This window comes from Pseudophryne corroboree, chromosome 8 (assembly GCF_028390025.1).
Source record: "Pseudophryne corroboree isolate aPseCor3 chromosome 8, aPseCor3.hap2, whole genome shotgun sequence".
NCBI lineage: Eukaryota > Metazoa > Chordata > Amphibia > Anura > Myobatrachidae > Pseudophryne > Pseudophryne corroboree.
In genome coordinates this window covers 340310007-340454185 of record NC_086451.1, presented here as the reverse complement: position 1 = coordinate 340454185, position 144179 = coordinate 340310007, and the positions used below count along the sequence as shown (strand labels likewise).

At 45.6% G+C, this 144179-nt stretch overlaps 1 protein-coding gene across 1 annotated transcript; it reads left to right on the top strand.

Moving 5' to 3' along the window:
* The first annotated feature begins 75964 nt into the window (after positions 1-75964).
* LOC134949078 (pinopsin-like) lies at positions 75965-122547 on the top strand. Its single transcript, XM_063937435.1, has 4 exons — positions 75965-76492; positions 93122-93450; positions 113954-114187; positions 122048-122547. The coding sequence occupies exons 1-4, from the start codon at positions 76141-76143 to the stop codon at positions 122258-122260; spliced, it is 1128 nt and encodes a 375-aa protein (XP_063793505.1). The 5' UTR covers positions 75965-76140; the 3' UTR covers positions 122261-122547.
* Positions 122548-144179: the final 21632 nt, after the last annotated feature.

Below are 144179 nucleotides of genomic sequence, written 5' to 3'. Positions count from 1 at the left end.
TGTGAATTTTTTCCCATACTGCCTCCTTGTCGGAGGGAGACCTTGGTAAAGCAGACTTCAGGAGCCTGCGAAGGGGAAACGTCTCGACATTCCAATCTGTACCCCTGGGATACTACTTGTAGGATCCAGGGGTCCTGTACGGTCTCAGCGCCATGCTGAGAACTTGTCAGAAGCGGTGGAACGCTTCTGTTCCTGGGAATGGGCTGCCTGCTGCAGTCTTCTTCCCTTTCCTCTATCCCTGGGCAGATATGATCTTATAGGGACGAAAGGACTGAGGCTGAAAAGACGGTGTCTTTTTCTGCAGAGATGTGACTTAGGGTAAAAACGGTGGATTTTCCAGCAGTTGCCGTGGCCACCAGGTCCGATGGACCGACCCCAAATAACTCCTCTTCCTTTATACGGCAATACACCTTTGTGCCGTTTGGAATCTGCATCACCTGACCACTGTCGTGTCCATAAACATCTTCTGGCAGTTATGGACATCGCATTTACTCTTGATGCCAGAGTGCAAATATCCCTCTGTGCATCTCGCATATATAGAAATGCATCCTTTAAATGCTCTATAGTCAATAAAATACTGTCCCTGTCAAGGGTATCAATATTTTTAGTCAGGGAATCCGACCAAGCCACCCCAGCTCTGCACATCCAGGCTGAGGCGATCGCTGGTCGCAGTATAACACCAGTATGTGTGTATATACTTTTTATGATATTTTCCAGCCTCCTGTCAGCTGGTCCTTGAGGACGGCCCAATCTATAGACGGTACCGCCACTTGTTTTGATAAGCGTGTGAGCGCCTTATCCACCCTAAGGGGTGTTTCCCAACGCGCCCTAACTTCTGGCGGGAAAGGGTATACCGCCCATAATTTTCTATCGGGGGGAACCCACGCATCATCACACACTTTATTTAATTTATCTGATTCAGGAAAAACTATGGTAGTTTTTTCACATCCCACATAATACCCTCTTTTGTGGTACCTGTAGTATCAGAAATATGTAACACCTCCTTCATTGCCTTTAACGTGTGGCCCTAATAAGGAATACGTTTGTTTATTCACCGTCGACACTGGATTCAGTGTCCCTGTCTGTGTCTGTGTCGACCGACTAAAGTAAACGGGCGTTTTAAAACCCCTGACGGTGTTTTTGAGACGTCTGGACCGGTACTAATTGTTTGTCGGCCGTCTCATGTCGTCAACCGACCTTGCAGCGTGTTGACATTATCACGTAATTCCCTAAATAAGCCATCCATTCCGGTGTCGACTCCCTAGAGAGTGACATCACCATTACAGGCAATTGCTCCGCCTCCTCACCAACATCGTCCTCCTACATGTCGACACACACGTACCGACACACAGCACACACACAGGGAATGCTCTGATAGAGGACAGGACCCACTAGCCCTTTGGAGAGACAGAGGGAGAGTTTGCCAGCACACACCAAAAACGCTATAATTATATAGGGACAACCTTATATAAGTGTTTTCCCTTATAGCATCTTTTTTATATATTTCTAACGCCAAATTAGTGCCCCCCCTCTCTGTTTTAACCCTGTTTCTGTAGTGCAGTGCAGGGGAGAGCCTGGGAGCCTTCCCTCCAGCCTTTCTGTGAGGGAAAATGGCGCTGTGTGCTGAGGAGATAGGCCCCGCCCCTTTTTCGGCGGCCTCGTCTCCCGCTCTTAACGGATTCTGGCAGGGGTTAAATATCTCCATATAGCCTCCGGAGGCTATATGTGAGGTATTTTTAGCCAAAATAGGTTTTCATTTGCCTCCCAGGGCGCCCCCCTCCCAGCGCCCTGCACCCTCAGTGACTGCCGTGTGAAGTGTGCTGAGAGGAAAATGGCGCACAGCTGCAGTGCTGTGCGCTACCTTTAGAAGACTGAGGAGTCTTCTGCCGCCGATTCTGGACCTCTTCTTATTTCAGCATCTGCAAGGGGGCCGGCGGCAAGGCTCCGGTGACCATCCAGGCTGTACCTGTGATCGTCCCTCTGGAGCTGATGTCCAGTAGCCAAGAAGCCAATCCATCCTGCACGCAGGTGAGTTCACTTCTTCTCCCCTAAGTCCCTCGTTGCAGTGATCCTGTTGCCAGCAGGACTCACTGTAAAATAAATAACCTAAGCTAAACTTTTCTAAGCAGCTCTTTAGGAGAGCCACCTAGATTGCACCCTTCTCGGCCGGGCACAAAAATCTAACTGGCTTGGAGGAGGGTCATAGGGGGAGGAGCCAGTGCACACCACCTGATCGGAAAGCTTTACTTTTGTGCCCTGTCTCCTGCGGAGCCGCTATTCCCCATGGTCCTTTCAGGAACCCCAGCATCCACTAGGACGATAGAGAAATATATATATATAGATGCTGTATATCTGTATTTGGCAGGCTATAATGATGCTGCACTATATACACCAGTACTGGCATGTGTAAGCTTACCAGACCCCGCACAGCCCCAGTCAGTATGGGGGTAGAGGACAACAGTAGCCACCAGCAGCTGGCCAGAGGGTCTGTGCATGGCCTCTGGAGGGTTTTGTGGGAGGGACGAGCACAGGACCCCAGCCCTCTGCCGGTGCACAGTATATATAAAGCAACTGAACAGGTTATCTGCCTCCTCCTCACCTGCATCATCTGCAGCCCTAACACCAACCCTTCCTCCTCCCGGTCACCGCACTGCTCACCCCATACAGGGTCTCACCCCTTTCTATTGGACTGATTCACCTTCTCCCCCCACCGGTAAGGGACACACGTGTCCCCACTGCCTCCGCTCTGAGCACTGCGTGTGGTGGTTCCTGCATCTATTTCCTTTTTACTGCTGCTACTTGCTGCCGAGTCCCGGGATGGCAAATAACATGGCATTGCAGCATAGTATAAGGAGGAAGGGGTGCAGAGTATGCGGTATATGGCAGGAGCAGTACATGGAGGAGGGGGGTGCCCTGTATATAGGGGGCACTATATGGAGGGGTATGGGGGTGCAGTGTGTATATAGGGGCAGTATATGGTAGAGGTGCCGACTACACAAATATAATTTTTTTTGTCTTTGTTGTAACAGCCTATGCAATTCTTCCAGAGTTTCCTGTTACAGTGATAGTCAGAAATGAAGAAAATGTAGATTACGTATGTGAATATATATGTGATCTTGTGTATTCACATATAATAATCTATCAGTTTTGTGATATATTTGGGTGCAGGGGCGGAAGTCCCGGAGGCAACGGAGTCAGTTGCCGCCGGGCTCCAGCCTTGAAGGGGGCACTTGGCTCCTTCATTGTCCCCTCGTCCATGTAGTGCAGGAAAGGCACCCGCTGATACGGAAGGCATTTCCGTCGGAGTGCCGCAATACCTGCAGTCAGACTCCGCATCAGTCTAAATTACAGTGCTGCCGAGTGAAGAGCTGAGCATCATCAACGCGGCACTCCTCACCAGTGACCTGGACACAGTGCTCTGGGGGTCGCAGTCGTCATGTAACATCCGACTGCGACCCCCAGAGCACTGTGTCCAGGTCACCGGTGAGGAGTGCCGCGTTGATGATGCTCAGCTCTTCACTCGGCAGCTCCTCTAACAGGAAGCACCCGTCAGGCTTTCAGCACATTGAGTGGTTGGATGTGCTGAGGAGACGGGAGAAAATAAAAGTGTTCGGCCGTGCGCGGCTGTCAGTCTGTGTGTGGACGGGAGCCGGGAGTGGTGAGAGCAGCAGCTGCATCACAAAGGTCTGGTGGCACACAATAACTCTTTAGTAATTGCAAGCCCTGTGGTGAGGTGTGTGTGAGTTGAGCGGGTGTCTATATGCTGTGGAGGGGGTAAGGGAGGCGGGTGTCTGTATGTGCTGCAGGGGTGAGGGGAGTGGATGTCTATGTGCTGGGGGGGGGGGGGGGGGGGGTGTCTGTATGTGCTGCAGGGGTGAGGTGGGTGGCTGTCTATGTGCTGTGGGGGGGGGGAGCAGGTGTCTGTATGTGCTGCAGGGGTGAGGGGAGTGGATGTCTATGTGCTGTGGGGGGGGGGGGTGTCTGTATGTGCTGCAGGGGTGAGGTGGGTGGCTGTCTATGTGCTGTGGGGGGGGGGCAGGTGTCTGTATGTGCTGCAGGGGTGAGGTGAGTGGGTGTCTATGTGCTATGGGGGGGGGGTCAGGTGTCTGTATGTGCAGCAGGGGTGAGGTGAGTGGGTGTCTATGTGCTGTGGGGGGGGGCAGGTGTCTGTATGTGCAGCAGGGGTGAGCTGAGTGGGTGTCTATGTGCTGTGGGGGGGGGCAGGTGTCTGTATGTGCAGCAGGGGTGAGGTGAGTGGGTGTCTATGTGCTGTGGGGGGGCAGGTGTCTGTATGTGCAGCAGGGGTGAGCTGAGTGGGTGTCTATGTGCTGTGGGGGGGCAGGTATCTGTATGTGCAGCAGGGGTGAGGTGGGTGGGTGTCTATGTGCTGGGTGGTGAGGTGAGCGGATGACTATGTGTTGGGGGGGATGTGAGCAGGTGTCTGTATGTACTGTGTGGGGGAGGTGAGCGAGTGTCTATGTGCTCTGTGGGGGAGGTGAGCGAGTGTCTATGTGCTGGGGGGGACAGGTGTCTGTATGTGCTGCAGGGGTGAGGTGAGTGGGTGTCTATGTGCTGTGGGGGGGGGGGGGCAGGTGTCTGTATGTGCAGCAGGGGTGAGGTGAGTGGGTGTCTATGTGCTGGGGGGGGCAGGTGTCTGTATGTGCAGCAGGGGTGAGCTGAGTGGGTGTCTATGTGCTGTAGGGGGGGCAGGTGTCTGTATGTGCAGCAGGGGTGAGGTGGGTGGATGTCTATGTGCTGTGGGGGGGGGGCAGGTGTCTGTATGTGCAGCAGGGGTGAGGTGGGTGGGTGTCTATGTGCTGGGTGGTGAGGTGAGCGGGTGACTATGTGCTGGGGGGGAAGGGAGGCAGGTGTCTATATGCTGTGGGGGGGATGTGAGCAGGTGTCTGCATGTACTGTGTGGGGGAGGTGAGCGAGTGTCTATGTGCTCTGTGGGGGAGGTGAGCGAGTGTCTATGTGCTGTGGGGGGGGGGGATAGGTGTCTGTATGTGCTGCAGGGGTGAGGTGAGTGGGTGTCTATGTGCTGGGTGGTGAGGTGAGCGGGTAACTATGTGCTTGAGGGGGAAGGGGGGCAGGTGTCTATATGCTGTGGGGGGATGTGAGCAGGTGTCTGTATGTACTGTGTGGGGGAGGTGAGCGAGTGTCTATGTGCTGTGGGGGGGGGACAGGTGTCTGTATGTGCTGCAGGGGTGAGGTGAGTGGGTGTCTATGTGCTGGGGGGGGGGGCAGGTGTCTGAATGTGCAGCAGGGGTGAGGTGGGTGGGTGTCTATGTGCTGGGTGGTGAGGTGAGCGGGTAACTATGTGCTTGAGGGGGAAGGGGGACAGGTGTCTATATGCTGTGGGGGGATGTGAGCAGGTGTCTGTATGTACTGTGGGGGAGGGGAGCGGGTGTCTATGTGCTGTGGGGGGATGTGAGCAGGGGTCTGTATGTACTGTGGGGGAGGGGAGCGGGTGTCTATGTGCTGTGGGGGGATGTGAGCAGGTGACTGTATGTGTTGGGGAGGGGAGCGGGTGTCTATGTGCTGTGTGGGGGAGGGGAGCGGGTGTCTATGTGCTCTGTGGGGGAGGTGAGCGAGTGTCTATGTGCTCTGTGGGGGAGGTGAGCGAGTGTCTATGTGCTGTGTGGGGGATGTGAGCGAGTGTCTATGTGCTGTGTGGGGGAGGTGAGCAAGTGTCTATGTGCTGTGGGGTAGAAGGTGAGCGGGTGTCTGTATGTGCTGCTGGGGGAGGTAGGGTGAGCAGGTGACTGTGTGTGCTACGTGGGGGAGTGGAGCGGGTGACTGTATGTGCTGCTGGGGGGATGAGCGGGTGACTGTGTATGTGCTGCAGGAGGGGAGGTGAGCACCGGTGACTGTATGTGCTGAAGGGGGTGAGTACCGGTGACTATGTGCTGAGGGGGTTGAGCACCGGTGACTGTATGTGCTGCAGGGTGCGGTGAGCGGATGATGGTATATGACCGATAGGACCCAGAAAAAGACAGGTAAAACCCCAATTTTTAAAAGTTACCCACTTTTTGGGGGGCTCAGCGTGATCACTGTTACTGTGTGGCTTAATTTGTAAGTGACACTACTGTGACATTACAGAATAAGGGGCACTACTATGTGACAGGATGTGAATAAGGGGCACTACCGTGTTGCGTAATGTGAATAAGTTGTATTATAGTGCAGTGTAATGAAAATAAGGTTACGCTACTGTGTGGCGTACTTTGAATTGGGGGTACTGTTATGTGGACACACCCATTCACAGTGAGACCACACCTTTTATTGGTGCTGTCCCTATTTAGCATGTGGTGAGTGAAAGGGGGGTACCAACATCTATCTTGCCTCCGGGCAACTGGGAGGAAGTTACGCCACTGTTTGGGTGACAATATGTTTGATACTGTTGTAGTCATTAGGTCTCATATACAATTATTACTGTAGGTGTAATGTGATGGTATGGGTTGGGTAGAATATCCTGGCGAACGGAATGCCGGTGCTCAGAATACCGATGCCGGCATCCCGATGATGAAGATCTCGATAGGGGTTAGTTATGTATTGTAACTCATCCCCCTAACCCCCTAACCCTTTGTGACCGCAGCCTAACCCTAACCTCTCGCATGAGGGCCTAACCCTAACCGCCCCGGTAAGTGTCTAAACCTAATCCTCCACACCCCGCTGTCTAAACCTAACCCTCCCACCTTAGTGCCTAAACCTAACTCTCCCACCCCTCCAGTAGTGCCTACCCCCTCCCTATCTACAGCCTAACACTAACCTCCCTACCCCCGCAGCCTAAACCTACCCCCACCCCCATATGTCTGGTAAAGTCCCCCCTCCATGAAGCCTAATCTTAATGTCCATGTATACATACCATCTGTATCCCGGCTGTCGAGATTCTGGTGTCGGGATACTGAGATTTTCTGTATTCCAGTGTCTGTGTTCTGGTGGGTGTTGGGTTTCCGGTGCCGGTGTCTCAGCTGCCAGGATACCGACAGCCGGGATATTGAATGTATCCTGATGGTATATCAGTGTGAGTAGGGTAGGTGTGATGTGAGGGTATTCCAGTGTGAGAACGGTAGGTGTGAGGGTATACCAGTGTGAGAAGGGTAGGTCTAATGTGAGGTTATACCAGTGTGAGTAGAGTAGGCATATGTGAGGGTATACCAGTGTGAGTAGGGTAGGTGTGATGTGAGGCTATACCAGTGTGAGTAGGGTAGGTGTGATGTGAGGGTATACCAGTGTGAGCAGGGTAGGAGTTATGTGAATGTACACCAGTGTGAGCAGGCTAGGAGTTATGGGAGGGTATACCAGTGTGAGCAGGGTAGGTGTTATGTGAGGGCATACCAGTGTGGGTAGGGTAGGTGTTATGTGAGGGTATACCAGTGTGAGTAGGGTAGGTGTTATGTGAGGGTATACCAGTGTGAGCAGGGTGGGTGTTATGGCAGGGTATACCAGTGTGAGCAGGATAGGTGTTATGTGAGAGTATACTAATGTGAGCAGGGTAGGTGTTATGCGAGGGTATACTAATGTGAGCAAGGTAGATGTTATGCGAGGGTATACAGGTGTGAATAGGATAGGGAGAGGGTGTATGAGTGTGAGTAGAATATGAGGTAGTAGAGTAGATGTGAAAATTTACCAGTGTGAGTGATACATGTGGGAGTAAGAAAGATGCAAGAATGTACCAGTGGAAGTATTACAGGTAGAAGCAGAACACATGTGAGGGTTTACCAGTGTAAGTAGTATAGGTGGGAGTAGGGTAGGTATGTGGGTGTACCAATGAGAGTGGTATAGGTGAAAGAAGATAATTATGAGGGTGTATCAGCGTGAGCAGCATAGGAGGTGGCAGAGTAGGTGTGACTTTGTATCAGTGTCAGTGGCATATGAGGGAGCAGAGTAGGTGAGAGTGTGTATTAGTGTGAATAGTATACTGTAGGTAAAAGTAGAGTTGTTGTGAGTGTGTATCATTGTGAGTGGTATAGGTGGGAGAAGGTAGGTGAGGGTCTATCAGTGTGAGTTGCATATGAGGGAACAGGGTAGGTGTGAGGGTGTACCAGTGTACCACTGTGAGTAGTATATATGGGAGTAGGGTTGTTGTGAGTTTGTATCAGTGATATAGGAAAAAGTAGGCTAAGCTGTAATAAAGAAGTGGTTTAAGACAGCATTTAAAAATGTGAAGGCTGGTAGAAAGTGCTATCAGGTGTGGTAGGAAATACTGTATTGGTTATTGAAATTCCATGGATAAACATGTACTGTAGTAATGACAGCATACAGTGACTGTTTCTACAGTTGGATGTAAAGTGTAGTGTCCCATTTTAAAACAAAATTTACATTTTTGCCCATATAATAAAAAATTACATATTGCTGTCATAATGAATAAGACAAAAGGTATTTTTGGTAAAAATAATAAAAATTGTCCTTACACTATGGGGTGTGGATCATTGGGTCGACCTGAAATACTGCAGGTTGTCAGTATCTAGGTTGCCCCCAAAAGGTCGACATGTACAAGGTCAACATGGGAAAAATGGTCGACATGTTTAAAGGGTTGACGCAGAAAAGGTCGACACAGGAAAAGGTCAACATGAGTTTTTATGGTTTTTTGGTGTTGTTTACTCTGTAAAATGACCAGAGTCCCCTTGCAAGGTGCCTCGCTCTGCTACCGCAAAGCTCAACAAGCCTAAGCCCTGGTGGAGGGCCAGCAGTCCAAGCCTTGGTGGAGAGGCCAGTGGTCTTAGCCCTGGTGGAGAGGCCAGTAGCCCTACCCCTGGCGGAGAGGCAAGTATCCTCCTTATCCCTAGCAGAGAGGCCAGCAGTCCAAGCCCTGGCAGAGAGGTGAGCGGCCTTAGCACTGGTGGAGAGGCCAGCAGCCCCATCACTGTTGGAGAGGACAGTGCCCACGGCAATGGTAGAAATATAAGTGCCTCCAGTCTTGGTGGAGAAACTAGCACTCCCAGTATTGACAGAAAGACCAGCACCAGGACTGCCACTATTAAGGGAGTGACCAGCATCCACAGTCTTGGCAGAGAGAGACCAGCACCAGGACTGCCACTATCAGGGGAGAGACCAGCATCCGCAGTCTTGACAGAAAGACCAGCACCCGGATTGCCACATCCACAGTCTTGGCGGAGAGACCAGCACCAGGACTGCCACCATCAGGGAAGATAACCGCATCCTCAGTCTTGGTGGAGAGACCAGCACCAATAATGTCATCATCAAGGGAGAAACCAGCACCCCAAGCACATGTGAATAAAATAGGACCCCCAGCATCAAGATAGAGGCAATCACTTCCATTGATGGTTGAGAATCTAGCACCACCAGAAGTAAGATTACAGTGGATGCTTTAGATGGGTCACATATTAGGGAAAGAAAATGAGTAAGCAGAATGGGAGATGTAGGTAGAACTGAGGGATAGTAAGGTAAATAAAAAGTGAATAAGGCTGATAATGTCCTCTGCTCATAATACTATTATTTTCCCCCCACGATTGATGCATCATCATAGTTGTGTGGTGGCACTTTTCTCGTTCGTTGCCATGCAGCCCTTACTTTGGGTTTTGATTGCAGGTGCTGTTAAAACTAGGGAATAACTGTGATGTAGAAAAGCAATGAGGATGATCCATGATGACCTAAATACTAGTCTAGTTCAATCCAAGCTCCCTGGAGTAGAAACCAGCCTCCAAGCCCTGGCAGAGTGGCCAGCGGCCCTAGCCCTGGCAGACAGGCCAGTGGCCCTAGCCCTGGTGGAGAGGCCAGCGGCCTTAGCTCTGGTGGAGAGGACAGTAGCCTTAGCCCTGGCGGAGAGGTCAGCAGCTTTAGCCATGGTGGAATGGCCAGGGACCTCAGCATCTTAAGCCCTGGCAGAAAGGCCAGCAGTCCATGCCCTGGCGGAGAGGCCAGCAGCACTAGCCCTGGCGACAAGGCCAGCGGCCCAAGAACTGGCAGAGAGACCAGTGGCCCAAGCCCTAGCGGAGAGGACAGTGGCCCAAGCCTTGGCAGAGAGGCCAGGGAGGCATCTGATTGGCTCCAAATTTATTCTGCTGCAGGACAACGTCCCCAAACATACAGCCAATGTCATTACGAACCATCTTCAGAAGAACAAGGAGTCCTGATAGTGATAACATGTCCCCCACAGAGGCCTGATCTCAACATAGAGTCTGTCCGCGATTACATGACGAGACAGAAGGACTTGAGCAAGCCTACATCCACAGAAGATCTGTGGTTAGCTCTCCAAGATGTTTGGAACAACCTACCTGCCGAGTTCCTTCAAAAATTGTGTGCAAGTGTACACAGAAGAATTGATGATGTTTTAAAGGCAAAGGGCAGTCACACCAAATATTGATTTGATTTAGATTTCTATTCTGTTCATTCATTTTCCATTTTGCTAATTGATTAAAATAAACTATTAACACTTCTATTTTTAAAAGCATTCTTACTTTACACAGTTGTGTATATAGATTACTAAACCATAATACTTTGCTGTACTTGGCTTGTTATGGTCTCTCCAGCTGTGATGGCGCTACAAGTTTCAACACATCCAGCTGACAAGATGTGCTAAGACTTGTAGTCCCTCTACATCTGGACAGGCACAGTCAGCAATTGAATTAACCTTTAGAGTCCCTAGACTGCTTATCTCTACTTGCACAGCTCAAGGACCATAGTACCATGTCTCAAACTGCATAGGACCAATCTGTCAGTGTGACGGTGACCTGCCTGAATTACCAACACTACAGCCTACTCTCTCTCTGCCACAATCGCCTTTCACATGGTGGAGGGCCAATTGGTGGTACTACACACAGACCGTGCGGTGCGAGCTGTTGGGAAGGTAGGGGAGAGTGGAGGAGGAAAGGCACCTTTTCTTCCTAAATCCCATTCACTGATCTGAATGATCTGCTCTGGCGGTACTGTGTGTGATCCATGGATGGTGAGGGTGATCATCGCGCACAGACCAGGGTGGTCCTGTCACTGTTTATTGGGGACCACATCTTGTTGGACAACGTCAGCCACTCTTGTGCCTGCAGGAGGAATCCGGAGAAGGTCCTAAGTCCATATGGTGAATATTACAAGGAGTCATATATGCAATGCAATTTTAACCCAGGATACCTGTTTAAAGTTCTTTTAAATCACTATACATTAATTAAAATAATATTTTATACTTACCGTCTAGCAATATCTATTAATTCATTTTTTAATATAATAGCGCTGGTTGTTTTCCTTATTAATTATCACGTACCAAGTATACATATAGGGGCTTCACAACCCCCTATTTTTCCATCTGCTTCAGACAGCGCACACACATATTTTTTCCATTTGTACTTAGTATTTATTGTTGTTGTTGTGTGGTGCGGCAGTCATGAGTTGTTTTACTAATATTCATGATCGTAATAATAGGAGGCAATGCTATGTTTCACATTGGATAGAACCGACCATTGATTGCTCTGTATCAGACAAAACGGAAATGTTTAGAGACTTCTATAAACTAGAAGACCTATTAAAGGCAGAATCCAGACATTGGCTGGACAGTATAACTCTTCAACAATACATTGATAAGAATATGGTCCCTAGAGGACTAAGGTTATTTAAACCATCTATATTTAAAGATGAGATAGAATTTAAAAAAGAGTGGGAACAACTGCTAGACACTTGCTCAATGGAAAAAAGAGTTTTCTCCACAAATGGAGAAAAATATATAGAGGCGCTGATATAAAAATATTATGAATAAATATACAATATGGCAATATATTCAATTTTTGATTTTAGATTTATTTAAACAATAAAAAATGATTATTTGTATTAATACCGGCCGGTAAATATATTCAAAGATATTCCATTATTTATACAATCCTGAGAATAATCAATTTAAAAACAGATCAATTACTGTATCTAAAAATCTAAAGCAAAACTGTAATACAGAATGTCCTTTAGAATACAAACGTATCTAGATGTTGAAGATTTATTATACTAGTGCGTGTGCCCGATTTTGTAAACGTAATCACTCTTCCCGTCCACTGGTAGCAGTTCCTTTTTATGTGGACATATCAGGAAATCAGGTGAGTATATTTAGTTACAACTGCTTTATAGCCAGAATATATATTGGCTTATCCCGTGAAATTCACTGTGTGAAAGTTTCTTGTTCACTGTGGCATAGAGGGAGCAAAGTTGTATTTATCCTTAGTAATGAAGTTATTTACTTGATGGTAAAGGAGCTTATTGGGAATGATTCCATAGAGACGAGGTATACAGTATAGTGCTCACCTCGTTACCTTATGTTGGACTATGCACCGCTCCCGGACTCAGCTGTCGGCGCCGCTTCAGGCGCTCGTTTCTCCTGCAGCCGTCTCGTGGTGTGCTTCCTCTATATTGTCAAGCTCCACACTGCACATAAAGCTGTTCCTCGTGCAGCTCGTTCCCGGACTACGCTGCCGGCGCTGCCTCAAGCGCTCGTCTCTCCTGCAGCCGTCTGGTAGCTGTTCCCTCTGTGATATAGTGTCGGGCTCTACAACGCACATGAGCCGCACAGCAGATACTGTTCCCAGTGCCGCTCTCTCCTCAGATGACGGTTTATTTTCAGGACGTATAAACCATATTCATCTGGTCATATGATGAAATAGATGGATATGCCGGCTTGTGGTAAAAGATAAAGGGTTTACGCGTTTCTCTGCCTTTAGATCCGCTCGGCAGCTTCCTCATGTTCTGAGGAAGCTGCCGAGCGGATCTAAAGGCAGAGAAACGCGTAAACCCTTTATCTTTTACCACAAGCTGGCATATCCATCTATTTCATCATATGACCAGATGAATATGGTTTATACGTCCTGAAAATAAACCGTCATCTGAGGAGAGAGCGGCACTGGGAACAGTATCTGCTGTGCGGCTCATGTGCGTTGTAGAGCCCGACACTATCTTACAGAGGGAACAGCTACCAGACGGCTGCAGGAGAGACGAGCGCTTGAGGCAGCGTAGTCCGGGAACGAGCTGCACGAGGAACAGCTTTATGTGCAGTGTGGAGCTTGACAATATAGAGGAAGCACACCACGAGACGGCTGCAGGAGAAACGAGCGCCTGAAGCGGCGCCGACAGCTGAGTCCGGGAGCGGTGCATAGTCCAACATAAGGTAACGAGGTGAGCACTATACTGTATACCTCGTCTCTATGGAATCATTCCCAATAAGCTCCTTTACCATCAAGTAAATAACTTCATTCCTAAGGATAAATACAACTTTGCTCCCTCTATGCCACAGTGAACAAGAAACTTTCACACAGTGAATTTCACGGGATAAGCCAATATATATTCTGGCTATAAAGCAGTTGTAACTAAATATACTCACCTGATTTCCTGATATGTCCACATAAAAAGGAACTGCTACCAGTGGACGGGAAGAGTGATTACGTTTACAAAATCGGGCACACGCACTAGTATAATAAATCTTCAACATCTAGATACGTTTGTATTCTAAAGGACATTCTGTATTACAGTTTTGCTTTAGATTTTTAGATACAGTAATTGATCTGTTTTTAAATTGATTATTCTCAGGATTGTATAAATAATGGAATATCTTTGAATATATTTACCGGCCGGTATTAATACAAATAATAATTTTTTATTGTTTAAATAAATCTAAAATCAAAAATTGAATATATTGCCATATTGTATATTTATTCATAATATTTTTATATCAGCGCCTCTATATATTTTTCTCCATTTGTGGAGAAAACTCTTTTTTCGTTTTTGCTATACTGTGGGAGGAGCATACCCACTCTAGAGGCTGCAGATATTTTAATATTATCAGCTGGCGCTGGGTGTTTCTCTTTAACGTACTTGCTCAATGGCACTGATGAAGTTATTAGTCAGATACAGAGCAACAAAGGTTACGGAAATTGAAAGAGAAATTGATGTTTTAAAGAAAAACCTAGATAAATACAAATCCGAGGAAGGTTTCTTAGAAAAAGACAGGATAATTAACGATAGAGTAATTAGGTATAAAAAAGAATTATTGACAATGAAACAGAAGAAATTTAAAAGGTACTTGAATGATTACAATGACAATAAGGTTAGATCATACAGACAGAAAGAGTCACAGAATACACAATACAGAGGTAAAAGAGAAAATAAGGGTGCCCCCAATGAGGAGGTCAAATACAGCCATAATACTTATCTTAGGTCTGGTCATTCACAAAGAGATTTCTCTCATAAAAATAAATACACCCACTTGGCAGATAATATGGAGGATGAAAACAATCCATCCAACATTCCAGAAGGATCAAGAACAACCCTGGTAGATAGGCGCTATAGACCCAGAGAAAACTCTAGAAGTTATGAAACGAGAGATTTCCAACATAATCAAAGGGGGGATTTTTTGTTAGGGGCACGCCACAAGTCCAGAAATTGGGATTCAGTACCGACACATGCCCCCCGAGACACCCCAAAGAGACAAAGGGAATCAAGTCTCGAGGTAGAGGAGGAGGTAAACACAATAAAGAAAAATCACAGACACATGTAACAGAACAACAAAAAAACAGTAGACAATGTGTATTTAATATATCGGATAAAACTCTGGATAAATCACAAACGTCTTTATTATCAAAAGGTTTAAAGTTCTCCCCCACCAGTGAACCAAACATTTTTGAATTATATGTGGATCTGAATAGATTCATACGCTCACTTTGCCGCAAAAGGTACAGTACTTTGCTAAGAAAAATTTACAACAGCATAAGAATGATTCCATTCCCATAATTTTAGATACCACTGACACCATCATGTTGTCTACTTTGGAAGAACTTTGGGAGGAAAATAATATCATAAAAATTTAAAAATTCTATGATCTAAACAGGGAACACACCAACCTTAGGAGAAAATCTGAGTTTTTCCAATTTCTGAAAAAAGCAGTAGTATTGAATCCTTTTACAAAATCACCCTAGAGGATTTTAAACATCTATGTTTACAACAACAAAATACAACTAACTATAACTCAAATTTAACTAGATCAAAGAAAATAGCTTTGAAAAGATTAATGAATGATAAAACTCATTGGTTATCAATGAGGCAGACAAAGGTGGCGATGTGGTTGTAATGAACCGTAATTATTACATCGATTAAACATATAGGCAATTGAGGGATTTACAGTGTTTTAGATCAAGATCCCACCAAAACCTACCAAACAGAACTCAAAAACCTCCTTGATACTGCTTTGGCAGTGGGGGTCATATCCAGGGAAGAATACTGCTTCCTTTATTCTCAACATCCCATCACGCCCATTTTTTATTTTCTCCCAAAAATACACAAATCACTCACTTCACCTCCGGGCTGTCCCATCATTTCTGGGATAACTTCTCTTACCTCTAATCTATCTCACTACATTGATTATTTTTTACAAACACGGGTTACCACCCTGAGGTCATACATAAAAGACACCACTCATTTTTTAAATCAAATACAACAAGTCACATGGAAGAACAGTTTTGCCTTTCTCACATTGGATGTTAATGCACTATATATTCATGTACCACATTCTACAGGATGTGATGTAATTTCCAGATGATTACTCATGGACGATGACCTCAGGATGGAACATCAGAATTTTATTTTACAGTCTATTAATTTTATTCTATCTCACAACGATTTTCTTTTTCTGGTCACATATTACTTACAGGTTATGGGAACGGCCATGGGGACCATGTACGCCCCCAGCTATGCCAACCTATACATGGGTGAACTAGAACAGACTCATGTGTGGGGAGGGGGCTGAGAGGTGAACCTGGTCTTCTATGGCCGTTATATAGATGATCTATTTATTATTTGGGATGGGGATCTTTCTTCTGACACCTCTTTTGTCACCTCTCTTAATTCCAACACATATAATTTATCATTCACCTTAACATACAATAGAAGACGTGTTGATTTCCTGGATGTGACCCTTGAAGCTTATCATGATAACATCATTTAGTCTAATTTTAACAAGTCTGTTAATACAAATTCATACTTACACTATAAAAGTGCTCATCATATAGCTTGGAAACGTAACATTCACAAAGGACAATTCATGAGACTAAAATGCAATTGCAGTACCCAAGATACATTCTGCATTCAAGCATTAGAATTGATGAATTCATTTATAGAAAGAGGTTATCCAGACAAACTCCTCATGCAAGCTTATGACGAAGTGTATAACATGAATAGACAGAATTTACTTATGAAGGATTTCACTCAAATTCCAGGTAAACTTAAGGATACTGAACAAGATCTAGCTTTTATATGCAAATACAATAGAAGCGCAAATTAAATTAGAAAAATTGTTTGTAGGAACTATAGAATCTTGAGACACGACAATATATTGGGAGATATAATACCCAATAAACCACGTATCATCTATAGAAAAAACAAATCCCTCAAGAATATCTTAGCACCCAGTCATCTCAATAATATACAGAATAGAGAAACAACAAAAACAGACAGTTGCTCATGGTAGCCACAAAGACCAAATGGTTTCCATAAATGTGGCAAAGATGCACCATGTGTTCATATATGCAGAAAAAAACAATATCAGTTAATATACCATGTACAAGAGAAATCTATCAAATCAAATCATTTATAAATTGTGACTCCAAATATGTCATTTATCTATTAACATGTGGATGCGGGCTACATTATATTGGTAGAACAACAAGACATCTACACATTAGATTTATGGAACACAGAAGAAATATAATCAAGAAAAGTACTTTACACAGTATACCCAGACATTACAACACAAAACATAACAGCGATCCATCGAGTCTCCGAATTGTAGGTCTAGAAACCATTTCATATACTGCTAGAGGGGGTGATAGATACAACAAACTATGTGAAAGAGAAGTTTTTTGGATGTTGAAATCTAACTCCCTGGGGTAAATTTACTAAGATGGGAGTTCTATTTAAGATGGGATGTTGCCCATAGCAACCAATCAGATTCTACTTCTCATTTATCTAGCACCTTCTAGAAGATAATACCTGGAATCTGATTGGTTGCTATGGGCAACATCCCATCTTAAATAGAACTGCCATCTTAGTAAATTTACCCCCCTATATCCAGATGGTCTCAATGAAACCATCGAGCTCAACTCTGTACTGTGATTGATATCAAACTGTCCTGACATTAATAGTACTGTATGTGAAATTTCATATATTTTAGACAAAAGAAACAGCATGAGAAATATCCCTGCATGATTGTTGAGAGACACTGTATATATTAAACATGTATTTCATATATTTTTTTCTTTTATTAATAATATCAATATCATCTTTATTATTAATATTTGTTTTTGTAATTCATTTGTATAGATATAATTTATAGTATTACTCCTCCTGATATATATAAAGTTTATTGACAGAGGAATACCCTCTATTATTGATTACTTAATTTATGTCTATGTTATTGTTGCCAGTTTTGTCCACTGAGTGTTGGTTGCCGTGGTGACGTGATGCCTGGGCCGCTGCACTTCCGGGTTGCGTACTGTGACGCAATATCACCCGGGAGCCGTCGGATTGGGGCGCACGTCCCCTAGGCGGCCGTCACGCAGGGACTCAGTGGCTGCTATTTCTGTTAATCATTGTGGGGATGTGGCGGCGGGTGATGTGGGCCTCTGGACTCATGGGCTCTATTATGAGTGGTGTCCGGAGCACGCGTCTCCCGACGTCCATGTTTCCATAGCAACAGACCCATCAACCAATCATATTGCGGCACAAAAACATGTGCAGCGATATTATGTATTTATATTTATAACATTCACTTATTTATACCAAGAAGAAATATATATATTTCTCTATCGTCCTAGTGGATGCTGGGGTTCCTGAAAGGACCATGGGGAATAGCGGCTCCGCAGGAGACAGGGCACAAAAAGTAAAGCTTTTCCGATCAGGTGGTGTGCACTGGCTCCTCCCCCTATGACCCTCCTCCAGACTCCAGTTAGATTTTTGTGCCCGGCCGAGAAGGGTGCAATCTAGGTGGCTCTCCTAAAGAGCTGCTTAGAGAAAGTTTAGCTAGGTTTTTTATGTTACAGTGATTCCTGCTGGCAACAGGATCACTGCAGCGAGGGACTGAGGGGAGAAGGAGTCAACTCACCTGCGTGCAGGATGGATTGGCTTCTTGGCTACTGGACATCAAGCTCCAGAGGGACGATCACAGGTACAGCCTGGATGGTCACCGGAGCCGCGCCGCCGGCCCCCTTGCAGATGCTGAAGACAGAAGAGGTCCAGAATCGGCGGCTGAAGACTCCTGCAGTCTTCTAAAGGTAGCGCACAGCACTGCAGCTGTGCGCCATTTTCCTCTCAGCACACTTCACACGGCAGTCACTGAGGGTGCAGGGCGCTGGGAGGGGGGCGCCCTGGGAGGCAAAATGAGTACCTATAAAGGCTAAAAATACCTCACATATAGCCCTAGAGGCTATATGGAGATATTTAACCCCTGCCTGATTTCTCAAAATAGCGGGAGACGAGCCCGCCGGAAAAGGGGCGGGGCCTATCTCCTCAGCACACGGCGCCATTTCCTCTCACAGCTCCGCTGGTCAGGACGGCTCCCAGGTCTCTCCCCTGCACTGCACTACAGAAACAGGGTAAAACAGAGAGGGGGGGCAAATTTATGGCGATATTTTTATATAACAAAGCAGCTATAGGGGAGCACTTATTATAAGGCTATCCCTGATATATATATAGCGCTTTTGGTGTGTGCTGGCAAACTCTCCCTCTGTCTCCCCAAAGGGCTAGTGGGTCCTGTCTTCATTAGGAGCATTCCCTGTGTGTCTGCTGTGTGTCGGTACGTGTGTGTCGACATGTATGAGGACGATATTGGTGTGGAGGCGGAGCAATTGCCAAAATGGGGATGTCACCTCCTAGGGGGTCGACACCAGAATGGATGCCTTTATTTATGGAACTACGGGATAGTGTCAACACGCTAAAGCAGTCGTTTGACGACATGAGACGGCCGGACAATCAATTAGTGCCTGTCCAGGCGACTCAAACACCGTCAGGGGCTGTGAAACGCCCTTTGCCTCAGTCGGTCGACACAGACCCAGACACAGGCGATGACTCCAGTGGTGACGGTGACGAATCAACCGTATTTTCCAGTAGGGCCACACGTTATATGATTTTGGCAATGAAGGAGGCGTTACATTTAGCTGATACTACAGGTACCACTAAACAGGGTATTATGTGGGGTATGAAAAAACTACCTATAGTTTTTCCTGAATCAGAAGAACTAAATGACGTGTGTAATGAAGCGTGGGTTGCCCCTGATAAAAAGCTGATAATTTCAAAGAAATTATTGGCATTATACCCTTTCCCGCCAGAGGTTAGGGAGCGCTGGGAAACACCTCCTAGGGTGGACAAGGCGCTAACACGCTTATCTAAACAAGTGGCGTTACCCTCTCCTGAGACGGCCGCACTTAAAGATCCATCAGATAGGAGGATGGAAAATATCCAAAAAAGTATATACACACATGCAGGTGTTATACTACGACCAGCTGTAGCAACTGCCTGGATGGGCAGTGCGGGGGTAGTTTGGTCAGAATCCCTGATTGAAAATATTGATACCCTGGACAGGGACAATATTCTACTGTCGTTAGAACAAATAAAGGATGCATTTCTTTATATGCGTGATGCACAGAGGGATATATGCACACTGGCATCACGGGTAAGTGCTATGTCCATTTCGGCCAGAAGAGCTTTATGGACGCGACAGTGGACAGGCGATGCGGATTCAAAACGGCATATGGAAGTTTTGCCGTATAAGGGGGAGGAGTTATTTGGAGTCGGTCTATCAGATTTGGTGGCCACGGCTACAGCCGGGAAATCCACCTTTCTACCTCAAGTCACTCCCCAACAGAAAAAGGCACCGACTTTTCAACCGCAGCCCTTTCGTTCCTTTAAAAATAAGAGAGCAAAGGGCTATTCATATTTGCCACGAGGCAAAGGTCGAGGGAAGAGACAGCAACACGCAGCTCCTTCCCAGGATCAGAAGCCCTCCCCGGCTTCTACAAAAGCCTCAGCATGACGCTGGGGCTTCTCAAGCGGACTCGGGGACGGTGGGCGGTCGTCTCAAAAATTACAGCGCGCAGTGGGCTCACTCGCAAGTAGATCCCTGGATCCTGCAGATAATATCTCAGGGATACAGGTTGGAATTAGAGACAGATCCGCCTCGCCGTTTCCTGAGGTCTGCTTTACCAACGTCCCCCTCCGAAAGGGAGACGGTGTTGGAAGCCATTCACAAGCTGTACTCTCAGCAGGTGATAGTCAAGGTACCTCTTCTGCAACAAGGGAAGGGGTATTATTCCACTCTTTTTGTGGTACCGAAGCCGGATGGCTCGGTAAGGCCTATTCTAAATCTGAAGTCCTTGAACCTGTACATAAAGAAGTTCAAGTTCAAAATGGAGTCACTCAGAGCAGTGATAGCGAACCTGGAAGAGGGGAACTTTATGGTATCCTTGGACATCAAGGATGCGTATCTCCACGTTCCAATTTACCCCTCACACCAGGGGTACCTCAGGTTCGTTGTACAAAACTGTCACTATCAGTTTCAGACGCTGCCGTTCGGATTGTCCACGGCACCTCGGATCTTTACAAAGGTAATGGCCGAGATGATGATTCTTCTTCGAAGAAAAGGCGTATTAATTATCCCATACTTGGACGATCTCCTAATAAGGGCGAGGTCCAGAGAACAGCTAGAGATGGGATTAGCACTGTCTCAAGAAGTGCTAAAACAGCACGGGTGGATTCTGAATATTCCAAAATCCCAGTTAATGCCGACAACTCGTCTGCTGTTCCTAGGGATGATTCTGGACACGGTTCAGAAAAAGGTTTTTCTCCCGGAGGAAAAAGCCAAGGAGTTATCCGAGCTTGTCAGGAACCTCCTAAAACCAGGAAAGGTGTCTGTACATCAATGCACAAGAGTCCTGGGAAAAATGGTGGCTTCTTACGAAGCGATTCCATTCGGCAGATTCCACGCAAGAATTTTCCAAAGGGATCTGTTGGACAAATGGTCAGGGTCGCATCTTCAGATGCACCTACGGATAACCCTGTCTCCAAGGACAAGGGTGTCTCTTCTGTGGTGGTTGCAGAGTGCTCATCTATTGGAGGGCCGCAGATTCGGCATACAGGATTGGATCCTGGTGACCACGGACGCCAGCCTGAGAGGCTGGGGAGCAGTCACACAAGGAAGAAACTTCCAGGGAGTATGGACGAGCCTGGAAACGTCTCTTCACATAAACATTCTGGAACTAAGAGCAATATACAATGCTCTAAACCAGGCAGAACCTCTGCTTCAGGGAAAACCGGTATTGATCCAGTCGGACAACATCACGGCAGTCGCCCATGTGAACAGACAGGGCGGCACAAGAAGCAGGAGGGCAATGGCAGAAGCTGCAAGGATTCTTCGCTGGGCAGAGAATCATGTGATAGCACTGTCAGCAGTGTTCATCCCGGGAGTGGACAACTGGGAAGCAGACTTCCTCAGCAGACACGATCTTCACCCGGGAGAGTGGGGACTTCATCCAGAAGTCTTCCACATGCTGGTAACCCGTTGGGAAAGACCAATGGTGGACATGATGGCGTCTCGCCTCAACAAAAAACTGGACAGGTATTGCGCCAGGTCAAGAGATCCGCAGGCAATAGCTGTGGACGCGCTGGTAACGCCTTGGGTGTACCAGTCGGTGTATGTGTTTCCTCCTCTGCCTCTCATACCAAAAGTATTGAGAATTATACGGCAAAGAGGCGTAAGAACGATACTAGTGGTTCCGGATTGGCCAAGGAGGACTTGGTACCCGGAACTTCAAGAGATGATCACGGAAGATCCGTGGCCTCTACCTCTAAGGAGGGACTTGCTTCAGCAGGGTCCCTGTCTGTTTCAAGACTTACCGCGGCTGCGTTTGACGGCATGGCGGTTGAACGCCGGATCCTAAAGGAAAGAGGCATGCCGGAAGAAGTCATTCCTACTTTGATTAAAGCAAGGAAGGAAGTAACCGTGCAACATTATCACCGAATTTGGCGAAAATATGTTGCGTGGTGCGAAGATCGGAGTGCTCCGACGGAGGAATTTCAACTGGGTCGATTCCTACATTTCCTGCAATCAGGATTGTCAATGGGTCTCAAATTGGGATCTATTAAGGTTCAAATTTCGGCCCTGTCGATTTTCTTTCAAAAAGAATTGGCTTCAGTCCCTGAAGTCCAGACCTTTGTTAAGGGAGTGCTGCATATACAGCCTCCTGTGGTGCCTCCAGTGGCACCGTGGGATCTAAATGTGGTTTTGGACTTCCTAAAATCTCATTGGTTTGAACCACTAAAAAAGGTGGATTTGAAATATCTCACATGGAAAGTGACCATGCTTCTAGCCCTGGCTTCTGCCAGGAGAGTGTCAGAATTGGCAGCTTTATCTTACAAAAGCCCATATCTGATTTTCCATTCGGACAGGGCAGAACTGCGAACTCGTCCGCATTTTCTCCCTAAGGTGGTGTCAGCATTTCATCTGAACCAGCCTATTGTAGTGCCTGCGGCTACAAGTGACTTGGAGGACTCCAAGTTACTGGACGTTGTCAGAGCATTAAAAATATATATTGCAAGGACAGCTGGAGTCAGAAAATCTGACTCGTTGTTTATATTGTATGCACCCAACAAGATGGGTGCTCCTGCGTCTAAGCAGACGATTGCTCGTTGGATCTGTAGCACAATCCAACTTGCACATTCTGTGGCAGGCTTGCCACAGCCTAAATCTGTAAAGGCCCACTCCACAAGGAAGGTGGGCTCATCTTGGGCGGCTGCCCGAGGGGTCTCGGCATTACAACTTTGCCGAGCAGCTACGTGGTCAGGGGAGAACACGTTTGTAAAATTTTACAAATTTGATACTCTGGCTAAGGAGGACCTGGAGTTCTCTCATTCGGTGCTGCAGAGTCATCCGCACTCTCCCGCCCGTTTGGGAGCTTTGGTATAATCCCCATGGTCCTTTCAGGAACCCCAGCATCCACTAGGACGATAGAGAAAATAAGATTTTACTTACCGATAAATCTATTTCTCGGAGTCCGTAGTGGATGCTGGGCGCCCATCCCAAGTGCGGATTATCTGCATAAGTTGTACATAGTTATTGTTAACTAATTCGGGTTATTGTTAAAGGAAGCCATCTTTCAGAGGCTCCGCTGTTATCATACTGTTAACTGGGTTTAGATCACAAGTTGTACGGTGTGATTGGTGTGGCTGGTATGAGTCTTACCCGGGATTCAAAATCCTCCCTTATTGTGTACGCTCGTCCGGGCACAGTACCTAACTGGAGTCTGGAGGAGGGTCATAGGGGGAGGAGCCAGTGCACACCACCTGATCGGAAAAGCTTTACTTTTTGTGCCCTGTCTCCTGCGGAGCCGCTATTCCCCATGGTCCTTTCAGGAACCCCAGCATCCACTACGGACTCCGAGAAATAGATTTATCGGTAAGTAAAATCTTATTATTTATCTTTCTTTTACACTATATTCTTAATAAAATCTAGCAACATTGAATGCTATTGAATGTATGAAATTTGACTATATATGCCCTCCCGGGGTCCGATCACGTGACTAAAAACAACCAATTAGAGCCCTTTATTCTATGGATTCTGTTGGTTTAGCCAGATCACGTGACCAAACAGATAGAAAAATACTAATGATTATTACTATGTTAAATACACACAAATCTCTGTTTTTTTAGCAAAGTTGATTTATTTTAGGACATAATAATTGTTGAATAAACATAGCATTGCCTCCATAGTATATTTTTATGATTTTGCTGGACGGTTGTTTAATTTTATTGTACAAGCACACAGGTGCACACATTTACATCATTACCTAACTAATATTTAAAGCAGGTCATTGAACAATACACTCATATGCTCCTGAGGAAGCTGGGGTACAACAACCCAGGGAAACATGTTGAGCTTTAAAGACATTTTCATTCATCGCGGACTCTTCAGCATCACCTGAGGGACACTTAACGGACATTTTACATCCTCCAGCAGAAAGCTCCTAAAATCTTTGCACAGTTTGAAGACACCCCTAGGGCATTTCCATCTTGGAATACAGTTGCATGCTCATTTATTGGGGACCACATCTTGTTGGACAACCTCAGCCACTCTTGTGCCTGCAGGAGGAATCCAGAGAAGGTCCTAAGTCCATATGGTGAATATTACAAGGAGTCAAATATGCAATGCAATTTTAACCCATGATACCTGTTTAAAGTTCTTTTAAATCACTATACATTAATTAAAATAATATTTTATTATTACCGTCTAGCAATATCTATTATTTCATTTTTTTAATATAATAGCGCTGGTTATTTTCTTTATTAATGGTCCTGTCACTGTGCACAGGGGCAGACCCCCTTCTCTATCGGGACCCGGCTGTCATCCCTGATGGTGGTCCTGAGTATGCTATACCATCTAGGTAAAACTGAGAATCTAAATTCAGCTTGAACTACAGTATGTCAAATCCTACATTTAATCCTGACTTGCCTTAGGGGAGCTCGAGCACTGAGATTTAACATCTTATTGTCTTTTATTTTTAGAGAAGGCCTCCTAACTAAAACAATTTTTAGAAAGTTAAAACATACCATTGAAAGGTGAAAACATTTAAACAGTTCATTAAAAATGTTGAAAAGCATTAAAGAAAAAATCTTAAAACAGTCTCCAAACTTGAAGAAATTTGAAGCAGACTAGGGGCCAGATGTACTAAGCCTTGAAAAGTGATAAAGTGGAGAGTGATAAACTACCAACCAACCAGCTCCTGTCATTTTTTAAACATGGCCTGTGCCATGGCAGTTAGGAGATGATTGGCTGGTACTTTATCACTCTCCAATGTATCACTTTTTAAGGCTTAGTACATCTCGACCCTAGTAGGAAAGATTCAAATATTCCATGCATACCATATTTTGAAAGTCCCAGCTCGGGAGAGGAGGCAGGTGCTTGGCAAGTGGGAAGAGCTCCGCCCCCCATGATGTAGGAGTATACCAGAACTTGAAGTATGAAATATCTACTGTTTATATTAATTCTATAACGTTTTTTTACTGTGAGACCTATTTTGAGAGAACATATAAATATGGTTGAGTTATCAAAATAAAGGTCTTACCATGTAGATGTGCCAGTTGGGAAGAGACAAATGTGATTGGGGCATTGCAAAGTACCAAAGTTCTCATGTAAAGTCTATGGCAGAAGCGTGCGTGAACAATTTGCTCTACCACTAGATCCACAATATCAACTTTATTTGTTTACCTTGCGTAGGGGATCATTGCCCTTATCTACGTAAGGTGCTCAGTTCAGTATCAGTCTTGTTGTGCGCATGGTGTTCTATGATCAGTAAATAAATACTTTATTTCATACTTACCCTCAACAGAATGTCTCCCCCACACCAACCCTCCCCTTCCTCCCTCAAAAAACAACGTAAGAGCCTTACTGGAAGGTGTGAGCGATCAATGGATTGCACCTATATGCCTCACACAAGAGAATGAATAGCATACGATACCATTGATTATGACGGGTTTCCACTAGTTGTAAAATAAAAGATTATCAGATCTACAATCAAGCTGTAATTAGACCTCTCACGGCTGATTTAAAATTAGAGCTAAATAATATTGGAATTATCTCTCTCTCTCTCTCTCTCTCTCTCTCTCTCTCTCTCTCTCTCTCTCTCTCTCTCTCTCTCTCTCTCTCTCTCTCTCTCTCTCTCTCTCTCTCCTCCCAACTTTCGGCCACACTTTCCCACAGTCCTGGGATCTTATGTAATATGGAAAGTATTGCACAGCTGATACTATGGAGCGAGGTGTCTCCAAAGCATGTGGCATAAAAATAGGAATCAGTCTTGTAAAAAAACTCCCACCAGCCTCATGGTCAGGCTAGCTAGAGGTCATGGCTGCCGCCACGCTGGTATACATCCAATGTTGGGGGTATGCAATAATGCGCATCTCAGTGCTGCAGTGTGAATAAATGCTACCAAGAGCTACATGCTATTCTAATGCACATTATTGTGTAGGACAGAGGAGGGCAATTATACGAGCTGGGGGGGCATTTAACAACTTTTAGTAAACAGTCAAGGGCTGCACATACAATATTTAGCATTTACAATACCTATCCATAAAAATATAATTGTATTTAAGAACTCTTGTTTATTTTCCACACAAATTGACAACACTGCTGCATTAGCATAAAGTAAAATGTATTCGATTTTAGATGATATTGGATTATAGATAAAATACAAAATCATAAATTCATTTTTCAGTTACTATAATAACACAAGGTATTATAGAGGTAATTCCCTCATTTGCTATACAGGAACAAGACATGTTATATCACATCTTCTTTATTTATATAGCACATTTCATACATAAATCAGCAGCTCAACGTACTTTACAACAAAAAACAATACCAACAATCATAATACTTATTATAAAAATAAAATGAATTCAGCAAACAGTAATCATGGAAAAGCAAAAGAAAAAAGGTTATAAGCCTATTTGCTATTGTAGACCACTTGCCACCCCCCCATCCAACCCTCCCAAACCCCATCCACCACCATCGCCCACCACCGCCTTTATGGGGAAAAAAGAAGGCTGCATTTTTCATCACAGAAAATCCTATGCCTACAGTCAGGGACATAACTACTGTAGGTGTGTGGAGGGGACACAGCACGTAGCGCTGCAGGCTAGGGGGCACTGTTGGCAGTGCTTGTCAATTATCTGTTTCAATTACTTTCACTTGCAGCTTCCCCCCTCTTTAAAGCCCACATCTCCTGACCGCCCCTGTCTCCTATCCTGACCCCTTCTGTCGCTAATACCTGTACAACATTCAAGAACTCAACTTGAGATTTCTTTGGTATTTAGTCACACTGTCCTTTATTACATTTCAAGATGCTGTCATACCCGGGATTCGGACCCATTGCCTGTGGCATTGCAGTCAGACCATCTATTCATTGAGCTATCTGCACTTGCATAGAAAGGTACTGTAGATAAGTCTAAGCTAGAGAATTCTAACTATTTGAAGTATACCTTTACTTTGTGAAAAAATGATCAGCATTGCAGCTGAGCAGATCTATGTAGTGTGTGGCTGGAAGGGATTGGATGTGTGGATGCACACTACATAGATCAGCTCAATTGCAATGCTGATTAAGTACCAGTAGCTTCATATAGTGGTCATAGGTTTCATGCAGGATCAAATAGCTTAATGAGTAGGGTGTTTGATAAGAATTCAACAGGTTACAGGTTTGACTCCTGGATATGGCAGTACAGTATATTGAAATGTGCTATTTAATCAAGGGTTCTGTAACTGAATAACAACGAGCTCTCAAGTTAAGTGCATGTGTCCAAATTCATTTTCTTGAAGTAGTCTATAAGTGTGTATATATTATTCACACATATATATATATATATATATATATATATATATATATATATATATATATAAGTGATGTGCACCGGACATTTTTCAGGTTTTGTGTTTTGTTTTTGGATTCGGTTCCACGGCCGTGTTTTGGATTCGGACGCGTTTTGGCAAAACCTCCCTGAAATTTTTTTTGTTGGACTCGGGTGTTTTTTTACAAAACCCCCCCCCCCCCCCCCTCAAAAACAGCTTAAATCATAGAATTTGGGGGTCGTTTTGATCCCATAGTGTTATTAACCTCAATAACCATAATTTCCACTCATTTCCAGTCTATTCTGAACACCTCACACCTCACAATATTATTTTTAGTCCTAAAATTTGCACCAAGGTTGCTGGATGGCTAAGCTAAGCGACACAAGTGGCCGACACAAACACCTGGCCCATCTAGGAGTGGCACTGCAGTGTCAGACAGGATGGCACTTCAAAAAATAGTCCCCAAACAGCACATGATGCAAAGAAAAAAGAGAGGTGCACCAAGGTCGCTGGATGGCTAAGCTAAGCGACCCAAGTGGCCGACACAAACACCTGGCGCATCTAGGAGTGGCACTGCAATGTCAGATACGATGGCACTTCAAAAAATAGTCCCCAAACAGCACATGATGCAAAGAAAAAAAAAAGGTGCACCAAGGTCGCTGGATGGCTAAGCTAAGTGACCCAAGTGGCCGACACAAACATCTGGCCCATCTAGGAGTGGCACTGCAGTGTCAGACAGGATGGCACTTCAAAAAATAGTCCCCAAACAGCACATGATGCAAAGAAAAAAAGAGGTGCACCAAGGTCGCTGGATGGCTAAGCTAAGCGACCCAAGTGGCCGATACAAACACCTGGCCCATCTAGGAGTGGCACTGCAGTGTCAGACAGGATGGCAGATTTAAAAATAGTCCCCAAACAGCACATGATGCAAAGAAAAATGAAAAAAAAAAAAAAAGAGGTGCAAGATGGAATTGTCCTTGGGCCCTCCCACCCACCCTTATTTTGTATAAACAGGACATGCACACTTTAACAAACCCATCATTTCAGCGACAGGGTGTGCCACACGACTGTGACTGAAATGACTGGTTGGTTTGGGCCCCCACCAAAAAAGAAGCAATCAATCTCTCCTTGCACAAACTGGCTCTAAAGAGGCAAGATGTCCACCTCCTCCTCATCCTCACACCTTTCACTGTGTACATCCCCCTCCTCACAGATTATTAATTTGTCCCCACTGGAATCCACCATCTCAGGTCCCTGTGTACTTTCTGGAGGCAATTGCTGGTGAATGTCTCCACGGAGGAATTGATTATAATTCATTTTGATGAATATCATCTTCTCCACATTTTCTGGAAGTAACCTCGTACGCCGATTGCTGACAAGGTGAGCGGCTGCACTAAACACTCTTTCGGATTATACACTAGAGGGAGGGCAACTTAGGCCGAATAAAGCCAGTTTGTGCAAGGGCCTCTAAATTGCCTCTTTTTCCTGCCAGTATACGTACGGACTGTCTGACGTGCCTACTTGGATGCGGTCACTCATATAATCCTCCACCATTCTTTCAATGGTAAGAGAATCATATGCAGTGACAGTAGACGACATGTCAGTAATCGTTGGCAGGTCCTTCAGTCCGGACCAGATGTCAGCACTCGCTCCAGACTGCCCTGCATCACCGCCAGCGGGTGGGCTCGGAATTCTTAGCCTTTTCCTCGCACCCCCAGTTGTGGGAGAATGTGAAGGAGGAGATGTTGACGGGTCACGTTCCGCTTGACTTGACAATTTTCTCACCAGCAGGTCTTTGAACCTCTGCAGACTTGTGTCTGCCGGAAAGAGAGATACAACGTAGGTTTTAAATCTAGGATCGAGCACGGTGGCCAAAATGTAGTGCTCTGATTTCAACAGATTGACCACCCGTGAATCCTGGTTAAGCAAATTAAGGGCTCCATCCACAAGTCCCACATGCCTAGCGGAGTCGCTCTGTTTTAGCTCCTCCTTCAATGTCTCCAGCTTCTTCTGCAAAAGCCTGATGAGGGGAATGACCTGACTCAGGCTGGCAGTGTCTGTACTGACTTCACGTGTGGCAAGTTCAAAGGGTTGCAGAACCTTGCACAACGTTGAAATCATTCTCCACTGCGCTTGAGTCAGGTGCATTCTAGAGATGAGCGCCTGAAATTTTTCGGGTTTTGGTTTTGGGTTCGGTTCCGCGGCCGTGTTTTGGGTTCGACCGCGTTTTGGCAAAACCTCACCGAATTTTTTTTGTCGGATTCGGGTGTGTTTTGGATTCGGGTGTTTTTTTAAAAAAACACTAAAAAACAGCTTAAATCATAGAATTTGGGGGTCATTTTGATCCCATATTATTATTAACCTCAAAAACCATAATTTCCACTCATTTTCAGTCTATTCTGAATACCTCACACCTCACAATATTATTTTTAGTCCTAAAATTTGCACCAAGGTCGCTGGATGACTAAGCTAAGCGACACTAGTGGCCGACACAAACACCTGGCCCATCTAGGAGTGGCACTGCAGTGTCACGCAGGATGTCCCTTCCAAAAAACCCTCCCCAATCAGCACATGACGCAAAGAAAAAAAGAGGCGCAATGAGGTAGCTGACTGTGTGAGTAAGATAAGCGACCCTAGTGGCCGACACAAACACCGGGCCCATTTAGGAGTGGCACTGCAGTGTCACGCAGGATGTCCCTTCCAAAAAACCCTCCCCAATCAGCACATGACGCAAAGAAAAAAAGAGGCGCAATGAGGTAGCTGACTGTGTGAGTAAGATAAGCGACCCTAGTGGCCGACACAAACACCGGGCCCATTTAGGAGTGGCACTGCAGTGTCACGCAGGATGTCCCTTCCAAAAAACCCTCCCCAATCAGCACATGACGCAAAGAAAAAAAGAGGCGCAATGAGGTAGCTGACTGTGTGAGTAAGATAAGCGACCCTAGTGGCCGACACAAACACCGGGCCCATCTAGGAGTGGCACTGCAGTGTCACGCAGGATGTCCCTTCCAAAAAACCCTCCCCAATCAGCACATGACGCAAAGAAAAAAAGAGGCGCAATGAGGTAGCTGACTGTGTGAGTAAGATAAGCGACCCTAGTGGCCGACACAAACACCGGGCCCATTTAGGAGTGGCACTGCAGTGTCACGCAGGATGTCCCTTCCAAAAAACCCTCCCCAATCAGCACATGACGCAAAGAAAAAAAGAGGCGCAATGAGGTAGCTGACTGTGTGAGTAAGATTAGCGACCCTAGTGGCCGACACAAACACCGGGCCCATTTAGGAGTGGCACTGCAGTGTCACGCAGGATGTCCCTTCCAAAAAACCCTCCCCAATCAGCACATGACGCAAAGAAAAAAAGAGGCGCAATGAGGTAGCTGACTGTGTGAGTAAGATTAGCGACCCTAGTGGCCGACACAAACACCGGGCCCATTTAGGAGTGGCACTGCAGTGTCACGCAGGATGTCCCTTCCAAAAAACCCTCCCCAATCAGCACATGACGCAAAGAAAAAAAGAGGCGCAATGAGGTAGCTGACTGTGTGAGTAAGATAAGCGACCCTAGTGGCCGACACAAACACCGGGCCCATTTAGGAGTGGCACTGCAGTGTCACGCAGGATGTCCCTTCCAAAAAACCCTCCCCAATCAGCACATGACGCAAAGAAAAAAAGAGGCGCAATGAGGTAGCTGACTGTGTGAGTAAGATTAGCGACCCTAGTGGCCGACACAAACACCGGGCCCATTTAGGAGTGGCACTGCAGTGTCACGCAGGATGTCCCTTCCAAAAAACCCTCCCCAATCAGCACATGACGCAAAGAAAAAAAGAGGCGCAATGAGGTAGCTGACTGTGTGAGTAAGATTAGCGACCCTAGTGGCCGACACAAACACCGGGCCCATTTAGGAGTGGCACTGCAGTGTCACGCAGGATGTCCCTTCCAAAAAACCCTCCCCAATCAGCACATGACGCAAAGAAAAAAAGAGTCGCAATGAGGTAGCTGACTGTGTGAGTAAGATTAGCGACCCTAGTGGCCGACACAAACACCGGGCCCATTTAGGAGTGGCACTGCAGTGTCACGCAGGATATCCCTTCCAAAAAACCCTCCCCAATCAGCACATGACGCAAAGAAAAAAAGAGGCGCAATGAGGTAGCTGACTGTGTGAGTAAGATTAGCGACCCTAGTGGCCGACACAAACACCGGGCCCATTTAGGAGTGGCACTGCAGTGTCACGCAGGATGTCCCTTCCAAAAAACCCTCCCCAATCAGCACATGACGCAAAGAAAAAAAGAGGCGCAATGAGGTAGCTGACTGTGTGAGTAAGATAAGCGACCCTAGTGGCCGACACAAACACCGGGCCCATTTAGGAGTGGCACTGCAGTGTCACGCAGGATGTCCCTTCCAAAAAACCCTCCCCAATCAGCACATGACGCAAAGAAAAAAAGAGGCGCAATGAGGTAGCTGACTGTGTGAGTAAGATTAGCGACCCTAGTGGCCGACACAAACACCGGGCCCATTTAGGAGTGGCACTGCAGTGTCACGCAGGATGTCCCTTCCAAAAAACCCTCCCCAATCAGCACATGACGCAAAGAAAAAAAGAGGCGCAATGAGGTAGCTGACTGTGTGAGTAAGATTAGCGACCCTAGTGGCCGACACAAACACCGGGCCCATTTAGGAGTGGCACTGCAGTGTCACGCAGGATGTCCCTTCCAAAAAACCCTCCCCAATCAGCACATGACGCAAAGAAAAAAAGAGGCGCAATGAGGTAGCTGACTGTGTGAGTAAGATTAGCGACCCTAGTGGCCGACACAAACACCGGGCCCATTTAGGAGTGGCACTGCAGTGTCACGCAGGATGTCCCTTCCAAAAAACCCTCCCCAATCAGCACATGACGCAAAGAAAAAAAGAGGCGCAATGAGGTAGCTGACTGTGTGAGTAAGATTAGCGACCCTAGTGGCCGACACAAACACCGGGCCCATTTAGGAGTGGCACTGCAGTGTCACGCAGGATGTCCCTTCCAAAAAACCCTCCCCAATCAGCACATGACGCAAAGAAAAAAAGAGGCGCAATGAGGTAGCTGACTGTGTGAGTAAGATTAGCGACCCTAGTGGCCGACACAAACACCGGGCCCATTTAGGAGTGGCACTGCAGTGTCACGCAGGATGTCCCTTCCAAAAAACCCTCCCCAATCAGCACATGACGCAAAGAAAAAAAGAGGCGCAATGAGGTAGCTGACTGTGTGAGTAAGATTAGCGACCCTAGTGGCCGACACAAACACCGGGCCCATTTAGGAGTGGCACTGCAGTGTCACGCAGGATGTCCCTTCCAAAAAACCCTCCCCAAACAGCACATGACGCAAAGAAAAATAAAAGAAAAAAGAGGTGCAAGATGGAATTGTCCTTGGGCCCTCCCACCCACCCTTATGTTGTATAAACAAAACAGGACATGCACACTTTAACCAACCCATCATTTCAGTGACAGGGTCTGCCACACGACTGTGACTGATATGACGGGTTGGTTTGGACCCCCCCCAAAAAAGAAGCAATTAATCTCTCCTTGCACAAACTGGCTCTACAGAGGCAAGATGTCCACCTCATCATCACCCTCCGATATATCACCGTGTACATCCCCCTCCTCACAGATTATCAATTCGTCCCCACTGGAATCCACCATCTCAGCTCCCTGTGTACTTTGTGGAGGCAATTGCTGCTGGTCAATGTCTCCGCGGAGGAATTGATTATAATTCATTTTAATGAACATCATCTTCTCCACATTTTCTGGATGTAACCTCGTACGCCGATTGCTGACAAGGTGAGCGGCGGCACTAAACACTCTTTCGGAGTACACACTTGTGGGAGGGCAACTTAGGTAGAATAAAGCCAGTTTGTGCAATGGCCTCCAAATTGCCTCTTTTTCCTGCCAGTATAAGTATGGACTGTGTGACGTGCCTACTTGGATGCGGTCACTCATATAATCCTCCACCATTCTTTCAATGGTGAGAGAATCATATGCAGTGACAGTAGACGACATGTCCGTAATCGTTGTCAGGTCCTTCAGTCCGGACCAGATGTCAGCATCAGCAGTCGCTCCAGACTGCCCTGCATCACCGCCAGCGGGTGGGCTCGGAATTCTGAGCCTTTTCCTCGCACCCCCAGTTGCGGGAGAATGTGAAGGAGGAGATGTTGACAGGTCGCGTTCCGCTTGACTTGACAATTTTCTCACCAGCAGGTCTTTCAACCCCAGCAGACTTGTGTCTGCCGGAAAGAGAGATCCAAGGTAGGCTTTAAATCTAGGATCGAGCACGGTGGCCAAAATGTAGTGCTCTGATTTCAACAGATTGACCACCCGTGAATCCTTGTTAAGCGAATTAAGGGCTCCATCCACAAGTCCCACATGCCTAGCGGAATCGCTCCGTGTTAGCTCCTCCTTCAATGTCTCCAGCTTCTTCTGCAAAAGCCTGATGAGGGGAATGACCTGACTCAGGCTGGCAGTGTCTGAACTGACTTCACGTGTGGCAAGTTCAAAGGGCATCAGAACCTTGCACAACGTTGAAATCATTCTCCACTGCGCTTGAGACAGGTGCATTCCACCTCCTATATCGTGCTCAATTGTATAGGCTTGAATGGCCTTTTGCTGCTCCTCCAATCTCTGAAGCATATAGAGGGTTGAATTCCACCTCGTTACCACTTCTTGCTTCAGATGATGGCAGGGCAGGTTCAGTAGTTTTTGGTGGTGCTCCAGTCTTCTGTACGTGGTGCCTGTACGCCGAAAGTGTCCCGCAATTTTTCTGGCCACCGACAGCATCTCTTGCACGCCCCTGTCGTTTTTTAAATAATTCTGCACCACCAAATTCAAGGTATGTGCAAAACATGGGACGTGCTGGAATTTGCCCATATTTAATGCACACACAATATTGCTGGCGTTGTCCGATGCCACAAATCCACAGGAGAGTCCAATTGGGGTAAGCCATTCCGCGATGATCTTCCTCAGTTGCCGTAAGAGGTTTTCAGCTGTGTGCGTATTCTGGAAACCGGTGATACAAAGCGTAGCCTGCCTAGGAAAGAGTTGGCGTTTGCGAGATGCTGCTACTGGTGCCGCCGCTGCTGTTCTTGCGGCGGGAGTCCATACATCTACCCAGTGGGCTGTCACAGTCATATAGTCCTGACCCTGCCCTGCTCCACTTGTCCACATGTCCGTGGTTAAGTGGACATTGGGTACAACTGCATTTTTTAGGACACTGGTGAGTCTTTTTCTGAGGTCCGTGTACATTCTCGGTATCGCCTGCCTAGAGAAGTGGAACCTAGATGGTATTTGGTAACGGGGGCACACTGCCTCAATAAATTGTCTAGTTCCCTGTGAACTAACGGCGGATACCGGACGCACGTCTAACACCAACATAGTTGTCAAGGCCTCAGTTATCCGCTTTGCAGCAGGATGACTGCTGTGATATTTCATCTTCCTCGCAAAGGACTGTTGAACAGTCAATTGCTTACTGGAAGTAGTACAAGTGGGCTTACGACTTCCCCTCTGGGATGACCATCGACTCCCAGCAGCAACAACAGCAGCGCCAGCAGCAGTAGGCGTTACACGCAAGGATGCATCGGAGGAATCCCAGGCAGGAGAGGACTCGTCAGAATTGCCAGTGACATTGCCTGCAGGACTATTGGCATTCCTGGGGAAGGAGGAAATTGACACTGAGGGAGTTGGTGGGGTGGTTTGCGTGAGCTTGGTTACAAGAGGAAGGGATTTACTGGTCAGTGGACTGCTTCCGCTGTCACCCAAAGTTTTTGAACTTGTCACTGACTTATTATGAATGCGCTGCAGGTGACGTATAAGGGAGGATGTTCCGAGGTGGTTAACGTCCTTACCCCTACTTATTACAGCTTGACAAAGGGAACACACGGCTTGACACCTGCTGTCCGCATTTCTGTTTGAAATAGTTCCACACCGAAGAGCTGATTTTTTTGGTATTTTCACCAGGCATGTCAACGGCCATATTCCTCCCACGAACAACAGGTGTCTCCCCGGGTGCCTGACTTAAACAAACCACCTCACCATCAGAATCCTCCTGGTCAATTTCCTCCCCAGCGCCAGCAACACCCATATCCTCCTCATCCTGGTGTACTTCAACACTGACATCTTCAATCTGACTATCGGGAACTGGACTGCGGGTGCTCCTTCCAGCACTTGCAGGGGACGTGCAAATGGTGGAAGGCGCATGCTCTTCACGTCCAGTGTTGGGAAGGTCAGGCATCGCAACCGACACAATTGGACTCTCCTTGTGGATTTGGGATTTCGAAGAACACACAGTTCTTTGCGGTGCTACTGCTTTTTCCAGCTTGAGTCTTTTCATTTTTCTAGCGAGAGGCTGAGTGCCTCCATCCTCATGTGAAGCTGAACCACTAGCCATGAACATAGGCCAGGGCCTCAGCCGTTCCTTGCCACTCCGTGTGGTAAATGGCATATTGGCAAGTTTACGCTTCTCCTCCGACAATTTTATTTTAGGTTTTGGAGTCCTTTTTTTACTGATATTTGGTGTTTTGGATTTGACATGCTCTGTACTATGACATTGGGCATCGGCCTTGGCAGACGACGTTGCTGGCATTTCATCGTCTCGGCCATGACTAGTGGCAGCAGCTTCAGCACGAGGTGGAAGTGGATCTTGATCTTTCCCTAATTTTGGAACCTCAACATTTTTGTTCTCCATATTTTAATAGGCACAACTAAAAGGCACCTCAGGTAAACAATGGAGATGGATGGATACTAGTATACAATTATGGACGGACTGCCGAGTGCCGACACAGAGGTAGCTACAGCCGTGAACTACCGTACTGTGTCTGCTGCTAATATAGACTGGTTGATAAAGAGATGTCGTAGTATGTATGTATGTATGAAGAAGAAAGAAAAAAAAAACCACGGGTAGGTGGTATACAATTATGGACGGACTGCCGAGTGCCGACACAGAGGTAGCCACAGCCGTGAACTACCGTACTGTACTGTGTCTGCTGCTAATATAGACTGGTTGATAAAGAGATGTAGTAGTATGTATGTATGAAGAAGAAAGAAAAAAAAACCACGGGTAGGTGGTATACAATTATGGACGGACTGCCGAGTGCCGACACAGAGGTAGCCACAGCCGTGAACTACCGTACTGTACTGTGTCTGCTGCTAATATAGACTGGTTGATAAAGAGATGTAGTAGTATGTATGTATAAAGAAGAAAGAAAGAAAAACCACGGTTAGGTGGTATACAATTATGGACGGACTGCCGAGTGCCGACACAGAGGTAGCCACAGCCGTGAACTACCGTACTGTACTGTGTCTGCTGCTAATATAGACTGGTTGATAAAGAGATGTCGTAGTATGTATGTATGAAGAAGAAAGAAAAAAAAACCACGGTTAGGTGGTATACAATTATGGACGGACTGCCGAGTGCCGACACAGAGGTAGCCACAGCCGTGAACTACCGTACTGTACTGTGTCTGCTGCTAATATAGACTGGTTGATAAAGAGATGTCGTAGTATGTATGTATAAAGAAGAAAGAAAAAAAAACCACGGTTAGGTGGTATACAATTATGGACGGACTGCCGAGTGCCGACACAGAGGTAGCCACAGCCGTGAACTACCGTACTGTACTGTGTCTGCTGCTAATATAGACTGGTTGATAAAGAGATGTAGTAGTATGTATGTATAAAGAAGAAAGAAAGAAAAACCACGGTTAGGTGGTATACAATTATGGACGGACTGCCGAGTGCCGACACAGAGGTAGCCACAGCCGTGAACTACCGTACTGTACTGTGTCTGCTGCTAATATAGACTGGTTGATAAAGAGATGTCGTAGTATGTATGTATGAAGAAGAAAGAAAAAAAAACCACGGTTAGGTGGTATACAATTATGGACGGACTGCCGAGTGCCGACACAGAGGTAGCCACAGCCGTGAACTACCGTACTGTACTGTGTCTGCTGCTAATATAGACTGGTTGATAAAGAGATGTCGTAGTATGTATGTATAAAGAAGAAAGAAAAAAAAACCACGGTTAGGTGGTATACAATTATGGACGGACTGCCGAGTGCCGACACAGAGGTAGCCACAGCCGTGAACTACCGTACTGTACTGTGTCTGCTGCTAATATAGACTGGTTGATAAAGAGATGTCGTAGTATGTATGTATAAAGAAGAAAGAAAAAAAAACCACGGTTAGGTGGTATACAATTATGGACGGACTGCCGAGTGCCGACACAGAGGTAGCCACAGCCGTGAACTACCGTACTGTACTGTGTCTGCTGCTAATATAGACTGGTTGATAAAGAGATGTAGTAGTATGTATGTATAAAGAAGAAAGAAAAAAAAACCACGGGTAGGTGGTATACAATTATGGATGGACTGCCGAGTGCCGACACAGAGGTAGCTACAGCCGTGAACTACAGTACTGTGTCTGCTGCGACTGGATGATAAATAATGATATAAAAAATATATATATATCACTACTGCAGCCGGACAGGTATATATATTATATAATGACGGACCTGCTGGACACTGTCTGTCAGCAGAATGAGTTTTTTATAGAATAAAAAAAAAAACACCACACAAGTGAAGTCACACGACGAGTGTTTAACTTTTTCAGGCAATCACAATATAGTATACTACTAACTATACTGGTGGTCAGTGTGGTCAGGTCACTGGTCAGTCACACTGGCAGTGGCACTCCTGCAGCAAAAGTGTGCACTGTTTAATTTTAATATAATATGTACTCCTGGCTCCTGCTATAACCTATAACTGGCACTGCAGTGCTCCCCAGTCTCCCCCACAATTATAAGCTGTGTGAGCTGAGCACAGTCAGATATATAATATATACATAGATGATGCAGCACACTGGGCTGAGCAGTGCACACAGATATGGTATGTGACTGTCTTGTACTCCTGGCTCCTGCTATAACCTATAACTGGCACTGCAGTGCTCCCCAGTCTCCCCCACAATTATAAGCTGTGTGAGCTGAGCACAGTCAGATATATAATATATACATAGATGATGCAGGCATGCAGCACACTGGGCTGAGCAGTGCACACAGATATGGTATGTGACTGAGTCACTGTGTGTACCGTTTTTTTCAGGCAGAGAACGGATATATTAAATAAAACAACTGCACTGCTGGTGGTCACTGTGGTCAGTCACTAAACTCTGCACTCTCTTCTACAGTATCAGCCTCAGGTCAATCTCTCTCTCTCTCTCTCTCCTAATCTAAATGGAGAGGACGCCAGCCACGTCCTCTCCCTATCAATCTCAATGCACGTGTGAAAATGGCGGCGACGCGCGGCTCCTTATATAGAATCCGAGTCTCGCGAGAATCCGACAGCGTCATGATGACGTTCGGGCGCGCTCGGGTTAACCGAGCAAGGCGGGAAGATCCGAGTCGCTCGGACCCGTGAAAAAAAACATGAAGTTCGTGCGGGTTCGGATTCAGAGAAACCGAACCCGCTCATCTCTAGTGCATTCCCCCTCCTTTGCCTATATCGTAGGTAGCTGTATAGGCTTGAATGGCCTTTTGCTGCTCCTCCATCCCCTGAAACATATAGAGGGTTGAATTCCACCTCGTTACCACCTCTTGCTTCAGATGATGGCAGGGCAGGTTCAGAAGTGTTTGCTGGTGCTCCAGTCTTCGGCACGCGGTGGCTGAATGCCGAAAGTGGCCGCAATTCTTCGGGCTACCGACAGCATCTCTTGCACGCCCCTGTCATTTTTTAAATAATTCTGCACCAACAAATTCAATGTATGTGCAAAACATGGGACGTGTTGGAATTTGCCCAGATGTAATGCACGCACAATATTGGTGGCATTGTCCGATGTCACAAATCCCCAGGAGAGTCCAATTGGGGTAAGCCATTCTGCGATGATGTTCCTCAGTTTCCGTAAGAGGTTGTCAGCTGTGTGCCTCTTATGGAAAGCGGTGATACAAAGCGTAGCCTGCCTAGGAACGAGTTGGTGTATGCGAGATGCTGCTACTGGTGCCGCCGCTGCTGTTCTTGCTGCGGGAGGCAATACATCTACCCAGTGGGCTGTCACAGTCATATAGTCCTGAGTCTGCCCTGCTCCACTTGTCCACATGTCCGTGGTTAAGTGGACATTGGGTACAACTGCATTTTTTAGGACACTGGTGACTCTTTTTCTGACGTCTATGTACATTCTCGGTATCGCCTGCCTAGAGAAATGGAACCTAGATGGTATTTGGTACCGGGGACACAGTACCTCAAGCAATTCTCTAGTTCCCTGTGAATTAACGGTGGATACCGGAAACACGTTTAACACTACCCAGGCTGCCAAGGCCTGAGTTATCCGCTTTGCAGCAGGATGACTGCTGTGATATTTCATCTTCCTCGCAAAGGACTGTTGGACAGTCAATTGCTTACTGGAAGTAGTACAAGTGGTCTTCTGACTTCCCCTCTGGGATGACGATCGACTCCCAGCTGCAACAACAGCAGCACCAGCAGTAGTAGGCGTTACACTCAAGGATGCATCGGAGGAATCCCAGGCAGGAGAGGACTCGTCAGACTTGACAGTGACATGGCCTACAGGACTATTGGCTTTCCTGTCTAAGGAGGAAATTGACACTGAGGGAGTTGGTGGTGTGGTTTGCAGGAGCTTGGTTACAAGAGGAAGGGATTTAGTTGTCAGTGGACTGCTTCCACTGTCACCCAAAGTTTTTGAACTTGTCACTGACTTCTGATGAATGCGCTCCAGGTGACGTATAAGGGAGGATGTTCCTAGGTGGTTAACGTCCTTACCCCTACTTATTACAGCTTGACAAAGGCAACACACGGCTTGACAAATGTTGTCCGCATTTCTGTTAAAATAATTCCACACCGACGAGGTGTTTTTTTTTTTGTAATTTGACCAGGCATGTCAATGGCCATATTCGTCCCACGGACAACAGGTGTCTCCCCGGGTGCCTGACTTAAACAAACCACCTCACAATCAGAATCCTCCTTGTCAATTGCCTCCTCAGCGGTAGCAACACCCATATCCTCATCCTGGTGTACTTCAACAGTGACATCTTCAATTTGACTATCAGGAACTGGACTGCAGGTGCTCCTTCCAGCACTTGCAGGGGGCGTGCAAATGGTGGAAGGCGCCACCTCTTCCTGTCCAGTGTTGGGAAGGTCAGGCATCGCAACCGACACAATTGGACTCTTCTTGGGGATTTGTGATTTAGAAGAACGCACAGGTCTTTGCTGTGCTTTTGCCAGCTTAAGTCTTTTCATTTTTCTAGTGGGAGAATGAGTGCTTCCATCCTCATGTGAAGCTGACCCACTAGTCATGAGGAACATAGGCCAGGGCCTCAGCCGTTCCTTGCCACTCCGTGTCGTAAATGGCATATTGGCAAGTTTACGATTCTCCTCAGACGCTTTTAATTTAGATTTTTGGGTCATTTTACTGAATTTTTGTTTTTTGGACTTTACATGCTCTCTACTATGACATTGGGCATCGGCCTTGGCAGACGACGTTGATGGCATTTCAACGTCTCGGCCATGACTAGTGGCAGCAGCTTCAGCACGAGGTGGAAGTGGATCTTGATCTTTCCCTATTTTACCCTCCACATTTTTGTTCTCCATTTTTTAATATGTGGAATTATATGCCAGTAATATATCAATAGCAATGGCCTACTGTACTGGTGGCCAGCAAAATTCTGCACTGTCCTCCTACTATATATACTGCGCACAACAACTAAAATGCACCACAGGTATGGATGGATAGTATACTTAATGACGACACAGAGGTAGGTAGAGCAGTGGCCTACTGTAGCGTACTGCTATATATTATATACTGGTGGTCAGCAAAATTATGCACTGTCCTCCTACTATATATACTGTGCACAACAACTAAAATGCACCACAGGTATGGATGGATAGTATACTTGACGACACAGAGGTAGGTAGAGCAGTGGCCTACTGTACCGTACTGCTATATATTATATACTGGTGGTCAGCAAAATTATGCACTGTCCTCCTACTATATATACTGCGCACAACAACTAAAATGCACCACAGGTATGGATGGATAGTATACTTGACGACACAGAGGTAGGTAGAGCAGTGGCCTACTGTACCGTACTGCTATATATTATATACTGGTGGTCAGCAAAATTATGCACTGTCCTCCTACTATATATACTGCGCACAACAACTAAAATGCACCACAGGTATGGATGGATAGTATACTTGACGACACAGAGGTAGGTAGAGCAGTGGCCTACTGTACCATACTGCTATATATTATATACTGGTGGTCAGCAAAATTATGCACTGTCCTCCTACTATATATACTGCGCACAACAACTAAAAGGCACCACAGGTATGGATGGATAGTATACTTGACGACACAGAGGTAGGTAGAGCAGTGGCCTACTGTACCGTACTGCTATATATTATATACTGGTGGTCAGCAAAATTATGCACTGTCCTCCTACTATATATACTGCGCACAACAACTAAAATGCACCACAGGTATGGATGAATAGTATACTTGACGACACAGAGGTAGGCAGATCAGTGGACTACTGTACCATACTGCTATATATTATATACTGGTGGTCAGCAAAATTATGCACTGTCCTCCTACTATATATACTGCGCACAACAACTAAAATGCACCACAGGTTTGGATGGATAGTATACTTGACGACACAGAGGTAGGTAGAGCAGTGGACTACTGTACCGTACTGATATAATACTGGTGGTCACTGGTCAGCAAAATTCTGCACTGTCCTCCTACTATATACTACAATGCAGCACAGATATGGAGCGTTTTTCAGGCAGAGAACGTATAATACTGGTGGTCACTGGTCAGCAAAACTCTGCACTGTCCTCCTACTATATAATACTGGTGGTCCCCAGTCCCCACAATAAAGCACACTGAGCACAGATATTTGCAGCACACTGAGCACAGATATGGAGCGTTTTTCAGGCAGAGAACGTAGATATTTTCAGCACACTGAGCACAGATATTTGCAAGCAAACGGAGCACAGGTATTTGCAGTACACTGAGCACAGATATTTGCAGCACACTGAACACAACTGAGAGAATGCTGCACACGTCCTCTCCCTATCATCTCCAATGCACGAGTGAAAATGGCGGCGACGCGCGGCTCCTTATATAGAATACGAATCTCGCGAGAATCCGACAGCGGGATGATGACGTTCGGGCGCGCTCAGGTTAACCGAGCAAGGCGGGAGGATCCGAGTCTGCCTCGGAACTGTGTAAAATGGGTGAAGTTCGGGGGGGTTCGGATTTCAAGGAACCGAACCCGCTCATCACTAATATATATATATATATATATATATATATATATATTATATATGCGAAAGACCTCACTCACTCACTGACTGACTGATTGACTGACTTATCACTAATTCTCTTACTTCCTGATATGTTAGGAAGCTGAAATTTAACACAGGTATTCTTCACGTGGTAATTAGGGAAATTACATTATTTGAATATTAAGAAACCTTCCCTAGGGGGATTAAAAAGGGGTTGACTTAATGACATCATTAACGATGCATGGCTTGCGTATAGAATTTCATAAACTACAAAAGTGGTCCTGTTACTTTTTACCGTATCTCTGTCACTGACTGACTGACTGACTCATCTCTAATTCTCTCACTTCCCAAAATGATAGGAAGCTGAAATTTAATATAGGTATTCTTCAGGTGGGAAATAGGAAAACAACGTAAATAGAATTTTAATAAACCTCTCCTAAGGGGATGAACAGGGGATTGACATAATGACATTATTACCAATGCGTGGCTTGTGTTATGTGAACAATAACACCCAAACGGACAGTCGGAACAAAATTTGGATTGCACCTCCAGGGTGTAGAATTGAATAAACTACACAAATGGTCCTGTCACTTTTTACCGTATCCCTCACTGACTGACTGACTGACTGACTGACTGACTGACTCATTACGAATTCTCTTACTTCTTGCTATGTTAGGAAGCTGAAATTTAACATAGCCATACATCAGGTGGGAAATAGGAAAACGATGTAATTAAAATTTTAATAAACCTCCCCTAAGGGGATGAACTGGGGGTTACATAATGACGTCATTACCAATGCGTGGCTTACGTTATGTGAACGATAACGCCCAAATGGACAGTTGGAACAAAATTTGGATTGCACCTCCAGGGTGTAGAATTGAATAAACAATTGGTCCTGTCACTTTTTACCGTATCCCTCACTGACTGACTGACTCATTACTAATTCTCTTACTTCTTGCTATGTTAGGAAGCTGAAATTTAACATAGCCATACATCAGGTGGGAAATAGGAAAACGATGTAATTAAAATTTTAATAAACCTCCCCTAAGGGGATGAACTGGGGGTTACATAATGACGTCATTACCAATGCGTGGCTTACGTTATGTGAACGATAACGCCCAAATGGACAGTTGGAACAAAATTTGGATTGCACCTACGGTGGGTAGAATTTAATAAACTACAAAAATCGTCCTGTCACTTTTTACCGTATCTGCTACAGGTGCTCCTCGGGTAACGCCAAGAACCATGGATTAATATTTATTTATATTAAGATGTCTCAAATTTACATCTCTACAGATTTTCCAAATTTTTAATACTATGTATATTTCTCTAACGTCCTAAGTGGATGCTGGGGACTCCGTCAGGACCATGGGGTTTAGCGGCTCCGCAGGAGACAGGGCACAATAATAAAAGCTTTAGGATCAGGTGGTGTGCACTGGCTCCTCCCCCTATGACCCTCCTCCAAGCCTCAGTTAGATTTTTGTGCCCGGCCGAGAAGGGTACAATCTAGGTGGCTCTCCTGAGCTGCTTAGAATAAAAGTTTAAGTTAGGTTTTTTATTTTCAGTGAGTCCTGCTGGCAACAGGCTCACTGCTACGAGGGACTTAGGGGAGAGAAGTAAACTCACCTGCGTGCAGGATGGATTTGCTTCTTAGGCTACTGGACACCATTAGCTCCAGAGGGAGTCGGAACACAGGTCTCACCCTGGGGTTCGTCCCGGAGCCGTGCCGCCGACCCCCCTTGCAGATGCCGAAGTTGAAGAGGTCCAGAGGTCCAGAAACAGGCGGCAGAAGACTTTCAGTCTTCATAAGGTAGCGCACAGCACTGCAGCTGTGCGCCATTGTTGTCAGCACACTTCATACCAGCGGTCACTGAGGGTGCAGGGCGCTGGGGGGGGCGCCCTGGGCAGCAATGTATTATACCTTTTTTATGGCTAAAATACATCACATATAGCCCTTGAGGCTATATGGATGTATTTAACCCCTGCCAGATCTCACAAACTCCGGGAGAAGAGCCCGCCGTTTTAGGGGGCGGGGCCTATTCTCCTCAGCACACGGCGCCATTTTCCTGCTCAGCTCTGCTGTGAGGAAGGCTCCCAGGCTCTCCCCTGCACTGCACTACAGAAACAGGGTTAAAACAGAGAGGGGGGGCACTTATTTGGCGATATGATTACATATGTGAAAATGCTATAAGGGAAAACACTTGTATAAGGGGTTGTCCCTGTATAATTATAGCGTTTTTGGTGTGTGCTGGCAAACTCTCCCTCTGTCTCCCCAAAGGGCTAGTGGGGTCCTGTCCTCTATCAGAGCATTCCCTGTGTGTGTGCTGTGTGTCGGTACGTGTGTGTCGACATGTAGGAGGACGATGTTGGTGAGGAGGCGGAGCAAATTGCCTGTATTGGTGATGTCACTCTCTAGGGAGTCGACACCGGAATGGATGGCTTATTTAGGAATTACGTGATAATGTCAACACGATGCAAGGTCGGTTGACGACATGAGACGGCCGGCAAACAAATTAGTACCTGTCCAGGCGTCTCAGACACCGTCAGGGGCTTGTAAAAACGCCCATTTACCTCAGTTGGTCGACACAGACACGGACACTGACTTCAGTGTCGACGGTGAAGAAACAAACGTATTTTCCTTTAGGGCCACACGTTACATGTTAAGGGCAATGAAGGAGGTGTTACATATTTCTGATACTACAAGTACCACAAATAAGGGTATTATGTAGGGTGGGAATAATCTACTTGTAGTTTTTCCTGAATCAGATAAATTAAAGTGTGTGATGATACGTGGGTTTCCTCCGATAGAAAATTATTGGAGGTATACCCTTTCCCGCCAGAAGTGAGGGCGAGTTGGGAAACACACCTTAGGGTGGATAAGGCGCTCACACGCTTATAAAAACAAGTGGCGTTACCGTCTCCAGATACGGCCGCCCTCAAAGAGCCAGCTGATAGGAAGCTGAAAAATATCCTAAAAAGTATATACACACATACTGGTGTTATACTACGACCAGCAATCGCCTCAGCCTGGATGTGCAGCGCTGGGGGGGCTTGGTCGGATTTCCTGACTGAAAATATTGATACCCTTGACAGGAACAATATTTTATTGACTATAGAGCATTTTAAGGATGCATTTCTATATATGCGAGATGCGCAGAGGGATATTTGCATTCTGGCATCAAGAGTAGATGTGATGTCCATATCTGCCAGACGATGTTTATAGACACGACAGTGGTCAGGTGATGCAGATTCCAGACGGCACATGGAAGTATTGCCGTATAAAGGGGCGGTCCATCGGACCTGGTGGCCATGGCAACAGCTGGAAAATCCACTTTTGTTACCCCAAGTCACATCTCAGCAGAAAAGGACACAGTCTTTTCAGTCTCAGTCCTTTCGTACCCATAAAGGCAGGCGGGCAAAAGGCCAGTCATATCTGCCCAGGGTTAGAGGAAAGGGAAGAAGACTGCAGCAGGCAGCCCATTCCCAGGAACAGAAGTCCTCCACAGCTTCTGCCAAGTCCGCAGCATGACGCTGGGGCCATACAAGCGGACTCAGGTGCGGTGGGGGGTCATCTCAAGAGTTTCAGCACGCAGTGGGCTCACTCGCAAGTGGACTCCTGGATCCTACACGTAGTATCCCAGGTGTACATTGGAAATTCGAGACGTCTTCCCCTCACAAGTTCCTGAAGTCTGCTTTACCAACGTCTCCCTCCGACAGGGAGGCAGTATTGGGAAAAAAAAAAATTCACAGGCTGTATTCCCAGCAGGTGATAATCAAAGTACCCCTCCTACAACAAGGGAAGGGGTATTATTCCACACTATATTGTGGTACTGAAGCCAAACGGCTCGGTGAGATCTAAAAGATTTGAACAATTACATACAAGGGTTCAAATCAAGATGGAGTCACTCAGAGCAGTGATAGCGAACCAGGACGATATGGTGTCACTGGATATCAGGGATGCTTACCTACATGTCCAAATTTTGCCCTTCTCACCAAGGGTATCTCAGGTTCGTGGTACAGAACTGTCACTATCAGTTCAGACGCTGCCGTTTGGATTGTCCACGGCACCCCGGGTCTTTACCATGGTAATGGCCGAAATGATGATTCTTCCTAAAAGAAATATGGACGCTTTCCTGATAAGGGCAAGGTCCAGAGAACAGTTGGCGGTCGGAGTAGCACTATCTCAAGTAGTTCTACGACAGCACGAGTGGATTCTAAATATTCCAAAATCGCAGCTTTTTCCGACGACACGTCTAATGTTCCTAGGAATGATTCTGGACACAGTCCAGAAAAGGATGTTTTCTCCCGGAGAAGAAGGCCAGGGAGTTATCCGAGCTAGTCAGGAACCTCCTAAAACCAGGAAAAGTATCAGTGCATCATTGCACAAGGGTCCTGTGAAAAATGGTGGTTTCTTACAAAGCGATCCCATTCGGTAGATTTCACGCAAGAACCTTTCAGTGGAATCTGCTGGGAAAATGGTCCAGATCGCATCTTCAGATGCATCAGCGGATAACCCTGTCTCCAAGGACAAGGGTGTTTTCTTCTGCGGTGGCTGCAGAGTGCTCATCTATGAAAGGGCAGCAGATTCGACATTCAGGACTGGGTCCTGGTGACCACGGATGCCAGCCTGAGTGGCTGGGGAGCAGTCACACAAGGAAAAAATTTCCAGGGAGTGTGATCAAGTCTGGAGACTTCTCTCCACATAAATATACTGGAGCTAAGGGCAATTTACAAGGCTCTAAGCTTAGCAAGACCTCTGCTTCAAGGTCAGCCGGTATTGATCCAGTGGGACAACATCACGGCAGTCGCCCACGTAAACAGACAGGGCGGCACATGAAGCAGGAGGGAAATGGCAGAAACTGCAAGGATTCTTCGCTGGGCGAAAAATCATGTGATAACATTAACAGTGTTAATTCCGGGAGTGGAAAACTGGGAAGCAGACTTCCTCAGCAGGCATAACCTCCACCCGGGAGAGTGGGGACTTCAGCGGGAAGTCTTCCACATGATTGTAAACCGTTGGGAAAAACCAAAGGTGGACATGATGGCGTCCCGCCTGAACAAAAAACTAGACAAATATTGCGCCAGGTCAAGGGACCCTCAGGCAATAGCGGTGGACGCTCTGGTAACACTGTGGGTGTACCAGTCAGGGTATGTGTTCCCTCCTATGCATCTCATACCAAAAGTACTGAGAATCATAAGAAGGAGATGAGTAAGAACGATACTCGTGGTTCCGGATGGGTCAAGAAGGACTTGGTACCCGGAACTTCAAGAGATGCTCACGGAAGAACCGTGGCCTCTACCTTTAAGAAAGGACCTGCTCCAGCAGGGGCCTTGTCTGTTCCAAGACTTACCGCGGCTGCGTTTGACGGCATGGCAGTTGAACGCCGGATCCTGAAAGGGCATTCCAGATGAAGTCATCCCTACCCTGGTCGAAGCCAGGAAGGATGTAACCGCAAAACATTTTCACCGCATTTGGCGAAAATATGTTGCGTGGTGTGAGGCCAAGAAGGTCCCTACAGAGGAATTCCAACTGGGTCGTTTCCTACATTTCCTGAAAACAGGACTGTCTATGGGCCTAAAATTAGGGTCCATTAAGGTTCAAATTTCGACCCTGTCGAATTTCTTCCAGAAAGAACTGGCTTCAGTGCCTGAAGTTCAGACGTTTGTAAAAGGGGTACTGCATATACAGCCTCCTTTTGTGCCCCCAGTGGCACCTTGGGATCTCAATGTTGTTTTGAGTTTCCTAAAGTCACATTGGTTTGATCCACTCACCACTGTGGAATTAAAATATTTCACATGGAAGGTGAAGATTCTATTAGCCCTGGCTTCAGCCAGGCGTGTGTCAGAATGGGCGGCTTTATCATATAAAAGCCCTTAATTAATTTTCATTCTGACAGGGCAGAATTGAGGACTCGTCCTCAATTTCTCCTTAAGGTGTTTTCTGTTTTTCACATGAACCAACCTATTGTGGTACCTGCGGCTACTAGGGACTTGGAGGACTCCAAGTTACTTGACGTTGTCAGGGCCCTGAAAATATATGTTTCCAGGACGACTGGAGTCAGAAAATCTGACTCGCTGTTTAGCCTGTATGCACCCAACAAGATGGGTGTTCCTGCTTCTAAGCAGACGATTGCTCGCTGGATTTGTAGTACAATTCAGCTTGCACATTCTGTGGCAGGCTTGCCACAGCCAAAATCAGTAAAAGCCCATTCCACAAGGAAGTGGGCTCATCTTGGGCGGCTGCCCGAGGGGTCTCGGCTTTACAACTTTGCCGAGCTGCTACTTGGTCAGGGGCACACCCTGACTGAGGAGGACCTGGAGTTCTCTCATTCGGTGCTGCAGAGTCATCCGCACTCTCCCGCCCGTTTGGGAGCTTTGGTATAATCCCCATGGTCCTGACGGAGTCCCCAGCATCCACTTAGGACGTTAGAGAAAATAAGAATTTACTTACCGATAATTCTATTTCTCGTAGTCCGTAGTGGATGCTGGGCGCCCATCCCAAGTGCGGATTGTCTGCAATACTTGTACATAGTTATTGTTACAAAAATCGGGTTATTCTTGTTGTGAGCCATCTTTTCAGAAGCTCCTTCGTTGTTATCATACTGTTAACTGGGTTCAGATCACAGGTTGTACGGTGTGATTGGTGTGGCTGGTATGAGTCTTACCCGGGATTCAATATCCTTCCTTATTATGTACGCTCGTCCGGGCACAGTATCCTAACTGAGGCTTGGAGGAGGGTCATAGGGGGAGGAGCCAGTGCACACCACCTGATCCTAAAGCTTTTATTATTGTGCCGTCTCCTGCGGAGCCGCTAAACCCCATGGTCCTGACGGAGTCCCCAGCATCCACTACGGACTACGAGAAATAGAATTATCGGTAAGTAAATTCTTATTTTACAACCGTGAAAATCAGAAACTCCCGTGCGAAGAACAGGTAGAACAGCTTGTCTGTAATATGCTGCTGCTGCTCCTCTGTATCAGGTGTGGGGATACCGGGTGTGGTATGTTAGGTAGATTAGACTTAGGTCGACAGTGTCTAGGTCGACCAACTATTGGTCGACAGTAAGTAGGTCGACATGGTTTCTAGGTCGACAGGGACTCTAGGTCGGCATGTACTAGGTCGACATGAGAAAAGATCGGCATGAGTTTTTTAAACTTCTTTTGGTGTCATTTTCTCCGTACAGTGACCTGGAACCCCTATTAGTGCACTGTGTCCCCTCGTGCTTCGGGCAAGGTTACCGTTCCCAATTGTAGTCCATGTGGATCATAAAGTATGAAAAAGTTAAAAAAAATGAAAAAAAGTGAAAAACTCATTTCGACCTTTTGTCATGTCGACCTAGAAACCATGTCGACTTACTTACTGTCGACCAATAGTGGTCGACCTAGGCAGTGTTGACCTACTTGCTGTCGCCCTGTAACATTTATGGAGTATCAGCACTCTGGGTCTATTTACTAAGCCTTCGAGAAAGATAAAGTGGCTGGAGAATAAAGGGCCTAATTCAGATCTGATCGCTCGCTAGCAGTTTTTTGCAGCGCTGCGATCAGATAGTCGCCGCCTACAGGGGAGTGTATTTTAGCTGTGCAAGTGTGCAAACGCATGTGCAGCCGAGCAGTACAACATCTTTTGCAGTTTCTGAGAAGCCCAGGACTTACTCAGCCACTGCGATCACTTCAGCCTGTCCGACGCGGAAGTGACGTCAGACACCCGCCCTGCAAACGCTTGGACACGCCTGCATTTTTCCAACCACTCCCAGAAAGCTGTCAGATGACACCCACAAACGCCTTCTTTCTGTCAGTCTCCTTGCAATCGGCTGTTCGAATGGATTATTCAAAATGCAGAGGATTCCAGCCAGACAATCTATGATATGTGAGCTGTTCTTAATTGAATGTATGCTCATTTTTTATTGTTTATTATATATTATATATATTGTGATTGTACTTCCCTTTTTTACATTTGTATGCAGAAACTGCTGTTACATTGAGGAATGGAGAATGGAGGGGAGCTGCCTAATGGATTATTCTACCAACATGCATATTGGATTAACTCTGCACATGGTAATAGAGGATTTCTGTATATGGGGGTCATTCCGAGTTGATCGCTAGATAAAAATGTTTGCAGCGCAGCGATTAAGTGAAAAAGCGGCACTTCTGCGCATGCGTATGTGGTGCAATGCGCACACGCAACGTACTTTCACAACAGCCGATGTAGTTTTACACAAGATCTAGCTAGGCTTTTCATTCGCAATGTCCGCCGCAGAGTGATTGACATGAAGTGGGCATTTCTGGGTGTAAACTGACCGTTTTCAAGGAGTGTTCGGAAAAACGCAGGCGTGCCAGGAAAAATGCAGGCGTGGCTGGGAGAACGCAGGGTGTGTTTGTGACGTCAAATCCGGAACTGAATGGTCTGAAGTGATCGCAAGCGCTGACTAAGTCTGGAACTACTCTGAAACTGCACAATTTTTTTTTTGTAGCCGTTCTGCGATGCATTCGTTCGTACTTCTGCTAAGCTAAAATACACTCCCAGTGGGCGGCTTAGCATTTGCACGGCTGCTAAAAACTGCTAGTGAGCGAACAACTCGGAATGACCTCCTATATATTTAATAGATATACCACTCTTGGCAGAGCCAGCCCTAACCAATATGATGCCCTAGGCAAGATTTTGGCTGGTGTCCCTAGCACCACCGCTAGTTTCGCCGCTGACCCTGCACCCCTTTCCCAGCCCCATCACCCCTCACCCATCACCGCTCATCACAGTCCTTATTTTGGTGTTCCTACTGCCTATATTTTAAATAGGAACAGTATGCACATTCGGCACACAGCCCAAAAAGGGGTGTGTTTGCTGGCAAGGGGCATGGCCACACAGCAGTACCCCCAATTCAAATTACACCACACAGTAGTGCAACTTTATTCATAGTGCAGAAATGCCCCTAACACACATAACACACATTATTAATGTCCTTATAAACATAATGCGCCTTTTACATTATGCAAACCTTTATTAATGCCCTTATACACATATTGTCCCTTACACATATGCCGCACATTATTAATGCCCTTATACACATAATGACACACATAGTGCCTCTTACACATATTCCGAACACTATTGCGCAACGAACCTACCCACACAGCACTCACATGGCCGCTAACACTGTGGCTTCTGCTTGGATACAGATGTGTCCTCATACATCTTGCCTTAATGCGCCATGCAGCAGGAGATGCCTGGCATGAGTCACCTGGCAGCTCTGCTAATGTCAGACGCCTGTTTTTTTTATGAAAATGCATCTTATATGCATTGCTATGTGGCTAGGATGCACGAGCAGCTTCTGCTGATTAAAATGATATGCAGCATGCCTATATACTCTGTGCTACTGTGGCTGTATCTGCATACGAAATGCTAAACACAGAATATAGGCATGCCACATATAATTTTAATCAGCAGAAGCTGCTGGTGCCCCTAGACATATCAAATGCCCTAGGCATTTGCCTAGTTTGCCTATCCCTAGAGCCGACTCTGACTCTTGGGTGTACGGTCATGCTCTGACATACGCATGAGGCCTTTAACTACCGAAGGCAGGCGTATAACAGAGCGCAACCACACATCCAATAGTGGTATATCTATGTTATAAAATGGCCCATGTTATGGGTCAATATGCTAAAACAGATACAGAAAAGGAGGAAAAAATAGTTCAGAACAGGCTGTTTCATTTGAATTATTTTTAATGAATAAACATTTAAATGGACAACAGTGTGAGTGTGTAAAATAGTGAGGCAGTGATGTGCTGCTGTCACCAAGGCATTGATAAGCTGCATTTCTGTGAGTAGTATCTCTGTAAATGATGGTATTATTTACAAGTTGAAAGTTGGAAGTAGTTCAGGTGTATGGTTATGCTGTAGCAGTGCGGTCATTGGGAAATAACGCTCGGTCATGTGGTCTAGTGTGTCCAATCACATTAAGAGGGAATTTTGTCACTAAAACACACAATTTTAGATAGATAGATAGATAGATAGATAGATTCTATATAATGTTATAATGTTGGCAGCTGTCACGACAGAAGCTACAGAGATAACCAAAGGAGGAGTAGGGATGGCAGCAGCAATGACAGTTGAACTCAACTGGGTCCAGCAGCAGAACTGAGAGGATTTTGGTAGATGCCCCAAATCACCCTGTTCTTGGTGTAATGACTCCTCAGCACTAACATGTCATTTCCCACATGTATCACTGTGTAATATCAGTGGGAAGATGCTGCTGATGTGAAGCACGACCATCACCAACTGCCATCACCAACTGCCGCCCGCATGCCACATTTGAATTCTCCATGGTATAAATCCCCAGTGCACAGCAATATCACTGGCATTTCTGCAGTTGAAGCTGCTGCTGACGCATGTGAAAGAGCCTCCTAAGAGAGATCACGTTTGCTCACTAGAATTTGCTGCCAGCGATTCACCAGTGACCGGATCTCAGTGCACAATCACATCTGTGTTTTTTCTGTCCCTTTTTTGATACATTTGTGTAGGTACTGTCACCAGCTACAATGAGCCAAAGGGAGTTAGCCCAGTTGCTTGGAAATGGAGGAACAAACCATAACGGGTGGTCTTCAGTATGCCGGCGGTCGGGCTCCCGGCGACCAGCATACCGGCGCCGGGAGCCCGACAGCCGGCATACCAACACTTATTCTCCCTCGTGGGGGTCCACGACCCCCCTGGAGGGAGAATAAAATAGTGTGGCGCGCGTAGCGAGCCCGCAAGGGGCTCATTTGCGCTCGCCACACTGTCGGTAGGCCGGCCTCCCGGCGCCGGTATGCTGGTCGCCGGGAGGCCGGCCGCCGGCAGATCGTAGTGAACCCACCATAACACCAGTGAGACATGGCTAAGGTCAGGACGCTGCATACCATCTAATGAAAGACAATCATCAGGTAGAGGATGGAGAAGGACCATCATCTGGAAGAGAAAGAGCTGGCCCATCATCAGGAAGAACTGCACCATCATCGGGAAGAGTTAGAGCTGGACCATCAGAAATAGGAAGAGCTGGACCATCATTGGGAAGAGGAAGAAATTAGCCAAGTGCCAGTGAAAATCGGGCAGCTTAACTGAGGACAGAACTCCTGAGGCTGAAGAACATCCTGAGGCCCATTCTGCCCTGTATTCCCACCTACAGCAGACGCACTATTGCAGAAGGAGAGGACGTACAGTACTGTACCATCTGCATTTCTGACATTGAAGTTGGAATGGAAATGTCTGTATCATCCCGACACTATACCTTCCATGTCCCTTGCCTGGCACAATGGCTACAGATGAACAGCGTTTGTCCTGTGTGCCGCACAATGTGCTACGACCTGGAGATTTTGTCACACCTTATCTGAAGGACACCAAACATACCAATTTTAAAATCGGAAGTCCAAAGCAGTGAGTAAAGATCAATAATAATTTTAAACCAGTGATCCTGTTCTGGGCCTTCCACTGGATGGATTTGGATGAAAACTTTGACCACTTGCCTGTCATGGCTGCATGAGATATGACTACACCAGGCTGGGCTTTCCTTGACATGGTCGTATCTTTTGTGACCTGTCACAGTGGCACACTCAGGGGAGGTTCTGAGTACCCAGACCCCCCCCCCCCCCCCCCCCGACAGATGAGGAGTGGGAGCACTGTTTTATTAAACCCCATTTCTTGCTGCAAAATGCTGTGATTTGCGAGTTACATGGGAGGGGGCGGAGCTAATATAAAACGATTGCATTCAAATCATGTTTTGACTCCATCCCCGTTTGCCACGAGGGGTGGGGCATAATGATGGTGCCTATCTACAACATGGTTGCAGCTGCAAGCCAGGTAAGAGTGAGTGAAAAAGTAAATGTGTGTGTGTGTATATATGGAAACACGTGTGTGTAATCATGTATGCAGGCATGGCCAACCCGTGGCTCTCCAGCTGTTGGAAAACTATACATCCCAGCATGCCCTGCCACAGTTTAAGCATTCCATAACAGCAAAGCTGTGGCAAAGCATGCTGGGATTTGTAGTTTCACAACAGAGAGCCACAGGTTCACCAGTCCTGATGTATGTGTGACTTATATATAAGTGTGTTGTTGTTGTTTTTTTAAAGAAAATTGTATTGGACATACTTTTAAATGTTCTTAACTTAATTCAATTCTAAAAAAAAAAAAACAAAGACAATTTCTGAGCAGTTTTTGGAAAAAAATATTACTCGGCTAAGTGGTTACTGAACTGTAATAACTGACAGAAATGGAGGAGGGAAGACACAAAATACTTTGTACCCAAAAGCCTTGGAATAGTAACATTGATAACAGAAGGAAAACCCATCTCACAATGTAATATGATTATGAAACTGAACAGAAATGAAAACTGGGGATTGGGGCTACTGGCGATACCCCAAAAACAAAAACGACACCAGACAGCCACCTCATGGGTGTGTTGGAAGAGCTGCTGAGCTGCTAATTATTTTTAATATGTTGATAACTACATCCAACTCATTGATAACTTCATAACTGGAAAATGTAAACCTGGGCAACACAGAGTACTTCAGCTAGTATATATATATATATATATATATATATATATATATATAGAGATAGAGAGATAGGGAGATATACAAACAGAAATCAGTCCTTTGCGCTATAATCCTTGGATATCCAGAATAGTGTCCAATTGCGCTTCAATCCCCTCCGTGCCACCGGAGCAAAGTAGAAACTGGTAAACAAATTGGAGAGCGCAAATGAATAATAAAAAGTATATGATTTTACTTGTAAAAACTGCTTACATACATTTCAGTTTAAAACAAGCGGCATGTGTGGAATACTGCAACTCAGCCACTGCATCCGTACTGCAGACTTCTCTCAGGGCCCGCTCTGGTCACGGTCACTGACGTCACAACGTCCACGTCAAGCCACTTTTTACAAGTAAAATCATATACTTTTTATTATTCATTTGCGCTCTCCAATTTGTTTACCAATATATATATATATATATATATATATATATATATATATACACACACACACACACACACACACACCACACACACATATACACTGCTCAAAAAAATAAAGGGAACACTAAAATAACACATCCTAGATCTGAATGGATGAAATATTCTTATTAAATACTTTGTTCTTTACATAGTTGAATGTGCTGACAACAAAATCACACAAAAATTATCAATGGAAATCAAATTTATTAACCCATGGAGGTCTGGATTTGGAGTCACCCTCAAAATTAAAGTGGAAAAACACACTACAGGCTGATCCAACTTTGATGTAATGTCCTTAAAACAAATCAAAATGAGGCTCAGTAGTGTCTGTGGCCTCCACGTGACCCTACCACCGGTTTTTCACCGTCCAGGGTATCGCCATCTCTGGATGGCGATTCCCTATAGAAGCCTATGGGCTTATCGCCGACCGCCGCAACCCACCGCCCCTGCCGCAGACGCCTCCCCCCCGGCATACCTTCTTCCAAGCAGCCCTGGTACCAGAAGGAAATCTCCTCCTCCCCCTAGCAACGCAGCCGGAGGTCCATCCGGCTGCAGGAGTGAGAAGGAGGCGCCAGGGGCAGCCTGCTGCTGCTTCCCGGCGTGTAGGCAGTGTGGAGACCCCTGGCAGGTGACGGAGACCCCCCGCAGACCACCTCACAGGTATCGCTGGGGGCCTCTGTCACCGCATTGCAATATTGATCGCATATGTTAGTACATATGCGATCAACATCGCTGCAATAAGCGGTGAGGGGCGGCGATGTATCTTAATACATCCCGCCCCAAATGTCATATTGTATATGAATGAATAGACACCTTAACGGGATTTTATGTAGGATTTCTAACAAGTCTTCAATATACTGATGATGGTAATTTTTATGGAACTGCATGACAGCTACAATCCTAAAGATAGGGAAATGTATTTAGCTATTGTGGTGGTTTCTTTATATTAATGATTAGCTCAGTTCAGTCTCCATTCTGTTTTTCAAAAAGTGCGATGTGTACCAGCCAATTTGATGGACAATGGGACCATGCCACAATGTAGGGGACAGTGGCATGATGGAAGATGCCAGGCTGCATTCAGCAGCATGACATCGTACAGATTATCTTCTGGTGCAGCATGGACAGCCGGAAGATATCGTTTGCAACCCACGGGAGCAAGCAATTGTGGGTACACACTGAACGATCCACCCGATATGTTGTTCCAATTTGGGGGGTCATTCCGACTTGTTCGCTTGTTGCCGATTTTCGCTATGCTGCGATTTGTTGCAAACTGCGCATGCGCAAGGCATGCAGGGCGCATGCGCTTAGTTATTTAACTTAAAGTTTAGCAGATTTGCTGTGGATTCTGCTGCGCTTTTCAGTCGCACTGCTGTTCGGTAAAAGATTGACAGGAAAGGTGGCGTTTCTGGGCGGCAACTCAGCGTTTTCCCGGCGTTTGCAAAAAAACGCAGGCGTGTCAGGGAAAAACGCGGGAGTGTCTGGAGAAACGGGGGAGTGGCTGGCCGAACGCAGGGCGTTTGTGACGTCAAACCAGGAACTAAACGGACTGAGCTGATCGCAATCTGTGAGTAGGTCTGGAGCTACTCAGAAACTGCTAAGAATTATTTATTAGCAGTTCTGCTAATTTTTCGTTCGCTATTCTGCTAAGCTAAGATACACTCCCAGAGGGCGGCGGCCTTGCGTGTGCAATGCTGCTAAAAGCAGCTAGCGATCGTACAACTCGGAATGAGGGCCTTGGTCAGAAACTACATATCGGGCTGAGATCGGTCTAGTGTGTACCCTTCTTAAGAGTAATGTTTGGCCCTTTTGTAAGTTATTGGGCTGCCCAACGTGACCCCAGAAATGTATCAGGTTGTCTATCACTGGTCTACACCAACCACATGACACAACAGAATTCAAGACTAAAGCAAAGCAAATTTGTGCCCTACACCAGCCCTGCATCCTGAACATGTGATATCATAACTGATGTCATGCTGAGTGGTCAGGGCCGCCAGCACCTTGAAAAAGAGCACTGCGTGGCGCTTCTTCAGTCTGCAAGATGAATGCTCCGGCCAGCACTGCAGCAGATCTCATGGCTGCACTGTGCCGTTCCAGCTGTGGGGCAGAAAAAACACCAGCCCCAGGGCCCTGGGCAGCAGCACTGCTCTCACAATCCTAGTTAAGGACCTTATTCAGCTTCAGTTGCACTTTTGCTATTTTAGCAAAACTGCAACTGGCTGCAATCGCATGCTGGAGGCCCCCCAGCATGCAAATACCCGGCAGCGATGCTACCGCAATACAATTGCTATCACATAGCTGATTTATGGAAGCCCCCTTACCTCTGCAGCCAGGCTGCGAAGGCAGGCGCAGGAGAGCGCCCGCGCAAGGCCCAAACCCGCATCTGTTTGACTACATGCCCGCCAAACGCTGAGTCGACGCCCCCGCAACGCTGCCCGCGAACGCCTCTGCCTGTCAATCATGCAAAGGCTTCACATAAGTGAGATACAATCGCATCTCACTGTGTACGCACACGCAGTACGGCTGCGGCACATGCGTACTGGGCATTAATAGTTCAGTATGCGATCGCATCTCGCTGTGTACGCACACGCAGTATGGCTGCGGCACATGCGTACTGGGCATTAATAGTTCAGTATGCGATCGCATCTCACTGTGTACGCACACGTAGTACGGCTGCGGCACATGCGTACTGGGCATTAATAGTTCAGTATGCGATCGCATCTCACTGTGTACGCACACGTAGTACGGCTGCGGCACATGCGTACTGGGCATTAATAGTTCAGTATGCGATCGCATCTCACTGTGTACGCACACGTAGTACGGCTGCGGCACATGCGTACTGGGCATTAATAGTTCAGTATGCGATCGCATCTCACTGTGTACGCACACGCAGTACGGCTGCGGCACATGCGTACTGGGCATTAATAGTTCAGTATGCGATCGCATCTCACTGTGTACGCACACGTAGTACGGCTGCGGCACATGCGTACTGGGCATTAATAGTTCAGTATGCGATCGCATCTCACTGTGTACGCACACGCAGTACGGCTGCGGCACATGCGTACTGGGCATTAATAGTTCAGTATGCGATCGCATCTCACTGTGTACGCACACGTAGTACGGCTGCGGCACATGCGTACTGGGCATTAATAGTTCAGTATGCGATCGCATCTCACTGTGTACGCACACGTAGTACGGCTGCGGCACATGCGTACTGGGCATTAATAGTTCAGTATGCGATCGCATCTCACTGTGTACGCACACGTAGTACGGCTGCGGCACATGCGTACTGGGCATTAATAGTTCAGTATGCGATCGCATCGCTGATGCAATCCATACTGAATAAGGCACCTAAAGCCCTTACAGGATTAATCCAAGTTCTATCATGGACTGTGGGGCATAGCCAATTTTTATGATTTTGAAACAGTAAATATTGGACTACAGTATATGGCAGATAATCTGTGTATGCAGTTTTCAATCTGCCACTAAAACATACTCCTGCCAGTGCCAAGCTCAGGGAAGGCAATAGATTTGTCTGCCTTAGGTTGGGGTCACAAGTCCAGCACTAAACATAATAATTTTCCTCTTTCATCATTAGCAGCGAGAAAGCAATCAGAAAGAAACACTGATTTAGCATCTACCGCTGCAATGTTCTTCCCATATCATTAATGTACAGCAAGGCTGGCCAAACCAGTCCTCGAGATCTACCAACAGGTCATGTTTTCCAGGCCTCCTGGAGATCTGTAGGCTTGTCAGTTAGGAATAAATGCAGCACATCTTAAATGGTAATGACTACACCTGTGTACTAGCTATGTGGTCTGGAAAATGTAAACTGTTGGTAGATCTTGAGGACTGGTTTGGCCAGCCCTGGTGTACAGTATGTCATCTTTGCTCCTAGAGACTATGGGGAATAGGTCTGGTGTGGAATCTTTGCCACAGGTGTCAAAACACCTTGTACTTTCATTGCTTTCTTGTGCATAATAATAACCCGTGTGTTGTCCCTTAAACATTACTCTGTGATTGAATAAACAGTACAGTGATGTGCAATCACATTGCTCTGTTATGGGAGACCAGCCCAATATTAGGTCTGCATATGGAAAGGGCTAGTAAGTATAAGCAGGGACTCATGTAATTGCAGTATATGACAATTGCATTTCCAGGTGAAATCCACTAAGCCCCTCATACTGAGTAAGTCACAGCCAGTAACTGCTTGTGTGTGATTCTTAATTATTTTAAATTAAAACCATGATATTAATTACATGCTAACAAAAAATCCCCATCTGCTTTAGCCTGAATACCTCTTCTCTGATTCTGGAATACTGAACAGGCCAACCAGTATTTTTGAACCTGTTATTATTATTATATTTTATTTATAAGGTGCCACAAGTGGTTCACAGCGTTGTACATACGGCAGACATTAGAACAATACAGGGTACACGGAACTTAACATTACAGTAACTGAAAAACTAAAACTGAGCTCAGGTAACAAACAATTAGTACCACAGTTCTCAACTACACTACAGCTGAGATATAAGGAAGCAAAGGCATAAACTGCGTACTACTATGGGTGGTCAACCATTATAAGAGATGAATGGTTACGAGCGAGCGGAGATGCGGGTATAGACGGTCGCTGTGTAGGAGACAGCTGTAACTGAAGTGTGAGAAAATAAGATTTTACTTACCGGTAAATCTATTTCTCGTAGTCCGTAGAGGATGCTGGGGACTCCGTAAGGACCATGGGAGAGAGGGGCTCCGCAGGAGACATGGGCACTTTAAGAAAGGATTTAGTTCCTGGTGTGCACTGGCTCCTCCCTCTCTGCCCCTCCTCCAGACCTCAGTTAGAGAACTGTGCCCAGAGGAGATGGACAGTACGAGGAAAGGATTTTTGTTAATCCAAGGGCAAGATTCATACCAGCCACACCAATCACACCGTATAACTTGTGATAACAATCCAGTAAACAGTATGACAATAACATAGCATCAGTTTACGCCCGATGCAACAATAATGTAACCCTTATTGAAGCAATAACTATATACAAGTATTGCAGAAGAAGTCCGCACTTGGGACGGGCGCCCAGCATCCTCTACGGACTACGAGAAATAGATTTACCAGTAAGTAAAATCTTATTTTCTCTAACGTCCTAGAGGATGCTGGGGACTCCGTAAGGACCATGGGGATTATACCAAAGCTCCCAAACGGGCGGGAGAGTGCGGATGACTCTGCAGCACCGATTGAGCAAGCATGAGGTCCTCCTCAGCCAGGGTATCAAACTTACAGAATTTTGCAAAGGTGTTTGTACCCGACCAAGTAGCAGCTCGACACAGCTGTAGTGCCGAGACCCCTCAGGCAGCCGCCCAAGAAGAGCCCACTTTCCTAGTGGAATGGGCCTTGATTGATTTAGGTAACGGCAATCCTGCCATAGAATGCGCCTGCTGAATCGTGATACAGATCCAGCGAGCAAGAGTCTGCTTTGAAGCAGGGCCGCCAAGTTTGTTGGCTGCATACAGAACAAACAGTGCTTCTGTTTTTCGGACTCTAGCCGTCCTGGCTACATAAATTTTCAAAGCCCTGACCACATCAAGGGACTCGGAATCCTCTAAGTCCCGTGTAGCCACAGGCACCACAATAGGTTGGTTCATATGAAAGGATGAAACCACTTTTGGCAGGAACTGAGGACATGTCCGCAATTCCGCTCTATCCATATGGAAAACCAGATAGGGGCTTTTATGTGATAAAGCCGCTAATTCCGACACTCGCCTAGCCGAAGCCAGGGCTAATAACATGACCACCTTCCAAGTGAGATATTTCAACTCCACCGTTTTCAGTGGTTCAAACTAGTGATGTGCACCGTAAATTTTTCGGGTTTTGTGGTTTGGTTTTGGGTTCGGTTCCGCGGACGCGTTTTGGCAAAACCTCACCGAAATTTTTTTGTCGGATTCGGGTGTGTTTTGGATTCGGGTGTTTTTAAAAAAAAAAAACTAAAAAACAGCTTAAATCATAGAATTTGGGGGTCATTTTGATCCCATAGTATTATTAACCTCAATAACCATAATTTCCACTCATTTTCAGTCTATTCTGAACACCTCACATCTCACAATATTATGTTTAGTCCTAAAATTTGCACCGAGGTCGCTGGATGGCTAAGCTAAGCGACCCAAGTGGCCGACACAAACACCTGGCCCATCTAGGAGTGGCACTGCAGTGTCAGACAGGATGGCCCTTCAAAAAAATACTCCCCAAACAGCACATGACGCAAAGAAAAAAAGAGGCGCAATGAGGTAGCTGTGTGACTAAGATAAGCGACCCAAGTGGCCGACACAAACATCTGGCCCATCTAGGAGTGGCACTGCAGTGTCATGCAGGATGGCCCTTCAAAAAAATACTCCCCAAACAGCACATGATGCAAAGAAAAATGAAAGAAAAAAGAGGTGCAAGATGGAATTGTCCTTGGGCCCTCCCACCCACCCTTATGTTGTATAAACAGAACATGCACACTTTAACGAACCCATCATTTCAGTGACAGGGTCTGCCACACGACTGTGACTGAAATGACTGGTTGGTTTGGGCCCCCACCAAAAAAGAAGCAATCAATCTCTCCTTGCACAAACTGGCTCTACAGAGGCAAGATGTCCACCTCCTCCTCATCGTCCGATTCATCACCCCTTTCACTGTGTACATCCCCCTCCTCACAGATTATTAATTCGTCCCCACTGGAATCCACCATCTCAGGTCCCCGTGTACTTTCTGGAGGCAATTGCTGCTGGTGAATGTCTCCACGGAGGAATTGATTATAATTCATTTTAATGAACATCATCTTCTCCACATTTTCTGGAAGTAACCTCGTACGCCGATTGCTGACAAGGTGAGCGGCTGCACTAAACACTCTTTCGGAGTACACACTGGAGGGAGGGCAACTTAGGTAGAATAAAGCCAGTTTGTGCAAGGGCCTCCAAATTGCCTCTTTTTCCTGCCAGTATACGTACGGACTGTCTGACGTGCCTACTTGGATGCGGTCACTCATATAATCCTCCACCATTCTTTCAATGGTGAGAGAATCATATGCAGTGACAGTAGACGACATGTCAGTAATCGTTGGCAGGTCCTTCAGTCCGGACCAGATGTAAGCACTCGCTCCAGACTGCCCTGCATCACCGCCAGCGGGTGGGCTCGGAATTCTTAGCCTTTTCCTCGCACCCCCAGTTGCGGGAGAATGTGAAGGAGGAGCTGTTGACGGGTCACGTTCCGCTTGACTTGACAATTTTCTCACCAGCAGGTCTTTGAACCCCTGCAGACTTGTGTCTGCCGGAAAGAGAGATACAACGTAGGTTTTAAATCTAGGATCGAGCACGGTGGCCAAAATGTAGTGCTCTGATTTCAACAGATTGACCACCCGTGAATCCTGGTTAAGCGAATGAAGGGCTCCATCCACAAGTCCCACATGCCTAGCGGAATCGCTCTGTTTTAGCTCCTCCTTCAATGTCTCCAGCTTCTTCTGCAAAAGCCTGATGAGGGGAATGACCTGTCTCAGGCTGGCAGTGTCTGAACTGACTTCACGTGTGGCAAGTTCAAAGGGTTGCAGAACCTTGCACAACGTTGAAATCATTCTCCACTGCGCTTGAGACAGGTGTATTCCACCTCCTTTGCCTATATCGTGGCCAGATGTATAGGCTTGAATGGCCTTTTGCTGCTCCTCCATCCTCTGAAGCATATAGAGGGTTGAATTCCACCTCGTTACCACCTCCTGCTTCAGATGATGGCAGGGCAGGTTCAGGTATTTTTGGTGGTGCTCCAGTCTTCTGTACGCGGTGCCTGAATGCCAAAAGTGGCCCGCAATTCTTCGGGCCACCGACAGCATCTCTTGCACGCCCCTGTCAATTTTTAAATAATTCTGCACCACCAAATTCAAGGTATGTGCAAAACATGGGACGTGCAGGAATTTGCCCAGATGTAATGCACGCACAATATTGCTGGCGTTGTCCGATGTCACAAATCCCCAGGAGAGTCCAATTGGGGTAAGCCATTCTGCGATGATCTTCCTCAGTTGCCGTAAGAGGTTTTCAGCTGTGTGCGTATTATGGAAAGCGGTGATACAAAGCGTAGCCTGCCTAGGAACGATTTGGCGTTTGCGAGATGCTGCTACTGGTGCCGCCGCTGCTGTTCTTGCTGCGGGAGGCAATACATCTACCCAGTGGGCTGTCACAGTCATATAGTCCTGAGTCTGCCCTGCTCCACTCGTCCACATGTCCGTGGTTAAGTGGACATTGGGTACAACTGCATTTTTTAGGACACTGGTGAGTCTTTTTCTGAGGTCTGTGTACATTTTCGGTATCGCCTGCCTAGAGAAATGGAACCTAGATGGTATTTGGTACCGGGGACACAGTACCTCAATCAAGTCTATAGTTGGCTCTGAATTAACGATGGATACCGGAACCACGTTTCTCACCGCCCAGGCTGCCAAGGCCTCAGTTATCCGCTTTGCAGCAGGATGACTGCTGTGATATTTAATCTTCCTCGCAAAGGACTGTTGGACAGTCAATTGCTTACTGGAAGTAGTACAAGTGGTCTTCCGACTTCCCCTCTGGGATGACGATCGACTCCCAGCAGCAACAACAGCAGCGCCAGCAGCAGTAGGCGTTACACTCAAGGATGCATCGGAGGAATCCCAGGCAGGAGAGGACTCGTCAGACTTGCCAGTGACATGGCCTGCAGGACTATTGGCTTTCCTGGGTAAGGAGGAAATTGACACTGAGGGAGTTGGTGGTGTGGTTTGCAGGAGCTTGGTTACAAGAGGAAGGGATTTACTGGTCAGTGGACTGCTTCCGCTGTCGCCCAAAGTTTTTGAACTTGTCACTGACTTATGATGAATGCGCTGCAGGTGACGTATAAGGGAGGATGTTCCGAGGTGGTTAACGTCCTTACCCCTACTTATTACAGCTTGACAAAGGCAACACACGGCTTGACACCTGTTGTCCGCATTTGTGTTGAAATAATTCCACACCGAAGAGCTGATTTTTTTTGTATTTTGACCAGGCATGTCCATGGCCATATTCCTCCCACGGACAACAGGCGTCTCCCCGGGTGCCTGACTTAAACAAACCACCTCACCATCAGAATCCTCCTTGTCAATTTCCTCCCCAGCGCCAGCAACACCCATATCCTCCTCATCCTGGTGTACTTCAACACTGACATCTTTAATTTGACTATCAGGAACTGGACTGCGGGTGCTCCTTCCAGCACTTGCAGGGGGCGTGCAAATGGTGGAAGGCGCAAGCTCTTCCCGTCCAGTGTTGGGAAAGTCAGGCATCGCAACCGACACAATTGGACTCTCCTTGGGGATTTGTGATTTCGAAGAACGCACAGTTCTTTGCTGTGCTTTTGCCAGCTTAAGTCTTTTCTTTTTTCTAGTGAGAGGATGAGTGCTTCCATCCTCATGTGAAGCTGAACCACTAGCCATGAACATAGGCCAGGGCCTCAGCCGTTCCTTGCCACTCCGTGTCGTAAATGGCATATTGGCAAGTTTACGCTTCTCCTCAGACGCTTTTAATTTTGATTTTTGGGTCATTTTACTGATCTTTTGTGTTTTGGATTTTACATGCTCTGTACTATGACATTGGGCATCGGCCTTGGCAGACGACGTTGATGGCATTTCATCGTCTCGGCCATGACTAGTGGCAGCAGCTTCAGCACGAGGTGGAAGTGGATCTTGATCTTTCCCTATTTTTTTAACCTCCACATTTTTGTTCTCCATATTTTAATGCGCACAACTAAAAGGCACCACAGGTATACAATGTGTGACGACACAGAGGTAGGTACAGCAGTGGCCTACCGTACTGCTAAATACAGTATAATAAATGGACCTGGTGGACACTGTCTGCAAACTGCTAAACTAGTATAAAGAAAAAAAGCCATCACAGGTATACAATGTAGATGGATGGATAGTATACTTATGGACGACGAGTGACGACACAGAGGTAGGTACAGCAGTGGCCTACCGTACTGCTATATACAGTATAATAAATGGACCTGGTGGACACTGTCTGCAAACTGCTAAACTAGTATAAAGAAAAAAAGCCACCACAGGTATACAATGTAGATGGATGGATAGTATACTTATGGGCGACGAGTGACGACACAGAGGTAGGTACAGCAGTGGCCTACCGTACTGCTATATACAGTATAATGGACCTGCTGGACACTGTCATCAGACTGCTAAACTAGTACTACTAGTATAAAAAAAAAAAGCCACCACAGGTATACAATGTAGATGGATGGTAGTATACTTATGGACGACGAGTGACGACACAGAGGTAGGTACAGCAGTGGCCTACTGTACTGCTATATACAGTATAATGGACCTGGTGGACACTGTCAGCAGACTGCTAAACTAGTACTACTAGTATAAAGAAAAAAAGCCACCACAGGTATACAATGTAGATGGATGGATAGTATACTTATTATTATTATTAATGGATGACGAGTGACTGACGACACAGAGGTAGGTACAGCAGTGGCCTACCGTACTGCTATATACAGTATAATGGACCTGGTGGACACTGTCAGCAGACTGCTAAACTAGTACTACTAGTATAAAAAAAAAAGCCACCGCAGGTATACAATGTAGATGGATGGTAGTATACTTATGGACGACGAGTGACGACACAGAGGTAGGTACAGCAGTGGCCTACCGTACTGCTATATACAGTATAATGGACCTGGTGGACACTGTCAGCAGACTGCTAAACTAGTATAAAAAAAAGCCACCACAGAGTGTTTTTCAGGCAGACAAACGTATACTGGTGGTCACTGTCAGCAAAACTGTGCACTGTACTCCTGCTATAGCTGCTCCCCAGTCCCCACAATTAAGCAGTGTGAGCACTCAGCACAGATATATCATGCAGCACACTGAGCACAGATATGGTATGGAGCGTTTTTTTCAGGCAGAGAATGGATTAAATAAAACTGGTGGTCACTATCAGCAAAACTCTGCACTCTACTCCGAGTCCTAACAGCTGCTCCCCAATCCTCCCCACAATTAGTAATCAAACAAGCAATCAACTGTCTCTTCTACAATTATAAACGGAGAGGACGCCAGCCACGTCCTCTCCCTATCAATCTCAATGCACGTGTGAAAATGGCGGCGACGCACGGCTGCTTATATAGAATCCGAATCTCGCGAGAATCCGACAGCGGGATGATGACGTTCGGGCGCGCTCGGGTTAGCCGCTCATCACTAGTTCAAACCAGTGTGACTTTAGGAAGTCCAAGACCACATTAAGGTCCCAAGGCACCACCGGAGGCACAAACGGAGGCTGAATATGCAGTACTCCCTTAACAAAAGTCTGAACTTCTGGGAGAGAAGCCAATTCTTTTTGAAAGAAAATGGATAGGGCCGAAATCTGGACCTTAATGGAGCCTAATTTAAAGCCCAAATCCACTCCAGTTTGTAGGAAGTGAAGGAAACGGCCCAGATGGAATTCTTCCATAGGAGTATTCCTGGCTTCACACCAAGAAACATATCTTCGCCATATACGGTGATAATGTTTTGCTGTTACTTCCTTCCTAGCCTTTATCAGCGTAGGGATAACCTCAACCGGAATACCTTTTTCCGTTAGGATCCGGCGTTCAACCACCATGCCGTCAAATGCAGCCGCGGTAAGACTTGGAACAGACAGGGTCCCTGTTGCAACAGGTCCTGCCTTAGAGGAAGAGGCCACGGATATTCCGTGAGCATTTCCTGCAGATCTGGATACCAGGTCCATCGTGGCCAATCTGGAACAACGAGGATTGTTCTCACTCCTTTTCTTCTTACTATTCTCAACACCTTGGGTATGAGAGGAAGAGGAGGAAATACATTGACGGACCGGAACACCCACGGTGTCACGAGGGCGTCTACCGCTACTGCCTGAGGGTCTCTGGACCTGGCGCAATACCTCTGTAGCTTTTTGTTGAGGCAGGACGCCATCATGTCTATCTGTGGCAGTTCCCACCGACTCACAATCTGTGCGAAGACTTCTGGATGAAGTCCCCACTCTCCCGGGTGTAGGTCGTGTCTGCTGAGGAAGTCTGCTTCCCAGTTGTCCACTCCCGGAATGAACACTGCTGACAGTGCGCTTACATGATTCTCCGCCCAGCGAAGAATCCTGGTAGCTTCCGCCATTGCCGCTCTGCTCCATGAGCCACTGCGGTGATGTTGTCTGACTGGATCAGAACTGGTTGGTCGCGAAGTAAGGCCTCCGCTTGACGTAGGGTGTTGTATATGGCCCTTAATTCCAGGATGTTGATGTGCAGACAAGTCTCTTGATTTGACCAAAGACCCTGGAAATTTCTTCCCTGTGTGACTGCTCCCCAACCTCGGAGGCTTGTATCCGTGGTCACCAGGATCCAATCCTGAATGCCGAATCTGCGGCCCTCAAGAAGGTGAGCACTCTGCAGCCACCACAGGAGCGACACCCTGGCCCTGGGGGACAGGGTGATCAACCGATGCATCTGTAGATGTGATCCGGACCACTTGTCCAACAGATCCCATTGGAAAGTCCTCGCATGGAACCTGCCAAAGGGAATGGCCTCGTATGAGGCCACCATCTTTCCCAGGACTTGAGTGCAATGATGCACGGACACCTGTCTTGATTTCAAAAGGTTCCTGACCAGAGTCATAAGTTCCTGGGCTTTTTCTATCGGAAGATAAACCCTTTTCTGGGTCGTGTCCAGAATCATGCCCAAGAAAGGCAGATGAGTCTTAGGAACCAACTGCGACTTTGGGATATGGAGAATCCAGCCGTGTTGTTGTAACACTTTCAGTGAAAGAGATACGCTGTTCAGCAACTGCTCTCTTGATCTCGCTTTTATGAGGATATCGTCCAAGTACGGGATAATTGTGACACCCTGCTTGCGCAGGAGCACCATCATTTCCGCCATTACCTTGGTGAAAATCCTCGGAGCCGTTGAGAGACCAAATGGCAACGTCTGAAATTGGTAATGACAGTCCTGTACCGCAAATCTTAGGTACGCCTGATGAGGTGGATAAATGGGGACATGAAGGTACGCATCCTTTATGTCCAGTGACACCATAAAATCCCCCCCTTCCAGGCTGGCGATGACCGCTCTTAGCGATTCCATCTTGAACCTCTTCAAGTATAGGTTCAGAGATTTTAAATTCAATATGGGTCTGACCGAACCGTCCGGTTTCGGAACCACAAACATGGTCGAATAATAACCCCTTCCCTGTTGAAGGAGGGGAACCTCGACCACCACCTGCTGAATATACAATTTTTGTATTGCATTTAACACTATCTCCCTCTCTAGGAGGGAAGACGGTAGGGCCGATTTGAAAAACCGGCGAGGGGGCACCTCTTCGAATTCCAGCTTGTAACCCTGAGACACAATTTCTATTGCCCAGGGATCCACCTGGGAGTGAACCCATATGTGGCTGAAATTTCGAAGACGCGCCCCCACTGGCCCCGACTCCGCCAGTGGAGCCCCAGCGTCATGCGGTGGATTTTGCAGAGGCCGGGGAAGGACTTCTGTTCCTGGGAACTAGCTGTATTGTGCAGCTTCTTTCCTCTGCCCCTCCCTCTGGCAAGAAAGGACGCACCTCGGACTTTCTTGTTTCTTTGTGAACGAAAGGACTGCATTTGATTTGAGGGAACATAAGGCAAAAAAATTTACTTTCCAGCCGTAGCTGTGCAGACCAGGTCCGACAGACCTTCACCGAACAATTCCTCACCCTTGTAAGGTAAAACCTCCATATGTCGTTTTGAGTCGGCATCACCTGTCCATTGCCGAGTCCACAGGACCCTTCTGGCAGAAATCGACATAGCGTTTATTCTAGAACCCAGCAGACTAATGTCTCTTTGAGCATCTCTCATATAAAGGACAGCGTCATTAATATGCCCCAGGGTCAATAAAACAGTATCCCTATCTAGGGTATCAAACTCCTCTGTCAGGTATCAGTCCATGCCGCTACTGCACTACAGACCCAGGCCGACGCGATTGCCGGTCTGAGCAAGGTACCTGAATGTGTATAAATGGACTTCAGGGTACCCTCCTGTTTGCGATCAGCAGCATCCTTGAGGGTAGCCGTATCCTGGGACGGCAGGGCTACCTTTTTGGATAAGCGTGTTAAAGCTTTGTCCACCCTAGGGGAGGATTCCCATCGTAACCTGTCCGTTGGCGGGAAAGGATACGCCATATGAATTCGTTTGGAAATCTGCAGTTTTTTATCTGGAAATTCCCAAGCTTTTTCACATAACTCATTCAGTTCGTGTGAGGGGGGAAAAGTTACCTCAGGTTTCTTTCCCTTATACATATAAACCCTTGTGTCAGGGACAGGGGTTTCCTCTGTGATGTGCAAAACCTCCTTAATTGCTATAATCATATATCGGAGTGATTTAGCCAACTTTGGCTGTAACTTTGCATCATCGTAATCGACACTGGAGTCAGAATCCATGTCGGTATCTGTGTCAACAATTTGGGATAGTGGGCGCTTATGAGACCCCGACGGTCCCTGCGACATAGGATCAGGCACGGGTTGAGACCCTGCCTGTCCCAATGCATCAGCCTTGTCTAATCTTTTATGCAAGGAATTTACATTATCATTTAAAACCTTCCACATATCCATCCAATCAGGTGTCGGCGCCGTCGGCGGAGACACCACATTCATTTGCTCCCGCTCCTCTCCCACATAGCCTTCCACATCAAACATGTCGACACAAGCGTACCGACACACCACACACACAGGGAATGTCCTTTCTGAAGACAGTTCCCCCACGAGGCCCTTTGGAGAGACAGAGAGAGAGTATGCCAGCACACACCCCAGCGCTATATAACCCAGGAATAACACAGTAACTTAATGTTAACCCAGTAGCTGCTGTTTATATACTTTTTTGCGCCTAATTATGTTCCCCCCCCCTCTCTTTTCAACCCTCTTCTACCGTGTATCAGCAGGGGAGAGCCTGGGGAGCTTCCTCTCAGCGTGCTGTGGAGAAAAAATGGCACTGGTGAGCGCTGAGGGAGAAGCCCCGCCCCCTCGGCGGCGGGCTTCTGTCCCGCTTAAATTTTATTTCTTTGGCGGGGGCTCCTACATATATACAGTGCCCAGCTGAATATATGTGTTCATTTGCCAGAATGAGGTCCCAAATGCTGCCCAGGGCGCCCCCCCCTGCGCCCTGCACCCTAACAGTGACCGGAGTATGTGTAGGTGTGTGGAGCAATGGTGCACAGCTGCAGTGCTGTGCGTTACCTCCAGTGAAGATCACAAAGTCTTCTGCCGCCTGTGAAGTCTTCTTGCTTCTCATACTCACCCGGCTTCAGTCTTCCGGCTCTGCGAGGGGGGCGGCGGCGCGGCTCTGGGACGGACGGCGAGGGTGAGATCCTGCGTACCGATCCCTCTGGAGTTAATGGTGTCCGGTAGCCTAAGAAGCAGGACCTAGCTTCAGAGAGTAGGGCTGCTTCTCTCCCCTCAGTCCCACGATGCAGGGAGTCTGTTGCCAGCAGAGCTCCCTGAAAATAAAAAACCTAACAAAAAACTTTCTATCAGCAAACTCAGGAGAGCTCACTGAAAAGCACCCAGCTCCTCTGGGCACAGAATCAAACTGAGGTCTGGAGCAGGGGCAGAGAGGGAGGAGCCAGTGCACACCAGGAACTAAATTCTTTCTTAAAGTACCCATGTCTCCTGCGGAGCCCGTCTCTCCCATGGTCCTTACGGAGTCCCCAGCATCCTCTAGGACATTAGAGAAAAGAGGGCTGTGAGAACAGTAGGGAAGAGGGCCATGCTACAAGGAGCTTACAATCCAGTGGGAGGGGGGGGGGGACAGACAGGCGACATGAGGCACAAGCAAGCGAACGGTGACCTGATTGCAGGAAGTAAGCGAGGCAGAGATGGCCAAGGCATGAGGCAGGGGGTTGGGAGAGCGATCTTGAGACTAGGTTATGCGAAAGGGTACCCTTTGATGAACACATGGCCGTAACTAGGTGTGTGCGGAGTGTGCTCTGCACATAGCGCTGCAGGGTAAGGGGTGCTGTTGGTAGCACTTGTCAATTATGAATTATCAAATTACTTTCACTTGCAGCTTACCCACCTTTTGAAGCCCAGCATCTCCTGACTGCCCAAGTCTCCTACCCCCACCTCTTTGGTTGCTAATACCTATACAGCATTCATGTACTTGACTTAATAACTCTTTATTGTTCAGTCGCACTGCCCTCTATTACATTTCGGGATGCTGATGTGCCCAGACATACGGACACTATGTATTGAGCTATCTACCCTTGCATAGAAAGGCAGAGAAAATAGGATTTTGAATATCTATTGGTAAATCCTTTTCTCGTAGTCCATAAGGGATATTGGGGACAGAATTAGTACGATGGGTATAGATGGGTCCAAAGGAGCCAGTGCACTTTAAATTTCTTTCACTGGGTGTGCTGGCTCCTCCCCTCCATGCCTCCTTGTGCAGCTCAGTTATAGGTAAAACAGTGCCCAAAGGAGAACAACATACTTGAGAGAAGGAACATAACAACAACAGGTGTGGTGAGATTTGAACACCAGCACACCAATACATAACTAAGTCAGCAAAGTCTGGCAACATTAACAGCAACAGCTGAACAGGAACACGTAACAGAGTACATGCAGAAAGTCACCACACAGAGGCAGGCGCCCAATATCCCTTATGGACTACGAGAAAAAGATTTACCAGTAGGTATTCAAAATCCGATTTTCTCTAGCATCCATAAGGGATATTGGGGACAGAATTAATACGATGGGGATGTCCAAAAGCTTCCAGAACGGGCGGGAATGTGCAGAGACAACTGCAGCACCGCCTGTCCAAACTGGGTATCCTCTTTTGTTAGGGTATCAAACTTGTAGAACTTCACAAAGGTGTTCGTCCCCGACCAGGTAGCAGCTCGGCATAGTTGCAAGGCCGAGACTCCATGGGCAGCCCAGGAAGAACCCACCGATCTAGTAGAGTGGGCCTTCGGAGACTGTGGAACCGGTAAGGCTGCCGACGCATAGGCTTGTTGGATAGTAAGCCTAATCCAATGAGCAATGGACTGCTTTGAAGCAGGGCAACCCTTTTTCCGCGCATCATACTGCACGAACAAGGAATCGGTCTTTCTGATTCGAGCCATCCTCTTGCCATAGATTTTCAAGGCTCGCACTGCATCCAATGCCTCCGGAAGAGCAGAAGTGCCAGAACCGGACGGAATCACAATAAGTTGATTCAAGTGAAACGCGGAGACAACCTTCGGCAGGAACTGCCGTCTAGTCCTGAGCTCCGCTCTGTTCTCGTAAAAGACCAAGTACAGACTTTTGCACGACAAGGCCCCCAAATCTGAGACACGCTTAGCAGAAGCCATGGCCAGTAACATCATCGTTTTCCACGCGAGGTACTTATCTTCTATCATTGTCAGAGGTTCAAACCAGGAGGACTGTAGAAAGCGTAACACTACATCCAGATCCCAAGGTGCAGTAGGCGGCACGAAAGGAGGAGGTTGTATGTGAAGCACCCCTTGCAAGAAGGTCTGAACTTCCGGCAAGAGAGCCAACTTCTTCTGAAAGAATATGGAAAGAGCTGAAATCTGGACCTTAATGGATCCCAGTCGCAAGCCTTTATCCACTCCAGCCTGCAGAAAACGGAGGAACCTTCCCAAGTGGAATTCTGCAGAGGGATATTTTAAGTTCCTCGCACCACGAGACATATCTCCGCCAGATATGATAGTGTTTTGACATCACAGGTTTTCTGGCTTGCACCATAGTGGAAATGACCTTTTTGGAAAGCCCTTTGTGAGCTAGAATGTTCTGCTCAACCTCCATGCCGTCAAACGAAGCCGCCGTAAGTCCGGGCAGACGAACGGTCCTTGTTGAAGAAAATCCCTTCTTAGTGGTAGAGGCCAAGCGTCCTCTACGGACAAGTCCAGGAGAACCGTGTACCACGCTCTTCGGGGCCAATATGGGGTAATCGAGATTGCTTCCACTCTTTGATGTCTGATCCGCTTGAGCACCCTTGGGATCAGAGGAATCGGAGGAAACAGGTAGACTAGCTGGTAAGGCCAAGGCGAAGTCAGTGCATCCACTGCGCTCACCTGAAGGTCCCTGGTTCGTGAGCAATAGCAGCGAAGCTTCTTGTTGAGAAGAGAGGCCATCAAGTCGATCTGTGGGCAACCCCACCTGTCGATGATCAGTTGGAACACCTGAGGGTGTAGTCCCCACTCCCCCGGGTGGAGGTCGTGCCGATTTAGGAAGTACGCCTCCCAGTTGTCCACTCCTGGAATGAAGATTGCGGACAGCGCTCTTGCATTTCTTTCTGCCCAGAGGAGTATTCATGACACTTCTCGCATGCAGGTCCTGCTTTTTGTCCCTCCTTGTCGATTGATGTACGCCACCGCCGTGGCGTTGTCCGACTGCACCTGGATCGCCCGATCCCGTAATAGATGAGATGCCTGAAGCAGAGCATTGCGGATAGCCTGAAGTTCCAGAATGTTGATTGGAAGTAGGGCCTCTTGGGCAGACCACCTGTCCTGGAACTGCGCCCCTTGGGTGACAGCTCCCCATCCTCTTAGACTCGCATCCGTCGTGAGGAGGATCCAATCCTGAATCCCGAAGCTTCGGCCTTCCAGGAGGATGGAAGACTGTAGCCACCACAGGAGTGAAATCCTGGCCTGAGGTGACAGCTGAATCATCCGGTGCATCTGTAGATGGAAACCGGACCACTTGTTCAGGATGTCCAATTGGAAGGGTCTGGTCATACTGTATCGCCTCGTAGGAGGCCACCATCGATCCCAATAATTTTATGCAAAGATGAATGGAGACTCGAGCAGGTCTGAGTACTGGGTGGTCTTCAGTTTGCCGGCTGTTGGGATCCCGGCGCGCAGTATACCGGTGCCAGAATCCCGACACCTGGCATACCGACACCTTTCCTCCCTCTTGGGGTTCCACGACCTCCCTGGAGGGAGGATAGCGTGGCGCGAGGGGCTCATTTGTGCTCGCCCAGCTGTCGGTATGCCGGCAGTCGGGTTTTACCATTGTGCAAGTGTGCGTTCCTATATGTAGCAGAACAGCTAAAAATCAGCTTGTGCAGTCTCTGCGCAGCCCAGGACTTACTCTTCCAGTGCGACTGAATCCTGCTGATCAGGGCCGGAGCTGATGTCAGACACACTCCCTCAAAACGTTTGGACACGCCTGCATTTTTCCGGACACTCCCTGTAAACAGTCAGCTGACACCCATGAACGGCTTCTTCCTGTCAATCACATTGCGTAAGCCCGTGCGAAAGGATCCTTCACACCATCCCGTTGCTGACCGCCGATCCCCGTTGTAGCTGTCCGACGCACCTGCGCATTACGGTGCATACGTATGCGCAGTTAGGATCTGATCACCCGCTGTGTGAAAACGTACAGCAGCGATCAGATCTGAATGACCCCCCCCCCCCCCCCCCCCCCGTTTGGGATGTCCTTCCCCCACAAGCAAAGATTCTGAGAGAGTTCCCTAAAAACTGGTGCAAAATAATGCAATATTAATCGTTCAGGCTCCCTTAGCTTTATCTGTCTGAGACCGCGGTGGGACTGTACAGGTGTAGCAGAAAGCAGGGTCAGCCTGCCTTCTCCTAGCATAGGTAATGTACTGTAAGGCTAATGTGAAAATAAAGGGGGTAATTCAGACCTGATCGCATGGCAGCGATCTTTGCAGCCCTGCGATCATATAGTCGCCGCCTACTGGGGGAGTGTATTTTATTTTAGCTGTGCAAGTGTGCAAATGCATGTGTAGCAGAGCTGCACAAACTGATTTTGTGCTGTCTCTGCACAGCTCAGGACTTATTCAGCCGCTGCGATCACATCAGGCTGATCGGGGCCGGATTTGACGTCAGACACCCTTCCTTCAAACGCTTGATTCCGCCTGCGTTTTTCCTGACACTCCCTGAAAACAGTCAGTTGCCACCCACAAACGCCCTCTTCCTGTCAATCTCCTTGCGAGCGTCCGTGCGAATGGATCCTTCGCACAAACCCATTGCTGTCCGGCAATCCACTTTGCAACCGTCTGTCGAGCTTGCACATTGCGGTGCATACGCATGCGCAGTTCAGATCTGATTGGCCGCTGTGAAAAAACGCACAGCAGCGAGCAGGGCTGAATTACCCCCTAAGCCACTATCAGCTTAGTTACATACTGGCTGAAGAGAAGGCAAATACACATTACAGCATTTATCTCTGGAACTCAGGCTACAAGAAGTCATTGCAGCTTCTGATTAGTTTCATGATTAATTCCGAGAAGTCATTAAGAGACCAGCAGCAGCACACATGCTATAGTCCCATTACATACCTCACCCCATGACTACACATAACCCCCCCCCCCTCCTGTCCTGTATACATCTCCCACCCAGCCTCCAGTCATGTGGATCTATAAACAAGTCCTCCAGGAGGGGGGAGTACCAGTGCTAATAAACGTTCTGTCATGTGTGTAGCAGCCCCTGCCATGGCTGGCAGCTGTTCCTGCGTCAGTGGAGATGGTGCCCGTCCTGGACATGTACAATGACAGCATTAATGTCAGCCTGGAGGACAGCAGCGGGGGCTCCTCACCCATGGCCGGGCTGAGCAGGACAGCGCACACCGTGGTGGCAGTGTGCCTGGGCTGCATACTGCTGCTGGGATCCGTCTACAATGCTCTGGTGCTGCTCATCTTTGCCAAGTTTGCGGCGGTGCGGACCCCCATCAACATGATCCTGCTGAACATCAGCGTCAGCGACCTGCTCGTCTGCGTCTTCGGCACCCCCTTCAGCTTCGCCGCCAGTGTGTCCGGGGAGTGGGTGATTGGGCAGCAGGGCTGCAAGTGGTACGGCTTCTGCAACTCCCTGTTCGGTGAGTACCGCCGGTCCCTGCCTGCAGATGCGCCCAATGGGATTTAACCATACCTCCCAACATGACCCTCTCCAGGAAGGACACAATGCTCTGCTTCTGGACTTTTCTCTTAGTTTATAATTGCCAGCACCTGTTTTGAACAGGTTAATGGATGAGAAAGGTGTTTCAGCACAGGTGATGGCAATCATACATTAGAGGGAAGTCCAGGAGCAGAGCATTCTGTCCCTCCTTGAGAGGGTCATGTTGGGAGGTATGATTTAACTAATGAGCTGCTGCGTGTGTTATCCTGCATGGACTCAGGCACCAGATCATACACATGTAATAATCATTACTCTGGAGAAACAATAGAAACTTTACTCCGGTAACTTCACTGCCGGCTACACAGCGCTTCTATACACAGTGTCTCTGCAGCCTGCTCCTGTCTTCTGTTCTTATATCCAGTATACAGTATATTACCTTCTATCATTCATTGATATTGTTAGACAGATCCCATAGTATGCAGTCAGCATGTTGACATTCACTAAGTCGACATAGTCCAAATAATGACATCTTACATGCTGACATCTGGAAAACGCAGACATGGGCAAAATGTTGACATATTGACAGATTGAAAATGTCAACATTCCGTTTAGGGATTAGGGTTTGTGTGAGTGACTGTTAGGGATAATTTAGAAATGACCTGACTGCATTAATATTTCATTCATCACTGTCGACGGGATCCGGTCAGCATACCCGCGATTGAGATGCTAGCAGTCGGAATACCGACACTGGTCAGAATACTGACGCCAGGATCCTGACATCGATCACAATGCCAGCGCCGGAATCCCGACAGTTGGCATCCTGAACGTAAGGGGAGGGGGTGATTAGGGTTAGGCTGCCAGGGGTAAGGAAGGGGAAGTGGGGGTGTTAGGGTCAGGCTGCCAGGGGTAAGGAAGGGGAAGGGGGTGTGTTAGGGTCAGGCTGCCAGGAGTAAGGAAGGGGAAGGGGGGTGTTAGGGTCAGGCTGCCAAGGATAAGGAAGGGGAAGGGGGGGGGGGGGGGGGTTAGGGTCAGGATGCCAGGGGTAAGGAAGGGGAAGGGGGGGGTGTTAGGGTCAGGCTGCAAGGGGTAGGAAGGGGAAGGGGGGTGTTAGGGTCAGGCTGCCAAGGGTAAGGAAGGGGAAGTGGGGGTGTTAGGGTCAGGCTGCCAAGGGTAAGGAAGGGGAAGGGGGGGTAATTAGGGCCAGGCTGCCAGGGGTAAGGAAGGGGAAGAGGGGGTGTTAGGGTCAGGCTGCCAAGGGTAAGGAAGGGGAAGGGGGGGTAATTAGGGTCAGGCTGCCAGGGGAAGTGGGGGTGTTAGGGTCAGGCTGCGAGGGGTAGGAAGGGGAAGGGGGGGTAATTAGGGCCAGGCTGCCAGGGGTAAGGAAGGGGAAGAGGGGGTGTTAGGGTCAGGCTGCCAAGGGTAAGGAAGGGGAAGGGGGGGTAATTAGGGTCAGGCTGCCAGGGGAAGTGGGGGTGTTAGGGTCAGGCTGCCAGGGGTAAGGAAGGGGAAGAGGGGGTGTTAGGGTCAGGCTGCCAGGTGTAAGGAAGGGGAAGGGGGGGTGTTAGGGTCAGGCTGCGAGGGGTAGGAAGGGGAAGGGGGAGTGTTAGGGTCAGGCTGCTAGGGGTAAGGAAGGGGGGTGTTAGGGTCAGGCTGCCAGGGGTAAGGAAGGGGAAGAGGGGGTGTTAGGGTCAGGCTGCCAGGTGTAAGGAAGAGGAAGGGGGGGTGTTAGGGTCAGGCTGCCAGGGGTAAGGAAGGGGAAGGCGGGGGTGTTAGGGTCAGGCTGCCAGGGGTAAGGAAGGGGGGGTGTTAGGGTCAGGCTGCTAGGGGTAAGGAAGGGTGTTAGGGTCAGGCTGCTAGGGGTAAGGAAGGGTGTTAGGGTCAGGCTGCTAGGGGTAAGGAAGGGTGTTAGGGTCAGGCTGCAGGAAGGGAGGATTAGGGGGTAGGAGATTAGGGCTAGCATACTTAGTAGGTGTTGGAATCCTGCGCGTTGGGATGCTGCCGTCAGTATTCTGACCTCCGGTATCCCAGATGCCGGGATCCCGATACCACCCCCTGTTTACATGATGACCATGTGACCATTATGAATGTCATCATAGTCACAACCAATATACCAGAATCTTACACCTATTCTAATTGCTTTTTTTACCTTTCCTACTCTACAGTGTCTTACCTCTGTGGCTGCTGTATATACTGTCTTCTGTATTTTGTGTATTCCTATTCTACTCACATATTTCTGCAATTCAGCCCCATATTCTTTTTCAGCTCTTTAATTTGCATCTCGTAAAGTAATTCAGCTATGTTTTATGTTTCTCTTTTTATGGTAGCGTCACACAGGCACTGTTCCAGCTTCCGAAGTGTCCACGCTTCATTTTTATAGCATTTTAATTCTAGTCGATCTCCCAGCTTATAATGAGGATGTAAAACGGTCTGTGGGATAGGGACTTCTGCAGTGCAATGGGTTTTCATGGGAGAGCCTTGCTACTGAGCACTTTGGACACTTGATCAAAATGCTACTGTCAGTGATGTAAGGGGTGTTTGAGCGATGAAATATATTTTTTTAATCATAGAAATCATTTATTAGAATTTAGATGCAGTGATCGTGAAATCTTCTTTTCTGCTATTTCAGCCAGGTTGGTTTTACCTTGTAAATGATTGGCGCTTTAAAAAAAAAACGTACGAGTTTGGCCGGAATCTCATAGCTCTGGCCGTCTTGCACTGCATTGCATAAAAATATGGAATAAATCATTATGCCCTCCAAAAGCTTTATTTTTATTTTTGTTCCGGATTTTCAGCTCTATAGGGCCCTATTTACCAAGATAATATTTTAGACCAGATAGATGGACCAATAGATACAAAGTTGTAATTATCGCCTAAGCCTCTGGTAGTCATAGGATAGAGATGCAGTATACTGTATGTATTTAAAATGAAAATCCCTTCGCTGAAGATGCTTCTGGATATCACAGCATACAGATTTTACAGACATGAAGATGTTCAGGGCATACACACACACTACATACCCCCCAACCGTCCCACTTTTTCGGCAGTATCCCGTCATCCCACCTTTGGGCAACAGTGTCCTGAGAGGGTGGAGGTGGGAGGTTGGGGGACCATTTAGTGCATACCATCCAACTGTACATTTTTGGCAGGTACAGTACATTTTTCTGTGGTCTGTACAGATATTTGACTCTTAATTTTTCCATTGAAAGTATAGGAAAAGGGGTGGGGCCACGCCCCCTTTACCGATGGCCACGTCCCTTTCCTAATTTCTACCGATTGTTTATGTCTAAAATGTTGGAAGGTATGTTTAGTGTTGGGAGAGGCTGCAGCCACGCCCCCCCCCCCCATAAAATGTCATACGTTAGGGGTGTAGCCTAGGGTCACAAGGTCACACCCCGTTTTGTGCATGCAAGAAGTCCCGCAGCAGGCTATCAGAATGTATGGGTGGTATGCACACTAGGATGTTTAAGATGATATATTATCTGGACCACAGCATCCTTTTTTTATCCAGTTTCAACAGCCACATGTTGGCAAGGGGTAAACATTTACTGCATTTAAAATTAGCATAAAGAAACAATGAGCATGGATCACAATTGAGATTTTTCGCAATTTGGCCTATTATTGAAAGACTGCGCATGTCTCTCGTATTTACCATTCATCACTTAGAGGGGTGAATACAATGAGGTGAGAATTTGGTCCCCCAAAGCGAATGCACAGCAAATTTGCATTGCAAATTACGGGGGTTATTTAGGTCACATCGATACGACAACAATAACCCCGTTGGCGGTGCTAGTGCAGACACGCAGGTCCCGTCCTGCGCGTGCTCTAGCAGCCAATGCGTACGCCACTGCCTGATTGACAGGCAGAGGCGGATGGGGGCGGTGACGGCGCAGGCAAAAAAGGGAAGTTGGCTGCGTTTTGCTGGCGGCTGCGTGATGTCACTCGCAGCTGCTCCGATCATGAAAATGGTGGCGGACCATCTGCGCGCACAGCCTAGCTGCGGCTTCGGGGGGTCGTCCACAGTTGCTGCGACTGCAATAAATTGCGTTAGCAGTCACTGGGCAGGCCATTTAGCATGCTGGGCGGCCTTGCCCTGCGATGGTTAGCCCCCAGCATGCGATAGAAAGGATTGCAGATTATGCTAAAAAGCAGAATATGCAATCCTCACTGAATAACCTCCTACCGTGTCTATTCAATTCCAAACTCGCATTCCTTTTTTCATAGTAAATTTGACTGTTTTTGTCTACATCCCAGCCCCCCACCCCCCAGGTGAAAAGGTGGAGAAAATCTTTGTTCTAAGGAGAAAATGCCGGGACTTGCTTCCGAATTCCTTGGACCCCCTCCCCCTAATGATTTGTTAGGCATTTGAAACTGTTCACTTAGCTTAATTTGCTAATAATTGCATGTCATTTTTGGGGTAAAAAAATAAATGGCCTGAAAGTACCCCTAAATCAACTTCGTAATTATGGTACCAGCCTGCCTGCTTCGTGGGACTTAGGAGGGGGAATGGCCCAACCTCTCTCAGGGTTAATGGTCCCGTTACCTGCTGACAGGACACTAGCTCCTGAGGGAACTATTCGTAAGCCCCATCATGGTGAGCGTACATTCCTGTGGTCGGGTAACCTAATTGAGGGGTTAGATACCTTGCCTCAAGGGGAGATTGTTTTACTTCTGCAACATATACAGGACTCTGCTAACTTTATGGTGGAAGCCATAAAAGAAATAGGCTTGCTTAATGCACGCACTACTGCTATGGCGGTGTAAGCACGCAGGGGCTTATGGCTATGCCAGTGGACTGCTGACGCGGACTCAAGGAAAGGCCTACCCTTCACAGCAGAGGCCTTATTTGGAGATGAGCTAGACAAATGGATCTCCAAAGCTACTGCGGGTAAGTCCACATATCTTTCTTCTGCAGCTCTCCCAGCTAGGAAGGCTTATTCAGGTCCCAATTTACAGTCCTTTCAGACTGCCAAGTGTAGGAGCAAGCCCAGAGGTTCTCCTACCGCCACCAGAGGCTCTACACATAAACCACGAAAACCAGCAACTGCCGGATCACAGGAACAGGGCTCAAGCTCTGCTTCCACAAAACCTTCAGCATGACGGTGGACCGCGATGCCTGGAAGACTGGCAGGCGGGAGCCTGGCTAAAATTCTTCAGTCACATCTGGACAAGTTCGTGCCAGGTTCCCTGCGTCATAGATCTTATTTCCCAGGGCTACAGACTGGAGTTCCATGAGCTCCCACCTCACAGATTCTTCAGATCAGGCTTACCAGTTTCACAAGAGGCAAGTATAACTTTACAGGACGCCATACAAAAACTGGTACAGACTCAGGTCATTTTTCCAGTTCCACCTCATCTGCAAAACAAGGGGTTCTATTCCAACTTGTTTGTAGTACTGAAACCGGACGGTTTGGCAAGACCGATTCTGAACCTCAAGTAGTTGGACCCGTACTTACGAGTGTTCAAATTCAAGATGGAGTCTCTGAGAGTGGTGATCTCAGGTCTGGAAAATGGGGAAATCCTAGTGTCTCTGGATATCAAGGATACGTACCTTCACATTCCGATCTGGCTGCCTCGTCAGGCTTATCTACGATTTGCACTGCAGGACTGTCACTACCAGTGCCAGGCCCTGCCATCTGGTCTCTCCACGGCACTGAGGGTGTTCACCAAGGTGATGGCAGAGATGATGTTTCTACTCCGCAAACAGGGAGTGAACATAATTCCCTACCTGGACGATCTTCTGATAAAGGCACCGTCCAGGGAGCGGTTGTTGGATAGCATTGGCCTCTCAACAAGACTTCTCCTGGATCACGGGTGGTTTCTGAACCTGCCAAAATCTCACCTAGAACCGACACAGAGGCTTCCTTTCCTTGGAATGATACTGGACACAGAGTCTCAGAAAGTGTTCCTTCCCTTGGAAAAGGCAATGGTAATCCAGTCGATGGTTCGGGCTGTCCTGAAGCCAACCCAGATCTCGGTGCATCTGTGCATTTGCCTTCTGGGAAAAATGGTGGCCTCTTATGAGGCACTTCAGTATGGAAGGTTTCATGCGAAGCCCTTCCAGCTAGATCTGTTGGACAAATGGTCCATATCGCATCTTCACATGCACCAGAGGATCCGTCTGTCGCCAGAAGCCAGGATCTCCCTCTTGTGGTGGCTGCAGACTTCTCACCTACTTGAGGGTTGGATGTTCGGGATTTAGAATTGGATTCTGCTAACCATAGACGCAAGCCTCAGAGGTTGGGGCGCAGTCACCCAAGGGGTACAGTTTCAGGGAAGATGGTCAAGTCAGGAAGTCGTCCTTCCAATAAACATCCTGGAACTCAGGGCTATATACAATGCTCTTCTGCAGGCCTCATCTATTTTTCAGAATCAGGCTATTCAGGTCCAGTCGGACAATGTGACGGCAGTGACGTACAAAAACCGACAGGGCGGAACGAAAAGCAGAGCCGCAATGTCAGAGGTGTCGAGATTTCTCCTCTGGCCGAAAAAACACGCTGTGGCGTTGTCAGTGGTCTTCATTCCGGGAGTAGACAACTGGGAATCAGACTTCCTCAGCAGACACAACCTGCACCCAGGGGAGTGGAGCCTTCACCTGCAGGTGTTCCGGTGGTTGACACGTCGGTGGGGATATCCATAAATTTACATGATGGCCTCTCGACTCAATAAGAAGCTCAAGCAGTATTGTTCCAGGTCAAGTGACCCACCGGCAGTGGCGGTAGATGCTCTGACATCTCCGTGGGTCTACCAGCTGGTGTACGTGTTTCCTCCACTTCTTCTGATCCCAAGAATTCTAAAAAGAATAAAATGGGAAAAGGTTCAATCAATTCTCATTGCTCAGGACTGGCCACGAAGGCCCTGGTATGTGGATCTTCTCGAGATGCTGCTCGAAGATCCATGGCCTCTACCTCTTCACGAGACTCTTCTGCAACAGGGCTCGTTCTTCTATCAAGACTACGTTTAACTGCATGAAAGTTGAACGGCTGATTCTAGTCAGGAGAGGGATTTCTGACAAGGTTATCCCAACTATGATCCAAGCCAGAAAGGGGGGGGGGGGGGGGGAGTCTAAATATTACCACCGTATCTGGATGAAATAGGTATCTTGGTGTGAGAGTAGACAGTGTTCTGTGGTGGAATTTCATCTGGGACGTTTCCTGCAGTCAGGAGTGGATGTGGGCCTATGTCTAGGCTCCATAAAAGTCCAGATTTCTGCCTTGTCTATTTTCTTTCAGAAACAATTGGCTTCTCTCCCTGTGGTCCAGACGTTCTTGAAAGGTGTTCTGCACATCCAGCCTTCCTTTGTGTCTCCCATGGCACCTTGGGATCTCAATTTGGTGCTGCAGTTCCTCCAATCGGACTGATTTGAACCATTACAGGAGGTAGACGTAAAGTACCTTACACTGTTGGCCTTGGCTTCAGCAAGACGTGTGTCGGAGTTAGGGAAGTTGTCTCACAAGAGCCCGTACTTAATTTTCCATGAGGACAGAGCTGAAATCAGTACTCGTCAGCAATTTCTTGTAAGGTGGTGTCTGCATTTCACATCAACCAACCTATTGTGGTTCCAGTTGTTACGGACACTTCTGCTACTTCAAAGTCTTTGGATGTTGTGAGGGCTTTGAAGGTGTATGTAAAGAGAACAGCTCGTCTCAGGAAATCGGACTCGCTGTTCGTTCTCTATGATCCCAATAAAATTGGGTATCTTGCTTCAAAGCAGTCAATTGAATGCTGGATCAGGCTCACTATTCAGCATGCCTATTCCACGGCAGGCTTGCCGGTTCCAAAATCTGTACAGGCCCACTCTACTAGGTCGGTGGGTTCTTCTTGGGCGGCTACCCGGGGTGTCTCGGCTTTACAGCTCTGCCGAGCAGCTACTTGGTCAGGTTCGAACACGTTTGCTAAGTTTTACAAGTTCGATACTTTGGCCTCTGATGATCTGAAGTTCAGTCAATCGGTTCTGCAGGAGCCTCCGCGCTCTCCCTACCGTTCTGGGAGCTTTGGTACATCCCCATGATACTAATATGGACCCCAGCATCCTCTAGGACATAAGAGAAAATAGGATTTTGGTTACCTATGGGTTTTCTCGTAGTCCGTAGAGGATGCTGGGCGCCCGCCCAGCGCTTCTTTTTCCTGCACTTGTTATCTGGTTCAGTACAACTTTGTTTTTAGTTAAGTACTGCATTGTTACTTGGTAAGTACTGTTTCAGCGGTTGCTGAGTTCTCAAGCTAAGTTAGCTTGATGTGCCTTGTATGTGTGAGCTGGTATGAATCTCGCCACTATCTGTGTTAAATCCTTCTCTCGAAGATGTCAGTCTTCTCGGGCACAGTTTCTAGACTAAGTCTGGTAGGATGGGCATAGAGGGAGGAGCCATCCCACACTCTCAAACTCTTAAAGTGCCAGTGGCTCCTGGTGGACCCGTCTATACCCATGGTACTAATATGGACCCCAGTATCCTCTACGGACTACGAGAAAAGGATTTACCGGTAGGTAACCAAAATCCTATTATTCCTCACAGCAGTGCCAATCAGTAAAAAAATACATGGTATTAAAGTTACACATTATCTACACAGTATCCTGTGCCCAGTGCTGGGATTTAATTCCTTTGCTGCCGCAGTTATGCAATATGTACATCATTACATCGTGGTGGAGTGTATTTGACAAATAATATACCACAGCTACAAATAATAAGAGGCTACTGTACTTACCAAAAAAAAGGATTAAAAGTAAAAATCATTCTGTAGTAATCCCTTAGTCACTGGACCTTGTTTCAGACTTGGTGCCACAGTCATAAACCTTTTTTGGCCAAATAAAGTCACAGTAACATGACAGAAAGCAAAGAGCATATGTAGTGTACTGAAATAGCTAAATCCTCTCATGTATAATGGAACAATGCATGTGTAAATAATAAAGTTAGACACAGTTTGTTTGCAATGAAGATATATGATAGTCTAAAGGGGATGCAGTTAATATACCGGCTGTCAGGATCCCAGTGATCTTGAGACCGAAGCCGGAATCACGATAGCTGGTGAAATGCCAACGGCCGGAATCCCGTCCAACACAGGTTATTTCCACTCAGTTGGTAGGTCCACGCCACCAACCGAGTGGGAATATAACCTGAGGCGAACGCGGCAAGTCACCAGGCCCGAAGCGTGGCGAGCGCATCAATCCTGTGAGGGGACTCACTGCTGGGATTCCGGCAGTCGGGATGCCACTGTCGGTATAGTGACAGCCGGCATCCCGTCTGCCGGTCACCGATATGTATTCTGTCTAAAGATACAAGAACATGGTTTACACTGACCTAGCGCCTAACTGCCTGACATTTCTTATATCAGTAAAGATATTTATAAACATTAAGGGCCTGATTCAAAGTTGTGCACTAGTCGGCTCTGCAGCTGGATCTTCTTACGAACTGCACATGTGTATAGGCAACTTTGAACAACTACCCTGTGTTTCAGATTTATACGCATCTCTAATTGCTGCTTAGAGGACGTAACTGGTTGACAACTGGGTGTGTCATGGACATGTACAGTAGATGAGGGTATTCAAGTGTGAGTGTGCATAGAGATCCGTCAGATCTCTTGCATCAGGTATAAGGCTGGTGTATATGTGTGCTAATAGCGATGAGAGCTGCTTTCACAAGTAGCTGCATAGACGCAGGCAGCATTCTCTACCTGCCTCCAGAGGCGGATTTAAGCGTGAGGGTGCCACTAGGCTCAACAGTAACGGCCACCCCCCCCGCCTAATTTTATTATTTTTATTGAATGGTTATAAGCTTTCAACCGATGATAGACAATTTTATAGATCAATAGAAAGAAAAAAAAAAAGACACTGACATTTTTTTTATTTTTACTTACTGTATGTTACATATTTAGTAAGTAGGACAGCTTACAGGGGCAGTATGTGTCCCACCCATTTATACTCTATGCATATGGTACAGTACAGTGGAAATATTTTGCAGTTACTGGTGCATTTCGAGCTGATAGTACCAACACAAGTGTCGCCCCCAACAAGTGCCACCCCTAGGCACGTGCCTAATGTGAAATTCGCCACTGCCTGCTTCCCAGCCTGCAGCCAGACAGTGAACGGCTGGCAGCATTCTGATTGGTGCATGGCTGGAGTTCCGAATATGCTCCACATATAAGTGATCGTATATGCATGTATGCTCCGTGTATAAGTGATCGGCCTCTGTCAGTTGGTATAAGACTGTTATAACGTTGCGTTGAATGTGTCAGATAAATGTAACAAGACATACAGAGAAAAGCTGGTTACATTGTTTTCTTTTTAATTCCTCCAATGGAATATCCAGCATGCGTGTCTGTTACAGGATGTTATCATACACAGGCATTTTAGCAGTATCTCCACATGAGCAAACCACAATAATGTTCTCAATTCATCCATTGCCACAGGCAACACTTCAGTGTAAAAAGTCTGCTGCTTCAATAAAACAGTTCATAAAAGCTCCGGGATACGGTCAATAGGTCGACAGTCAATAGGTCGACCACTATTGGTCGACATGGTCACTAGGTCAACACAGTCACTAGGTCAACATGAACAAGGTTGACATGAGTTTTTCACAATTTTTTGTTTTCATTTTTTGAACATTTTCATACTTTATTATTGGCCGAAGCTTGCGAGCCATGTGAGGGGACACAGTGCACTAATTGGGGTTCCCCGTCACTTTACGAAGAAAACGACACCAAAAAAAGTAAAAAAAACTCGTCTACGCTTTTCCATGTCGACCTCATGACCATGTTGACCTTGTGACCATGTCGACCTAATGCATGTTGACCAGTAGTGGTCGACCTAATGACTGTCGACCTAAGTGTGGTCGACCTAATGACCCATACCCAAAGCTCCACAAATAACATCTAAGCCCAAATATCAGCTAAAAAGGCTATATAGGCTATAGAGTCATTTGACAGTCTGTATTATGCCATACCTCCCAACTGTCCCAATTTTTGTGGAAAGGTATACAATCCACTAAAAAAGGAAAGGCGCCTGTGATAGAACCTGTGTTGAGATGCTATTTGCTGCTCTCAGAATAGGGTATTAGCGTCCCTATATAGAGTAAACAAGCAAAAAAGGAAAGAGAGCGCAAATAGACTTGAATTATTCCATATTTATTATATCTAAAATTGCACATACACCAAAATTAGTTTAAACTATACCAATTGGCAACTGGATTTAAAACAACTTAGTACTTTAAAAATATATTTCATAGCATAGGATCCCTAACACTCGAATATCCTTATGGTTCCACTCAAGTAATACCCTACTGATTACCAGATAATTTTCACAGGTGTCCTTTAGTGAAATCAATGTAGAAAGAGTCCAAGAATGGTGAAAGACCCTTATTTATATCCACCAGTCACGTCCTGTGTGATAATACATGTATTTATACCGTAATCATGGTTATTGTTTCTTTTAAGAAAGAATTGAAACAGTTAATGTAGCAAATATACTGATGCTTCAGGTAGCTAAAAGTCAGTTTGTAAAGCAGGCTTTATCTCATATTGCAGCCTCTCTAGAGCGTCTCCGTCTGCCGCTCTCTACCTTAATCACTTATTGTGTTCAGAGCGGTTAGGCTTACCGCTTCCCGAGCGTTTTGGTCCACGGCGCTGGGATTGCGCGCACCGCCTGGCGTGTCCAAGGTGATTGTAGCTGCGGCGCCTGTGTTCACCTCTCAGTGCCCGACTGGACCGCTGGCTCCAGGCACGTGATCGGCAGCCACGGTCCCTGCTTTGCAAAGGGACCAATGCAGGTGGCTCCAGACCCAGGACCGGACTGTCCAATAAAGTGATTGATGCTGAAATCGGTGGCAACCAAATCCGTGAAGAGTGTTTGGATCCTAAAACACCCTGACGCGTTTCTCGACCGTTATAAGCTGGTCGTTTCTTCAGAAGAAACGACCAGCTTATAACGGTCGAGAAACGCGTCAGGGTGTTTTAGGATCCAAACACTCTTCACGGATTTGGTTGCCACCGATTTCAGCATCAATCACTTTATTGGACAGTCCGGTCCTGGGTCTGGAGCCACCTGCATTGGTCCCTTTGCAAAGCAGGGACCGTGGCTGCCGATCACGTGCCTGGAGCCAGCGGTCCAGTCGGGCACTGAGAGGTGAACACAGGCGCCGCAGCTACAATCACCTTGGACACGCCAGGCGGTGCGCGCAATCCCAGCGCCGTGGACCAAAACGCTCGGGAAGCGGTAAGCCTAACCGCTCTGAACACAATAAGTGATTAAGGTAGAGAGCGGCAGACGGAGACGCTCTAGAGAGGCTGCAATATGAGATAAAGCCTGCTTTACAAACTGACTTTTAGCTACCTGAAGCATCAGTATATTTGCTACATTAACTGTTTCAATTCTTTCTTAAAAGAAACAATAACCATGATTACGGTATAAATACATGTATTATCACACAGGACGTGACTGGTGGATATAAATAAGGGTCTTTCATCATTCTTGGACTCTTTCTACATTGATTTCACTAAAGGACACCTGTGAAAATTATCTGGTAATCAGTAGGGTATTACTTGAGTGGAACCATAAGGATATTCGAGTGTTAGGGATCCTATGCTATGAAATATATTTTTAAAGTACTAAGTTGTTTTAAATCCAGTTGCCAATTGGTATAGTTTAAACTAATTTTGGTGTATGTGCAATTTTAGATATAATAAATATGGAATAATTCAAGTCTATTTGCGCTCTCTTTCCTTTTTTGCTTTTTTTTGTTTTGTGGAAAGGTCCTATTTTTTGGGCACTGTCCCATCGGCGGGCTGCAGTGTTCTGTGGTGGTGGTGGGGGGGGGGTGGTGGGGGGGGTGGGGGGGGCAGATGAGAGGCTCCCGTCACTCACTGTCCGGCTTAGCACATCGTCTCTTCTCGGGAGTCATAGGGACAGCTCACAGAGCGCTGGCCATGACCCCTCAGTGACGAAGCATGCCCCCTTTTCACGAGGCCCCTTTTTGGATGCGGGCACTGCTTCGCCGCGCTGAAGTCCCTACTGCCTTTTCAACAATGTTGGGAGGTATGTTATGCACTTACTATAGGCCAGATGTAATAGGCTTCCGGACCTCGGCAGTGGGAGATGCAGTTTAGAGAAAGCCTGCAAGTTGTATGGTGCTTGGGATCCCATTAATCTCTAGCCGCTGATACTCCTCCTCCGCTGGCCGGAATAAGCGCAGTGCGAGTGGTGTCTTTAGGAATGCAAATAAACCCCTTCCATTTCCTTGACATTAGTCTTTCCTGATAAGTGCAGTGCTGCTGACTTTGGGGCAAACTGATGGTCCCGGGGGATCAATTAGACCAAAGTAAATTAATACGGCTAATTGAATAGACCACTAAACATGCTTTAATATTGTGTCAATTGCCTGATAATGGCTGCAGAATGGTGTCATGATTGGCAATCTTTACTCTGCTCAGTAAGGGCCTGATTCTGAGTCGCACACAATGCTGATGTCGGGCACAGTGGATTGATGTTCTACTGTGCATGCGTCTGATGGGCCCTACACACACGGCTGATACCGCCAGCGGGTGACCCGGCGGGGCCGCGCATTGCTCATCGTTGGTGCCTACACACTGAAGGATATAAATGAGTTTTCGTTCATTAATGAACGAGAACGTTCATATCGTTCAGTTATATCACCCAGTGTGTAGGGCCTATAAGTCGCACGGCCCCTGAAATTTTTGGAAATGTGCTGGGCATTCCTGGGCAGTGACAGGGCAGTGTCCATGCAGACGCACAGTGATAGCCTATCTTATGGATGTGCTAAGGAAGTGTAGCAGATGGTAGCTGAAAGTGGTTGCATACAAAGACGCTTCATCGCTCACATTGGGGGCTATACTGACCATAGCATAGGTCTGATGCATGTGTCACTGATGCGACCGATGGAGGGGTCTAAAGACGCACCAAACGATATTTCAGCATTGAAGATGCTCAAAGTGGGCTTCCCAGTCCTTGCATATTCGGGCGCACAGTTGTACACTAGAGAAGGGCTTTGTAGCTCTATTACCATAAAGTCACAGATGCTACAGCGGCTAAAGACACAGGCACAGATGAAGCTGCGTTGCACAATCAGCCTCTAAGCCTTGGGCAGAGGTGCATCTGGCCTTTCCCTTGTCTAGGACTGCAACTTAGCTGGAGCACATCTTACACAATTTACTACAAACGTTTTTCAGTTGTGTGTACTATTCAACACACACATTACAATCTCTTGAGATTTATTAGCTCTGGTGAATGGCACAGTTTTACATAAAGAAAATGACAATGTTCTGAATAAATGATCTTACTGCATCCGGAGCAGGATAGCTGCCTCAGGTTATATTATTTTAGATACGCTCCAGTTTAGAGATTATAGTTTGTGTGTGTGTTTTTCCTTTTACTAGACACAAGGACACTTTTATTGATTGAGTTGAGACGTGCTGACATTGACATGTGTAGGCATTATATTGTTACTAGTCTATTTATAAACTTCAGTCTGGTTCATGAACTAAATTGATCTCTCATTAACCTGCCCTTTAACTAACCTGAAAGAGTCATCTATAGCTCACCTTAATAGCTGCTGTGTAACAGAAATGAGCTGTTTGCAGCTTGTACCTTTCATCTTAATACACGCTAACTACCAAACCTCAGAGAACGCAGTCTAATTAGGGATTGTCCTTGTTCCTTCTGTCTACTACTGAGACTAATTATCAGTGGGCCTATTCAGGTTTGTTAGCAAAGCAAAAAAAAGCAAACTGAGCAAAACCATACGCACTGCAGGTGGGGGAGATGTAACATGTTCAGAGAGATTAGATTTGGGTGGGGTGTGTTCAAACTGAAATTTAAATTGCAGTGTAAAAAATTAAGCAGCCAGTATTTACCCCACAAAGAAAAAATGTAACCCACCCAAATCTAAAACTCTCTGCACAGGTTACATCTACCCATACTTGCCTACCTGACCCTCTCCGTGAGGGAGAAAATGCTCTGTTCCTGGACTTTCCTGGTAATGTATGATTGCCATCACCTGTGGTGAAACACCTTTCTTATCAATTACCTAGCTCCCCACAGGTGATGGCAATCATACATTACCAGGAGAGTCCAGGAACAGAGCATTTTCTCACTCATGGAGAGGGTCAGGTAGGAAAGTATGCGTCTGCCCCACCTTCAGTGCAAAATGGTTTTGCTCAGTTGTAAGCTCTTTTGCTTTGCTTACAAAAGTGAATCAGGACCAATGTTCTCAATTGCAATATTTTATCAAACAATAGACCTAATTTAGGTCGCATTGCTATTGCAATGCAACTGCAATTTCAGCTGCGGGCCCGCTGCTTCTGGTCCTGAGCGTGCACAAGCTGCACTGGCAGGAGGCTTCCAAAGTTTTTGTGACCACACTTTAATTGCAGCGTAATCGCAATTAGAGGCATACTGGGCGTCCTTGCCCTGCGATGGGCGGCCCCGAGCATGCGATTGCATGAGTAGCAGATTCTGCTAAAAAGAAGAATCTGCTACTCTTACTGAATTAGGCCCAATATACGGGCATATTTATCAAAATTATTTTCACTCAAATAATGTGAAAAAGGGCGTTTCACACCCTTTTCACATAATTTTAGCATCACCAGAATGTATTTGGAGGAAAATTAGCAAAATTCTCCTCCAAGCTCTTAAATTCACATTCCAGATTGCATTTCCTATACTTGTAATGGGAAGTCCAATCTGCCCAAATTTACTAAAAAAAAACCAAATACTAAAACATAAGAGGGAGCCCAGTGTTAATAATGCTATCCTGATATAGCCTTATCCATGTTTCCCATCAGTTCCCTGACTCCTGCATAGCTGGCAGTGACGGCTGTGCTCGGATCTGGCCCCTGTGATTAGCTGTGTGTGTCTGGGGAAAATGTAGAAAAAAATAATAATACTTACCTGCACCCAGGGACCGGTGTTTGGTGATCCGGTAAGGGCAGTTGGTCATAGGATCGCTGTGCCCTTGCTGTGAGCTCCAGTGCAGTAAAGTGATGCTGCAAAGCGGCATTACACTTTACATCACATCAAATGACTATCTGCCCTTCCGAATCACCGGTACTGGCTGCAGGTAAATACAATCGGTGGGAGGGGGTCACCAGGCTGAGGGGAAGGTAGGCGGCGATTGTGGTGGCGCATGCACGGACACAATCTTAAGGTATCTTTCACAAAAAATACTCTGAGAATTGCAGTAAGTGGATTTGCAAGCTTTATCCCTGCACGCGATAATTGATACAGTGCATCCGGAAAGTATTCACAGCGCTTTACTTTTTCAACATTTTGTTATGTAAACAATTATTTCCTCTTACGTACTGGACACCCTGAGCACCTTATACTTTGAATGGAGATCTGGTACTATACTCCCCACACAGGATGGGGGCACTTTGGCAGACGAGAATAGGACAGGCTAATGGTGGGTTAACCAACATACATAGGGACAAGGAACTGGTCCCAACTTTTATCAACTGAAAAAGTCAGTACATATTCTTTTATTTGCTCTAATTTCTGTATTATTCACACTATTGTGCTTTTCATACTGTATTGTTCCTATAGCATTTTTTGAAGTGTATGTATTTTCGAAGTGTTGCTACATCATTTGTCTCATGTATTTCATTCTAGGCATTGTGTCCCTGGTTTCTCTATCCATGTTATCATATGAACGCTACCTTACAGTGCTGAAATGCACAAAGGCTGATGCCTCCAACTACAGAAATGCCTGCATTTGTATTGTTGGATCCTGGATCTACTCTCTGTTATGGACAATACCACCTCTTATTGGCTGGAGCAGTTATGGTCTTGAAAGCTCAGGAACCACCTGTTCCGTGGTCTGGCACTCAAGATCACACAACAACGTGTCGTACATTTTGTGCCTCTTCCTGTTTTGTCTGGTCCTACCTTTGCTCATCATGATATTTAGCTATGGACACATTGTCAGAGTAATCCGAGGGGTAAGTTTACAATTTTTTATTTAACTTTAATTAAGTACCTTACAGTTATAGCTAAATAATAACATATTAAATCCATCTGTTTACAGGTTCTCAAGGCCACATATTTGTTATGAGAACCACAAACCATCCAACATTTTGCACATAAAAATCAGTACAAATCAGAAAAGGGGGCGTAGTCACTGGTAAAGGGGGCGTGGTCACTGGTAAAGGGGCGTGGTCACACCACTTTTCCTATACTTTCAATGGAAGTTTGGAGAGCCAAAAATGGGGGGTATGGAACCACCTTAATTACAATAACAATTCATCTGCACGTCAGTCTAAAAAGAACCTATGGGAATACAAAATGTTCTCTTCCCATCCTACAACATACACAAGCCTTATAACATCAGCCTTATAACATCCATGCAGCCTTATAACATCCTCTTTGTTACAGCTGCCGCAAGACCATCACAGAACATGCGCAGCGCCACCTTCCATGTGCCTTTTTAGTATTTTCAATAAAGGGCACCCACTACTTCACGTGCCTCTTTGGTGTTTTTAATAAAGGGCGCCCCCTACTTCATGTCTATTTGTTCTTCTGTTTTATCTAAGTTACAACAGATATAAGCATACCATGTTCCATTATTCCTGGACATACAGTATTGCCTTTTCAAAAGGTCTGTTCCAGAAAGTCTGTGGATGGTGGGTCAGCCAGATGGCAATAGCCTCTGTAAGAGCTGTCAGTAGGGAAAGCTTGTACTGGTCATTGGGTCTGGTTGAGCATCCCATAATAATTTGGAGGTCATATCGCTGCATGTTGGGAAGAATTGGAAAGCCAATTGAACTGTGAAGGGCTTAGCTTAACTGCGCAAACATTAAAAATACTCTGCTGAGTTAGTAGGTTCAGCATTGACGGGCACACTCATGCTTTACTGTGATAAGTGTGAAAATGTATACGGTCTATAAGCATCTGATGCTGTTTTAGTGGACTGTCATTCTGCTGTTCAGTTATACTGCTGTGTTGCTATACTGCTATACTGTTTTTAGAGATGAGCGGGTTCGGTTTCTCTGAATCCGAACCCGCACGAACTTCATGTTTTTTTTCACGGGTCCGAGCGACTCGGATCTTCCCGCCTTGCTCGGTTAACCCGAGCGCGCCCGAACGTCATCATGACGCTGTCGGATTCTCGCGAGACTCGGATTCTATATAAGGAGCCGCGCGTCGCCGCCATTTTCACACGTGCATTGAGATTGATAGGGAGAGGACGTGGCTGGCGTCCTCTCCATTTAGATTAGGAGAGAGAGAGAGAGATTGACCTGAGGCTGATACTGTAGAAGAGAGTGCAGAGTTTAGTGACTGACCACAGTGACCACCAGCAGTGCAGTTGTTTTATTTAATATATCCGTTCTCTGCCTGAAAAAAACGGTACACACAGTGACTCAGTCACATACCATATCTGTGTGCACTGCTCAGCCCAGTGTGCTGCATGCCTGCATCATCTATGTATATATTATATATCTGACTGTGCTCAGCTCACACAGCTTATAATTGTGGGGGAGACTGGGGAGCACTGCAGTGCCAGTTATAGGTTATAGCAGGAGCCAGGAGTACAAGACAGTCACATACCATATCTGTGTGCACTGCTCAGCCCAGTGTGCTGCATCATCTATGTATATATTATATATCTGACTGTGCTCAGCTCACACAGCTTATAATTGTGGGGGAGACTGGGGAGCACTGCAGTGCCAGTTATAGGTTATAGCAGGAGCCAGGAGTACATATTATATTAAAATTAAACAGTGCACACTTTTGCTGCAGGAGTGCCACTGCCAGTGTGACTGACCAGTGACCTGACCACACTGACCACCAGTATAGTTAGTAGTATACTATATTGTGATTGCCTGAAAAAGTTAAACACTCGTCGTGTGACTTCACTTGTGTGGTGTTTTTTTTTTTTTATTCTATAAAAAACTAATTCTGCTGACAGACAGTGTCCAGCAGGTCCGTCATTATATAATATATATACCTGTCCGGCTGCAGTAGTGATATATATATATTTTTTATATCATTATTTATCATCCAGTCGCAGCAGACACAGTACGGTAGTTCACGGCTGTAGCTACCTCTGTGTCGGCACTCGGCAGTCCATCCATAATTGTATACCACCTACCCGTGGTTTTTTTTTCTTTCTTCTTTATACATACATACTACTACATCTCTTTATCAACCAGTCTATATTAGCAGCAGACACAGTACAGTACGGTAGTTCACGGCTGTGGCTACCTCTGTGTCGGCACTCGGCAGTCCGTCCATAATTGTATACCACCTAACCGTGGTTTTTTTTTCTTTCTTCTTTATACATACATACTACGACATCTCTTTATCAACCAGTCTATATTAGCAGCAGACACAGTACAGTACGGTAGTTCACGGCTGTGGCTACCTCTGTGTCGGCACTCGGCAGTCCGTCCATAATTGTATACCACCTAACCGTGGTTTTTTTTTCTTTCTTCTTCATACATACATACTACGACATCTCTTTATCAACCAGTCTATATTAGCAGCAGACACAGTACAGTACGGTAGTTCACGGCTGTGGCTACCTCTGTGTCGGCACTCGGCAGTCCGTCCATAATTGTATACCACCTAACCGTGGTTTTTTTTTCTTTCTTCTTTATACATACATACTACGACATCTCTTTATCAACCAGTCTATATTAGCAGCAGACACAGTACAGTACTTTAGTTCACGGCTGTGGCTACCTCTGTGTCGGCACTCGGCAGTCCGTCCATAATTGTATACCACCTAACCGTGTTTTTTTTTTCTTTCTTCTTCATACATACATACTACGACATCTCTTTATCAACCAGTCTATATTAGCAGCAGACACAGTACAGTACGGTAGTTCACGGCTGTGGCTACCTCTGTGTCGGCACTCGGCAGTCCGTCCATAATTGTATACCACCTACCCGTGTTTTTTTTTTCTTTCTTCTTTATACATACATACTACTACATCTCTTTATCAACCAGTCTATATTAGCAGCAGACACAGTACAGTACGGTAGTTCACGGCTGTGGCTACCTCTGTGTCGGCACTCGGCAGTCCGTCCATAATTGTATACCACCTACCCGTGGTTTTTTTTTCTTTCTTCTTCATACATACATACTACGACATCTCTTTATCAACCAGTCTATATTAGCAGCAGACACAGTACAGTACGGTAGTTCACGGCTGTGGCTACCTCTGTGTCGGCACTCGGCAGTCCGTCCATAATTGTATACCACCTAACCGTGGGTTTTTTTTCTTTCTTCTTCATACATACATACTACGACATCTCTTTATCAACCAGTCTATATTAGCAGCAGACACAGTACGGTAGTTCACGGCTGTAGCTACCTCTGTGTCGGCACTCGGCAGTCCGTCCATAATTGTATACTAGTATCCATCCATCTCCATTGTTTACCTGAGGTGCCTTTTAGTTGTGCCTATTAAAATATGGAGAACAAAAATGTTGAGGTTCCAAAATTAGGGAAAGATCAAGATCCACTTCCACCTCGTGCTGAAGCTGCTGCCACTAGTCATGGCCGAGACGATGAAATGCCAGCAACGTCGTCTGCCAAGGCCGATGCCCAATGTCATAGTACAGAGCATGTCAAATCCAAAACACCAAATATCAGTAAAAAAAGGACTCCAAAACCTAAAATAAAATTGTCGGAGGAGAAGCGTAAACTTGCCAATATGCCATTTACCACACGGAGTGGCAAGGAACGGCTGAGGCCCTGGCCTATGTTCATGGCTAGTGGTTCAGCTTCACATGAGGATGGAGGCACTCAGCCTCTCGCTAGAAAAATGAAAAGACTCATGCTGGCAAAAGCAGTAGCACCGCAAAGAACTGTGCGTTCTTCGAAATCCCAAATCCACAAGGAGAGTCCAATTGTGTCGGTTGCGATGCCTGACCTTCCCAACACTGGACGTGAAGAGCATGCACCTTCCACCATTTGCACGCCCCCTGCAAGTGCTGGAAGGAGCACCCGCAGTCCAGTTCCTGATAGTCAGATTGAAGATGTCAGTGTTGAAGTACACCAGGATGAGGAGGATATGGGTGTTGCTGGCGCTGGGGAGGAAATTGACCAGGAGGATTCTGATGGTGAGGTGGTTTGTTTAAGTCAGGCACCCGGGGAGACACCTGTTGTCCGTGGGAGGAATATGGCCGTTGACATGCCTGGTGAAAATACCAAAAAAATCAGCTCTTCGGTGTGGAACTATTTCAACAGAAATGCGGACAACAGGTGTCAAGCCGTGTGTTCCCTTTGTCAAGCTGTAATAAGTAGGGGTAAGGACGTTAACCACCTCGGAACATCCTCCCTTATACGTCACCTGCAGCGCATTCATAATAAGTCAGTGACAAGTTCAAAAACTTTGGGTGACAGCGGAAGCAGTCCACTGACCAGTAAATCCCTTCCTCTTGTAACCAAGCTCACGCAAACCACCCCACCAACTCCCTCAGTGTCAATTTCCTCCTTCCCCAGGAATGCCAATAGTCCTGCAGGCAATGTCACTGGCAATTCTGACGAGTCCTCTCCTGCCTGGCATTCCTCTGATGCATCCTTGCGTGTAACACCTACTGCTGCTGGCGCTGCTGTTGTTGCTGCTGGGAGTCGATGGTCATCCCAGAGGGGAAGTCGTAAGCCCACTTGTACTACTTCCAGTAAGCAATTGACTGTTCAACAGTCCTTTGCGAGGAAGATGAAATATCACAGCAGTCATCCTGCTGCAAAGCGGATAACTGAGGCCTTGACAACTATGTTGGTGTTAGACGTGCGTCCGGTATCCGCCGTTAGTTCACAGGGAACTAGACAATTTATTGAGGCAGTGTGCCCCCGTTACCAAATACCATCTAGGTTCCACTTCTCTAGGCAGGCGATACCGAGAATGTACACGGACGTCAGAAAAAGACTCACCAGTGTCCTAAAAAATGCAGTTGTACCCAATGTCCACTTAACCACGGACATGTGGACAAGTGGAGCAGGGCAGGGTCAGGACTATATGACTGTGACAGCCCACTGGGTAGATGTATGGACTCCCGCCGCAAGAACAGCAGCGGCGGCACCAGTAGCAGCATCTCGCAAACGCCAACTCTTTCCTAGGCAGGCTACGCTTTGTATCACCGCTTTCCAGAATACGCACACAGCTGAAAACCTCTTACGGCAACTGAGGAAGATCATCGCGGAATGGCTTACCCCAATTGGACTCTCCTGTGGATTTGTGGCATCGGACAACGCCAGCAATATTGTGTGTGCATTAGATATGGGCAAATTCCAGCACGTCCCATGTTTTGCACATACCTTGAATTTGGTGGTGCAGAATTATTTAAAAAACGACAGGGGCGTGCAAGAGATGCTGTCGGTGGCCAGAAAAATTGCGGGACACTTTCGGCGTACAGGCACCACGTACAGAAGACTGGAGCACCACCAAAAACTACTGAACCTGCCCTGCCATCATCTGAAGCAAGAAGTGGTAACGAGGTGGAATTCAACCCTCTATATGCTTCAGAGGTTGGAGGAGCAGCAAAAGGCCATTCAAGCCTATACAATTGAGCACGATATAGGAGGTGGAATGCACCTGTCTCAAGCGCAGTGGAGAATGATTTCAACGTTGTGCAAGGTTCTGATGCCCTTTGAACTTGCCACACGTGAAGTCAGTTCAGACACTGCCAGCCTGAGTCAGGTCATTCCCCTCATCAGGCTTTTGCAGAAGAAGCTGGAGACATTGAAGGAGGAGCTAACACGGAGCGATTCCGCTAGGCATGTGGGACTTGTGGATGGAGCCCTTAATTCGCTTAACAAGGATTCACGGGTGGTCAATCTGTTGAAATCAGAGCACTACATTTTGGCCACCGTGCTCGATCCTAGATTTAAAGCCTACCTTGGATCTCTCTTTCCGGCAGACACAAGTCTGCTGGGGTTGAAAGACCTGCTGGTGAGAAAATTGTCAAGTCAAGCGGAACGCGACCTGTCAACATCTCCTCCTTCACATTCTCCCGCAACTGGGGGTGCGAGGAAAAGGCTCAGAATTCCGAGCCCACCCGCTGGCGGTGATGCAGGGCAGTCTGGAGCGACTGCTGATGCAGACATCTGGTCCGGACTGAAGGACCTGACAACGATTACGGACATGTCGTCTACTGTCACTGCATATGATTCTCTCACCATTGAAAGAATGGTGGAGGATTATATGAGTGACCGCATCCAAGTAGGCACGTCACACAGTCCATACTTATACTGGCAGGAAAAAGAGGCAATTTGGAGGCCATTGCACAAACTGGCTTTATTCTACCTAAGTTGCCCTCCCACAAGTGTGTACTCCGAAAGAGTGTTTAGTGCCGCCGCTCACCTTGTCAGCAATCGGCGTACGAGGTTACATCCAGAAAATGTGGAGAAGATGATGTTCATTAAAATGAATTATAATCAATTCCTCCGCGGAGACATTGACCAGCAGCAATTGCCTCCACAAAGTACACAGGGAGCTGAGATGGTGGATTCCAGTGGGGACGAATTGATAATCTGTGAGGAGGGGGATGTACACGGTGATATATCGGAGGGTGATGATGAGGTGGACATCTTGCCTCTGTAGAGCCAGTTTGTGCAAGGAGAGATTAATTGCTTCTTTTTTGGGGGGGGTCCAAACCAACCCGTCATATCAGTCACAGTCGTGTGGCAGACCCTGTCACTGAAATGATGGGTTGGTTAAAGTGTGCATGTCCTGTTTTGTTTATACAACATAAGGGTGGGTGGGAGGGCCCAAGGACAATTCCATCTTGCACCTCTTTTTTCTTTTATTTTTCTTTGCGTCATGTGCTGTTTGGGGAGGGTTTTTTGGAAGGGACATCCTGCGTGACACTGCAGTGCCACTCCTAAATGGGCCCGGTGTTTGTGTCGGCCACTAGGGTCGCTAATCTTACTCACACAGTCAGCTACCTCATTGCGCCTCTTTTTTTCTTTGCGTCATGTGCTGATTGGGGAGGGTTTTTTGGAAGGGACATCCTGCGTGACACTGCAGTGCCACTCCTAAATGGGCCCGGTGTTTGTGTCGGCCACTAGGGTCGCTAATCTTACTCACACAGTCAGCTACCTCATTGCGCCTCTTTTTTTCTTTGCGTCATGTGCTGATTGGGGAGGGTTTTTTGGAAGGGACATCCTGCGTGACACTGCAGTGCCACTCCTAAATGGGCCCGGTGTTTGTGTCGGCCACTAGGGTCGCTAATCTTACTCACACAGTCAGCTACCTCATTGCGCCTCTTTTTTTCTTTGCGTCATGTGCTGATTGGGGAGGGTTTTTTGGAAGGGACATCCTGCGTGACACTGCAGTGCCACTCCTAAATGGGCCCGGTGTTTGTGTCGGCCACTAGGGTCGCTAATCTTGCTCACACAGTCAGCTACCTCATTGCGCCTCTTTTTTTCTTTGCGTCATGTGCTGATTGGGGAGGGTTTTTTGGAAGGAACATCCTGCGTGACACTGCAGTGCCACTCCTAAATGGGCCCGGTGTTTGTGTCGGCCACTAGGGTCGCTAATCTTACTCACACAGTCAGCTACCTCATTGCGCCTCTTTTTTTCTTTGCGTCATGTGCTGATTGGGGAGGGTTTTTTGGAAGGGACATCCTGCGTGACACTGCAGTGCCACTCCTAAATGGGCCCGGTGTTTGTGTCGGCCACTAGGGTCGCTTATCTTACTCACACAGTCAGCTACCTCATTGCGCCTCTTTTTTTCTTTGCGTCATGTGCTGATTGGGGAGGGTTTTTTGGAAGGGACATCCTGCGTGACACTGCAGCGCCACTCCTAGATGGGCCAGGTGTTTGTGTCGGCCACTAGTGTCGCTTAGCTTAGTTATCCAGCGACCTTGGTGCAAATTTTAGGACTAAAAATAATATTGTGAGGTGTGAGGTATTCAGAATAGACTGAAAATGAGTGGAAATTATGGTTTTTGAGGTTAATAATAATATGGGATCAAAATGACCCCCAAATTCTATGATTTAAGCTGTTTTTTAGTGTTTTTTTAAAAAAACACCCGAATCCAAAACACACCCGAATCCGACAAAAAAAATTCGGTGAGGTTTTGCCAAAACGCGGTCGAACCCAAAACACGGCCGCGGAACCGAACCCAAAACCAAAGCACAAAACCCGAAAAATTTCAGGCGCTCATCTCTAGCTTCCATACTGTGGTACTGTTGTACTGGCAGATGTATTTACTGTTAAGCTCTGGTGCTCAACCTTTTGCTGTTGTGGCTAAGCCGGTGTCATGTTGTTATGAATAATGCAGTCAGTTGACAATCACAATGGCAGCTGGTGACTCACCCCCAGGTTAGATAATTAATTCTCTTCTTTTACTTTTGCTGATCTTTATAGTTTAGTAGTACTGTAGCTGTTCCTGTGTATCCAATATTAACATTACCCTGTGTGCTGCAATAAGAGAAACAAAAGCAGAAAAGGAAACAAATCTGTCTATTCCATGCATGGGATAAACTCAGGGTGGTAGCAAAGGGGATGCATCCACAGCCCAAGGCATAAGCTGGCATTGGTTTACAACTTGCAGGTTGCCTTAGGATGTGACCAGTGCTCACTTCCTGCTCTCCCAGGACTTGTCATGTGACGTCATAGTGTATGTGCCAGCACAGGACACGCCTGAAGCCTGTTACAGTGCTGGATAAATCCACATTGCCCCTAAAAGTTTTGTCATCAGCAGTGTTGTCAAGTTTGGAAGATTCTAAAAGAGTGGTGCCAGAGGCAACTGTGTAGGGGAGCATGGTGTCATGAATCATATCTTCACAGCCGGACCAATAAGAATGACAGGGGCACCATGGTAGGGGAAAGGGGGGGTGGGGGAATAGCGACGCTAGGGACCTTTAGGTCTAGAAAAGGTTGTGTAGCTTCCTTGGAAGTATATGAGATACTCGAGAGCCAGACATCCCATTTCCGTCATGCTGGGGGCCATAAAGTACATACAAAAAACAAATCCAAGAAAAGTTATGCCCTACGTGCACTTGCAGCCTTGACAACTTGATGCAGATTCCAGATGGTGTTCTAAGCTGCTTTGATGTTTGACAGTATCTTGGATAGTGAATGTCTAGAAAGGAGTTCTTTAGAGGTTCCTCCTGAAGAGAAGAAGATCAGCAATATCAAGAAAAGCCCCGGAAAAAAGTTATTTTGACAAACAGAAACATGGTATTCTCAGAGTGGTCTCAGTATTCACAGTTGAAGACTGCTCTTGATTGGCTTCCCATCTATACATACAACTTATCCCCTTCCTTAGAATCATAGTGGTTTTCTGTAAACTGTTTTCACTTAACTTAAACTATGCAATTTATGGTTTGAAATCGCCCATATATCCGAACATCACGGACGATGAATAATATATACAGTTGTAGGGTGAAATCTCTTGTGATGTAAGCTATATATGGCAATTTTAAGCTGCATATTGATACTCCATAGGGATGGGTTTGATGGCAACTACTCAAAAAACTAAAAGTAGAAAGTTTTTTCTCAAAGTTGCCTTGCACAGGGTCAAGTGGTGCAGGTTATGTCCCAGAAGCTGAACTTTTGTCTGGCTTGTGTTCCCTCCAATTCCAGAGAAAGTGATGGAAAGACAATGAAGATTGCCACTACTTCTAGACAGCCAAGGTACAAACCAATATCCACAGCCACCAGAATGAGGGTCACGTTTTATTGAAATAAGGTCTGGATGCTGCCATAGTGAAAGTTTTGCTAAGTCTGAAAATGATCCATTTCCATCAGTTATCCTAGAGTATGTAAGAAAGGGCAGCTAAATACAAAGGGGTATATGCAATTGCGGTGGAATTCGACCGTTTTTGGACTCAACACAATTCGACAGCCGAATCCCGACCGCCGGGACCCGAATTCGACATATTCAATAAAAAACGGATTCGACAGTCCTGCTGTCGAAAAACGGACCAATTGACGAATATGTGCGTCCTGGATTCGACTTCATGGACGGCACAAAAGTGTTCAATAATCTTGAAGAAAAATGCGTGGGGTCCTCCTTCCTAAGCATAACCAGCCTCAGGCTCTTTGAGCCGGTCCTGGTTGTAAAAATACGGGGGGGGGGAAATGACAGGGGATCCCCCGTATTTTAACAACCAGCACCGGGCTCTGCGCCTGGTGCCAAAAATACGGGGGACAAAACACGTAGGGGTCCCCCGTATTTTTCACACCAGTACCGGGCTCCACTAGTCAGAGAGATAATACCACAGCCGGGGGACACTTTTATATAGGTCCCTGCGGCCGTGGCATTAAATCACTAACTAATCACCCCTGGCCGGGGTACCCTGGAGGAGTGGGGACCCCTTAAATCAAGGGGTCCCCCCCCTCCAGCCACCCAAGGGCCAGGGCTGAAGCCCGAGGCTGTCCCCCCCCATCCAAGGGCGGCGAAAGGGGGCTGGTAGCCTTGTGTAAAAAAGAAGAATATTGTTTTTTGTAGCAGAACAACAAATCCCAGCAAGCCTCCCCCGCAAGCTGGTACTTGGAGAACCACAAGTACCAGCATGCGGAGGAAAAACCGGGCCCGCTGGTACCTGTAGTTCTACTACAAAAAAAATACCCAAATAAAAAAAGTACACACACACCGTGACAGTATAACTTTATTACATACATGCACACCAACTTACACACATACTTACCTATGTTGACACGAAGAGTCGGTCCCCTCCACGGGGTACCTGTAAATAAAATTGTCCCTGATTGGCTGAAGGGACCCTTTTTGACAGCAGTCACGGGGGGTCCCGGCAGTCAGGGAAAGGGCTCCCATGTGTAAACATGGGACCCCTTTCAGTGCGTGGATCGTGTGTCGTCTTTTTATTTTGCCAAGTACGTGGATTAAAAACGAAGAGGACTGATCTACCCCGGATTGTTGGGAGTATAATTTTATTTACAGGTACCCCGTGGATTCTACGTGGGGAGCAAACACCTAATGTTCACACAAGTTTTTGCAGGAATCTTGAGATCGAGACATGTTAAAATGGTAATTTTCTTCATTCCTTGTCTTCAGTATTAAGGGCATTAAGAAATCTTTTTAGCCATTGCATAATGCTACTGATACTTTAAAAAAGTTTTCTGTAAATTGTCTTTTCGCCTAGAAGTCAGCATTAATGAGACCTGCAGCAAAATGTCTCCCTAAATTAGTGTTTAAGCAGTAATTTTCCTATAATTGAGTAATGCACAGGGTGAGAGATGTGACATACACTGCATGTGGCTAAATGCACTTAAATAAATAGTGGTGACGGAGGCAGTCAGAATAGCAGTGCTCATTCAGTACAAGCAATCTGAAAGCGTACTTTTCAGTAAACAGGAATACACAGAGAGGGTTAATAGGCCCCAGGCATAGGCAAACTAGGCATATCCCTATGGCATTTGGTATGCCTAGGGGCACTAGTAGCTTCTGCTGATTAAAATGATATGCGGCATGCCTATATTCTGTGTGTGACTGCGGCTGTATCTGCATATGAAATGCTATGTTACAGTGTATTCCTGGAAATCACTGTAACATAGCATTTCATATGCAGATACAGTCGCACACAGAATATAGGCATGCTGCATATCATTTTAATCAGCAGAAGCTGCTTGAGCATCCTAGCCACATAGTAATGCAAATAAGACTATTTTCATTAAAATAAAATAAAAAAAAGGTGTCCAACAGTAGCAGAGCTGCCAGCTGACTCACGCGAGGCATCTCCTGCTGCATGGCGTGTTGAGGCAAGATGTATGAGGACACATCTGTATCCAAGCTGAGGCAGAGGTCACAGTGTTAGTGGCTGTGTGAGTGCTGTGTGCAGGTGGGGTGGTTGTGCAATAGTGTTCAGCATATGTGTAAGGGGCATTATGTGTGTCATGTGTATAAATGCATCAATAATGTGCTGCAAATGTGCAAGGTTATTATGTTTATAAGGACATTAATTATGTGTGTCATATGTGTAAGGGGCATTGCTGTGTGGTATTAGGTGTATAAATGCATTACTAATGTGTGGCTATATATATATATATATATATATATATATACACACACACACACACACATACATATACATATACACACACAGCTCAAAAAAATAAAGGGAACACTAAAATAACACATCCTCGATCTGAATGAATGAAATATTCTTATTAAATACTTTGTTCTTTACATAGTTGAATGTGCTGACAACAAAATCACACAAAAATTATCAATGGAAATCAAATTTATTAACCCATGGAGGTCTGGATTTGGAGTCACATTCAAAATTAAAGTGGAAATACACTACAGGCTGATCCAACTTTGATGTAATGTCCTTAAAACAAGTCAAAATGAGTCTCAGTAGTGTGTGTGGCCTCCACGTGCCTGTATGACCTCCCTACAACGCCTGGGCATGCTCCTGATGAGGTGGCAGATGGTCTCCTGAGGGATCTCCTCCCAGACCTGGACTAAAGCATCCGCCAACTCCTGGACAGTCTGTGGTGCAACGTGGCGTTGGTGGATGGAGCGAGACATGATGTCCCAGATGTGCTCAATTGGATTCAGGTCTGGGGAACGGGCGGGCCAGTCCATAGCATCAATGCCTTCATCTTGCAGGAACTGCTGACACACTCCAGCCACATGAGGTCTAGCATTGTCTTGCATTAGGAGGAACCCAGGGCCAACCGCACCAGCATATGGTCTCACAAGGGGTCTGAGGATCTCATCTCGGTACCTAATGGCAGTCAGGCTACCCCTGGCGAGCACGCGGAGGGCTGTGCGGCCCCCCAAAGAAATGCCACCCGACACCATTACTGACCCACTGCCAAACTGGTCATGCTGGAGGATGTTGCAGGCAGCAGAATGTTCTCCTTGGCGTCTCCAGACTCTGTCACGTCTGTCACGTGCTCAGTGAGAACCTGCTTTCATCTGTGAAGAGCACAGGGCGCCAGTGGCGAATTTGCCAATCTTGGTGTTCTCTGCCAAATGCCAAACGTCCTGCACGGTGTTGGGCTGTAAGCACAACCCCCACCTGTGGACGTCGGGCCCTCATACCACCCTCATGGAGTCCGTTTTGGATCGTTTGAGTAGACACATGCACATTTGTGGCTTGCTGGAGGTCATTTTGCAGGGCTCTGGCAGTGCTCCTCCTGTTCCTCCTTGCACAAAGGCAGAGGTAGTGGTCTTGCTGCTGGGTTGTTGCCCTCCTACGGCCTCCTCCACGTCTCTTGATGTACTGGCCTGTCTCCTGGTAGCGCCTCCATGCTCTGGACACTACGCTGAGAGACACAGCAAACCTTCTTGCCACAGCTCGCATTGATGTGCCATCCTGGATGAGCTGCACTACCTGAGCCACTTGTGTGGGTTGTAGACTCCGTCTCATGCTACCACTAGAGTGAAAGCACCGCCAGCTTTCAAAAGTGACCAAAACATCAGCCAGAAAGCATAGGAGCTGAGAAGTGGTCTGTGGTCACCACCTGCAGAACAACTCCTTTATTGGGGGTGTCTTGCTAATTGCCTATAATTTCCACAACAGCATGTGAAATTGATTGTCAATCAGTGTTGCTTCCTAAGTGGACAGTTTGATTTCACAGAAGTGTGATTGACTTGGAGTTACATTGTGCTGTTTAAGTGTTCCCTTTATTTTTTTGAGTAGTGGTTATATATATATATATATATATATACAGAGGCAGGGGTCCGGCACAGCCACTTAGACAGTAGTACACTGGGTGCCCTCACGGATAAATAGACAATTAGAACGAACGGTGCGGCACTCCAATGAGTACTATACCAGATTAATCGTAAAGTACAACGTTTCAATGCCCTCTTTAATACGGCATTTTCGTCAGGATATACAGATACATATCAAACAACATACCTTAAATAGAGAACATCACCATGTGAGACGCCAAACGCCGTGGCGGGACCGCTCACCCGTCCGACGCACAGCAGAAGTGACGTCATGACGCACTAAGAGAATGCGTCAGACGGTGAATCTTAACAGACCCATCACCATAGCAACAAAAATAAACAGTGGACGTAAAGCATATAAGCACAGATACATGAATGACTTTCATATATATAAATAAGTATTAATGAGCAACACAAAAACTAATAACGCATCACAGACCATATATCAGTAACGGACTGTAAAGATGTGCATAACCTTAATAGGCATATAGAGACATAATCTAAAAACACAACCTAGTACAGAATGCAACATTAAGGATAAATATAAGCAACTTAAGAATTATTGGCCAGAGTAGCAATACCGGACTGTTCATTGAGGCCCCAAGGTACTAGGGTACCCAAACAAAAGATCCAGCGCGCCTCACATTGGAGCAATTTAAGACCACGGTTGCCACCCCGTAAAGACTGCGGCACATGGTCAATCATCCTATACTTGAGAGTGGTCAAATTGTGGGCTGCTGATGCGAAATGTCTCGCAACAGGTTGGTCACTGTTACCAGAGATCAACGCAGCCTTAATTGCTGACCGATGGGCAGCCATACGCTCCTTAAAGGGGCGTTCAAGTTTTGCCTATATAAGACAATCTACACAGGTAGATGATTTGGTAAACTGTAAATTTAGAGTTACATGTGAGTCTATGTCTAATATGTAAAACTTTACCGGTATGTGGGTGATGAAAAGTATCGCCAGCGATTAGGAATTTACACGTGACACAAGTGCAACGTATGCATCCCAATTTCCCCCTATAGATACTAGGAGTAGGTTCTGAAATAATCCGCTTTGACTAAAATGTCACGGATATTGCGTCCGCGTTTGTAGCAGGCCATAAGGTTGGTATTAGACAGATTACAATCCGGATCTGATGTAATAATCGGCCAAAGGTTTTTAGAGATTTTATTAATAGGGCCACTAGCTGTAGTAAATTGTGTTACCCAGGGAAGAACCTTTTTATGGTCACGAGATTTAGGCTTCAATAATGACAATCTATCCATACTCAAAACCTTAGATTTAGTATGTAGTAATTGATCACGGTCGTATCCTCGTTCTAAAAACTTTTTCAACAAGATATCAATTTGATATTCCGCTTGTTTAATATCTGAGGTAATACGTCTAGCACGGATAAATTGAGAGTAAGGCAGCCCTGCAATTAAAGGTCTAGGATGACAACTACTAGGAACAAGTAGGTTGTTACGGTCCGTAGGTTTGGAATAGAGGTTAGTTGAAATACAGCCCTCATGTACATGGGCTAGGGCCTAAATTAATCAATCACATTAATCGACATTATTTAGGCCCTAGCCCAGTAAAGTTCACCTTCTCTTCTAGTTCTACAGAAATTCATTATTTAGATGTCGCCATATGTGTACATGAGGGCTGTATTTCAACTAACCTCTATTCCAAACCTACGGACCGTAACAACCTACTTGTTCCTAGTAGTTGTCATCCTAGACCTTTAATTGCAGGGCTGCCTTACTCTCAATTTATCCGTGCTAGACGTATTACCTCAGATATTAAACAAGCGGAATATCAAATTGATATCTTGTTGAAAAATTTTTAGAACGAGGATACGACCGTGATCAATTACTACATACTAAATCTAAGGTTTTGAGTATGGATAGATTGTCATTATTGAAGCCTAAATCTCGTGACCATAAAAAGGTTCTTCCCTGGGTAACACAATTTACTACAGCTAGTGGCCCTATTAATAAAATCTCTAAAAACCTTTGGCCGATTATTACATCAGATCCAGATTGTAATCTGTCTCTTACCAACCTTATGGCCTGCTACAAACGTGGACGCAATATCCGTGACATTTTAGTCAAAGCGGATATTTCAGAACCTACTCCTAGTATCTATAGGGGAAAATTGGGATGCATACGTTGCACTTGTGTCACGTGTAAATTCCTAATCCCTGGCGATACTTTTCATCACCCACATACCGGTAAAGTTTTACATATTCGACATAGACTCACATGTAACTCTAAATTTACAGTTTACCAAATCATCTACCTGTGTAGATTGTCTTATATAGGCAAAACTGAACGCCCCTTTAAGGAGCGTATGGCTGTCCATCGGTCATCAATTAAGGCTGCGTTGATCTCTGGTAACAGTGACCAACCTGTTGCGAGACATTTCGCATCAGCAGCCCACAATTTGACCACTCTCAAGTATAGGATGATTGACCATGTGCCGCAGTCTTTACAGGGTGGCAACCGTGGTCTTAAATTGCTCCAATGTGAGGCGCGCTGGATCTTTCGTTTGGGTACCCTAGTACCTAGGGGCCTCAATGAACAGTCCGGTATTGCTACTCTGGCCAATAATTCTTAAGTTGCTTATATTTATCCTTAATGTTGCATTCTGTACTAGGTTGTCTTTTTAGATTATGTCTCTATATGCCTATTAAGGTTATGCACATTTTTACAGTCCGTTACTGATATATGGTCTCTGATGCGTTATTAGTTTTTGTGTTGCTCATTAATACTTATTGTTTATATATATGAAAGTCATTCATGTATCTGTGCTTATATGCTTTACGTCCACTGTTTATTTTTGTTGCTATGGTGATGGGTCTGTGATGGGTCTGTTAAGATTCACCGTCTGACGCTTTCTCTTAATGCGTCATGACGTCACTTCTGCTGTGCGTCGGACGGGTGAGCTGTCCCGCCACGGCGTTTGGCGTCTCACATGGTGATGTTCCCTATTTAAGGTATGTTTGATATGTATTTGTATATCCTGACGAAAATGCCGTATTAAAGAGGGCATTGAAACGTTGTACTTTACGATTAATCTGGTATTGTAATCATTGGAGTGCTGCACCGTTCGTTCTAATATATATATATATATATATATATTATATATATATATATATATATATATATAGTGCTCTACTGTGTGGTGTAACATGTAGAAAGGGCACTGCTGCGTGGTCTTATGTGGATAAAGAGCAATATGGTGTGGTGTAATGTGAATAAGGAGCAATTCAGTGTGATATAAAGTGCATATAAAGGGTACTATTGTGAGGAATAACGTACATAAGGTAAAGTGGTACTATTGTGTGATGTAACGTGAATTAGGGACACTATCACATGATAAAATGTGAATAAAGTTGCACTACTGTGTGGCATAATTTAAATTGGAGGTACTATTGTGTGGCCAAGTCCCTTCCCAGTAAGAACACACCCCTTTTTGGTCTGTGCACCGAATGTGCGCACTGTCCCTTTTTAAAGTAGAGGGGGCAGGAATACCAAAATGAGGACTGCTATGGGTGAGGAGTGATGGTGATGGGAAAAGGCGGAACTAGCAGCAGTGCTAGAAGGCACCAGCCAAAATCTTGCCTAGGGCATCATATTGGTTAGGGTCGGCTCTGAGCAGCATGGACCACAAAATCCAGTGTTTCTCCAGACATGAGCTACAATGTGTCAACCTGGGATTCAGTGCGTAATATTCTTAAACATAATTGCCTGGATGTGATGGCAAATGATGCAACCAAGACTGGACACAATGGAATGATAGCTCAAAAAATAAATAAGGTATTAGATACTGATATATGCTTAGAACTAAATTTTATGGAGTTTTAAATTCTGTGTTAGCTTAGATAAAAGCAATGTGCATCTATGTGTATCTAGCATATACAGTACTTCCCTACATTTTTAGTCTCCTCTTCGTGAGAAGCAGACTCTTGGCTGCAAACCCCAGTCAGATACACTTGTTTGCCATTCCCAAGTGGAGACTCTTGTCAGCCAATCCCAGCTAGGGGTTCTTGACTGTCAGTCCCAATCGGGAATGCATCTCAGCCAATTCCTGTGAGGGTGCTGTCCCTTGCCTTCAGGAATGGGGCTCTGTCACCTCTTGTCTTTGGTCATGAGATTCTGTTGGCACCTCCCTCCTTTGGGCATGAGGTCCCATTCACCCTTGACTTCGGAGATGAAGTTCCATTCTACCTTGCCTCTGGGCATGAGGTCTTGTTGACTGTATCAATTCCCAGTACGCGTGCTGCCATGTCAGCCGCTAATCTGAGTGCTGCCATGCCGGCTCAGTCTCTAAGTGCCACATGGTCACTTAAAGATATTAGCTCTGTCCAGGTTCCAAGTGCTGCCTGATAAGGTTCTAAATGTTGTCCAGTCGGCCAAGGTTCCCAGTGTAATCCAGTCGGCCCAAGTTCCGAGTGTTGCAGCAGTCTTAAGGGACTTTGGATCTCCATCTTCCACTCCATCACATCATACTGGGACTTTGGATCTCCACCTTATACTCTTTCCACTCCATCACATCATACTGGGAATTCCCAGAGAATCTGTCCACTCTTTCCTTTGTGCACGAGTTCCTGTCTGCCCTTGCCTTCAGGCACGAGGAAATTAACACCATGTTAATTGTCAGCCCAGGTGCTGCCATGTCGGCACCAGTCCAAGTGCCACTAAGAGCCACCCATTCACCCAAAGATATTAGCGTTGTCCATGTTCCAAGAGCCACCCACTCTGCCAAGGTTCCCAGTGTTATCCAGTCGGCAAAGTTTACGAGTATTTTCCAATGAGCCAAGGTTCCCAGTGTTATCTAGTCAATCAAGGATTCAGATGTTATCCCATCAGCCAAGGTTCCAGTATTATCCACTCATACTGGGAATTCCCTGAAGATCCCTACAACAAGTTCTGAGTTTCCAGCAATTGGATTGTGTCTTTGTTCCCTTCTAGTTCAGTCACTGCTGGGAAGAAGAAAGAAGAAGAAGAACTCCTTCTTTGTTTCAGGTCCTCTGGGGGTTTGTCCTCTCATCATGAAGATGCCATAATTTGTCCTCTGTTTTACTCAGATTCTAATTTATATATTAGGAGTGTCCGGAATTTGTTCCTTATTATGGTGGTACTGTCATGATTACCTGCAGTATCCATTCCCTGCCACCAGGGGTCACCAGCTTTCTTGTGCAATCTGACACTTCATGGTCAGGTGTTAGATACACCTGATTCCTGGATATTTAGGGTTGTCTGAGCCAACACTAAGGGCTGCATCATCCTCCCTCCCGCATAACCTCACCTTCTACAATCTCATTATCTATTGATGGCACTACTATCTCCTCTAGCCCCCAAGTACGCTGTCTTGGAGTAATCCTTGACTCCTCCCTCTCCTTCAAACCACACATTCAGCACCTCTCACAAACCTGCCGTTTTCATCTAAAAAATATTTCCAGGATCAGACCCTTTCTGACCCAGGATGCTACTAAGACTTATCCACTCACTGGTCATCTCCAGACTGGATTACTGTAATCTCCTCCTGGCTGGCATTCATGACAAATACCTCTCTCCACTCCAATCTATCCTCAATGCTGCTGCCTGGCTCATCTTCCTCACTAAACGCACTACGTCCACCTCTCCTCTCTTACTAGACCTTCACTGGCTCCCCTTCCCTTTCATAATCCATTTCAAGCTTCTCGCACTCGCTAACAAAGCCCTCACCCACTCCTCTCCCATCTACATCTCTGACCTTATCTCCCTTTACACTCCCACCCGTCCTCTTCGCTCTGCTAATGCACGCCGACTCTCCTGCCTACGGATTACTTCCTCCCACTCCTACCTCCAAGATTTTTCACGTGCTGCACCACTTCTCTGGAATTCCCTACCTCTTCCCCTCAGACTCTCCACCTCTACAAAACTTCAAACGGGCTCTCAAGACCCACTTCTTCACAAAATCCAGCCAAATCTAATCCTAACCCTCTGTTCTACGCTCTCTATGTACCCCATCTGTATCACCCCTGTCTGTCTACACCTCCCCTTTAGAATGTAAACTCTCACGAGCAGGGCCCTCTTCCCTCATGTGCTTATCCTTTCTTACTTTAATAATCTTCAACTGCACCAAATCCAGCAGTCTTCTGCCACCTGATACTTATTCCAGTGTCATCTGCTGATGTAACTATGTTTATTTACCCTGTACTTGTCCTATACTGTCATCAACTGTAAGTTGCTGTTTTCCTGTTTGATTATTTGTTTATGTACTCTGTAATTGGGCGCTGCTGAACCTTTGTGGCGCCATATAAATAAAGGATGATAATAATAATAATAATAATAATAATAATAATAATAATAATAGTTGTCTCTGAACTTTACTTGTTTCTACGGCTATTTCACTCTGGACTCTGGGCTACTGCCTTCTTATTTATTTATTTATTTATTTATTCAGGACTTTGTTTGGTGTAGAATTCTCCATTTCATATCTATTCTGGATTACCTCATATTTGTATACCAGTTCCCATAATAAATATTGTGTGAATATATTACCCTTCCTTGTGACTACTTATGCAACTGCACCCAGGGGGTTCCACCCAAAAAAATTGTCCGTTCATTCCAACAGATGGATAGCCCAATGGTGAAGATGTTCAGAAACTGTTAAAAAATATTGAGCCTTCCCCAAACTTTGCTGTGGAGCCAAAAATATATTGCCATCTCTGGGTCCCATTGGAAAATCTGAGGAAGGGCTCAAAGATGTCAGAACAATAGGTTAATTGGCTATTAGGATGAATGAGTACCAGCTTCTATGATGATTCTTGTTCATATTATTTCTACTTTTATTCACAGATGTGCAGGATTAACCTAACAACAGCCCAGAGGAGAGAACACCACTTATTATTTATGATTCTATGCATGATCACCTGCTATCTATTCTGTTGGATGCCTTATGGATTAATCTCTTTGATTACAACATTTGGAAAACCTGGAATAATCTCTCCCACAATCAGCATCATACCATCAATTCTGGCGAAGAGCAGCACCTTTATTAATCCTCTAATTTATATATTTATGAATAGACAGGTAAGGTTTTGAAAGATTATATATATATATATATATTTATTTATTTATTTTTTCTTCTTTTTTTTCTTTTTTTTTAATAATATCTAGTCCTTCCATGGATACATGGACACAATGCCCAGTGCAAGGTGTAAAATAATTTCTACTGTAGCATGGAGACCAGGAGCCTCAAGTTCCCCTTTTCAGAGTAAAGAGCGGCCGATTGCTTGTCATTGATGGGCCAATGCCAAAAACAGACCCCCCCCCCCTTCCCCATGGTTTAAGATCGACACTGTCTAGGTCGACAATGTTTAGGTCAACCACTATAGGTCGCCAGGGTTTCTAGGTCGACATGTGCTAGGTCGACAGGTCAAAAGGTTGACATGAGTTTTTCTAAAAAAATAAAAATAAAAATGTTTTGAACTTTTTCATACTTAACGATCCACGTGGACTATGATTGGAACGGTAATCTGTGCCGAGCGAAGCGAGCCATGGGAGAGGACACGGTGCACTAATTCGGCTTCCCGATCACTGTACGCAGAAAACGCGCCCCCCAAAAAAACAAAACAAAAAGCAACAACTCATGTTGACCTAGCACATGTCGACCTAGAAACCCTGTCGACCTAAACATGGTCGACCTAGACACTGTCGATCTAATGATCCACACCCGACAAGAAGAAGATGGAGAGCTGGTGAAAGGGAGAGGCAATAGGTGACTGGAAAAGGGTGAGAGGGAGAAGCAGTGGGTGATACAGAGAGGAACTGGAGGATGGAGAGGGTGTCTAGGAGAAGGTGAAGGGTAGAAGCAGAGGGCATGTGAGGTGTCTGTAGGAGAGAGAAAAGGGGGTAAATGGAGTTGAAAGGGTTCACTGGGACATGAAGGGAAAGGATCAGTGGGGGAGACAGGCAGGAAAAAACAAGCTGCTATAACACAAGAGCTAAGGAAAGACAATGCTAGTGAAAGGCTTTAGTAAAGGGATGGAAGATGATTTATGTCAGGGAAGAGGAAAGAGTAAGAGGAGGGAGGAAGAGAACAAGTGCGAGAGGTGTAGGGGAACAGAGAGCGAGGTGTAGGGGAAGAGAGAGAGCACGAGAGGTGAAGAGGAAGAGAGAGAGAGGTGTAGGGAAAAGAGGGGGTGTAGGGGAAAGAGAGGGAGGGGGGAGACGGACAGAAAGGGGTGACAGAGACGGGCGGGGAGGACGGACAGAGAGACACAGAGACAGAGACAGAAAGAGAGACGGACATTGAAAGGGGGGAGACGGAGAAAGAGAGGGAGAGATGGACTGAGGTGGAGATGAGGGAGACAGAGAGAGGGGATAGATGGAGGCAGAGGAAAGGGAGTGAACGAGAGTGAGGGGCTTGTACTACTGTAGTATTGCTTGTTCCTCCATGGCTTGTAGTCAATGGTGTATATAATCAGGGGCTGATTCTGTGCATGGACATGGCTGCCAGTGCCTCTGCACATTCCTCCAAAGAACTTTTGGCGCCGGGGACGCTCAGGACAGGGGTGTAATAGAAGTAGGCAAGGGCTGAGAGAGCGGCCCCAGTCCTCCCCTTCCAGCCCGGTGTCCGTGTCAGCAGCAATAGAGGGGAGTTTAGAATAGCAAAATAGGTAATGCACAGGCAGCATTTAAGTCTGGGGGGGGAAGAACAGCGGTCCCATTACTGGCCGGGAGACAGGACCCGAGTGACTGACTGTGCAGTGGCCGTCTTAATGCACAGGCTCTGGGGCACTGGCGATGGGCAGGCGAACAGGCGCAGCGCTGGTGGCGGCATTTAATGAGTCAGTGAAACTCATTGTAATGCCGTCCCTGAACCAGCAGCCCCCACCGCGGGAACAGACAGCCCCCTCTCCCCACGCCACTTGTAACAGCTCAAATAAAAAAGCTCCACCACCATCTGGAGATGGCTGCAGGATCACGGAGCACCGTCCCGGCCTCCCTCTCCACGGCCGCGGAACACTGGCAGCACTCGGAAGCCAAACCCCCTCCCTAGCCGCGTGTTACCCACTGTCACAGGAACGAACAACTTACCAAGTCACGGAGCTGCGCTATCATGTCCGGACTGGCAAGGCTCCACCCTCCTGTTTTTATTAAAGCCTGCAGCCGTGCTGCCACGCCAATCAATCTGGCAGCCAAGGGATTGGCTGCAGCGGAGCACGTCCCAGAGGACTCACCCATGTTGGAAAAGCGAGTCCCTGAACATCAATACCGGGTAAAAAATGCGCTACAGCGCGTTTTTGCGAACACTGCAGTGGTCTTGTCCATTATAAAAAAAATATTTAAATTATTGACACACAAACATTTAAAATAATGTTACATGGAACCCAATACCTTCTTTCACAATATTATTAAATTAAATTAAATAATATCCTTTGATATGCATTTCTTCTTTCTGGAGATAAGCAGAAAAATCCAAACACCTGAAACAATTCACAGGCACATTGTTTAAATGGAAATAAAAAACCACTGACCAAACACGACAAAACCATTTAAGAAAGTAAAAAAGGATATAAGTCCAAGGCAATTATTTTATGCAGTGTTCCTTGGCACAATCAGTGCTCCTTGGCAGAATCACAGAGTGGCATGCACACAGACACTGGCTCTCATTCAGAGTTGATCGCTCGCAAGCTGCTTTTAGCATCCGTGCAAACGCTAAGCTGCCGCCCTCTGGGAGTGTATCTTAGCAGAAGTGCGACCGAAAAGGATCGCAGCACTGCTACAAAAAAGATTGTGCAGTTTGTGAGTAGCTCGAGACTTACTCCTAGCTAGCGATCACTTCAGTCTGTTTAGTTCGTGTTTTGACGTCACATACACGCCCTGCATTCGGCCAGCCACACCTGCGTTTTTATCTGGCACGCCTGCGTTTTTTCCACACACTCCCCGAAAACGGTCAGTTACCACCCAGAAACACCCACTTCCTGTCAATCACTCTGCGGCCAGCAGTGCGACTATAAAGCATCGCTAGAGCTTGTGTAAAACTGCTTCGGCTTTTGTGAAAGTGTGCAGTGTGCACCATACGCATGCGCAGAATTGCCGTTTTTTGTCCTGATCGCTGCTCTGCGAACGAAAGCAGCTAGCGATCAACTCGGAATGAGGGCCATTGTCACTAGTCCAGTGGTTCTCAAACATTTTTTAAATCACGGCGCCCTAGAGTTTCAGAATTTTTGTTTCATAGCAACCCTAGGCCATAAGTTTCTATTGAGAAATTTAGAAAAACATATAAAATTAATTGTGCTTATATGTCACCCGTTCAGTTATGTGGTGAGGGACAAGATTTGCTTCTGTTTGTCCACATAGTTTATGACTGGCAGGCACCAGCACTGGTTTTGCCTATTGCATTGACCATAAATAATTTGAATTGGTCCTGGATCACCAATCCAAGGCAGCCCTGCAAGAGCCATGCGGCACCCCAGGGTGCCACGGCACACAGTTTGAGAACCGCTGCACTAGTCATAGAATCATTTCCCCGCACAGTGCGAGAGGCCCCAACTATAGAATCCTTCAAAAGTAGACTCAAGACTTTCCTGTTTACTCAGGGATTTCCATAATGTCCCTTTAGTATCTTCAGGTTTCTGTATTCTGTGAAAAGCTGTTCTGTACATTATTTTCTGTGCTATATTATGCTATGTATCTGTTAAGTGCCTTGAGTCCTATTGGAGAAAGAGCACTATATAAATAAAATTATTAGTTATTATTATTATTATTATTATTATTATTATTGTCAAAATGGAGAAAATATTTTTTTTCTCTTAATTATCTTTCATTTTGACACAATTCAGACCCACCTCTAACAATAGGAGTAACCTTCAGAGTCTATTTGACTCCCAAGAACTCAAGCAATATGATGATAGTCTAGTCACAATTTTGTCCTGAATAACTACTCACAATACTTCAGAGTATGTACCAATTACATTTAGTTGAGCAGTAAACAATGCATGCAATTAAAGCATACAATATAACAAAGCTTTTTACACGGTTTATAGTTTGCAAAAGAATCTAACTTATGCTCCGCCAGAAACACTAAAATTAGCACCTAGCCTTATAGATAAACTAGCTGGTCTACCCGTTCTTTGAACAGGAGTTTGATTTTTACGGTTGTAAATATAAATTAGAGATATTAGAGATGAGCAGGTTCGGATTTACCCGGATCTCAAAACAGCATCTTATTGGCTCTCCGATGTCACGTGTTTTGGTTAGCCAATAAGAAAAATCCGGATAAATCCGAACTTGCGTTAATTCTGGCATTAAGAACCGAGTAAATCCGAACCAGCACATCTCTAATATAAATGAGCGTCAACAATTTGGTAAATCTATAGAGATGTAAATTTGAGACATCTTAATGTAAGTAAATATTAATCCATGGTTCTTGGCGTTACTCGAAGAGCACCTGTAGCAGATAAGGTAAAAAGTGACAGGACCATTTTTGTAGTTTATTAAATTCTAAACACTGGAGGTGCAATCCAAATTTTGTTTCGATTGTTCACGCAATGCAAGCCACGCATCGGTTTTGATGTCATTATGTCATTATGTTCATCCCTTTAGGGGCGGTTTATTTAAATTCGAATTATGTATTTTTCCTATTTCCCACCTGAAGAATACCTATGTTACAGTTCAGCTTCCTAACATAATCGGGAAGTAAGAGAATTAGTGATGAGTCAGTCAGTGAGTGGGTGAGAGATACGGTTAAAAGTGACAGGACCATTTTTATAGTTAATTAAATTCTGCACAAAATCATGAAGCAAATGCAGGTATGAAGTCCTCTATATTAGAAACGCGTCTGAACTGGAGCTTGCTACTCACCCTAAACTTCCTACAGCGGACAGATAAGCCGTTTTATGTTTTTTATCTTGTACGTGTGATACCTGCATTTGCTTCATGATTTTTTTATTGAATGTGTATGGGACAGGAACTTGCTACCTATCCCTAATTATCCATAGCGGACAGATAAGCCGTTTCTAGGCTTTTATGTCGTACGTTTGTTACCTACATTTGCTTCAGGAATATGTATTAAATTTGTCTATTTTTTATAATGCCCTGTTGTGATTCTTGGGACCAGCTAGATTCCTAATTAAGGGATTGCTGCAAACATTTATGAGACAGTACACTATGTTTGTTTCTTTTTTAATTTTACATGCTCAAAAGTGCTACCAGACTGAAGATGTTTCAGAGAAGCTAAGTTTTTTTTTCTTCTTACTTAAATTTCATATAATTCTCTCTAATTTCCCACACCTCACATGGTGAATTATCTGACTTAAACACTAGTAGGCGCTCTTTTGCACTCCATTTTTTCCCCTCAGATTTATCCATTCACTGGGCTTGAGCTGCCACCCATGTATAGATGGGGTGCGTTGTTTACTCTAGTCACTACTAAAAGGTAGATTTCATAGTGTGTCTGATATAGATCAGCCTGGGGCGCTACTCTCCACCTGTTTTATATATATATATATATATATATATATATACATATATATATATATACACATATACATACATACATACACACACACACACACACACACACACACACACACACACTCACTCGAGTATAAGCCGAGGCACCTAATTTTACCACAAAAACCTGGGAAAACTCATTGACTCAAGTATAAGCCTAGGGTGGGAAATGCAGCTCTACACAGCCCTCATACTGCCAGATATGCGCTCATACTGCTAGATATGCCCCACAGTGCCAGATATGCCCTCATGCTGCCAGATATGCCCCACAGTGCCAGATGTGCCAGATATGCCCTCATGCTGCCAGATGTGCCCTCATGCTGCCAGATATGCCCCACAGTGCCAGATATGCCCTCATGCTGCCAGATATGCCCTCATGCTGCCAGATATGCCTCACAGTGCCAGATATGGTTTCATGCTTCCAGATATGCCTCACAGTGCCAGATGTGCCCTCATGCTGCCAGATATGCCCCACAGTGCCAGATGTGCCCTCATGCTGCCAGATATGACATATATGCCCCACAGTGCCAGATGTGCCCTCATGCTGCCAGATATGACAGATATGCCCCACAGTGCCAGATGTGCCCTCGTGCTGCCAGATATGTCAGATATGCCCCACAGTGCCAGATGTGCCCTCATGCTGCCAGATATGTCAGATATGCCCCACAGTGCCAGATGTGCCCTCATGCTGCCAGATATGACAGATATGCCCCACAGTGCCAGATGTGCCCTCGTGCTGCCAGATATGTCAGATATGCCCCACAGTGCCAGATGTGCCCTCATGCTGCCAGATATGTCAGATATGCCCCACAGTGCCAGATGTGCCCTCACGCTGCCAGATATGCCCCACAGTGCCAGATGTTCCCTCATGCTGCCAGATATGCCCCACAGTGCCAGGAAGGGTACTTACCCTCCATCGCTCCTGCGTTGTCTTCTGAAGGAGGGACACGGAGGGCACAGCACGCGGCTCTCCTGTGTCCCTCCTGCGTCTCCGTCTCCGGCGGTGTGTATGTGTTAAATGAAGTGCCGGTTCGTGAGCCAATCAGAGCTCATGAACGGGCAGTTCATTTAACACATACACGTCGCCGGAGACGCAAGAGGGACACAGGAGAGCCGCGTGCTGTGCCCTCCGTGTCCCTCCTTCCACTGACTCGGGTATAAGCTGAGGGGGCTTTTTCAGCACAAAAAAACGTGCTGAAAAAGTCGGCTTATACTCGAGTATATATATATATATATATATATATATATATATATATATATATATATATATAAAGATAGAGGGTATTTTTAATAAACTGGTGAGAATTAATTTTAATTCTTTTTTTTATTTCATGAAACTTTATTTGAAAATGTTGCATGTGTCTGTTTTTTTTTTTTTTTACTCTTGGGATATAATGGACAGGAAACCCAATCTTGGTAATTATTCTGGAATGCACTGCCCCAACCTCTTAGAGGTGGTGGAGTCATACTTTTTTTGGTGCCTTCCCATAGAAACAACAGCCTTGCTGTGGCCTCCCTGTTATAGAGAACACCAGCTCAGACTGTCTAGCACTGGGGATAGTTGAAGATTGATCAAGCAGCATTTTAGGTTAAAAACGTGAAAGTTTATTCCAATAAATGTTTTTAATAAAAGGGGTAGGAGGCTGGGCATTGATGTGATGTGTTGGGAGCCTTGGCGTTTCTATAATGGGTGCAATGGGTGCGGTGCACCTGGGTCCAGGGGGGACCCACACAGCACCCATTGCACCCATTTTAATACTTACCTTTCTGGAGTCCAGCACCGGGAGCTGTGATCGTGCCGGAAATCGCAGCCAAAATGGCCGCCGGTAGCCAAATTGGTCTCTGGATCATGGCGGGCGCCATGTTTCCGGAGACCTGCGCATGCGCAGTAGACTCTGGCACAATGACGGAGTCTACAGCGCCGTGCAGAGGAGGGGGCCCACCCGGAGGTGCACACGGGCCCCCTCCTCTGTAGAAACGCCCCTGGTTGGGAGGACACTTTTCCACAGTGCTCCTCAGTGCTGTAGCAGGGCAATAACTTGCCCTGTGTCTGCCCCTCCCCCAGTACATGGGACATCATGATTGCACATCAATAGGGAGGGGCCTTTCAGGACCAAGAAGGCATGGCATAAAGGGACACTGTGCAGTGGCTCTACAGTCATCATAGACACTCTGCACACCAAATGTTAGTGCACAGGGTGCAGAACACTAGGTTCTGCGCCCTGGGTGGTGGCACCACTCAACTGCCAGCCCCTAGTTACAGCCCTGGTACTCCTCCTAAAGATCTTTCCACCTCTCCACACCTTCAGGCACGCATTTAGGGGCTTATTTATCAACAAGTGATAAACCTCGTTTAGTGCTTTCTAGGCTTCTTATTGTGTTCTTGAAAAATATACATTATACTGTACTATTATTATTTGTTTGCATTAGTTTTACAGGTGCTTCATTGCCCTCCTGAAATGTGAGTCGGAACCACATGACATGGACATGACATTTAATTCACGACACAGCAAAGAGCTACAGGATAAAGAAGACGGCAAGAACCAAAGCAGCTTTCACCAAGCACTGCAGGGAGAAGGAACGTCTTCTAATAGGAAGGAAAATAAGTTGACACTTGTAGTTCATTACATAGATTACAGATGAGCTTTAATGTGAAAGCACCAGCTAGTTAATAATAAAATCAAAAGAAATACATGAAAAAAGGATCCAGCGGAGTTTGGAAGGAAAATGTGTGACTTGAGTGGGTACTTGGGAGCACTTGTTGCATCACAGTGGGACCATTATCATTACTGAATGGCAGGAGTTTGATGTGTATTGTAATTATTGCCGCAAAGATGGTTATTATTTCTATCAAACATTGCAAAAGTGACGTGTACCATCTCTAAAATGTAGAAGATACATCGCTAAAGCAACTAAAAAACAATTCAACATGTTCTTTTAATGTGTAAACTGTATTTTCAGATGTGAACATCTATTGATGGAATTTAAGATCTGGATTTGTGTGTTCGGGTGACAGCCATTTATTTTGCGTTCTGCACTTCCTCTGCTCTCCTGAAAAGGAAATGGCCAGGACTGTATTTTCAGAACATAGGGCCTAATTTAGACCTGATAGCAGCAGCAAAATCTCTCTCTAATGGGTAAAACCATGGGGGTAATTCAGACCTGATCGCTCGCTAGCTGTTTTTTGCAGTCCTGCGTTCACATAGTGGCCGCCCACCGGGGAGTGTATTTTAGCTGTGCAAGTGTGCGATCGCATATGCAGTCGAGCGGTACAAAAAGATTTTGTGCAGTTTCTGAATAGCACAGGACTTACTCCGCTGCTGCGATCACTTCAGCCTGTCCGGGACCGGAATTGACGTCAGACACCCGCCCTGCAAACACTTGGGAACTCCTGCGTTTTACAACCACTCCCAGAAAACGGTCAGTTGCCACCCACAAACGCCTTCTTCCTGTCAATCACCTTGCGATCGCCCGTGCGAATGGATTCTTAGCACAAACCCATCGCAGCGCAACGATCCGCTTTGTACCTGTGTGACGCGCATGTGCGTTTTGACCTGATCACAGCGCTGCAAAAAATGCTAGCGAGCAATCAGGTCTGAATTATTCCCCCATGTGCACTGCAGGAGGGGCAGATATAACATGTGCAGAGGCAGTTAGATTTATGTGGGTTATTTTGTTTCTGTGCAGGGTAAATACTGGCTGCTTTATTTATACACTGCAATTTAGATTTCAGTTTAAACACACCCCACCCACATGTAACTCTCTCTGTACATGTTATATCTGTCCCACCTGCACTGCACATGGGGGGGGGGGGGGGGGGTCATTCCGAGTTGTTCGCTCGCTAGCTGATTTTAGCAGCATTGCACACACTAGACCGCCGCCCTCTGGGAGTGAATCTTAGCATAGCAGAATTGCGAACGAAAGATTAGCAGAATTGCTAATAGAAAGCTCTTAGCAGTTTCTGAGTAGCTCGAGACTCCTACACTGCGATCAGCTCAGGCTGTTTCGTTCCTGGTTTGACGTCACAAACACGCCCTGCGTTCGCCCAGCCACTCCCTCGTTTCTCCAGACACTCCCGCGTTTTTCCCTGACACGCCTGCGTTTTTTAGCCAAGGCCGAGTTACCACCCAGAAACGCCCCTTTCCTGTCAAATCATTTACCGAACACCAGTGCGACTGAAAAGCGCCGCAGAAGCCACAGCAAAACAGCTAAGTTTTTAGTAAAATAACTAAGCGCATGCGCTATGCGTACCTTGCGCATGCGCAGTAAGCGACTAATCGCAGTATAGCGAAAATCGGCAACGAGCGAACAACTCGGAATGACCCCCATGGTTTTGCCCATTAGAGAAATTTTTTGCTGCTGCGATCAGGTCTGAATTAGGCTCATAGTGTAGCAGTGAAAAACAAATGTTCCACTCTGTTGTTTTGCTTTTTGATGCAATTATTGGCCCTCATTCCGAGCTGATCGCTCGCTAGCTGCTTTTAGCAGCAATGCAAACTCTAAGCCGCCGCTCTCTGGGAGTGTATCTTAGCTTAGCAGAAGTGCGACCGAAAGGTTCGCAGAACTGCTCCAAAATATTTTCACGCAGTTTCTGAGTAGCTGCAGACCTACTCCTACCTTGCGATCACTTCAGTCTATTTAGTTCCTGTTTTGACGTCACATACACCCCCTGCGTTCGGCCAGCCACTCCCCCATTTCCCCAGGCACGCCTGCGTTTTCATCTGACACGCCAGCGGTTTTTAGCACACTCCCGGAAAACGGTCAGTTACCTCCCAGAAACGCTCCATTCATGTCAATTACTCACCGATCAGCAGAGCGACTGAAAAGAGTCGCTCGGCCTTGTGTGAAACTGCATAGTTTTTTGTGAAAGCACGTCGCGCGTGCGCACTGCGGGCCATACGCAGAAATGTCGATTTTTTTTTGCCTGATCGCTGCGCTGCGAACGGCAGCTAGCGATCAACTCGGAATGACCCCCATAGTTTAAAAATCTTCAACATTAGTGAAATATTTTAAAATGTAAAATTCCTCCTTGGGGTAAATTTACTAAAGCTTCTAAAGCCGACAAGTGGTAGCGTTGACAATATCAACCAATCAGATTCTCTCTTTCATTGTTTAGGATGCAACAGGGAAATGATAGTTGAAATCTTATTGGTTGCCATGGGCAACACCACCACTTTTCATTTTTCTAAATATTAGTAGTGTAAATCTACCCTTGATCTGTAAACATTACCCAGGTAGTTATAGGCAGAAAGATGATAAAAGTTTTTATCCTAAAATTGAAGACCTGGGGTGTGAAAGGCCTGCCAAGCATTAGGTGTAAGACTAAGTGCATCCCATTGCCAGACAAAATCAGAATAACATGTAGCACAAAACCGTTATACCTTAAATTATTGTAAAATGAAAGCATCTTTCAGGAATGTGTTCAAGATGTAAAGTTCATTTTCTTGCTTTTGCAGCCAGTTTTGTTTTTTGGTCTGCTTACAGGAGAGGAGAGATCCCATGTGCAGGCTCCACGCGGACCCACTCCTCTCTGGCAGAACAGTAGACTATAGCTTTGTGCCATAGTCTATGGCACATGTGCAGGTCTCTTGGAATATGGTGTATGCATCTAGTTCCTGGGGACTTCTCTACTGAGATCACCAGGAAAATGGCCACCATGCTGTTTTCCATGTGATTTCTACTGCTCTGCAGCACCAGACCTTCAACTGGCACGGATCTTTTGAGGGTGGCAGAGGTAAAATACAGGTATAACTATGTACCGAGTGTGCAAGTGGCAAGTGCAACACGTGCCCTGCACCCATTATGCTCTACTGTCTGCTTAATGACTGGAAAGAGTTACTACAGTCTGACTTTTAAAGGTCACTGTAAGTAGCATAGTGGCATAAAGTATTAGTATCCACCCTATGATTACAGGAATCATGCCAATATATCCCATTTTTAAGTGAGCAGAGACACAACTTAGTCTAGAGGAAGTATATCATTAATTTTTAGGTGGATGACCACTTCAGTACCAAACGTAATTACCTGCGAGATGCGAGCAGTAGCATCATTGTGGCGATTTAGCCACTAGATACAAAGCAGCAGTAAATAATTCATTTTAAGGTGGATGATCTCTTAATGCCCAAATGTAGTAGCCTGCAATGTGCGGGCAGCGTCGAGATTTCGTAAATTTAACTGGTAGATTTAACACAGCATTATTTTAGAAGATAAAACCAAACTGTTTCCTATTACAATAAAAAAAAAAAAAAGTGCCTAGACAAGAACATAAAAACTTTATATATACTGAAGCAATGACAGTATTTGCCCCTGTGCTTTACGATGTGCAAAACAAATAGGGTTTTCCCAAGTATTTATATACTATGGACCTGGCATATGCAGGATCACCACAGTCTGCCCAGTGAAGAACCCCCCCCCCCCCCCTCCCCGCCCCACACACACGCTGCCATGTCTGGCCTTGCTGACCCATCCCCCATTTACGCTGAGCCAGGTCCCATACTTACTCCCAATTCCCAGTGCCCGGTGGATGCTCCTCTCCTAGGTCTGTCCCGTCTCCCTAGCAGTAGAAGTCGGGCATGCATCTTGGAGACTGGACATATATACATATACTTGCTGCAAATGCAAACTTTCTAAAGGATGAACACAAGTCATGGAATGCTAACATTGATGCTTAAACAGAAATGCCTTTATTTGCATAAAGCAACGTCTCAGGTCCGTGTTATAACTTCTTCCAAGCACATGTGATATATATATTTATTTATTACACATACACACGCATACAAACATACACAAGATCAAACACCTGCCCTCCCCACCTGGTGGTGTAAATCTGCATATTATTATTATTACATTTTATTTATAGGTCGCCACAAGTGTTTCGCAGCGCCATACATACGGCAGACATTAGAACAGTACAGGGTACACAGAGCTTAACTTTACAGTAACGGAAAAACACAGAGCACAGGTAACAATTAGCAACACAATTCTCAGTACACACTACGGCCAAGATGAGAGGAATCAAAGGAGTAGTCGTCATACTACTGGGGGCATGCAGCCACTGGGAGGGATAAATAGTAATGATCAAGTAGAGATGCAGGTATATACATTCGCTACATAGGAGAATGCTGTAATTGAAGTGAGAGAAAAGGGTTGGGAGAACAGGCGGGAAGAGGGTACTGCTCTAAGGAGCTCACAATCTAGCGGTTGGGGGAGACAGACAGGTGACATGAGCAAGTGAAGGACAGCATGATGGTAGGTAGAAAGTAAGCAAGGCATAGATGGCCAAGGCATGACGTAGTGAGGGTTGGGAGAAGGGCTTTGAAACTCTGTTATGTGGAAGGGTACGCTTTAATGAACTGGTGGTTTTTCAGTGCCCGTTTGAAGCTCTGTAAGGTTGTAGAGAGCCTAATAGAGCGAGGAAGCTCGTTCCAGTGAAGGGGGCAGCATAGGCATAGATGTGTGCAGGCGTAGTTCTCCTCATGTATCAGCCCCTGTGTGATTACATGTATGTCCACTAACCTATCTCATCTTTATTATGTCAACATCATGCAAGAATGACAATGCAAACTGTCAGCCCCTAGGTACTTATAATATTACTACAGCATTAGTCAGGAAGGGAAATGAAACAAGCAGTTTCACTAATACACGTAAGGACGGAGGATGTTATATATTGATATTCACAATCATGTCTTGAAATGAGTATGTTAGACAGGAGCTATGGACGCCTCTGCTGACCCTTTCCTGGTTTATTGTGGCCCCAGGCCTTGTTAGAGACATTAAATGCAGCCCACATGCTTCCAAAATATTTCATGCCATATTACTTATTCATATCTTCTCATTATTTATCAATAATTAATACACAAGGTACTATATCATTAAAAAATTAAAAAGCAATCTCAAACACAATGACAAGTTCTCCTTTGAAAATTTCCTTATTCAAGCTCCAGTGAATTAATATAAACAATTTGATGGGTTCAGTACGTACCTCTTTCCTAGCACTTCTGTCGGTCCTAACTGCTGCAACATGGCTGATCTTCCGTTCTCTCCATGTCCACTGCACCAGTCTGTAAATACCAGCACATACTCCTCTTGTTCTCTAGAAACCAATACAAATGACTCAAACTCACCCACAGAGCCCTAAACAAGGCCCGTCAGCATCACAATCCCTTCATACATCAAACCTCATCTTTAAATGCTCTCCTCAGATATACCTCTGCGTGACACCTTAGCTTATACCGGATAACCACCTTTCACTCCCGCCTACAAAGCTTTTCCAGTGCTGGCAGCTGCTATCCACTTCCGTACTGCTCCCAATCAGATTCTTCCACAACATTCAATTATTTAAACTCTAAGGGCCCGATTCAGTACAGGGTGAAATGCTGCCTCATGTCACAGCGATGTTCATCTGCACATGTATTCGCCTTTTACTGTACCCTCAATATCACTACTTTGCGGCAAACATGATTAATTGAATCAGGCCTAAAAATGTCTAAATCTGAAAACCCATCTCTTTGCTAGAACATACATTACTCATACCTATACTACTTATACTGGTTTATAAATCAATGACCATAATAATAATAATAATAACAACATGACTTGGTCATAACATGGGTGGAACTTAAGGCTGGTTTAAGCCTTTGGGAGGCCTGGAGCAATTTAAACAGGGGGCCCTCCTGTCATCTTTGGCCCTGGCTGCACCTGCTGTGTTTGTGCCTCCTCCCTTCACATGTTCATGAGGAGGCAGCAGCAGCACAGGTCCTTCCTGCACACCTGCAGCTCCTGATTGGCTGCTAGTCCGCGAGTTCCAATGGACTAGCATCCGGCACTGACTGAAATCAAAATACCTCCGCCCTCAGCTTTGTCTCTCCTTCCATAGTTGTCTGCCGGTGGTCTAGATCAACACTGCTGCTACTCGGGCCCCTCTCGGTCCGGCCTACAGCTGGAGTCCCATCCATTCCCCTTGATGGCGGACCTGTACCATACTATACTTTAATTGGGACTTTTATGAATTACACAGGTTCTCTGGCTGGCTGACTTCAAGCCTGCATTTCATCTGGTTTGTATCATATAGAGAACCTGTGTAATTAAATAGTGTCCTGGTTTAAAGGGATAGTATGGTAAGCCTACACATAGGTACAGTATAATGCAGATGATGAAATACCACAGGTTTCAGAGTACTGGATACGGATCAGGCAGGATATCAGCAGAAAAGCAATTACACATAATAAATGCAGGAGACAGTGAAGTAATACAAACGTCCTGGTTGTACACAGTCTGAGGTACAAATGTGTCCTCATACATCTTGCTTCAATTCACCACACAGCGGGAGATGCCTGGTGTGAGTGTATCTGCATACTAAATGCTACATTACAGCATTTGGTCTGCAGATACAGCCGCGATCACACACAGAATATAGGCATGCCACATATCATTTTAAGTAGGCAGAATAGATTCCAACACACATTGCATTGGCATTGCAGTGGTACTACTTGCATATGTGCTAACATATGAAACGCGTTGGTAAGCATGGAGACCAGGGATCCTGAGTGGTGACGTCATCTGCACAGCGTCGATGGGCGAATGAGCAGATAGACGCCAGAGCGATCCAGCCGGACAGGACGGAGCGAGGAAAAGCACTAAAGGTAGACAGCTATAGTGAAAGCTAGTCAGCCTTTCATTTGTGCAACAACCTCAGTACGGCTCTGACCGCCGGTTATTATAAGGAACCCACCAAGTCAGACCTCCAATGGACTCTTACAATTACACACAAAAGTGCTGTTAAAACATTTATTAAAAAAAAAATCCCTTACAGGAATTAGCGTTTTAACACTTTCAGCACTCCTTTACTTTAGATTATGTATTGCCATATTCTTGAACGGAGCTGCTTACACATTTTATCATACAATTAGCGCTGTGAATTTATATGTAATATACTATTGTAATATACTATTGTCTTTATTACCTACTGGTAAGTCACCTACTGGTAAGTCATATTACACATATTCATAGATCTAATATAGAGGATATTTTTTCAATAAACAAACCACCTCCAGAATCCAAAGTGGAAGGGGACAGATTTTGCTCTCTATTCCTATCTTTGAAGAAAAATTACAAATCAAGGAATAAAGACACTGGTGGGAAATTGCAACACTGACTAAATATCAGAAATTAAACCTCATTCCAAGAGGATTATGAATAAAAAAAAAACCTGACATTGGAACCCTGCCAATCTAATTTCTTTATGAAATGGAACAACACATTGGATAAATGCTCACAAGAGCTCATTTCAATAATCACAGAAGATAGAAAAATTTCACTAGAAAAACTCACTAAAATATTAAAGTTAAAGAAGAGAAATTCAACCCCTTAAAAAATATGCCGGAGTACATCACCTTTATGAAACTTACCAACGCTAAAATGGGAAATTTGAAGATGATATCATAGAACAAAAACAGAGAAAGTTTCTCCGAGATTACACAGAGAACCAACTCACGCAAAATAATGAAAGGAGAAAGACAAACCATTCCTTGGATACAAGGCAGAACATAAATCAAAGAATTCAGGATAAAAGTCAAGCAAAGACGGACCACATAATAAATCAACAAGATAATGAAAGAAAACCGAATCCTCAATTAAAATACCAGTTGAAACACAAAGTGCCACTCATAAAAAGACATCCACAATCAACATTACAGAGGAAGGAATTTCTACATTACAATCCAAGAAAATGTGAGTTTACCAACAATACATAAAAAAAAATAATAATCCATAAAGGACTTGAAACAGCAAAAAATGAAGAACACAATTTAAAAAAACGTATGCATAACATCAAATCAAGAGACATCGTTGAAGAACAAAAAATGGAACTAGACCAAGAAAAACGGGCATTAACTTTGGAAGAGGATGATGATTACACTGATGAAGATTTTTTAAAACTACTCATAGAAAAAGAAAAAATGCAAGAACAATTGATATCCCCAAGAAATCAGAAATAAACAAAAAATAGCTTTATCACCATGAGAAGGGGTATCCGGGGCAGAAAGTCAAAAAAGAAAATTAATTTGGCACATACAATACAAGATAATGAAGGTATCTACAATTTGACAATTTGAGCAAAAAGACATTTATAGAACTTATCACTCTTAAACAGAGTCCTGGAATCATAAATCAATAGTTCACATTCCAACACCAACCAGTTCGACCTTTATATCAGCATTCAACGATTTGTTAGAAAACTCTGCATAAAAAAAAAGTTTTTTTTCAATAGAAAACAGAGAACTAAATCAACAAGAAAAATATACAGTACTCACACAAAATTAAAACCAACCTCCAAATTCTTCCCCTCACATGTGAAAGGAACACACAGAGACGTTCCAAAAATTGGTGAAGAACGACATTAGAGAAAGGACTGGAAAAGAAAATAAGTTCTACTTTACAAAATCTGAGAAAGCAGCATTGAGAGAACTAAAAGAAGATGAAAGCATTATAATCAAACCAGCTGATAAAAGGTGGTAGACTAGTCATGCTCGACACAGTTCAATATGAGGCAGAGGTGAGCAATCTGTTGTCCGACACAACATATGAACAATTGGAGAACAATCCCACGATCCAGTACTAAAAGAATTACTGGATGAAGGTCTGGAAATTGAAATATTATTTAAAAAAAAAAAAAAAGAGAAAACATGAATTTTAATATACAGAACACCCTAAAATACCAAGATTCTACCAGTTACCGAAACTACATAAAATCTTGAAAAACTGCCTGGACGCCCTATAGTGTCGGGGATAAATTCACGTTCAGCCAATATATCCAAATATGTGGACTTTTTTCTACAGGACTTTGTCCAACCACAAAAAAAGTTCTTAAAGATACTATAAATATTATACAAATTTTGAACAACAGCCAATGGCAAGATAATTTCATCTTATGCACTAGCGATGTTAGATCACTTTTTACTTGCATTTTACATGAAAAAGGCTGTGAAGCCACAAGATTCTTTTTGTCAACTGAAACCATCTTACCCATTGCTCAAATCAATTTCTTCAGGAGCTGCATCAATTTCATTCTATACCGCAACTATTTCTGGGACCAAGGCAGATATTTTCACCAGGTGAAAGGGACAGCAATGGGAAGTTCCTTTGCACCTAGTTATGTAAATGTATTTGTAGCTAGGTGGGAGGAAGAAAAAATATGGAATATCAATCCATATGATCACTATATAACTGTTTGTAAACGGTATATAAATGACCTCTTCTTCATATGGAACGGCCCAGAACAGATACTACAAGATTTCCTCAAAACTACATCAATGAGAATACGTATGGGTTGGAGTTTGCATCTACAACTAGCCAACAAATGGTCATATACCTAGATCTGGAAATTTACATACAGTACAATGCCATAAACACAAGAACCCATACAAAAAAAAGGTCAGTGGAAACAATACGTTACCAACAAGTAATCACCCCCCAAAAAAAAAATGGATCGAGAACATCCCCAGCAGACAATTTAGATGAGTAAAGAGGAAATGTCCACAACCAGAAACTTTTCAAGAACAAACATTAAAGACGAAAAACTAAAGGATGAAGAATTGCAGAAAGAAAATTGATAAAATAGCTGTTAGACAGAAAAGAAATAATGGAAATATAAACAGAGGCAACAGGATTTTAGTACATCATTTATAACACAATATAACATCCCACATTCGACTCATGAAACAATATAAAAAAAAATTGCCATATTTTATTACTAGATAAACAACTTGCCCCATTCATTCAAGAAACTCCCCCCTCATTATTATATATATATATATATATATATATATATATATATATATATATAAAACATCAGATCTATGACAAGAGTGGTAAGAAGTTACATTCCCATCAATAAGGAAGAATACTGCATGGAAGAAGAAAAAAAACCACTATTTTTGTCTGAACTGCTCAGCGTATAAAACAAAGAAAACAGCCACAAAATCTGTCACTACTTTTATATGTAATGTTACAATAAAAAGAATACAAGATCAAAGACAAAATATCGTGAAATCAAAGCAGTAATATACTTGTTACAATGTCCATGTAGGTTACAGTATGTAGTACAAACCAAGAGAAGACTAAAAACAAAAGGATCGCTAAAAATGTTTATAATATCAAAAGAGTACCTGCAGACACTAGAACCCACAGGGTTAAACATAGATTTTGACTTCAATACTTTCTTATGAGATAATCACCTAATTATTACTAATTAAACATTTTTTTTTAATAAAACATTTACAACTTACATAACAAACACATAAATAACGCAATACCTGTCAAACATCTTTTTAATCATTGGAGTTTTAATGAGAAATAATTTATGAACCTTTTTAATAAACCTTTTACAATCTTAATTGAAGTAATGAACCTAATAAAGAGCTCAGATTATGGGCGCTCTCCTTGACAAAGTGTTAGCCGCCGCAGCCATGCTGGGAAGCCCCAGCTCCCGGCCGTTGCCAGGCTAAGGGGCCGGTGCATCATTGCCGCCGCCGGGCGTCCTGGCCGGTTGCCTAGCAAACAGGGACACCAGGTGGCCGCTCTCAGTCCTGGCTGTTACTGAGCAGCCGGGACGCTCTGTTCAAGCACACCAGATTACAGCTGGCGCAATTAGGGACTGGGGGTCTGGGCTGCCTGAGTCTCCCATGATTGGTCCTCTGGGCCTTTTTATGGGAGCTAGAACAGTGCAGCCCCGCCGGTGATAGCTTCCTGCAAACCAGTCTCTGGAGGTTCCTAGTTCCTGTCTGCAGTTTCTGGTTCCTGTCTGTAGTTCCTGGTGCTCCGGTCCCAGCTTCGGATCGTATCCAGCTTGTATCAAGTTCGGTTTCCAGTTTAATCATCCTGATTTTGGAACTCTTCAGTATCCCATGGTACCTGTATTCATCCCTCGTGGTACCGTGGGTTTGTGGCTCTGCTGCATCTAGCGACAGATGCCATATCTTTATTATCTTTTGCTTGTGTTACTTCTGAGATGGTTTCTGTGCAACGGGGTCGCTTTAGGCGGCCAGGCCGCAATACTTTGGTTGTTCTTCTCAAGTAGCGACAGTGTCGTATTCTGTGGGTTTTTCTGCTTGCCTTAGTTTTCGTGCTTGGGTTCTGGCGGCAGTGCCGCACATAACCTTGTTTGTTGTTTTCTCTTTACCTTCTCTCATTTTTGTAGTCTTGTTAGCCTTAGCTAGATTTCCCCTTATTTTCTCTCAGCCTCGGTTGGTGCCTTGTTACCTCATAAGACCTGGGGGCATCAGAGTCTGGGCGGACCTTATTCGCCCATTCAAACGCGGCGGCTAAAGGCAGAAGACTAGCTCTGTACTGGGAGGAGTAAGGGAGTCAGAGGTAGTGTAGGTGCAGCTGCGATTACTCATTCCCAACCGCGGCTCCACACGCGAGTTCTGGAACTCCCTAGTTGACACCCAGTCTCCAGAGTTCCAGATACTCGTTTCCTAACAAAGGGCTTCATATTCTGAAACGCATTGGTAAGTGCAGAGACCGGAGATCCTGAATGTTGACGTCATCTGAACAGCACCAATGGGCAAACGAGCAGGTAGATGCCAGAGGGAACCAGCCGGACAGGACAGAGCGAGGAGAAGCACTAAAGGTAGAAAGCTACTGTATAGTGAAAGCTAGTCAGCATTTCATTTGTGCAACCACCTCAGTATGGCTCTGACCGCTGGTTATTTTAAGGAACCCACTAAGTCGGACCTCCAATGGACACACAAAAATGCTGTTAAACATATGTTTTTATAAAAAAAAAAATCTTTTCCCTTACAGGTATTAGCGTCTTAACACTTTCAGCGCTCCTTTACTTTGTATTATATACTAACATATGCGATTAGTACAGCATAGGACAGCTCTTTTGATAAGAGCTGCCCTTTGCAATGAGACTGTCACTGGACTTCTGGGTTTCAGCCCCTGGAGTCCATCTGCGCATGCGCAGAGTGATGCAGCAGTCGTGGGGGATGCTGGGAGGAATCCGATCAGATCCATCTCACAACACAGTACAGAAAGAAGCCCATAGGCTACTATAGGGTAACGCCAGCTTTTGCTGGTGTTTCTCTTCATACTAAAGCATGGGGGTAGAAGGCTATGGGGTACATTTACTAAGCAGCGATAAGAGCAGAGAAGTGAGCCAGTGGAGAAGTTGCCCATGGCAACCAATCAGCACTGAAGTAACATCTATAATTTGCATACTATAAAATGATACAGAGCTGCTGATTGGTTGATGGGGAAATTTCTCCACTGGCTCACTTCTCCGTTCTTATCACTGCTTAGTAAATGTACCCCTCAGTGCTTATGGAAATGCATTTAAAACCCAGAAAACAGTTTTTACCACATTTTTCCTTCAGTGCATCCTGCCCATTAAGAGAAAATGTCCAGTAACAAAGCACTTTGTCCCTACTGGAATGGGTCATGTTGGGAGGGATGAACATACAGTACTGTACAAAAGTTTTAGGCAAGTGTGGAAAAAATGCTGCAAAGTAAGATTGCTTTCAGAAATAGAAATGTTTAGAGTTTATTTTTATCAATTAACAAAATGCAAAGTGAATGAACAGAAGTGAAATCTAAATCGAATCGATATTTGATGTGACCACTCTTGGCCTTCAAAACAGCATAATTTATGCTAGGTACACTTGCACTCAGTGTTTGAAGAAACCTGGCAGGGAGATTGTTCCTAACATCTTGGAGAACTAACCACAGATCTTCTGTGAATGCAAGCTTGCTCAAATCCTTCTGTCTCTTTAAGTAATCCCAGACATACTCAATGTTGAGATCAGGGCTCTTTGGGGCCATATCATCACTTCCAGGACTCCTTGTTCTTCTTGACACCGAAAATAGTTCTTAATGACATTGGCTGTGTGTTTGGGGTCGTTGTTCTGCTGCAAAATAAATTTGGAGCCAATCAGATATCTCCCTGATGTTATTGCAATGAAGTACTAAAAAACAGGCAATGTTGAGGACCGTAAATGCAGCAGTCAGCCAAGGAAACTTAGTGCATAAGATGAATCTTAGTGCGGAAGATGTCCAGCAATGCCATCAGCTCAGAACTGTCAGAAACCAGTGGGATCCATGTACACCCATCTATTGTTCGAAAAAGTCTGGCCAGAAGTGGTCTGCATGGTAGAATTGCGTCCAAAAAGCCATACCTTGGACGTGGAAACAAGGCCAAGTGACTCAACTATGTCTGAAAACATAGGAACTGGGGTGCAGAAAAATGGCAGCAGGTGCTCTAGACTGAGGAGTCAAAGTTTTAAATATTTGACTATAACAAAAGTCAGTTTGTTTGCCGAAGGGCTGGAGAGCAGTACAATAATGAGTGTCGGCAGGCAACAATGAAGCATGGTGGAGCTTCCTTGCAAGTTTGGGGCTGCATTTCAGCAAATGGAGTTGGGGATTTGGTCAGGGTAAATTTTGTCCACAATGCGGAGAAATACAGGGAGGTACTTATCCATCATGCAATACCATCAGGAAGGAAAGCATCTGATTGGCTCCAAATTTATTCTGCAGCAGGACAACGACACCAAACATACAGCCAATGTAAATAAGAACTATCTACAGCATAAAGAAGAACAAGGAGTCCTGGAAGGGATGATATGGCCCCCACAGATCTCGGATCTCAACATCATTGAGTCTGGGATTACATGAAGAGACAGAAGGATTTGAGAAAGCCTACAAAAGATCTGTAGTTAGTTCCCCAAGATGTTTGGAACAACCTCCCTGCAGAGTTCCTTGAAAAACTTTGTGCAAGTGTACCTAGAAGAATTGATGGTGTTTTGAAGGCAAAGGGTGGTCACACCAAATACTGATCTGATTTAGATTGATCTTCTGTTCATTCACTTTGGATTTTGTTAATTGATAAAAAAATAAGCTAACATTTCTATTTTTGAAAACATTCTTACTTTGCAGCATTTTTTCCACAGTTCTGTATAAATTAATATATTGATCATAAGTCTGGCACTCCAGCTGCTTGTTTAAATGATGGTGCCCGATTGGAGAGAAGGCCAGATACAACAAGGTTCCAGTAGTTGAGGTGACGAGGTGAGAGATAATGAGATTATGCCGGATGAAACGTTCAAAATAATGATAAGGGGCAGACATTGCCTATTTGCTTCGACATTCCTGTTTATTCAAGCAAAGCAACTTGATCTGAACAAATCAATGTTGACCATTACTTTTGATGGGATACCTTTCATGTCATCCAAATGTATTTGATATGCGACATGTGAAATTCTATTGATATGCAGAACCAATGTACATAAAATATGAAAATATAAACAGATCCCAGAACCCTTACCATCATGACTTAATGTCCCTCAATTTATATCCTTTTCTTTCTTGACAATATCCAAATATGATACATGACATAGACTTGGGATCTAACTTGCCTCTCCTTGTTTTAGGGATATGGGCAAAGGCTTTACACCCAAAGCCATGGAAATGATTGACACTGTTTTTTGCTGGACCACACCTCCAGTGGTGTTTTACTGCCACTGTAGTTGCTCGTTTCCATATGCATTAGTCTCAGTGATGCTCTCGCAAAGGACACTGATTTTGGAAAGTGGCAACATGTTTGCTTACCCTTCACGCTACTTCCACTCTCTGTTCTCTCTGTGTTATTCACTGACCTATCCTCTATCATGCCATCTAAAAGCTTCAGTACATTGTTTTACACTAAGCGACCCAGTCTCCTATGCCATAGCCCTATGGACTGTTTAGAATCAGAAGCAGCCATCGCACCACACTCCTTAGTGTCTAGGATGTACAGTGTTTGGTAACAGGTAGACATTGAAATGACAGTCCCTCTTTTGTTGTTTACAACACATTGAGCCTCTACAAACTGTGCCTTGTATCCCTTCTTCTCCAAGGCACTGATGGCAATCAGATTGGTTCCTAGATCTGGCAATAGTACCTCTTCAATGTCTGTGAAAATAGTTTTGCCTGTAAATCTCAAGTACACAGTAATTGTCCTTACTTTTTTGTCATTTAGGACTTTATCTCCTATTTCCATGATGTTTACAGGAACACATGACTTTAATGACTTGAACCAACTCTCTTTACAGCTGATGTGCCTTGTGGCTCCTGAGTCCATGTAAAAGCAATCTTTGTCAGCTACATTTTCTATCATGCTTTCATGATGAAGCACAAGTTGGTTCACTTGCTCTAAATTCTGAGGCCTTATATCCTGTCTTGTGACGTTGAAGCACTTGTACTTTGGCTTCTTAGGGGTTACACCCATTCATAGCAGACAAAATTCTCAGCATTGGTCTAAACAGGACTGTGCTCTTGAAACTGCAGTAACTTGGCCTGTGCAATCTTCATTAATTACTTGACAGCGCATGACTCCAAGCTACTACTAGAAAATCATACCATGGTGTAAGGTTTTGCAGCATTGCCACTGCAACCTTCTCATTGTCTACTTGGATGCCAACTGATGTCAATTTCTGAGAGATAGAATATATACATTCATTCATATTCTTGCACACACTTAGCTTAGTGCCAGACAAAGGATATCCCAGGCTTATTCTCATTTAGCCTTTGTCTTCATAAGAAGCCTGCAAAGCCAGAATACACTTGCTGCAATATCCTCTGGATTGGGCTGCTCTCAGGGATCACTGGTGATCTTCCATAATTTCTCCAGTTTTAATTGCATATGCATGGAATATTTCCATGCGATTCTGTTTTCTGAGCCCCTTAATTTGACGAAGCCCATACTAGCCCCTCCATAGTACATTTTCACCCTTAGTATGAATAAAGTACTTTTTTTGGTTACTCACACAGATCCTTTTATTCTCTGTTGTTGCAGCTGTTTTCTTCAGGTGTCGTTATTCTTCACATGGCAGTATCTGGGCACATAACCTATTGGCAGAACCTGTGGTGTTGATGGGTGTCAGCAGTGTGCAATGGAGGTCAGGACACATGGCAGATAACCAGGCTTATTTGTTTATTAACTAACAGGTAACATAATGCAAGACAACACATGGTTAATGCAGGTATGCATATATAACTGATACAAACAAATGCAGGCAAGAGCTTATGGCGTTAATGTACGTAATGTGTATTTGGGGTAGCACACACCTGCCTATACATTCAGGGGTGGAAATGGCCCTTTAAGAGTAAGTGCCACCTTTGGTACCTCAGTTGAATGATTCAGTTTCCGGTGCATTAAGATGCTCAGGGGCACGTACTGCCACAATGAATGACGGAGAAATAGGATGTGCAGATAGGCCATGCATGCGTAATACTGCACTTGGGTAGGAGGTCATGCTGTGGTGTCAGCGCACCTCCTTCATAAGCATGGAGTCCCGTACTCAACAGTATAGGCAGAGACATTGTGAAGCACACTCTGCTCCTAACAAACACATACTGTCCTTGTGTTTTTACCATTGCTTTACCTAAATATTATTTGGGCTTCATCTTGTGCTCTTTAGCAGTCATTTTTTTTTTCTTTCAGCTAATCTGCTAGTCCATAGATTTGCAAACTCGGTCCTCATTACCCTACACAGTGCATGTTTTGCAGGTAACCCAGCAGGTGCATTAATTACTCAAAGACACATTTTAAAAGGTCCGCAGGTGGAGTTCATTATTTCACTTGTGATTCTGTGAGGAGACCTGCAAAACATGCACTGTGTGGGGTAATGAGGACTGAGTTTGCAGACCTATGTGCTAGTCATATTACAAGTCTTGTTGCATTCCTTTCTAGATTATAAATAGAGCTTTTTCCCTTGTGATTTGATGTATATTTTTAATGCCCAGTTTATTTATTTTTTAAAGAGTTTTATTGACAGATGACAAACATTGTTAGGGTTCAATGCTAGGATTCACCTGCCATAATGGTTGGCAGGTAAATTGTAAGACAGGGTTAAATGCTGGAGTAATTACTGCAGGTAAGAATCTAGCAAGGGAGTAGTTAACAGAATAATCACTGGATACTGAGTGTCCTGGTTCAGGAACAGAGAATAGCTGGGAACAATCAGAATTATGATATGCAAGCTATGAATGTGTAGCTGTACCAAAGACGTAATGAGAGTTCAATAATGCTGCACAGAACTAAAACACAGGTGACTGCAGCTGGGGAATTAGTGCCCAGATCTGAATTAGAATATAGATGCAACACAAAAGTAAAGACAATATCTCCTGCTCTGAATAATGACCATCCACAGGGGTGTAGTAGGGTATGCCGGCGGCCGGGCTCCCGGCGGCCAGCATACCAGAGCCGGAATCCCGACTGCCAGCATACCGACAGCTGGGCGAGTGCAAATGAGCCCCATGTGGGCTCACTGCGATCGCCACGCTGCGGGCATGGTGGCGCGCTACGCTATCTATTCTCCCTCCAGGGGGGGTCGTGGACCCCCAAGAGGGAGAAAAAGTATCAGTATGCCGGGTGTCGGGATTCCAGCGCCGATATGCCGTGCACCAGGATCCCGCCAGCCGGCAAACTGAAGACCACCCATCCACAGTAATGATGAAGTTTGTGATGACTTTAGTAACTGCAGAATCTATTTCCAAGTAGTGATCCTTCATAACATGGCAAAAGCAAAAAAAGCACAAAAGTCAAATGAGAGTTTGCAGAGGTTAATAACTTGAGAATCCACAGAGCATAGTTCACATCCACAGTAACCAAATAAATGCAGTGTTCTCAGCATAAAGGGAGTACTTGAAAAATACACAAGGCATAGGTAAAGTTCGCAATACTTAACTAAAGTAGTCCTGGAAACATGATCAGGCAAAGACCGGTGTATCAGGAGGACATGGACCGGCAAACCAGACTTTCAGTATAAACTAGAGTTGGACTCAGAGAACCAGGCAATTCAGGTAGTTCTTGGCAGAACATAATTATAATCATATAACCAACGTGGGAGATCTACACTGGCTGGTTTATAATAGCCACACTAACCAATGAAAAAAGCCAGGCTGGGTGTGTTAACAGTAATTACAAACCCTGTGCACCTGCAGAGCTGCATGTACACAGAGAGCCTAAGGAACAGAAAACACAGGTGAATCAGCTGACACCAGGTGCAATCTGAACAGAATCATAACACATAAAAACACAATTCACAAAACTGGGTTTAAGAAGGCATGAAAGCAATAGCCACAAAGTGATCAAGCGTAAATACCATGCAAATACACATAGAGCATTGCTTAAATACATTCCATACATTATATTTTTCCATGGATAATCATTATAATTAAAAGGGGGTACCATGACTTATCACTGTCAGGTTATACTAGGTCGTTAGATAGAAACATTATCTCAATGCTTCTTTTAATACAATCGATGTGTGTCAACATAAGGGATCCATGTATCAACAAATTTATCTGTCATCTTTTCTTTGTGCATGGAGGCCACAGTCCAGTCCATAAAAAACAGAAAGGAAAATTTGGGATGAAGTAAAGTTAGAGACAGGCGATCCACTGTGAGAGAATGGATTTCTTGGTGGCTGCGGCCACTTTTACAAGTAATTTCCGGTTCTCATTTGTTAGTTAACATGTGTTCTGTCGAAGTCAAAAATATTACATAAAGAGAACATACAAACTACACACATTATAAGTCGCTATACTTGCAAATACGGGCAGCGAGCACAGCAATATATGGAAACACACGCATTTACACGGACATGCCACAGAGATGGATTCGACACCTATTTCATGCAGTACATGATTATAGTGATATCAAGCGCCAGACATCATGATGTCTTAAAATTATGTAATGAAGTAATGTCATGTATGTGTATTATTTGAACGAAGCAAGATAGACCTGTCATATTTACTATTAAAACAACCAGCTTAATGTGTAGATTAATTTGATACTTGTTATTAAGTTGTAGGACATTGTGACAGATAATTATGATTAAATGTATAAAAGCTAAAATCACTTTTGTTAGAACAATGGATGTTCCGAATAGGACAGTGGACAGGAAGCTCAGGCCAGCCCCTTTTGACGTCCCCAGGGCTGAGCCTGTTTGGCATATACAAAGAGACTAGTGACTCATCATGAATGAGAGAGAGTTCCCTCCCTCAAAACTAGATAAAACATTTGCTGATCACACAGGAGGCAGTTCCTGTTTGGTCTCACAGTAAGATGGAGTCCCAGCATGATTCACAGAGAGAAAGGGAGACATAAGCATAAAGGGAATGGTATTGTATCGCTGGCATGTAACTGTAACTATATGTAACTGTATGTAACTATGTTTTAACTGCTTACTGTGTGAGTGTAACCATGTAACTATAGGTATACTGTACTTTGTAATATATTGAATCCATATCCTTTTAACAACAAATATATACATCAATGAGCTTTGGAACTCAGATAATGTGTGGGTGTATTGTTTTTCTCTTATGGGATGCAGTGTTTTGCTATGTATAGTGCACATTCATGGCACATGGTAATAAGATGTGCAGGCGTTTAGAATATATATTAGGGCGGGCATTTTAAATATTTGTGGGGAAACAATTTGGCATTTACAGTTCCCACTTGGGTAAAGTCCCCTAATGGCCCAGGATTTATCAATCGTAGACACTAATTTTAAATGATTAGTGATATACGTTTGAATGGCTGTCCATAGCGTTTGAACCTGAGGACACAGCCATAGGCAGTGCATAATGTCCGCTTCAGGCATTCCACACTTATAACAATTATAAATTTCAGTTTCGGGGGAGGGGAAATAAGATCTTTTGATGCATCTCAGTATATGATGCTGAGACCAAGATTTTATTTAGCTTAGTATAAGCATCGAGGACCCGGTTTCTTTTTTACCATTCAAGAAAACACTGGTTTTCATTTTATTATTTTGTTTGTGTTCTTCACAGGAATACATTGGTAAATGTTTTTATCTTAACTCATTTGGAAAGACATCTATTAATGTCCTACAGTATGTCTCTTCTTAACAAAACCTCATCACAGTCTCTGAGTTGAATAGATGAACTCAGCACAGGGGAATTAAACGCCTTAAAGTTAAGTGTTTTTGTCAAGCCAACAAGCTAGTCTTTCTTACGGCTTAATTCAAAGGACTACACTACAAGCACTATTCCCCAGGTTCTCATTATTTGAACATTTGATATAAACTATGTATTTGTTGCGTTTACAAGATGCAGCTACGTACCTTTCCTCATTGGAACTTCTACCATCTGATCAATGCAGCTGTCTCAAAAGAAGCTGGAAAACTTTCATCTTTTTGCAGTGTTAGAAACCCTTTTCACCAATCGATAGCTTGATAATTAAATCCCTTACAATTACAATATTGCCCAGTTGTATAACCTTTTCCAGCCATGATTTCAGCTTGGTGTCACCCTCATTATTTTTAAAAGGTATACCATCTTATAGCATACTTCATCTCCATCAATAATCTGGTCAGTTCTTCTGATCATTTCTCAGCTCCACAAATGTTTTATTATCACTATCAGGCCCGGCGCTACCTGCTCAGCGAATGGATGCAGTGCAGGGAGGCGCTGGGACAGAGAGTCGCTCCCCCTGCCCTGCATCACGGACAGGGGCTTATTGGTAACAAAAAGCGGCCCTGGAAAAATTTGTACTAGTGGCCCTACATGGGCAGCACCAGAGGTGTAAGGTCTAGCCATGGGCCATGGCAGCAGCACCCTCCCCCAAGACTTTCCAGATAGTGGGCATGTCCAGCATCAAGGGGGAAGTTAAAAAGAAATACAATTAAATATTATGAGCACATTATATGATACACCTTCAGAATTTAGGAAACTATATAATTCTTTAGAAAGATATTTTATTGCTTATTACACCAACCGTATCCCAATGACTATTCACTCAATCTTATATGTCATCCAAGCAGGCAGACAGAGCATACACTAGATCATCTGCAATCACAGGCTAAGTGGCAAAGTAATTTTCATATATGCAAATTATTTTGCATCTTATTCATTATGACTATAAAAAGGACCACATGTCCTCAAACAAAACAGGCCCCGCAGGTGCGTCGGCCCACCGGGAATCTTCCCTGTAAACCCTATGGGCAATCCGCCTCTGATCACGGACATGTAAGGACGCTACTACTACTGGGGGGCATTACATGTAAAAACGCTGCTACTACTGGGGGGCATTACATGTAAGGACGCGTCTACTACTGGGGTGCACTACATATAAGGATGCTACTACTACAGGGGGGCATTACGTATAAGGACGCTACTACTGGGGGGGGGGCATTACATGTAAGAACACTACTACTACTGTGGGGGGCATTTCGTATAAGGACGCGTCTACTACTGGGGGTGCACTACGGATAAGGACGCTACTACTACTGTGGGTGCATTATGTATAAGGATGCTACTACTACTGGGGGGGCATTTTGTATAAGGATGCTGCTACTACTGGGGGGGCATTATGTATAAGGACACTACTACTACTGGGGTGCATTACATATAAGGACGCTACTACTACGGGTGGGGCATTACGTATAAGATGAATAAGATTGTGCTACATTGTGGCGTAATTTTAATGGGGGTACTATTGTGTGGCCATGCCCCTTACTTGTTAGACCACACCCCTTTTCCCGGCGTGCGCCAAAGG

Coding starts and splice junctions, on each gene's coding strand:
- LOC134949078 (XM_063937435.1), top strand. CDS start 76,141: ATGGTGCCCGTCCTGGACATGTACAATGACAGCATTAATGTCAGCCTG. Junction 93,451..113,953: donor TTGTCAGAGTAATCCGAGGG/GTAAGTTTACAA, acceptor TTTTATTCACAG/ATGTGCAGGATTAACCTAAC. Junction 114,188..122,047: donor ATATATTTATGAATAGACAG/GTAAGGTTTTGA, acceptor TGTTTGCATTAG/TTTTACAGGTGCTTCATTGC.